Genomic DNA, 144,179 nt, shown 5'->3' with positions numbered 1-144,179 from the left:
GGGAGGAGAGGGGAGGAGGACAGAATGCCCGTGATGTCTAGGATGGAAAGCAGCTCTCAGTTTCAGAGTGATTCTAGGGGCTTAATCAGGAGTAATGAGAGGTGATTCTGGGTGTGGGTGGTGGGGGATACAAATGAAGCTTGCAGGAAATCAGGGGCTTGGCAGTCCAAAGGAGGGCAATGGCACTGTTCTGGGAGAGTGTAGGCGTACAAAAAGTAGGAGTATCGAAACAAGTCAGCAAGGAACCATTTCAGAGTTCCTGGAAGTAAGGCAGAAGTGCCAAGTAATGACATTGTCCAAGCAGTAACCTTGCTTGCGAGTGCCTTCAAGTGGCCTGGAGATAAAGGCCTTTGCTACAGTGATTTTGTGACACAGTTTCTGTAAATGGGGCTGTTGCAGTCATCAAGGTTATTGGCGGGAGCTGGAACGGAGGAGAAAAATAGGAGTTACACATTGAGTCCATTAGAAATTAGAAGCTTTTTATGGTAACTGAAGTAAAAGTTACCAAAACAGTAAAGACAGTATATGGCTAACTGTTGTTTTGTGATCTTAGAAAAGTTAAAATATTTCAGTGACTATTAACCATGACATTTTTTATTAACAAGATTCAATTTGTCATCTTTTATTTAGGGTTAACCTATCTTTGGATCTGTTTACCAAAGAAGACTGTGAAGAGTTGAAAGATGGAACTTAATAGTGAATCATAATTATATGTTAATTTTGGTGTGTTTTGTTGGAAGTGAGACTTTAATAGTTTAATAGAAAAACCACTTTCTTTGTAAATTAATAGTATTTATTTGCAGATTAATACAAGTTTAATTAAATATTGTTATCATATGCACACAAGTGTTATGCAAGTGTTTTTTAAGTGTGCATTAGTACTTATTCTGTATTCCTTTAAATTAATCTTATACACAAAAATTTAAATTGACACGGCAATACAATTGCCGGCTTTTATATTTGCCAACTTTTCCTTTTAATTAATGAGTCTGCAACCACCACTTTATTCATTCCTCATTTATATATAACTGCTTTAAATTAAACTTTGACTCATTTAAAAATTTTTTGGCTTCCTTTTTCTAAATTTCTCAATTATTTTATGATAAAACCTACAACTTACATAGTAACAATTATTTTGGGTGTTAAGACTAATGGTTATTTAAGTCATATTTTCATCCTACGGAAAGTAAAATATTTATGCAAATTCTAAATTCTAATGTGGAGTATTTTAGGATAATTTGGGGGCCAAGATCAAAGGAAACATTTGTCTCCTTTTCAGTCCCCTAATAGATACATTATTTTTTCAGTCGATAAATAAGAGATTTAGAATTCTGAAAATAATTTAGAAATGCTTCTTAGTGAAGTACCATTCTTCTCTACTCAGTAGTGAGTAGTAATCAGCTGTTACCTAGATCATTTTATTGGCTTTTTGTTGATGTAGTCTCTTTCCCTGAATTGTTTCAAAGGCGTATGTGGAACTGAAAACTTAGGGGAAAAGACAAAAAGAGTTTGTATGTGATAAAAGCAAACAAAACAAAACAAAACAAAACAAGACAGAAATCCCACATGGGGCACCTGGATGGCTCAGTCGGTTAAGGTCTGACTTTGGCTCAGGTCATGATCTCAGGGTTCATGCATTTGAGCTCCGCGTTGGGCTCTGTGCTGGAGAAGCCTGGAGCCTGCTTCTGATTCTCTCTCTCTCTTTCTCTCTCTCTCTAGCTCTCTCTCTGCCCCTTCCCCACTTGTTCTCTCTCTCTCTCAAAAATAAATAAATGTTAAAAAAAATCCCACATGCATCCTGAATTTCTTGCTACAAAAATTGAAGAATGTGCAGGGCAGACCTCTTTAGGTCTAAAGGCAGTACATTTGTCACCTAGAAATATTGACCAGGCTCATGTATTAGGTGACACAGAAGGTTGCCAACTTTGGGTGGGACCCAGTGCAGCAAAGGGCTTTCCAGTAGGTCCAGCCCTGGAAATGAGCAGTCCTGCTCCTTGAGTTATATGATTTGGAAGACCCTATGGTGTCGGAGATATCATTAGTGGGAAAAGATATGGAATGAAACTTAATGAAAAGCCAACCACAGGGGTCCCCTAATGGAATTATAAATCAAGGTCATACATTTGAGAGATAGCTTTAACATATTTGAGGCTTTGGTAGAAACAAATCACTTGGCCATGAGAGGGGGAAAAAGCAGCAGACTCAGAAATAGCACATCTGGGAAGGAAGACTTCCCAACAGAAGCTTCCTTAGTGGGACCAGACAGCACAAGCAGCAGGCTATGTGAGCAGAGTGTCCAATCCTCATGTCACCCACAGAAGTTACACTAGTTTCCTCCCTCTGCTTACATCTGTGGCCATATAACCAGTCCCATACAACCAGATGAAAGAGGAGGAAAAGTTTGAGCTTTGGTTTATAAATAAATTGTTTCAGTTGGAGGTGCAAGCCAGTACTATAACCATGTTCCAGGGTGGCCCTGAAAGATACTGGAAAGGGCAAAGGGTGGAGTTGTGAGATGTACAAATGGTTATCCACTTCGTGTGATAGGTGGGGTGGTTCAAGGTGAGAAGCTATAGGAATCTATCAATGACCTGGTCATCTGATCTGGGGTGTGGTAGGAAGGATTGGAATATTGGACACAAAAAGGTCTGATATAGAGGCATTGGATGGACTTATAGGAAGGGGCACAGAGTGAATATTTTAGTATCACCTGCCAGTGTTCATGAGAAAGTATTCACAGCTGAGGAGACACTGGACAACTAAGTAGACAGAATGATGACCAGTTGATGTTAGCCACCTGTCATCACTGGCAGTCCAGGAACTTGATCCATTTCTTTAATTTCAATAATTTTTTTTCCTTATGCCTGCTTTGGGCTTATTTTTTATTTTTTGCAAGTTCTTAAATTGGGGGCTTAGATTACTGATTTGAGACATTTCCTCTTTTCTAATGTATGCATTTAGTGTCATAGTTTTTCCTCTCAGCACTGCTTTAACTATGTTCCACGGATTTTTATATTTGCATTTTCATTTTTTAATTGTGTATTTGTCTATAAGTTCTATCAGTTTTTCTTTACCTATTTTGTATATTATTTGGTGCACACATATTCAGTATTCCTATGTATTCTTTGTGAATTGACCCTTTATCATTATATAATGTTCCTCTCTATGATAATTTTCTTTGCTCTTAAGTCTACTTAATAGACTTATTGATAATTATTGATAATAATACTTATTAATAATAATTGCTCTTAATATAATTGTTTCTGCTTTTTAATTAATACCTCTTTTTCCACCCTTTGACTTTCAATTTGCCTGTATCATTGGTTATTTTTGAAATGCTTTTATACACAACATATAATTGGGTCATGTTTTTTAATCCACTTAGCCAATCTCTTCCTTTTTAATTGATATATTTATATCATTTATATTTTTTCATTTTTTTTATTTTAGAGAAAGAGCAGGGAAGGGGCAAAGGGAGAGAGAGAGAAAAAAAATCTTAAGCAGATTCCTTACTCAGTGTGGATTCCATGACCCTAGGATCATGACTGGAGCTGAAATCATGAGTTAGATGCTCAACCTCCTGAGCCACGCAGGTGCCTCATACCCTTTATCTTTAATGTAGTTCTTGATATATGAGGGTTGAACTCTTCCATTTTATTTTATGTTTTCTGTTTCTTCTTTTTCTGTTTTCTTTTTCTTGCCTTCCTACTGCTATGTGATGTCCATTGACACTTTGTCAGCAATGGAAAGGGGGGAGTAGGGGAGTGTGGGAAGAAAGAGAAGGTTCATTACTTGCCAGTGGGGTTGAATATTCTGGCTCCCTACTTGGCCTTGTCTGACATAACCCATTGGGTTATGAGGGCCACTTCAATTCAGAGGAAAGGTCGAAGTCTGATGTCTCCATTCGGCCTGTGCTATCATGGGGGTTGTTTGGGATCCAGTTTTTTCTGTGGTGTTTGGCAGGAGAAGAGAAGTTATTAAAATTTCTGTCTTTCTATTCTATATATTTTTTTCAGATGGAACAGGCTTTTATCGGGATTTTTTTGTTTGTGTCCATTGGCATTTCCAGGTTGCTGGCTGCTGTAGCTGCACGTCTGGGATATGTGAGAGAAGACAAAACAAGATCCGAGGAACTCAACACTGTATTGTTCCTTGGGTACTGAGGTCCTTAGCTCATCTGTCTTCTTCTTTACACCTTTCAGAGTCTTCTTATGTTTGTTTTATGTATAATATCCAAGGTGTTTAGTTTTGAATTCTTTGTGGGAGAATTAGGGAAAAGTATATCTATTTTCCTGAAGGCATAAGTCTCAATTGATATTTTACAAAGACAATTCAGAAGAAAAGTAGTCTTTTCAATAAATAGTGCTGAAACAATTGGATATCCATGTAGAAAAATATAATCCTCTACCTAAACCTTATACTTTATAAAAAAAATAACCAAAATGGATCATACATGTAAATATAAAATGTAAAAACATAAAATGTTTAGAAGAAAGCATAGGAGAAAGTCTTAATGACATAGAATTAAGCAAAGGGTTGAATGTGGATTAGTCTGATTTCATCAAATAAAAAACACGTGACATTTGTAGCGTCTTTATTTGTAATAGCCAAAAATCTAAAACAACTCAGATATCTTTCAGTGGCTGAATAATTAAACAAACAAACTGTTGTCTCCATACCATGGAATACTACTCAGCAATGAAAAGAAGCAAATTACTGATAGGCACAACAACTTGAATGAGTCTCCAGAGAATTGTGCTGAGCAAAAAAGGCCAATGACAAAAGGTCACATACTGTATTGTTCCATTTATGCACCATTCTTGAAATGGGGAAATTACAGAAAACAAGAACAGATTAATAGTTTCCAGGGTTTAAGGAGGGGTGGGGCTTGGGAGAAGTTCATGAAGCTATAACAAAATGAATTACATTCATTGATTATAAAACTCTGAGCAAGTCTTGCATTCCTGAAATCACAACCTGCTTGGTTGTGATGTAACATATATTTTTAAAGGATTATTGGAATTGACTTGTTATTATTCTACTGAGGATTTTTGCTTTTATATTCATGAAGGATATTGGTTTATAGTTTTTTTTAATTATAATTTTTGTCTGGTTTTAATATCAAGGTTATGCTGTTCTCATGCAAAGTTACTAGTTGCATATACATTTAGACTTGTTATGACCTATGATAAAGGAGAAGGTGACAACTTTATCATTTGGTAATGCCTTCTTCTATTCTTGGTAATATTCCTTGTTCTGATGTCTACTTTGATATTAACATAGCTATGCTAGTCTTCTTGATTAGCACTTGCATGGTATATCCTTCTCCATGCTATTTTAACATGTCTGTGTTTTTATTTAAGGTCTATTTCTTGTAGAAAGCATATAGTTTTCAAAATCCAATTTGGTAAATGTTGTCTTTTATTGATATGGTTGGATTAAAGTCTGTCACCTAGAGAGCTATTTTCTATTGATTCTGTCTCTTTTGGTTCTCTTTTTCTGTTTTCTTTTTTATTGGGTATTTTTTATTCTCCATTTAAACTATTAGTTTAAGTATTACTTACCTATTGCTACATAGCAAATTATCCCAAAACTTGTGACTTAAAACCACACACATTTATTATCTCACAGTTTCTATGAGTCAGGAACATGGACACAGCTGAACTGAGTCCTTTGCTTCATGGTCTCTCTCAGTGCTTCAAAGTATCAGCAAAGTGTCTCTATTCTTATCTGAAGTCTCAATGGGAGAAAGATAGACTTTCAAGTTTACTCATTGGTTATTGGCAACCTTAAGTTTTTTGCTAGCTCTTGGCATATGGTCACCCTCGGTTTCTTGCTATTTGGGCCTCTTCTAAAATAGTGAGGGTCTGTAGCAATGTGGAAGTCATTGGTCTTTTGTAGACTAATCACACAAGTGATATTCCATTACTTCTGTCAAATTATATTTTGACAAATTAGTTTGAAGCATGTCATTAGGTTCCTCCTATCTTCAAGGAGAAATAATTACATGAAGTGATCATCAGAAGAAGAGATCATTAGGGGCCATCCTAGAAGTCTGCCTACCACAGCTTATAGTTTATTACTTCTTTAAAAAAATGTATTGATGTCTTTAGGGTTTTCAGTATACATCTTAAATTATTTGGTCTACCTTCAAGTAGTATTTTAGAGCAATTAAAAATAATTTAAAAGCAAATTATATATGTACCTTGATTTATGCCATTTCTAGTGATCTTTATTTATTTGTGAAAATTCGAGTTTCTGTCTGCTGTCATCCTGATTGGAGAACTTCCTTTAGCATTTATTATAGTGCGTGTCTGCTAGCAATGATTACTGTTATTTTTGTTTCTCTGAAAAAATCTTTATTTTGTCTTTATTTTTGAAGAACAGTTTCCCTGTGTAGAACTCTGGGTTACTTTTTTTTCTTTTTAAGGATGTTAAGAGTGACACTCTATTGTCTTTTAGCTTGCATAGTTTCAGATAATAAGTCTGCTGTAATATCTGTCTTTGTTCCTTTGTATGTAAAGTTTCTTTTGTCTCTGGCTGCCTTTAAGAGTTTCCCTGTTTTTAGTCTTCAGCAGTTTGAATATGATGTGTTTAAGTTGTTGCAGTTGGTTTGTTTTTGTTCCTGATATCTTCTGAACTTTTTGGATATATGCTTTGGTATCTTTTATTACTTTTGGAAAAGTTTGCCATTATCTCTTCAAATATTTCTTCCATTTTATTCTTTCTTTCTCTCCTTTTATTTCTTTCTCTCTCTCTATGTCTTTCTTCCTTTTTCTAGTATTCCAGTTACACATATGTTAGATGTTTGATTTCGTCTCACAGCTTATGAATGCTCTGTTCTGTTTTTTCCATTCTTCTGTATCTTTGTTTTTTAGTTTGGGGAATTTTTATTGATTTATTTTCAGGTTTGTTAATTCTTTCCATCACTATTTCAAATCTACTGATGAGCCTTCAGAGGATATTCTTCATCTCTTTACTAGCATTAAAAATTTTTATTCCAGCATTTTAAAAAATTTTTCTGATATTTTCTCTTGATTATTTCTTATCCTTTGAATTTTTCTGATAAAATTTCTCATCTGGTCATGTATGTTGTCAGTCTTTTCCCCTAAGGAAGGATCCGAACACAGCTTTGTGCCTTTTCTGTAGTGCAGCTATTTTCCTATACAAGTCCCACACCATGAAGAAGGCTTTCTCTGGCCTTTTGCTCTGTCCACAGTCTTTCTAGTGAGCACCTGGTGAAATATGTGGAGAAGACTTAAGTCTGGCACCTTAGCCCACTCTACCATCCTGACACCAGGAGAAGACTTAAGTACAGGTAAAAATTCTCATGTATGTTGTTCCTGTGGATTGTATACTCTCAGACTGCCTCAAATTCAGCTTTTAGCAATCCATTAAAATCTTAATTTAATTATTCTTACCAACTTGTATAGTGTCTAGATTCTCTTAAGTAAGAAAGTTGCTGGCATGCTTATTTTTCCTTACAGTTCAAGTAAGTTGCTTGAGCTGTAACCTCAGCACTCAGGTGGGTTAAAGAAAAATTGTGATTTCTGCAGATATTCAGCTTTGTTTTTGTTAGGATAGGAGTGATGCTTCTTGCAATTTTGTACATAATAAGCTAAAACCAGCAGTTTGGGCCATCAACTATTACTTGACTATATTTAATTTCATGTCATCATGAAATTTTGATCACCATGTCTCTATCCTGACAAATTTATGGATCTCAAGGATAGATCTTTCACCAATCATTCATCTTTGGTTCATGACGTTCTCATTGATCAGTGCATGGTATGCTTTTATTTAATATTTTATAATGCAGTAAGCAACTGTGAACCTACCCCCAAAACAACATCGTGAAAAAAAGCTATATCGAATCACATTGTTTAATACCTTCAACCCTTTAATACCTTTCCTGTTCAGGATATCCATCCTACTTATTCTATGCATATAATTTATTTACTTTCCTTTTTATGTACTTTTTTTTGGTAATTATGTGTCTCCCTAAAACTTGCATTATAAATCTAGGTGTTTAATTTTCTTTCTTTCTTTTTTAAATTTTTTTTCTGCTTTTTAATTTATTTTTGAGAGACAGAGAGAGACAGCATGAGCAGGGGAGGTTCAGAGAGAGAGGGAAACACAGAATCTGAAACAGGCTCCAGGCTCTGAGCTAGCTGTCAGCACAGAGCCCGATGTGGGGCTTGAACCCATGAACTGTGAGATCATGACTTGAACTGAAGCTGGACACTTAACTGAGCTACCCAGGTGCCCCTAGGTGTTTAATTTTCTAATGAGTACATTATGCTACATATAATCTTTTTGGAGTTTTAATATTACATTAATATTTTTAATATTATATTGCTAACATTCATACATATTGTTGACCATCATTGTGGTTTATTTTAGTCTTCACTTTTTACAAGTTAAGTAAAATGTAGAAAAATAGCCACATTTCTGGGAGTAAAACAAGTAGAGCCTAGATTTTCCCACATTTCCTTATGATAAATTCATTGACCACTTGCTTAATCTGTCTAATTTTATTCATGATATGTAATAATAGAGCTAAATGAGATTTCTGGTTTCTGTGCTTTTAGAAGTCTGATTGTGTATAGAAACACTTTATGTTCCTAAAAAGTTACAGCATGAAATCAAATTAATCTGCAGACTCCTGCCTGAAGGACCTGACTCATTGTTTCATGAGATATCCTCATTTGCTTTATTCTATACTTTCTAAGAATCTGAGTATAAGGAAAATTTTTCACATTTCTAGAAATGCTCCATTAGGATCTCAAATGGCGCCATTTAATTGCTCGTTTTCATGTTGGTCTTTCTGTGATGCTAATGCATCCTCTTCGGACCCTATTATTCCAACAGTCTGGTGAAGTTTAGATCAATTTTTCGAATAGTTGGAAATCACCTAGTTGACTTTGGGTCACTATTAGTCCCAATTTTTTGGTGTATGTGTTATGTAGGGTTTTTTTTTTTTTTCACTTTAAACAATCACTATGAAATGGAATCTTCTGGATATCAGGAGACAGAGAGCAACTGAAAACTGAAATTATCCCAACAAAACGCAGTGCTATGTAGTTGGCACACGTGTACTCCTCGCTTCTGCCTGAAGGTGGGGGTCTTCAGTTATATAACCATCCAGGGCAGAGCTTGTGGGGGAGCGGTGACATCCAGTCCAAAGTCTCCTGCCTTTATTGAGTCAGCTTCTTGGTGGGACATTCATTCATTCACTCAGTATTTATTTATGTAATAGCTATTGAGTACCCATGTTCCAGATTCTGTTCTGGGCCCTGGAGGAACAGAAGTGAACAAAACATAGAAAAATCCCTGTCTTCAGGGGAAGAGAGATAATAAAATAAAAAAAATAAATCAATGTTAAAAAAATACTATAAAGAGAAATAAAGGAGATGAAGGTGTGTGTCAAGGGATGCAGTGTTAGGTAGGGAGGTGAAGGGGAGGCTTTACATAGAAGATAACATTTACCTGGAGTAAGGAATACATGAAGCAAGGAATACAGGCAGATATATGAGGAAAGACCATAAGAACATCCTACACAGAGGCCAGTGTCCTAAGGCTGAAGAACAGGGGGCCAAAAAACAGGTCCAGTGGAGTGAGTGAGAGTGAGCAGGAGGAGGAGATGAGGTGAGAGGCTAACAGAGGCCGAATCACATTGTGCCACTTCGAGGACTTTCCTTTTCTCCAGAGCTGGAGGGAAAACTGTTGAATAGTTCTAAGCAGAGGATTGACATGAACCAACTAACATTTAACAAGAACAACCTTGGCAACTCTTTGGAGCATGGATTGAGAGGAAGGAAGGGCCCTTTTACCTTATATGAGTCAGTGAGGGATGAATTTTCTCAGTTCTTTAATATTAATGTAAAAAAATCAAGCAAGAAGTTCTCTACAAAAAGGAACTTTTCATGGGAAATTTTCAAACACTTTGAGTTTTCATTCCTTGGCACAAATATATAGCTCATATTCTGAGAAGGACTCTCACTTCCTTGTTGCACTTTGTTCAGGAAGAACAGGTATATAAAAAAAGTGCTGAACCTCACTAATTGTCAGGGAAATGTAAATAAAAACCACAAGGAGATATCACCTCACATCTGTTAGAACAGCTAAAATAAAAAAGATGAAAGATAATAAGTGGTGGTGAGCTTAGGAAGAAAAAGGAACTTTTGTGCACTATTGGTGGGAATGTTCATTGATACGGCCATTATGGAAAACAGTATGGAGGTTCCTCAAAAAATTAAAAGTAGAACTACTCTATGGTCTTGCAATCCCACCTCTTGGTATATATCCAAAGGAAATGAAATCGTTGTCTCAAAGAGATGCCTGTCCTGTCATGTTCACTGCAGCGGTATTCACTGTGGCCAAGATTCAGAAGCAGCCTCTGTTCATCAGTGGAAAAGAAAATGTGATAACACGATATTGTATGTAAGGTATATTATGTGTATATGTATGTATATATATATACAGTTGATCTTTGAACAGCATGGTTTTGAACTGCATAGGTCCCCTTACACACTGATGTTTTTAAATATGGTACAGTACTGTAAATGTATTTTCTCCTCTTCCTGACTTTCCTAACATTTTCTTTTCTCTAGCTTGCTTTATCATGAGAATGTAGTCTGTAATACAAATAATATACAAAATATTGTTGTCAGTAAGACTTCTGGTCAATAGTAGACTATTAGTACAGTAGTTAGTTTTTGGGGAGTCAAAAGTTATACGTAGATTTTTGACTGCTTGGGGGATCAGCGCCCCTAATCATTTTCCAAGTGTCAGCTGTATGTATGTATGCACACAAACATGGAATATGATTCAGTCTTCAAAAGAAAGAAATCTTGTCATTTATAGCAACATGATTAAACCTGGAGGACATTAGGCTAAGTGATTAAACTAGGCACAGAAAGACAAATACCGCATAATCTCATTTATATGTGAAATCTAAAGGAGTTCAATGCATAGAAGCAGAGAGTAGGGTGACAGTTGCCAGGCGGTGGGGGCAGAGGGAATAGAGAAGTGCTGGCTAAAAGGTACGAAATTGGCGAGATGATGCAGGTGGTAGTTATGCAAAATGAATATGTTCTGGAAATCTAATGTATAACGTGGTGACTATTGATAATAATACTGTACTGTGTATTTGAAATTTGCTAAGAGAGTAGATATTAAATGACCTTACCACACATACAAAAGAGTGGTAACTATATTAGGTGATAGATATGTTAGTTTGATTGTGGTGATCATATAACAATGCATACACACATTAACACATTGTACACCTCAAATATTTACAATACTTATTAGTTACATCTCACTGAAATTGGAAGAAAATTTAATAGTAGATATTTACAGTCTGTAAATCCTTTCTGGTGTGTCAGAGAGGAATAGAAGGAATTTTCCACAAAATTCCATAACATGTTCCATTAACATCCAGTAAACGTATACTCAACCATATGATTTTGCCCTGTTGGGTTTCTTATCTCTTATAAATTACTGTTTTTTAGAAAATTTTGTTTTCTAGAACTCAGGAGATTTTTTTCTCTAACAGAAAGTTACTAATTTCCCTCCATTGTTTTAGAAATAAATAAGTTATTTTATTTTTTTGTTTATTTTTGAGAGAAAGGGGAAGCAGGAGAAGGGCAGACAGAGAGAGGGGGACAGAAGTTCTGAATCAGTCTCTGCACTGACAACAGAGAGCCTGATGTGGGCTCAAGCTCACAAACTGTGAGATCATGACCTGAGCTGATGTTGACCACTTAACTGACTGAGCCACCTCTGAAGAGTTCTAAACAAGGAAATAAAATTATTAGACTTTCATTTTACAGAAATTGGACTGCAGTATAAAGAACAGGTTCGTGGAGAGGAAAATATAGTTGCCAGGAGACTTGTTAGATGGGGAGACAGAATGGATTCAGGAGTCCTGGAGAGAGAAGGGTGGACTGATGGGAGACATATTTTGGAGGGAGGATGATCAGGACACGGTGACTACTTGGATAATGGATGAATGATGGTGCAGTTCACCAAGAGGCAACACAGGAGGAGAAGGTTTGAAGGGAGAGATCAGGAGTTCAGTTTTGGATATGTTGTGATTCAACTACCTGTGAACCATTGAAATGGAAATGTCAAGGAAAAGAGTTGTGTATATGCGTCTGGAGTCCAGAAGGAATCTCTGCTTGAGACAGACATTCAGGGGTTAATGGTATATGAATGATATTTGAGGTCATAGGGTGTGACTGTCATATGAGGGAGCATGAGGACAGCCTAAGACAGAGCCTGTGGTGGATGCCATGCTGCCCAGTTAGCTCTCCCTTCAGGACTGAAAGTCTTTCACCCCTTTGGTGTTGGCTGACAGCCTTAGCTTCTAACCCTTTCCAAGAACTGCCCTTGGCTGAAGAGAGCCACATCCCCCAAGGTCTTGCCCTCTTGGACAAGGGTGCCGTCCGCATCTGAATCAGGACAACTGAGAAAGGCTGTCCTGGCTCCATAGGAACTTGTGAAATTGTCTGAGGGCTTTGTTGAGGTTGTATCATAGTTCAAGTTCTCCCTTGGTCCTGCTTCCTTCTCCCTTCCCTCTTCATTGTGAGAACATTAATTAATAAGTTTCATGCGTTCAGAGCTCTCAGAATTGGCTTTTGGGGGAACCTCTTCTACAACTGAAACTTTCCACTCACTTGTGACTCATTTTACAACATAGACTAGGAAAACTTTTGTTGGAAGGGACAGATGAATGGATCATTTAACAGGAAAAATCCCTTGGAATGCATTTTAGAGGCGTATACTTCAGGGCAAAATTTAAAACTTTTAAAAAAGCTTTATTCTTATCAACTTATCTCTAAGTGGATTCCCAGACTTAATTGGAAGGGTTCTTTATAAGTCATCTGCTTGAATTAAGCTGATGTCAATTTCTACCCCCAGGACTTGCCTCCTTTATTTAGAAATTCTTCTTCTACATCTATTTCTAGCCAATCCAAGAAGAAATGTGGATTGGCCTTTCTGTCATTTGCCTTTCTGCCTCCCTATTGTCCATTTTTCCTTTAAATCAAAAGTAGGCAATGCCCTCTTCCCTCTTTAAGACGAAAGAGAATCTCATGCTTTTCATAGCTTTCTGACTGCTGTTGTTTGAAATTTAAATATAGAGCTCCTAGCAATAGTATGAGCACAGCTTCCTTTTATGCTGGCCTTTGGGAGATTCTTAAAGCAGATCTCTGAAAAGCTTATATTCCTATCTCACCATTAAATTTTGAATAACACTCTTAAACGGACAACCTAACAAGATTTATAATGAGACATTTAAAGTGCTTTTATCATCTCTTTCATCAGCGATATATCTTATACATGGAAACAAAACAAAACATTAAATGCTAAGATGTAATGAAAACCTATCACAGAAATTCACAGATCCTTTGAAACGTATGTATATAACATAATTATTTTCAGATACAGTATCATTGAGCCCTTTGGGAAAAGACTCACACTGTATTCACTTTTCTCCCACTCTAAATCTTGACAAGAGTGTCTCAGGAAATGGAAATACAATGGGAAAATGTCTATCAGTGAAAAGAAAGACTTCGGTTTAGTATCTGATAAATACAGGAGAAATGAGAGGCAGGAAAAGAAGAAAAAATGTGTGCTAATCATCTCATTTTACATGGGAGGAGATCAAAGGATTTTGCTCTATTCTTGAGGCTGGGAGATAAATGTTGATTTGAATATGTTTTTGGCATATTAAAAAATAACTGAAGACATCATTTTAAGATTATGTGTGCCTTCCAAATTATTGAAGAAAAAAATGTATTTAGAAAACCATGAAGGAAATCACAAGGAACCAGAGAGATTATGACAAGTATAAGGCAATCCAAGAGTTAATTTTAAGGAGTTAAATTCCCATATATATTTTTCAAATTTTTTAACATTTATCTATTATTGAGAGACAGAGAGAGATAAGAATGTGAACTGGGGAGGGGCAGAGAGAGGATGAGACACAGGATCTGAAGCAGGCTCTAGGCTCTGTGCTGACAGCTCAGAGCCTGATGCGTGGCTCAAACTCACAAACCTGACCTGAGCGGAAGTCAGATGCCTAGCAAATGAGCCACCCAGGCGCCCCTAAATTCCCATGTTAAAAAGATTACTTATATTTGTAGCAACGTGGATGGACCTCAAAGGTGTCATGATAAGCAAAATAAGTCAGGCAGAGAAGGACAGATACCATATGTTTTCACTCATAGGTCTAACAGGAGAAACTTAACAGAGGACCATGGAGGTGGGGGGAAGAATTAGGAAGAGGGAGGGGGGCAAACCATGAGAGACAATACTGAAAACAAACTGAGGGCTGAAGCAGGAGGAGGAAAGGGGAAAGGGGGTGATGGACATGGAGGAGGGCACTTGTGGGGAAGAGCACTGGGTGTTATATGGAAACCAACTTGACAATAAACTACCAAAAAAAAAAGATTACTTATAATGACCTAGTCAAGAATGAAGTCAAATTATAAAAAGCTGGGAAGGGCAAATGCAAACCATAGAAAGAAAAGTTTACATTTGTATTTTAGATAGAGAGAAATTAAAATCACAAGACACTAAAAAGGAATAATGGGTCATTTTATATGGTAAAAGCAAAATTTACAAGAAGATGTGACATCATGAAGCCATATGTCAAATAACATAACTTTCCTGCAAGAAGAAATATCACAACAGTAATCAAAAATAGCAACACCTATCTTTAATTTCCTGACGGATCAAGCAAGTGAGAAATCAGTTGGGATATGTCTTATGTAACAGATTTGACTTAATAGTTATATATAAAAAAATTCTGTATTTATACATAAAGTTATTTATTTCCTTTAAAAAATTTTTTTTTGTTTATTTATTAAGACAGAAACAGAGCATGAGTGGGGAAGGGGCAGAAAGAGAGGGAGACACAGAATCTGAGGCAGGCTCCAGGCTCTGAGCTGTCAGCACAGAGCCCAATGTGGGGCTCGAACCCACAAATCGTGAGATCATGACCTGAGCCGAAGTCAGATGCTTAACTGACTGAGCCACCCAGACACCCCAATATTTTTATGCTCAGGAAATTTTAACAGAAATAGTTCGTATGTTAGGCCACAAACAAAATTTAATACATTCTGCAAATCAGAAAGTTTATAGAAAAACACTCTTGGGCTACAAAAATAAAACTAGAAATGGATCTCAAAATACACAAATTAGCAAAAATGCATTTTGATAGTAAGCATTTATGGAACACCTGGGTGGGTCAGTCAGTTGAGCATCTGACTCTTGATTTTGGCTCAGGTCATGATCTCAGGGTTGTGGGATAAAGCCCCAAATCTGGATCAGGCTCTGTGCTGAGCATGGAGCCTTCTTAAGATTCTCTCTCTCTCTCTCTCTCTCTCTCTCTCTCTCTCTTTCTCTCAAAAATAAAAAAAAGAAATGTAGGCATTTATAAGTAAAAATAAAACAAAGCTATTTACTGAATGACTCTTCGTTTAAAAAATATTTTTAATGTATTTTACTTTTGAGAGAGAGAGACAGAGCACGAGCAGGCGAGGGACAGAGAGAGAGAGGGAGACACAGAATTCAAAGTAGGCTCCAGGCTCTGAGCTGTCAGCACAGAGCCCGATGTGGGGCTCAAACTCACGAACCATAGATCCTGACCTGGGCCAAAGTTGAACACTTAACTGACTGAGCCACCCGGGCGCCCTGAACGATTCTTGAGTCAGAAAAATAAATCTTCAGTTATAAAATATTTGAAGAATGATAATGAAAGAACAGCAATAACCATAGGTAAAATAATAACATTAATTTCTCATTTTCAAACAGGAAGAAAGCAAACCAATAAACTAGATATTTGTTCCAGGAAGTTCAAAAGAGAAAAGTGAAATATACTTAAGGAAATCAGGAAGAAGAAAACATTTTAAAAGTATAAATTAGAAAACTAAAAATAAAATTGATTAACATAGGAGCTAGGTCTAAAATATTGTGTATCTAATAATTGAATAAGTTGAGTGAATATTTGTTTTGTACTTACAGGTGTTGTTCTAAGTACCTTACAGTTACTAGCTCCTTATAGTGACCCTACACAGTAAGTATTCATATCCTGTATTTATGATAAGGAAACTGAGGCACAGAGAGGTTAAGAAACTTACCCAAGATCAGAGGTCTAGCAAGTGGCAAGGCTGGGTTTGAGCCCAGACAGTCTGCCTCTAATGGCTGTATCCTAAATTTCCATAATATACACATAATTATTAAGGAAAATGGTTACAAACTTATATAACAGATTTGACTTAATGGCTATATATAAAATATATTTTAAATATTTTAAATATATTAAATATTCATTATATTAATGCATATGTTAAATATATATTAAAAAATGTATAAGTGGAAATATGCCTATGACATTATACTAAAACATGGGTGATTTTAAAATAATCTTTATAAGTAATTCATGGCGCACTCCACCTACAATTATCAGATAATGTTTAAAGAATAATTACTTCTTTGTTTCATCGAGGAATGCCAATACATTGTCTTAAGAGCAGATTATTAGTTACGGGTGAAGTTGATAATGTTTAAACTTTTCAGCAAGCTATTGTGGTATTTAGGTATTTGTTATTTTGAGTGATCAACACTCCTTTCCACTTTTTGGAAATACTTCCTTCTTTTTTTTCCAAGAAGTCCTTTTGTCCACTTCAACCATGTGGTTTGAATGGAAGTTGTGATCTTTTTCAAATTTTGTTTCCCTTGTCAGAAGTGGGCAATGGACTCGACTAGGGCCCATCAGAGCCGTTCTTTGGGAATTTTGAACTTAGGACCTGCGAGGGCAAGTCTCAAATTCTTGTTTGGCATGATGGAGAAACTTAGACATACTGCTAAACTGACAACAACTAAAATTTTGGCTAAAATTGAAGTAGCTATTTGAAACAATGAGATACAGCTTGAGATTGGCTGAAATCCAAAACACTGACAACATAAATGCTAGTAAGATGTGGAGCAACAAGGCCTCTCATTCGTTACTACTGGGGTTGCAAAATGATACAGATACTTTGGAAGAGTGTGGCAGTCTTTCATAAAACTAACCATACTCTTACCATATGATCTAGCATTTCTTTTCTTGGCATTTACCAAATGGGTTGAAAACTTATGTTTACATAAAAACCTACAATGTTTAAAGTAGCCTTATTCCCTGTAGCTTGCTGATCTTTGGTGCTGGAATGTAAGTTCTATGAGGGTAGGCGTTCTGTCTATTATGTTCATGGTACTATCCTTGGGAAATATCGTGTTTGGCCCATAGTATTTACTTATTTGTTGAATGAATAAATGACTCAGAAGGGGAAAAAATAAAGTAGCCTTATTCATAGTTGCTAAAACTTGGAAGCCATCAAGATATCTTTCACTGGGTGAAAGGATAAATGAATCATGGTATATCCAAACAATGGAGTACGATTCAGTGGTAAAATTAATGAGCCATTAAGCCATGAAAAGACATAAAGGACCTTCAAATGCATATTGCTAAGTGAAGGGAGCCAATCTGAAAAGGCGGTATACTTTGTGATTCCAACTATATGGCATTCTGATAAAAACAAATTTATAATCAGTCCCTGCGAAGGGTTTGGAGGGAAGGAGGGACAGATGAAAAGGTAGAGTACAAGGGATTTTTAGGGCAGTAAAACTCTTCTGTATGATACTGTAATGATGAATGTATTATATACATGTAATGGTAGATACATTATACATTTGCCAAAACTCAGAGAGTGTACAATACAAAGTAAATCCTAATGTAAACAATGGATTTTAGTTAATAATAATAAGGGATCAATATTGGCCCATCCAATTTAAGTCAATTTATCAATTGTGATGAATGTTCTACACTAATGTCAGATGTTAAGGCGAAACTGGATGTGTGTTTGCACAGGGTGGGTGGTGGCAGGAGAGAGGGTATATGGGAATTCTATACTTCTCCCTCAATTTTTCTGTAAACCTGAACCTCCTTTAAAAAATAAAGTTTGTCGGAGCACCTGGGTAGCTCAGGTGGTTGAGCGTCTGACTTTGGCTCAGTTCATGATCCCTCAGTTTGTGAGTTTAAGCTCCACATCAGGCTTACTGCTGTCAGCCTGTCAGTACAGAGCCCTCTTAGGATCCTCTGTCCCCCTCTCTCTGCCTCTCCCCTGCTTACACTCTCCCCCAAATAAATAAATATTTTTAAAAGTTTGTTAATTAAAAATAAAACAAACAAAACAGCTGTTTGAAGGAGAAGAACCAGTGAAGCAGGGACCTAAGAAGCTAAGGTTCTGAAGACAAATCAATAATGGATTGAGGCAAACCCTCAGTTCTCACTGCTTTTCCCATTCACACTGCCAATGTTTAATGATATGCCTAGAAGCTTAGCAGAAAGCAGTGGCCAAGAGCTTTCATCAGTCTCTTGGTGCTGGGGAGACAAGCTTTGGGCTTTATTGCTACCAAGATATACAGGACTGGAAGCGACAAGATCCTAGAGAAAAGGGAACTGCTGGGAGGTGAGCCCAACTTTCTCTACCATATTTTCCCTCAAGATGTTTTCTGATTTCTACTCTGTACTTGAAGCTGATAACCTAAATAGGAAATGGATATGAAGAGGCTAAGAGACTTAAATTGAACCCTTGAAGCTTCATGGTGCCACAGAGAAATAACAATTGGAGTTCAGGAGGAGGGGTCTTGATTAACACCCTGGGTTTTCATTTGAGACCCTCCAAGGGACTGTTTAAACCAAAAATAGATCAGATCTTACAAGAACTGAAACCTGGCCTCTAATTATTTCAATCCCTAATTGGATCAAAATTAATTTACCCCTATTTAACTACCTGTCAGAATAAAATTAAATGGTCTTTTAAGGAAAATAATAGAATCTAGAGCCTATATATATTTTTTCATACACAGTGTAAAAAAAAAACAATAGGCATGTCAGGGCCAACCAAGAGAGAATAAAAAGATAATGGACCCAGGTCCACATGTGATCTGGATACTAGAATTATCAAACATGGACTTTAAAATAATTGTGAATAGTATCATTAAGAAACTAGGTGACAGAATGCAAAATGTCACCAAAGACCTGAAATCCACAAAAAGAACTATAAAGACTGTCTATAAATAACAAAAATTAAAACCCAATAGACAATTTACCAGTAAATTGGACAAGTTAAACAAAAAAAGCCCATAAAAATTTGATGAGTCAATTAGAGAAGTGGAAGGTAGTTGAGCAGAAAATACCCAGATTAAAGAATGAAGAGCAAAAAGAAAAACACATGAACAATAGAGAAAACACATGAATTTCCTTAAGAGATATTGGGAAAAGGTCTGATATACATATAATTAGCACCCCAGAAAATAAGAAGAGAGAAAACAGGGCCAATACAAATCTGAAGAAGTAAGTTAAAGAAATTAATACAGAAAATCAACAAAGCCAAAAGCTGGTTCTTGAAAAGATCAATAAAATTAAAAAGCTTATGACAAGTCTAAATGAAAAGAAAAAGGACACAAATTACTAATATCAGAAATGAAAAAGGAGACATCATTACAGTTCCATATACCTTAAAAGGACAATAAAACAATAGTATGAACAGCTCTATGCCTGCAAATTTAATAATGTAGATAAAATGGACCAATTCCTTGAAAGACACACTCTACCAAAATTCACACAAGAAGAAATAGACAGTCTAAATGATCTATATCTCTTAAAGAAGTAGGATCAATAATCGCCTTCTTCTAAAATTTAAATTCAAGTTAGTTAACATCTGCTTTAGTATTGGTTTCAGGAGCAGAGTTTAGTGATTCATCACTTACATATAACACCCAGTGCTCATCCCAACAGTGCTTTCCTTAATGCCCATTACCCATGTAGCCCATCACTTTAAATATAAAGCACCAGCCCTGGATTGATTCAATGGTGATTTATACCAAACATTAAAGGAAGAAATCATACCAATTATCTACAATCTTTTCCAGAAGATAGGAATAGAGAGAATACTTGCTAACTTATTGTGTGAGTCCAACATTGTCCTAATACCAAAATCAGACAAAGAGTTTACAAAAGAAGAAAACTACAGATGCATATCTTTCATGAACATATATGTAAAAATCCTCAACAATATATTAGCAAATTGAATCCAATAATGTATAAAAATAATTATACACACAACCAATTATACACACAACCATTTTTCCCAGGTATGGATGGCTGGTTCAACATTTGGAAGTCACTTAATGTAATCCATCACATCAACATGCTAAAGAGGAAAAATTGCATGTTCATTACAATAGATGCAGTAAAAGCATTTGACAAGCTCCATCATTAATTTATGATAACTTTCAGTATACGATAAACTTTCAGTTAGAGGGGAAGGAACTTCTTAATAAAGAACATCATCTAGAAAACCTACAGGTAATATATTAATGTTAGGAAACTACCCACTAAGATCAAGAACAAGGCAAGGATGTTTTATTACTGTGTTTCAACATCATACTAGAAGTCCTATAAAATGCAATAAGGCATGAAAGGCAGTAAAAGGTATACAGATTGGGAAGGAAGAAATAAAACTATTTATTTATATATGACTTGATAGTCTGTAGAAAATCTGAAAGAATCAACAACAAAACTCCTGGAACTAATAAGCAGTTATATAGCAAAGTTGCAGGATACAAGGTTAATATATAAAACTTAATTGTTTTCTTATATACCATCAATTAACAAGTAGAATTCGAAATTAAAAAACACAATACCAGGTTGCCTGGGTGGTTCAGTTAGTTAAGCATCACAACTTGGTTTTGGCTCAGGTCATGATCTCGCGGTTCATGAGATTGAGTCCCTCCTCAGGGTCTGTGCTGACAGCAGGAGGCCTACTTGGAATTCTCTGTCTCTGCCCCTTACCTGCTTGAGCTCACCCTCTCTCTTTCACTCTCTCTCAAAATAAATAAATAAATATTTTAAGGAAACCCACAATATCATTTACAGTGGGTATACAATCACCAATATCATCACCAAAAACTGAAATGCTTAGGTATAAGCTAACAAAATATATGGAATGTATGAGAAAAATAAAAATATGATGAAAGAAATCAAAGGAGATAAAAATAAATGGAGATATATTCCATATTTATGGATAGGAAGACTCAATATTATACATGTGTCAGTTTTACCCAAGGTGCCAGATTTTCTATTGATCTATGGATTTAATAAATCTCAAAATCCTAGCAAGTTATTTTCTGGATATCAAGGAACTAACTCTTACATTTGTATGGAGAGGCAAAAGAACCAAAATAGCCAATACAATATTGAAAAAGAAGAATAAAGTTAGAAGACTGAAACACTATCTGACTTCAAGACTTACTACAAATCTACAATAATCTAGCCAGTGTTTTACTGGGGAAAGAATAGGCAAATAGACCAGTAGAACAAAATAGAGAGCCCAGAAGTAAGCCTACATAAATGTAGCCAACTGATCTTTGATAAAAAGGAAAGACAATAAAACAAGAAAAGTGAGTCTTTCAACAAATGGTGCTAGAAAAACTGGATGTCCATGTGCAAAATAATTAATCAAGATAAAGACCTTACACACTTCCCAAAGATTAACTCAAAATGGATCACAGACCTAAATGTAAAACACAAAACTATAAAATCTCTGGAAGTTAGCATAGGAGAAAATCTAGATGACATTGAGTTTGGTGGTGATGTTTTAGATACAACAACAAATGCATGGACCATGGAAGGAATAATTGATAAGCTAGACTTCAGCAAAATTAAAAAATTCTGCTCTGCAGAAGATGCTGTCAAGAGAATGAAAAGATAAGCCACAGACTGGGAGAAAATATTTGCAAAAGACATATTTGATAAGGAATTGTTACCCAAAATATACAGGAATTCTCAAAACTCAACAATAAGAAAACAGTAATAAGAAATAACAGCAATAACAATAAGAATAACAATAGAATAAGAATAACAATAGAATAAGAATAACAATAACAATAGAATAAGAATAGCAACAATAAGAAATAAGAAAAGAAAACTCAACAATAAGAAAACAATGATAAAAGAAAACTCAACAGTAAGAAAACTCTCATTCATTGCTCCTGGGAATGCACAATGATACACTTTGGAAGATAGTTCGACAGTTTCTTACCAAACTAAACATACCCATATTATATGATCCAGGAATTGCACTCCTTGGTTTTCACATAAAGGAGTTGAAAACTTATGTCCACACAAAATGTGTATAGCAGCCACATTCATAATTTCTAAAATGTGGAGGCAAGCATAATGTCCTTTAGTAGGTAAAACTGTGGAACACCTAGACAGTGGAACCTTATGCAGTGCTAAAAAAAAAAAAAGAAAGTTGATCTATCTAGCCATGAAAAGACATGGAGGACACGTAAATGCATTTTACTATGTGGAAGAACCCATCTAAAAAGTCAATTTATTGTATGATTCCAACAATATGACATTCCTGAAAGGAAAAATCATGGAGACAGTAAAAAGATCAGTGGTTGCCAAGCATTAGGAGAGAGGGAGGGATAACTAGGTGGAGCACAGAGAATTTTTAGGAGAGTGAAACTATTCTGTCTGACAGTCTGATGGTGGATACATGGTCATTACACATTTGTCCAAACCCATAGAATATATGACACCAAGATAGAGCTCTAATGTAAACTGTGAACTCTGGATGACAATGCTAAATTTGGATTTAAGACTACTATTTCATGATTTATTTCTTGTTTTTCTTTGTTTTTGTTGTTCCTGTTTTTTTCTTTCCTGAATTTTTTGGGGGATATTTGAATTGCTTTAGTGTGCCATTTAAATTTCCTTATTGTGGTTTTGATCTTATCTTTGGGAATTAAAATAGAATTGCTAACTTTTCACTGTCTTAGAATATAGAAACGTTACCACCACAGTGGTCCCTTTATCCTCCCCTCTTTATGTTGTATTTATCCTATATATTACATCTATACACATGGAACACCTCATAAAGATGTCATATTTTTGTTTTCAACTGTCAAACATATTTTCCAGAACTCAATAGGAGAATAATGGCCTACTATATTAAGCACCTCTCAACATTATTCTACCGTAAGTGGCTTTTCCACATCACTCCAGCCTCGTGTTTCTTTCTGCAGCCTCTTTCCTGGCTGCACATACCAGGAAGCCTGGATTTCCCGTTGCCATGAGACAGGGCCTTTTGGACCTTTTACTAAACTGTCAGCTCTTTCTGCTTGTGGGTTATGTCCCCATGCTTTAATAAAAATCACCTTTTTTGCATCACCACCACCACCAAAACCCCCAAAAGCAACAACAAAAAAGACCTATCAGGATCTCTAGCTTGGAGTTACTAAAGGTGTGATTTCTGCTTGTGAATCAATCATAAGCTGTGTCAAAGGGATTTTTTTCCTCCTTTGGAGGCAGCAATAATTGGATCAAATGCAAGTTCACAACTGACTCCATGTGGGTGTCTATTGCATTGTTTTTAGACAATGCTCTCACCTGAAAATCATCTCAATCTTTGGAAAGGAGAGAGAAACTAATATTTATTAGAATAACTTCCTCTCATATATATACATACTTCTAATAATAATACTCTGTGCAGCTGTGATATGTTATAAACTTTACTGCCTTAACACACACATCTCCCTGAACACACACACACAACACAAGCACACAGATGCCTACATGTGCACGCACATACATATATGTCTATTTCCTTAGTGAACAACACAGATAATATGAATGTTTTCTCCTGGCCTTTTAGCTAGTAGAGTGTATGCTCATCATGTAAGCACTAACTAAGGTGACCAAACAATTTATCATGGAACGGGGATATTTTTGTAAGTGAAAGGGGAGGCCAAGAGCACTGGGCCCCATGAAGTGCGTCGTAAACAGTACTGAAGCTGGAGATAAGTGGCCAACGATGATTTGAACCACAGCTAAGAGAAACCAGTGGCAGCAGTCTTAATCTCAGAGGATTTGAAGAGCGTAAGGGCAAACATTAGGGATGAAATAATTCAGTCCTTCAGAACCTTGTCCCTGAACTAAAAAGGGTTTCCTTGAGCACAATCTTGTCTTATTCACAGCCTTCCTCTAAGGGAGGAATTATTATTCACACATCCAAGAGAAAGAAATGGAGGCTTGGGGAGTGAATGCAAAGTGTCCAAGATCCTCACACTCAGAACTTCAAAGAGTTGACACTAGGACTTCCAAACATCAACCTGGAAAGTATGTATGTGGACTGCATACAAACATCAGTAACCATGGATCAGGGCTCAACTTCCAGTTTCTGGTACTACACCAGCTGTGCAACCTTAGCTGACCTGTGTGTTTATAGTGGCATTGTGTATAGTAGTGGCATTGTGAGTATAGTAGCTTCTGACATGCCGTGCTTACCATGTGTCTGCTCAGAGCTGCTTTTCTGTTGTTATATCACGTACACACCTCATGCTAACCCCGTCACATTTTGCAAATGAGGGAAATGGTTTGATAGAGACTGGAAAAGTGCCCACTGCATGGGAAATAATAAATATTAGTTCCCCTTCACCCCTTCCACAGGTCAGAGTGCAGTACAGGTCCTGAACCATTTGGGCTTTCACAATATTGCTCTGAAAGATTTTAAAAGGTGGCCCCTCCTCCTAATGAATATGTCTCCTTCCGTTTTGCTAAAGATTCAAGGATTGCTTGTTATATGGTTATTATTATTACTGTTATCATTGTGGCCAGAATCCCTCCCACTTCTTGAAAGCATTTTGTCCCATGCCCTGGTTGTGGCCATGCATGAGAAACAGCAGGTGGTGCCAGATGACAGATGGTGTGGGAGCCCGTTCCCCGGTGGGAGGGGGCGCGAGCGAGGGAGCAGGCAGGCAGCTGCCAGGAGCTCTTCCCCTCTCGCTCGCGCCTCGCTCTCAGAAACTCCCAATCCAGACACAGGCAAGGCGCTGTCCTTTCAGCACCACGAGCTCGGGCTGAGGAGGGAGGACTCCTGGCCGTCCTCCTCCTCTTCAAATTGGCTTGAATCTGCTCTGACCCCCCAAGAGTGCATCACAGTAAGTAGACATTTGTTTTTGCTATAACCACTGCTCAATATCCTCCGACCCTTTACCATCCCTTTCACCTCCACAACAACCCTATTTTGTCTAATAATGTTCCATCAGCAGGATTGACAAGAGAAATTCAGTTGTCTGGGCTTCTAGGATTGGGGTAGGAGCACCGTTTGACTTCCAAAGCAGCTTGAGAGAAATATATGCGATTTGTTTATTTAGTTGGCAATCTTGCAATATGGGGGTTGCTAACTTTCCATGGAAGCAAAAAAAAAAAAAAAAAAAGCCCATGGCCCTTCGCTATTGAGGAAATGGAGGCATTCCATGGCTGAATAGGAGGATCAGGTTCAAGCCAGTGCTTTTTCGTTTTAGGAAATTGTACCTTCTGTACAACCTACATATCATGTGAAAGGGTACAGTACACATAGAGACATTGAATGTATTTATTGTGTTTTAGAGAGATTGCTGAAGCAAAGCCAATATAATAAAATAGCAAGGTGATAAGGTGTGGTGGTAAGGTGAAATTTATTGTACTGCAGGGTGACCCAGAATAATAGGATTTGATTTTGCAGTACGAAGAAGCTTTTCACTGAGATTATATGACTGTATTAGCTCTAGTGTCTTGGAATTTTTTTTTAAAGCTTGCATACTGTTTGTGTAAGTCTGGGATTTTCCTTGCATTTCCTGAATTTTAAGGCTGTTGGAACCCCATGGGCGGGTGGCATATTTTGATGATTAAGGAAGTTTTACTGGATAATGAGAATCACGTCAGGAAATCTAGCAGAAGATAGATAGATGACTGATCTCTACACTGAAAGCCGAGTGGAGCTGTTGAGGAGAGCGCTATTTTCTCTGTCATCAGCCCTCTCTTTCCCTGCCTCACCTCCCCCTGTAACTAGAACCCCACTGCTTGCCTTAGGTCTGGGAAGAAAGGTGTAAGGATGGTGAAGCTGAACAGTAACCCCAGTGAGAAGGGAACCAAGCCGCCTTCGGTTGAGGATGGCTTCCAGACCGTCCCTCTCATCACTCCCTTGGAGGTTAACCACTTACAGCTGCCTGCTCCGGAAAAGGTAAAGCAGATGCTCTTCTCCCCATCAGTCCCTCATGCTTCCCCCATCTCAGGAAATAAAGCAGCAAAAAATTCCACCTCTCCAAACCTTTTCATTCCCTCAGCCAAATATGTCCCCTTTATTGTAAAATGTAGTTATTCCTTTCAGAGACATGATATTTCTTGTGTTATTTCAGGTTGATGGTAAGTGTTTACTCATTTTTTTTTGTTTACATATACTCTCATGGGCAAGAAAAATCAATCTTTCTTTTTTAAAGTTTTATCATAGCAAATGAGTGCTAATAAGCTTGTAGATGGTGAGAGAGAAATTTGTCTTGATCATTTGCGGGAGGTGTTTCAAAAATTCAGTAGTATAGATTTGAGGACAGAGAATTGGATGCAGTCCAACAGGCATTTAGTTTGCACCTGCTAAGGCCCTATCCCTGTGCTACAAGTTGGTTATGAAAAGACAAATGACAAAACTGCTATCTAGTAAAATACTTAACATAATGCATCAGGGTAAATGCTATATACCTGAGAATTTCACAGGTTGGGAGAGTACAGGGGTGGAAACAATTAAATTTTGTTGGGGAGGAGGGAGGCTGGAAGGACAGATTAGGTAAACTGCAGAGGAGAACATGTGAATTTGGATTGTAAAGGTGAGTAACAACCTTCCAGAGAGACTACAGGAGGAAAAGACATTTAAGACATAGGCACAGCATGGAGAGTTTTGAGAAATAGCATGACTAGAGTAGAGCATCTTTGGGGGAGGCGTGTCTGGCAATGAGTGACTGGCTGATGGCACATCTCCTGACATGGGAGTAGTCCATGAAGAATGGAGGTGGGGCATTTGTACAAAGGTGGGCACTGAGACAAAAGTTATTCCATGGACAGAGGTGGGAGACACATGATTGTTTAAGATCCAGTCGAGAGAACTTGGGGTTTTACAGTGTGAGCTTTTGCACACTGTAAGAGATAGATTTGGAGGTAAATGATGGAGGTCCCTGGCTGAAGAGCAAACAATGGATCATTCCATCTGTTTGATTTTCTCATTGGCATCTCCAGGAGGGCATTGTGTGTCTTAACCAATTGGCTCTAGCCAATGAACAGAAGAGGAACCAAAGCTAGATAAAGGGCCTGGCTGATTGGCTGGGGGTTGAGTCATCTGTTTTGAAAGTACAGAGGTTGTCAATACGAGAATGTACATGGCAATGGCAGAAATAAGGAATCCTTGAGCCATCAAGACAGACTGATAAGGCTTTTAAAAATAAAATGTGAACAGGCATTTAACACTAAAGCAATGTGAAAGAACGGTATTAATTAGGTATCTGCTACATGTATAGCAGAGGCTCGAAGTTTTTGACTGCATTTTAGAATCACCTGGGGGAGGCTTTGAAAATCCTGATATCTGGGCTACACCCCAGAACCATTATATCAGAAGCTCTGGGGGCGAGACCCAGGAATCAGTATTAATTAAATCTCCCCAGTGACTCCTGAAGTTGAGAACCATTGTGTTAGTTTCGCATCTCCCCATGGGAGTCAGGGATTATGCACACAAATTTATAGGTGAAAAGGTGAAGGATCAGAGAAATTTGGTTAGTAATCCAAGCTTTCAGAAAGAGTAAGTGGCAATGCTGGAATCTGAACCTAGATATAATGGAAATTGGAGAGGGAAAGGGAGATATTTTCTCAAGGTTTTGTGAGGCTTCAGGAAGAATCTTTACCCTTCTTCCCACAGCTACAGCCTGGGGCACCTGCATGTCCCTTAAAGGTATGCAAGGAAAAGGGATTGTGGTGGGGTTCCCCCTCCCCCAATCCCTCTAAACACCTGCAAGTTCCAGAGGTAGCATGGCCTTTGTCTCCCTTTACTCTCCCACCATTCCATTCTCTTGTCTTTGAGGGCTTTCTTCTCTGGTTTAGAGAGGGAAAGTACAATAACCATTGAGCTTCCAATCCTGACGTACCAAAAAGCTGTCCCAAAGCCTGAAGGACAAATACCCGGGGGACCTGAATGCATGGGAAGGGAAAGCAATGTATCCTGAAAGATGCAAATCCCTACAGGGACACTTCCTCGCAGGGGCTCATCACAGACTTTCTGATGTTCATGACAAAGTTTTCCTACTAGGCACCTCAATTTCCTCCTTTGTGAAGTGGGGAGGATCACTCCTACCTCACAATGGTCAGAATACAGTTATATATGGCTTCATATGTTAAGTACCTGACACAAAAGTAACTATAAAAGAAGATGAAGCATCATTTTCAAGTGTTTCCTAAATACTAGATTCTGTTCTAAGCCATATGTAAACACACACACACACACACACACACACACACACACACACACACATACACACTTTTCTTTCACCCTTTCAACAGTTAATAAGACCCAATAAAGGAATTGTTACTTTAGTCCAATTTTTGAAGATGACAAAACTCAAGCATAGAGTGATAATGTAACTTCCCAAAGCATGTAGTTAAGGAAGCATCCAGAGAATCCAGAACCCAAGCAGTGTTGTTCCAGAAACTTCCACTTCAGCAGAAACAAGGAGCCAGCTGGCCTGGGAGTCCACAGACTTGGGCTCTAGTCTGAGATCAATTGACAGTCCACAACGTGACTCACGTGATTTGTTTCTCCTCTGTCAGGCCTCTGTCTCCTCTTCTCTGAGCGGGAAATTGTATTAGCGGTTTTCCATGCTAGCATTTTGGTTTTATAGTATTTACATGAGTAAACACATTTCCCTCCAATGTGACAACAAACGTGTTAGAAGTGAACTGCACTCAGGAAACTCAGTGGGTCCTCCAATGCTTAGCAGGGAGCAGAAACTCTGAAGCCACCTCTCTAGGAGGGTTCCCAGCCCTGCCTCATGTCTTACTTTTTACCTTGACTGATGTCTTGAAGCAAGTTTCTTAAATGCCCTCAGCCTCTTCATTGTAAAGTGGGGATGATAGTATTGGGACTCAAGTCACAGGACTACAGGGAAGGTGAAGTGAGTCCTGATGCCGTCTTCAGCTCTTTGGTTAGGTTCCAGTCAGATGGTGAGTGTTTAAAAATGGTCATGTCAGAAAGAAGTATATTTAACCCCAACGTTAAATCATGTTTTGTTTTGTTTTTTGAAAATTTAAAATACAGAGTGTGCTTGGTGTGTGATACTGACAATCATCTTTAGTTTTGCTCATTAACTGTGCTTTAGTATGAAGACTGTGAGTTTCAGGGGGAAAACCTTTGGAGACTAAATGGAGAAATGAGCATATTTTAAGCCCTTGCTTTGGGTTGGAAATGGGCCTCACAAGGCATTCATATCTGTTATTTCAGTTAATCTTCCCAGTGGCTCTGTTGAGGGGTGGATAGTGCACCCATTTCATTGATGGGGAAACTGAGGCTCAGATCAATAAAGTGACTTGCCCAAGCCTCACAGACAGAGTGGGAGAGCTGAGGTTGGAATCTCAGGGTACCTGAAACCCCAAATTTTCCCTCTGCACTGTGCTGCCGTCAATAACAAGAAGCCTCTCACCCCTAAGAATGCTTCCTCAAACTCTCATCTGTGACCTTGCCCCTCCTTGGGCTCCCTGGACTAGCAGGTGGGCCTGGGCATGATCCTCCAGAGAGAACATCCCAGCCTCCAGTGCTCCCTCCCTGCACAGTGCTAGAGGGATTGGTGCCTGCCTCAGGAGAGGAGATGGCCAGCATCCCACCTCCACTCTGCACCTGAGGGAGCCTCCCTGGAGATGGGACTGGGTCCTTCTCCCATGGAAACCCTCTCCAGTCAGCTCCACGGTCTACAATCCTCAAATCTTGGCCTTGGCAAATCCTTATCTCTCCCATTGGCTTCCATTCCCATCACCCCTACTTTGTATCCTGAACACCAGCAGGTCAGACCTACCTAGAGCAGTGGAGGGTTATTTTCCCCTCAGTGGGACAATTGGCAATGTCTGGAGACAATTTTTGGCTGTGAAAAGTGTAGGGGGGCACAATTGGCATCTAGTGGGAAGAGGCCAAGACTGCTGCTAAGTGTCCTGCAGTACATGAGATGCACCCCCCAAATGTCAACAGTGCCAAGGTTGAGAAACACTGCCCTTGAATTTTCCACGCTCTCCAGGGTGGTTCATGCTTCCTCCTCCGTGCACAGGCCATTCCTTCTGCCCAGAATGCCCTTCTCATCCCTTTACCTAAAAAGGCAGGACTCATCTTTTTAAACCCAGCTCAGATGGTAGCTCTTCTGGGCACCTCACCTAGCCATCCATAATTATAGCTACTGTTGTACTTATTAATGTGGGATGTATTCTTTCACTCAGTCACTCAGTCACTCACTCATTCAGCACATCTTGTTGGGCGCCTTCAATGTGCCAGGCACTGTGCTAGGCTATGCATATGCAGCCATGAAAAGTCAGGCATGACCACTGCTTTCATGGAGTTTCCAGTCCAATGTGGGAGAGAGACATTAAGCAAGCCAGATGTACATATGTACAGAGATGCAGGCTTCAAGAAGGGCTCTTAAGCAAAGAATATGGGGCTGTGATATGAGAAAGGATAAGGTGCAAGGGACCTAATTGGGATGGAGGCTGGTCAGGGGAGGTCCCCCTTGGGTAGGTCTCTGCCTGAAACCTGGAGGGTGGGTAGTAAGGGGAGTAGGAGCAGAGGGTCATGCATGTGGATAGGCACTGAGGCAGTTTGAAGAATAGGCAGGAGGCCAGATTGGCTGGGCATTCTGAATGAGGGGGAGAGATTTGGGAGATGAGGTGAGGTGAGTACAAGTTCATGGAGGCCTCAGTGAATTTTTGAAGGGGTTTAAAGTAGGATAATAACAGGATCATATTTCTATTTAAGGAAGATTCCTCTGGCTGCTGTGGACCACTCTAAGGATGAGGAACCCATGCTCGGTCTCCTGGTCTCCTCTTCCTTATTCCTTGTAATGTATCCCCCTCACAAAACCAGAGTAGTTTTCTCAAGACAGAGGTGACTGGGTTTCCTGCACCATGCCTATCATGAGTAGTGGAAGAAGAGAAAAGAGTGGAAGGCAGGAGCTCAGCTAGAAGGCCACTGCCATGTTCATGAAAGAGGTGGTGGTGACACTTCCTAGGGCAGCGGCAGTGGGAATGGGGAGATGGTGGATTTAGGTTGACTTGGCCCTGAGGATATTTGCCCAGAAGGGCCTGAGGGCCCTGGCTCTGTCTTATCATGCATCCTGGCATGCAATGGGCAGAGGGAAATGCTGACTGAGTGAGGTTCCCTGTCCCTTGCATAGCCTAAAGCTGGGCTTAGTTTCTCTACTTGACAGATGTGGGAATAGACTTGAATCTAAGCAGTCAAGTGGCTTCTCCAGCCCATGAACACAAGGTTTCTAGAGGCTGGAATGTCCAACTGCAGATACCAAGTTCTGAGACATGCCTTTAGGACCCTGCTGCCTTTGGTGTATCTAAGGGACCAGAGTAACCTGAATGTCCCCATAGCCCATCTTTGAGGTTGCAAACATTATGGCCATTTTATAGTGCAGAAACAGACTCAGAGAGGTGAAATGCTGTGCTAGGATACCCAAAGGAATAATGCACCAAGATCTGCACACAGGTGTGCCGGGATACGCCAATGAATGGGCAGCAGGTCTGTAGAAAGCAAGCCACAAATGGACACAACCCCACCTTGGCAAAGCCCCAGATGAATCATGTACTTGGCAAGCTAGTGGCCAGGCTGTGGGCAAACGTTCCTTTCCTTTCTACTGATTACTAAGTCTTTATATGTCCTGGATGAGGCTGGCTCACCTGTCTGTGGGAGGAAAGGAATGCATACTTTTAGAGATCCGGTACTGATGTTTGGTACACTTCATGTTTTGCTTGGTAAACCAGAGGTTCTTTGTAGCCCTAGAGCTCTGGGTTTGGATCTCAGCTAAGCTATTTACTTACTATGTGGCGGTAGGCAAGTTGCTTAGCATCTCTGGGCTGTGTTTGTGTGTGTGTGTGTGTGTGTGTGTGTGTGTGTGTCCAACTGTAAAGTGAGCATAATACCTACCTAACAGGGTTATTGTGGGGGAAAAGCATGAAAACTGTCTAATGATACACAGATAGTGCTTTATTGGGATAGCTTTCCACCTTTCACTGAAAATCCTGAATATGTCCTGAAGTTCACATTTTTGGAGGCTGACTATAAAAAGTAAAAGATGCTGAGAAGGATGGGGTTTTCCAGGTGAAGGTACAGGGGGCCTGACAGGGTGGACCTCGACAAATGTGACCAAAGAAGATACCTCTCCTGTCACTGAGTCCTATGTGCTTTCCTGGCTTCTCTTGGGGCTTTACCAGCATGTTCTTTTTCTCTCTGAAAAACAGGATCAGAGAGCCATCAGTCTTTCCTTAGGGAGCAGCAGAAGTGCATGTCTCTGCAGATTTGAGGTTCACAGACCCCTCCTTATTCTGTTCTTCAGACACTCTCAAGAAACAGATTATAAATCACCCTGAACAGGGACAAAGGCTCTGGCCAGGCAACTCCATCAAATAGATATAAAATGACCACTAAGCATTTTTAAAATTACACTTTAAAAATAGAATTTTAGGGGCACCTGGGTGCTCAGCTCAGGTCATGATCTCACAGTGTGTGAGTTCGAGGCCCATGTCAGGCTCTGTGCTGACAGCTAGCTCAGAGCCTGGAGCCTGCTTCGGATTCTGTGTCTCCCTCTCTCTCTGCCCCTCCCCTTCTCACTCACTCTCTCCCTCTCTCAAAAATAAATAAACATTAAAAAACTTAAAAAGTATAATTTTAAATAAAATATAACTTTTTACCTATTAGATTGGCAAAAAAGAAAAAAAAATCCCCAAATGACAACACTGGGTAATGCCGAGTGCTGTCAGCACCGGGGCAGGGCAGAGCTTCTCGGTACAGTCTTGTTGGTTATGTAATTTGGTGCAGTGTTTTGCAGAGGGTGTTTTGACATTGTTTATAAAGTAGAAACTATATAGACCATTTGATTGCTTCTTCCTGGAAGGAAGTGACCTTAGGGGTGCATTTCTTCAAGTATGCCAAGGTTTATGTTATAAGGAAGACCTGTGACACTGGAATGTTCCAAGTGATTGGGCTCGTGGGGTGAATATGAGTGTATGGCTGTGGAATACTGAGTGGCTGTTATGAGAACGAAGCATTCTTGCTTGTGTGATGTGGAAGGACGGACAGACATCGCTCAGTTGGAACAGCTTTAAGGAGCATGGTAGGAAGTCATCCTGTTTGTGGAAACACACCTGTGGGTATGTTTTGTCCTTACATTCATTCACAAAACAAGTTTGAAGAGACTCCTAAGATACATTTGATGTTGAGGGAGGAGGAATAGGGGTTGGAAGGTGGCCTGTTTGAAGACTTTCATTCTGTATTTTTCATACTCTTTTTTTTTTTTTACCATGAACATGTATCAAATTTTCTACTAAAAACTCACTCCCATTTTGACAGATGGTGAGACGGCCTTGGAGCATGGAAGTGACTTGCTTACACTAACACAGGGAATGATCTGGTGTCCCTGCATGCAGAGGAAGGAATTATAGCCGTGTGCTTTGAATCTGAATCCTAACTATCACCTACTTTCTGTGTGACCCTGGGCAAGTTTCTTAACCACCCTGTACCTCTGTTTCCTCACTGTGAAAAATGAGGACAATAATCTTTTCCCGTGAGAACTGTTTTAAGGGTGAAAGGAGGAAGTATGAGTCAGAGTAAATGCTAATGCAAAGCTAGTGTTATTGTTGTTGTTGCTATTATTACCTTCTCGTTAGTTCAGCCCCAGAATCAGGATCACTGTTTGTGGAGAGCACAGGGCTGGCCCCAGACCACAGCACAGGGCTGGCTCCAGACCACAAGCAGTGCTGAGGGTGAAGGGGGCTGAGCCTCTGGACCTCAGAGGACAGGCCCAGAGGCAGATCCGCAGACCTCTGCTATAAAGATTCCAGCCTAGGCAGCTAGTTTATGCTCACAGCAGTCCCCGTAGAGGACTGTGTGGAGGGCCCTCAGCTAACCACATGCTACACACTGCCATGGAGTTGGACACGCATAAGCATATTATTGGACTAGCCGGTGCCTTTCAGGCCAAAGAGGCCCACCTTCCGTTCTGCCTCTGAGCAGGGAAAAGACACCTGATCCTGTGGAAAGAGTCCTAGACTGGGCATGAACAGGCATACTAGAGGCCTGCTTCTGACCCAATTTTTCTATGTCAGAAGGGGCAGAGAATCCTTTCCCATCTCTGGGCTCCCATCTCCCCATCTGTGAGTTGATGGGGTTGGACTCTGACAACTAACATTTTACTCAGTGTTCTCAGCCTTGCCAAGCTTTGAGGGCCCAGAGAAAGAGACTCCAACCCCAAAAGATGGAGTGTGGCTTAAGAGGTGAGCAGAGGAGCTGGGGAAATATTCCCAGCTAAGTACTCAGGCCCCATCTGATCAAGTTCACCTTGTCTCTTTAGAGATAGGATTCATTCATTCAACAGTATTTATGGAGCTCCTGATGCGTATCAGGTGCCACAAAATCAGAGTTTGAAGGTAATGATTCCTGAGTGGTGACATTCCCAGTGGGCAGTACTTGGATCTGAGCCAAAAGCTAACATTCAAGATCTGGCTCTGCTCTTTAGTGGCCCTGTGAGGTTGTGAGGTCTCTTCTACTTTCCAGGACTCAGGTGCCTTATCTGTAGAATGGGGACAATCACCACTTCAGATGGATTGAGAGGGTTTCTTGAGAAGTAAGATGTAATGGTAGAGGGTACCCATTTTAAGACAATGATAGGAAAGAGTACGGTAATCTTGAGTTTGAACCTCCAGCCTAACCACTTACCAGTCATTTGATCATAGGCAAGCGGCTAAAGTCTCAGAGGCTAAATTTTCTCATCTGATATATGGGAATACTAATGATTTTAAAGGAGATACATGAAGATTGGAGAGAATGTTGTAAGGGGAGTTATGAGAATTAACCAGCCACAGACCATGAGGGCTGCTAGCACAGTGCCTGGCACACAGTAGGTGCTCAGCACATTCAGTGTCCTGCTCTGAACTCCTCTCTTAGCCACAGGGATGAGCTGCAGGGTATAGCTTAGATCTATTTTCAGCCTGTGCAAGTCCAGCTCATAAAAATACAGTCTTGCTTCTTGTCAGCACTTCTGCACTTTTATTTATTGTTCTTGCCAATCCTGGGGCCTCTCCATGTGGGAACCTCTTCATTATTGATAATCCCGGGAAGCAGTATTTTAAATTTTTATGATCTGTACTTTGCACCATCTGAACCGCCATGTATTATCTGGCCTTGCCAGTGAAGGGGGAATAGATCCAGACGAGGGGTCCTTTCAGGATGAATAATTTATCCCATTTTCACAATGCCAATTATGTTAAATTATGTTCTTCATATCAGTCACTGACAGGACAATGGGGACTGATGTAGAAATATGAAAAGAAAACAAACTTACATCTGTGCCCAAATCCACAGTGGTATTTGAAAATCTGGAGGTTCATTTTTTTTTCAAATATTTGTAAGACCCCACTTTAAATAATAAAAAGAGTAGAAAGGATTTGTCCTCTTCTCTTTCGATGTCCCTCCCTCCCCATTTCAGTTATTAATAAGGAGCTCAGGGCTCCGTTTCTTTTCCCCCATTTTTTTTTTCAACTGCAGAGAATAGAGCCTTTCTTTGCAAATTTATTTTCTCTTCTCTCTTTCTTTGCTTATGTAAGCTGATTCCTCCAAGGTACAATTAATGATTGGGTAACATTTCTTATGCTTTCCCCTTCATAGTACTAAAAAAAAGTGACTGTTGCCATATCTTCTTTTATAGAAAGGAAGTGTTTCTGGCTCCCCTCCATGGGAACAGAACATCAAATTTCACACGCCCAATAGCTGGTTGATTCCAGTAACTCTATAGGGTTGTATTTCTCCTGTTCTCTACATTTTTTCAGTGAATTTCACTGTGGCCAGAGGCTCCCACTCTTTGGTTTATAATTCTTCCTTGGCTTTTCACTGCTTTCAACTTAATCTTAAAGATACTTGGTGGCATTCAGAGCTCTGTTTTCCCCTCACTTCACCTGTCCTATGCTCTGGCCACTCAAAACCACTCATTGTGACTTGACTCCTCCATGTACCAGCCTCCTGAGTGTTTTCTGAATGTATGCTGGTGTATTCTCTTTCCTTGATCTAGAAAACTCTTTGCCCTACATTTGGGGAGGCAAGAATGGAAACAAGAAGCTGGCCAGAGAAACCATTCATGGAGAGATGATGATGCTGGACTAGGGTGGTGGCAATGTCACTGGACGAATGGGTTGATTCAATAGAAATATTTGAGAAGCAGGAGCTGGTGCTGAAATGGATTTGGGGAGTGAAGGTACAGGAGGAGTCATGGGAGAATTCCTGTGTTTGATTTGATGCAAGCACTGGCATGGGTAATACTGCTGTTTTGGGGGGATGACTTGGGGAAGAAATGTCGAGGGGCAGGTGGATCCAGGAAAACAAAAGCTTTGCTGTGGATGTGGTACTTTTAGGCATGTTGGTCCAAGGGCAAATGTCCGGTAGAGTAATCTGAGTGCTAGATGAAGTCTGAATTAAGTCATATGGATAAGGATAGACTTGGAAATAATAGGAGTGTAAACTCTCAGAGGGGACTTGTGGGAAGGAAGCATGGCCATGACCTCACCCTGAGAAATTCTAACACTGAGAGGACAAGAAAAGGGGAGGATCTTGAAGAGGAAACTGAGGACAGCTGGTCAGTGGATGGGAAGAAAACCGAGTGATACTGCCATGATTCCAAGAGAGAAAGGCATTACAAGGGGGAAGGAACAAACAAAAGACTACTACTGTGAGGTCAAAGAAGAGGCCAGAGGACTGTCTACTTGTTCTGGGTAAATGGGCAAAGATCTGCTTTTGATGTAGAGATGGAGTTTTAATGAGCTAACACTTCTTTTAGGGGCAAAGGTGAAATATTATGTAGCAACCTGGGTTGCTTTTGGAGAAAATGTAGCTTAGTTAAAGAGAGGAGATGACCAAGTACCAGCTTGGGTCAGTACCATTGTGACCCTTGGCCTGTGTTTGAACTCAGTAGTTTGAGAATGGGGTTCTGAAACCAAAAGAACTGTTTACATTAGAAAGTCACTCGGAGCAGGGGCACCTGGGTGGCTCAGTCAGTTAAGCATCCAACGTCTGCTCAGGTCATGATCTTGTGGTTCCTGAGTTTGAGCCTGGCGTTGGGCATGTGCTGACAGCTCAGCCTGGGGCCTGCTTCAGATTCTGTGTCTCCCTCTCTCTCTGCCTCACCCCCACTTGCACTCTGTCCCTTTCTCTCAAAAATAAATGAACATTAAAAAAAATAAAAATAAATAGAAAGTCACTTAGGGCATAAGCACCCTGTCATAGGGATTCAGGGCAAAGAAGGACATGGTTTTGAAGGAGTTCTATGACCCCAACTCTGTCTAAACTCAGCACCTCCCATTACTGTAAATGGTAAATGAGATACTTTAAAAAGAAATATTATATATAATTATAAACATTACATATTATTTACGTGTGTATTATAAATACATATAAATTATATAAATAAATAATATATAAAATGTTCTATATCTAGCTCGAACTTGATATAAATGAAATCATATATATATGATTTCTTTTGTTCAATGTAATGTCTATAAGTTTCACCCGTGTGTGTGGCATTCCATTTTATTATGAATCAACCACTATTTATGCTTTTTCCTTTTAATGGACATTTGGATTCTTCTCAGTTTGGAGATATCATGAAAAAAGTGGCCATGAACATTTTTATTGTATCTTTAGTGGACCCATCATATTTTGAGGTGATTTTTTTTTTGCTAGTGCCAAAAGAAAAAAAGAAAAAAGAAAACTATTGATTTTGTGATGCTCATCTGGCCATCTTGCTAATGTCTAATAGCTTTTCAGTTCATTTTTCTTGGAACACATTTTTATCAGACAGAGCTTTTTACTTCAAGTAACAGAAAAGATAACCCAAATTGGATTAAGGCCCAAGGAGTATATATTTGTCTCCAGAACTGCAGAGTCCAAAGTAGACTTCAGATAAGGTATGGTCCAGCTGAGCAGATGTCATCAGGGCCCATCTCCATTTCTCTAGGTTCCTCTGGGCTCTGCCCTTCTTCACCTGCTGCCTTTGTCCTCATCTTGGGTTCTCCTCAACATGACAACAATCTACAGAAGATGCAGAACTCAAGTCCTCAACGCACCAACCAGAGGAAGAGCATGCTTTTTGATGAACACACCCATAAAGAGCAAGGAGGCTTCTTTCCCAAGTCCCTAGTCAATCCTGCCTCCTATGCTATTGGCCCACATTGGGTAACATGCCCATTTCTGAGCCAATCAAAGTTTATGATCAATAGGATGGTATGCCCTGATTGGCTTAACCTAATCAGGGACCATTCCTATCATTAAGGGAGGAATTGGCCTGACCACACCACATGGCTGCCACACACTGGGGCAGGGGTAGTTCCTGAAAGGGATATCTGGAAACTTTTGATCCAAATGGATGCCAGGGAAGCAACCACAGAATGTTTATTATGATAATTAGGGTGATATTGCCTATAATGACTATTGATTATCTTATTCCAACAGTAATATTTTTAAAGTTCTGACACCCATCTCAAGGTATCAGAAGACATCTTTCTCAAGATGTCAACTATGCGTAGGGTCTTTTAAATTAATGTGGAATGATGAAAATGGTTTTGGGCTTTCTGAGCTTTGGAAAAGATGCTTATAGAAATAAAGGGGCAGAGGAAAGGACGAAGAAGCAAATGCTTCTTAACATTTGATGTGTGATGTGTAGATGCCTGGGTTCTGATGGCTAAGGTTCTAGCAGTAAAGGGATCAACCCAAGAGATGGTTGATGGTTGAGATGGACTTGGCCATGTGGGAAGGTGTACCAGTTTTCTAGTGTCATATAACAAATTCTCAAAAATGAAATGGCTTAAAACAATATAAATTTATTATCCAACAGTTTTTGTATATCAGAAGTCCAGGTACAGGTCAGCTGGGCTCTCTACTTGAGGTCCCATTGGTCTGAAGTCAAGGTGTTTGCCATGCTGCCCTCTCATCTGGCATTCAGGGTCCTCTTCCAAGCCCACTGAGGTTGTTGGCAGAATTCAGTGCTTGTGCACAGTCCTACTTGTGCTTCTAGGACTGAAGTCTCTATCCTCTTGATGACCTCGTTGTCAACCAGAGTCACTTTCAGCATCTAGAATCTGCCTTCAGGTGCCAGCTGCATGAAATTTCTGTAACATGTCAGCTTACTTCTTCAAGGCCAGCAGGAAACTCTCTCTCCAGTCTGCTCTGATGGAGTTTTATAATAGCATAATATCATTGAGGGAGTGACTGTGCTGTCATAGGCCATCATCCTACCCATACTCTTGAGGGAGGAGATTATACTGCACATTTACACTGGGGCGGAAGTGGGGGTGGGGATCTGGGGGGGGGGGGCATGTGAGAATGCTACTTACCAGAAAAGGCAAAGGTAATTATTGCTCCAAGGCTTATAGTTCATGTGACACAATGACCGGGAAATTCACTATGCCTAGAAATAGATACTGAGATGCATTATCACACACACACACACACACACACACACACACACACACACACACCAAATATATACATACATACAATACGGAGAATAGAGAAAAGACATTAGAATTCCCTGAATAGTTCTAAACATATGGATTCAGAGCAGATGTCTACATTTTCTATACCACTTTATAATTGATCTAGTGATATCCAAAATATTTTGAATCGTTAACATTTGTAGAATAGCCTCTAAGTCCACAGAGCACCTGCAGGTACCCAGAACGCTGAGTTAGGTGATAAGAGAAGCATGAAGTGGTTGCTTTCTTACTTACCTTAGTTCCCAACTTTCCCGTGCCCATCGAAGTCCGCATGACAACAAACAGCAAACCGTGTATCCCATATGGCATTTCACACTTTTCTTTCTTTGGCCACATGGTTCACTTTGCAGAAAGTGTCTTTTCTTGACTTGCTCACCCAGTAAACTTCTATTCATTTATCACCCCCTTCCTTCTTCTTTCCAGACAAGATCAGGAGCATGCTTGAACAGCATTGCTCTTCAGAAGTCCTTGTGTTGCTCTTGATGGACTGGGTAGGGAGGACCTGCAGGCCGAGAGGTACAGGCCAGGCTCGTTCCCACATCCGCCTCGAACATCTGTGGAAGAAAATTTGTCAGTGCTCAGAGGCAGTGTTCAAATAAACATTTGGTATTGAATGAATGGTCTGAGTACTTATCTTCTATTAACTCATTTAAACCTTGTAACAACCCAATGAGGTATTTACAGTTATGGCCCCATTTTATAGACGAGAAAACAAAGACACAAAAGGCTTAGCAGAGCTACTCTTCAAACCCAGCACATACCCTTACACCTCCCTACAATACTGACAGTACCAGTATCTGCTCCACGGGATGGACTTAAGTGAGATACAGACATCAAGTGTTCAGTGCCTGCTATATAGTAAATTTGAAAAGAAGGAGACCTACTTTAATTACCTGCAGCAAAGAGGTATCTGCTTTCTTATTCTTTGGAATAGGAGGCAGAAAGAAAATAACAAGTGCCGGAGTCTGGCTCCAGCAGGTCCAGTGCCCCCTGAGAGGATGGATGGTATCAGCAAAAGAGAGAGTAAGAGAGCCTCGGCTTTCTTTCTGATCACCAGGCAGGCATCTCTGCCCTTCTGGCAGCATCTCTTTATTTATAGATAAAGTGTTAACATGACATCAAAAGAGTGGAATTTTTACTACAAATAATTCTTAGTGATAAGATATTTTAAAAAGTGTACAGAAACAGGTTTTACAGAGGCACTTTTGCAGAATTACTCCAATTACAGTGAGGTAGTTAATTTTTACAAATAGGATAACAAGATATCCTCAGTGAAAAGCAGATAACATACACATCTGTTTAAACCAGTAGTAAATCTTACAACTAAGAAGATAGCAGGATAGCAAACACATTTGTTTATATCAATAACACTAAGATTCAGGCATAGGCTAGGCTAGGAGTCATTCTGTCTGGCTCACAAAAGGAAGAATGTATTTGCACTGGTTTGTAAGTTGCTTGTGTCAACCTTGTTATTTGATGTTGAAGGTGTAAGCACCATAGGGCCCGTAGATGTGCTGGCCTTTGTATATGAGTTTAAGTTTTAACTGTTTTTACTCATCCTCATAACAGATATCAGTGTAAGGGAAGGTATTTGTGGCCCCAATTAGCAAAGGTATGTGCAGTAACTTATGCCCGGCTCTTGTTTGTTTCTTATCTCTAAGTTAGGCTCTTTTTCTCTGGGCCAGAGTTAACAGTAACTCTTGTGTTTTTTAACCCTCTTTATTATCTATGTCTTAGGTTTGGGAAGCTCATTAAAAGAGCCTTTCAACAAACATCTGCAGTGCTTTGTCTAAATTCTTCTCTATAGAGGTGGGAGTATGTTCTCCCCATGAGCTATCTATGTGGGAAATATCAGTCTGATTTGGAACATTTTGAGGCCTAATTAATAACAGCAGTCCATTCCCAATATGAGCCAATAGTAGAAGGAGATACCAGTTTCATTTCATGGTGTCTGCCATTTCCTTGCTGTTACTGTGTCATCCAGCAAGGCCTATGTGGCTCCCAGCAAAAAAGTAACAGAATAAGCCACTCTACTTCCCTCAAAATACCCACCCTTATTTGGCTGCCCCACTTTCCTGTCTGAAGGAGCCAGGGCTTTCTTCTGTTGTTTGGAGAGCGATGAGATTCATGAACAGAACTGACATCTGCAAATGGGTTCTAGATAATGGGGAGGAAGAGAGGTGCTGGATGGGTTGGGCCCCGAGCTTCCTTAACCAACATATTTAAGTGCCACATGGGAGATGATCAGTAAAGTAGTCCTTTCTCCATCTCTTCCTTTTTGAGCTACACTTAGTCAATGCATGCGTCACAGACTTAAAGAACATTCTTCTTTGGAGAATTTTTTTGCTCAGGTCAGTACAATTGACTACTGTCTCCAGGAAACCGTGGTGGGAGTTTTCAGTGAAGATTCAGTTAATCTGAGCTCACACTAGAAAAAAGTGACCATGGTTAGAAGACAGCTTCCTTTTAGCTGTGTGACCTTGGTCAAGTAATGTAGCGTCTCTGAGCTTCAGTTTCCTTGTTGGAAGAATGGAAATAGTAGCAGTATGTAGATAAAGACCTATGGAGTGCTTGATCTAGTTCTGGCACATAATGAACAATTCCAAAAATATTACCCATTGTCATCTCACTTAACCCTCAAAACAGCCTTGTTAAGTAGGGATTACAGTTATGATTATCGCCCATGTTTTACAGGGAAGGCCCTGAGTCTCAGACAGCTTCTCTGTTCCTCCTGATGCTAAGGCACTCAGCCGTGGTTATTGATTATCTGTCAGCTTCTTTTTCCTTCTGCATTGCCTACACAGTGGGATGGAGTTCCGTAAATGTCATGGCAGGTTGACAGCGTATCTTGATAAGATATGAACCACCTCTGCAAAATAGTCAGACTTCAGAAAAATAAGATGATATAAGAGACTCAAAGACTTTTATGTGTTTCTGTGTGCAAGTCCTTAAATCAAATTAGAATGAAGTATATGTATAATGGTTGAGCTCCAGGATGGTCATCATAACTTGCTTACATCACCCAAATGGTGGAAACAACCTAAATGTTCAACAACAGAGACCTGGCAGAATAATTGTAGAGTGCGCGTACAGTGAAATACTATGCTCCATCAAAAGGCAACATATAATAGTGTGTTTGTCTACATTAAAAAATGTTAGTATTTGTTGTATGATAGAAGTCGTTATGATTCATGAAGCATGAATCTGTCAACTGAAAAGGAAATATATGTTTGCATAAATAGCACCCATACACACCATAGAGGCATATGCACACATGGATGCATCTGGAAAGGTATGACCAAAATTGCCACCTGTGATTGTCTCTGTTGGAATGGGGAAGTATGGCTAATTTGAATTTTCTACTCTCTTGTGTGTTTTGGAGGGAAGTTCTTTATTTTCTGCCCTGTGCAAAGTATAAAAATTCTAGTTACTGAGAAAAAGAAAAGCAGAGAAGTGTTTCAAGTCTCCATGCGTGCTAACACTGGTTGAACATTTCAGGTGATTGTGAAGACAAGAACGGAATATCAGCCTGAACAGAAGAACAAAGGGAAGTTCCGGGTGCCGAAAATCGCTGAATTTACGGTTAGTTTCTTGATGGTGTAACACAAATTGTGAAGGTAAGGCTGGCTTCAGCCAGCTCAACACTCTTCATGCCCGGGGCAGCAGGTGCTACTCAGGAGTGGGAAATGACGTAGGCTTTTTCTAGAGGATTCCTTGAGGCCACACTGTCCCAGGGCACAGAGTCTAATCAAATAACAAAAGCTCTGCCTCTTGAGGACTCCTTGCACTCTGTTCTGCACTAGACTGCTCAGGTAATTTGATAATTGATAAATGTGTCTCCTTTCTTCTTTGTCCCCCATCCCTGTCGCTCTACCTTTCCATCACAATTTCCAGGAAAAATGATGGAAATGTATTTTTTAAAACCCTCAAATTTAAGTCAGTGGATGGTTGCAACAAAATACAAAAAAGACAAAAGGAAAGAAAAGCTGATTCTTTAGAGGAAAAAACCAAATGGATGACTCTCTGTTTCTTGGTCCTCCTCACCAAGAGGACTGACAAGTATATATCACTGTGATAAGTTGCAAGAAGGAGCCCCGAAGCATGCTCTGCAAGGAAGAAAGGAGAAACCTCAGGGAAGTAACCTGGAGAAGTCACTTAGGTAGCTGGGAAGAGCACAGCTTATGCAAAGGCCCTGAGGCTAGTCCCAACTCTGATTAGGAATAAGGGCAGTGAGGCTAGACTCTCGGAAGGGGTTAGGGAGCAGGCAGATAGGAGACAGGAGAAGTGGGCAGAAGACAGACAATTCTAGGCTTTGTAGATTATATGGGGGAATTTGGGTTTTATGCTGGAAGCATAAAGGAAGCCTCTGAAGGACTTCAAGAAAGTAAGAGACATGATTTAATTGAGTTTTAAATAAAGTACGCTGGCTTTTATGTGGCTGATGGACTGTAGTGGGCAAGAGGGAGTGTGAGAGACTCTTAGGCTATTGCAATAGTCCAAGTAGAAGGAGACGGTGGCTTGAACGAGGGTAGCAAGCAGATAGACGTGGGAAGACCTAAAAGATATTTAGGAAGCAAAATCCGCCATGATTTTACTGGAACCAGTGATTCTGATGATGGATATTGGAGCGGTCTAACAGGGTAGGAGCCCTCTCTCCCACCTTATCCCAGCCACGTGGCCGCTCTCAGTCCACAAACCTCATTTAGCAAATGGAGGTAATACTAGGGTTGCTGGGAAGGTGAAGTACAAAAGACATGCAGAGCCCTTGGATCTGTTCGGGTAAGTACACAGCAAAGGGGAGCTGTTTAGTGTTAGCTGTGGCCTGGGGCTCTGAGAGTGAAAACAGCTCTCCGTTGGTTTTCTGGGACTGGAGTGTGTATAGGGTAAACACGCCGATCTGCTTCGGCCACTCCCTATCTCCCTGCTAAATCTGTGTCAGCGCAGCTGGGTGTGTGAGCCCCGGAGGGAATGTGGTCCCTCTGTCTGCATCCCTCCGGGGTTTGAGATGTCCCTGGATGCTGACCGCCTCCCACACCTTTGGGGGAGGGGTCTCTTTGGGCTGTAGCTTCCCTGTCTGGCTCGCAGTGTGGGTCCAGTGAATATGGGCGTGGCCTGAACTGCAGACCTTAGAAGAATGAGCACGGAGCTTCAAGGGGAGGGCAGAGCCATACCCCTGCGTAATGTGTATACGCATGCGCTGGGCCAGCAAGTGAGCTGCTCTGTGCTCCTGGCACCGCAGACCATCAGAAATATGCCCAGATTCACGTATGGCAATGTTCACTGCAGTCTTACTTATAGAATCAAAATATCTGAAATAATGCTACATTGTCACCAACTTCCTAGTGATTCTGGGAAAAAGCCCCGTGTGCCTATGATGGGCTATTTGAGCAGTTTCTCAAGGTTTCCTTTTTCTCAGAGAGTTGTTAATTTACTCGGAATGACCTCTGAGATATTTTCATCTTCCTTTTACTTCCCTGTGCTTTCCAAATTTGATGCGAGTATGCATGATTTTGACAATAAGAAAAAAGTAGAATTATTATTATTATTATTATTATTATTATTATTATTATTACCAAATAGAGTGTTACAAACTTCTGATGGAATTATTCTTTATTTAGCAGTCATTTTAAAACAATGATGATAGGGGCGCCTGGGTGGCTCAGTGGGTTAAGTGTCCAACTTCAGCTCAGGTCATGATCTCACAGTGTGTGGGTTCCAGCTTCTGGGCTGACAGCTCAGAGCCTACAGCCTGCTTCAGATTCTGTGTCTCCCTCTCTCTCTCTGCCCCTCCTTCATTCACTTTCTGTCTCTGTCTCTTAAAATAAAATAAAGACATTAAATAAATAAATAAATAAAACTATGGTGATGAAGACACACAGTAATTTGGACAAATCTTTCAGAGAGAAAGTTAAGTGAAAAAAGCAGAGATTAAAATGGTATGTTTTCCAGGATTGGAATGATGAAAAAAAAAACAACACACAAGTAAACAGGGGGGGGGGAATGTGGAAAGAAATGTATCAACATATGTCATCTGGGGCCCTGTTATCAGTGGTGGTGTTGATTTTTTTTTCTCTTCTTTTGGTGAGGTTGCTGTTAAATAATATTTAATGTTCACAAACCCCTGAGAGACTGATGTAATCTTCCATGCCTCGAAGGGGAACTATGGCCCAGAGCAGTGACGTGACCGGCCCCACTAGCCAGCAGGTGGCAGGGCCAGGGCTCAGAGCGGGCCAGAGGGGCCTTTCTGACCCCCCACGGTGGTCACTCCCATTCAAACAAAAGTGAGTCAGCTAAGAGAAGAGAGGGGCTCAGTCAGGAATCTGCGGAAGCCTCCCGCCACCCCCATGCAGCTTGACTCGATTAGTCCTAGGAGTCCGGAAGGAAGGGGTATTGGGTTTGGGGGCAGCTGTCCTCTGTCAGCACTGTCAGATGTGGGCAGAGGACCCTGCCTCTCGGAACAAAACGGGAGCAATGGAGCAAACCCGTTAGTGTATGTAAAGCTGTGAGCATTGGAGAGCCTCTCTTTGCTTTCTCAAAGAGCGTTGCCCCTGGGCAGTGTGGGGATGGATCTCTTGGGGTGAAGGTGGCTCAAAGGCCTGGAAGGAGGTTTTGGGGGCAATTAGGTCGAGTCCAGCATCTGGGCTGTTGGCTACAGCAGGGCCCAGGGATCCTGGTGGGCTGCTCTGAAGATGGAATTTATAGGATTTTTGTCCTGGTAGGATAAAGGGGGACTGGGGAGACTCCCCGGTGTTTGGCTTGCCTGGCTGGGCAGGGAGGGGCATGGTGTCCACTGAAGCAGGAGCTGGGAGATCTTGGCTGGGGGAGTACATGGAGTGAGAGGTTCCTGGGAACCTAGGCCATGGATGGTGTGGTCGCCCTTGGATATAAATGGCTTGGAACTCAGGCTGGAGCTCTGGGCTGGAGGACCAGCACTGGAGGTCAGAGAATTTCCAGTTCATCTGAGAGGGTATGGTGCTGGTGAACGGCAGCTGGGCCGCCTGCCCAGGGGGTGGCTTCCCAGCAGAGGGAACAGTGTGGCTGCCGAGGATGCACCTGTCCCTTGTCCCAGTGCCCTCACAGAGGTGGAACGGCTTACTACTTTGCGTTTCAAAACTGCCTGGGACAGAGCAGCCGGAAGCAATGTGAGAGAATGAGAAGGCAGAAGAGGCCGGGGAGATGAACTGAGAAAGACTGGCTGAACGAGTCACCTGGCAGGTTTGTCTTTTCTAAAACCAAGAAGGCTCTGGCGAGGGGTTACAGACTTGAGGACCTGTTCATCAGGCTATTGGAGAAGACAGGAGCATGCAGGCAGGAGTTGCTCCTTCTTTCTTAGTCCTGGGACCTACGTGTTCTTCTAAAGCTGATTTTGCCATGAAAGGCGCTGTGCAGGGTGTTAGTGCTGTGCTGGGTGCTGGAGCCGTGCAGGGTGCTGGAGCCGTGCAGGGTGCTGGAGCCGTGCAGAGTGCTGGAGCTGCACTGGGTGCTGGTGCTGTGCAGGGTGCTGGAGCCGTGCCAGGTGCTGGAGCCTCTGGCCATGCTATCAGACCTGGTTGTCCCCCAGGCTGGTGCAAGAAGGAACTGAGATTTGCATGCAGAGGCCACTGTGTCTGGTTAATGAGGGGTGTTCTGGGTCTTTGGGGCTAGAATGACCTGGGCAACTGAGATCATGTCCCTGTCACCTCTTGGCTCCCTGACCTTGCGAAGGTCCCTTCACCTTTCTGAGCTCCTGATTCCTCAGCAATAAACCAGGACACACTGTTGACCTAACAAATCGTGTTAAGTCCTTGGTATCCGATAGATCTTAATGAATGATCCTTTTATCTCCTTCCTGTTCAGATCCCCTTTTTCCCTCCTGGGTTCTTAGCTTCCTGCCTAATTAGCCAGCTTTTGTCTGTTGGCTGAGACAAATCTGGGCCTCTCTTTCCAGCTTTCCCCCTCAATTCCCAGCAGGAATTGTTCAAGGAGAAGCCAGTTCAATGTCTGGATTCATGGGCAGTTTCTGGAGCCACGCTTTTGCCTACTGAGGAGCATAGGCAGAGTTTTTGGTAGGCTGCTCCTCAATATATGTAGATAATCCTAGTATCTATTAAAATATGCATTTAATCCAATTTTAGCCTAATAACAACCAATAGGTACTTTGATTGTTGTCCCCATTTTACAGATGAGGAAACTTATAGTCCGAGAAGTGAAGTGGCTCCAAAGGCCATTTAGCCTGGATGTGTTAGAATGAAATAAGAACCCAACTGTATCCTTCTCTCTCTGCCACACCTTGACGCTGCCCTGGGATTGCCCCTTCCAATTCTGTGGCTGGCTTGCCTTCTTTCCTTCCTTGTTTTTCCTCCCCTTTCTTTTTTGTCTTTATTAGTATTTGCCCTGGGCTGGGCCAAATGCCTGTTGCTGGGAGACACAAAGTGCATAAGACAAAATTCCTGTTCTGAAAGGAGCCCACAAATGTGGATTAGTCGAGAACATTCTGGCCACCTTCTCAGCTGTGCTGTTTCTGTCAGATCAGCAACTCAGGGCTACTTCCCCTGATCCTCTCAGCTGGGTTTGGTGCCTCTTCTTGGTTCTGCAGGTAACATGGGGCCTTGAATGCCACTGTAGTGTAACTGGCTGCTCTTGTGTCCACAGCCCAGCCCCCAGCCTCTGATCCCTGGAGGGCAAGGTCTCTTCTGGCCTACCCACGTGTCTCCAGTTCCTAGCACAGGGCCTGGCATAGAATGGGGGTCTGGTGTGTGGCAACTGGAACCCCAGTCTTTTGGAAATGCCTCAATATTCATTTCTGACCAGGTCCTGATTCTAGGTCCAGAAAATCTGACTCTGGTGGCCATGGCCTAAGCAAGCTTGGATGGGGAGCCATCCAAGTGCATGGGGAAAGACCCTGGGGAGGTCTGTAGATCAGACCCAGAGCACAATCCATGGGAGAAGACAGAATGGGAGGAATGCATTAGTGCAAAGGGACCAGAACTCAACATTCCTGCCAGGCAAATGGACACATTACCAAGAAGCAGGGGGAGCACTGGGAGTGGATGGGCTAGTAATCTCAGAGAATAAAGGTCTGTGGGTCATTCCTAAAAACAAGTAACAACACAGAAACAACACAAAATAAACAAAAATCCATCCACAGATCCACTCAACTCTTTGATTCACTCAATTCTCAAGGCTGCTTCCATTTGCCTGCCAGTTTTTACTTTCCTCCTCCTTCTTTTCCGTCTGGCCATGGGACGGGGCCTTGATCCTCTGTCTCAGGTCTCTGCCCCACTCGCACACTGACATAGGAAAGGACATGGTGCAATGCCAGAACCAGCCTTGCCAGGGTCAGTGATCACACCTTAAAGCTGGAAGAGTCCAGGCCCCTCTCCCTCCTGAGAGTCTCCAATAACTGTACTCTCTTTTCCGTTCACCCAGCCTCTCGCTCAGCCTCGTCCTGGGCCTCCCTGCCTCCTTTCTCAGTCTCCTGTCCATTCCTCTCACCTTCCCAGAGAAAGACTCTTCCAAGCAGCCCGTCCCATGAGGCCTTTGCCACCTCTAAAACCCTTCTGCAGTTCTGCCGCTCACCAGCCTCTCCCACAAGCTCCGACTGCCCAAAGCACTTCCTCCACCATCCTGTGTGCTGCCTGCCTCCCGGTCTGTTCGTGCTGTCCCTTCCAGCCAGAATGCCTTTCCTGCCTTCACCATCACGAACATTCCCTACTCATCTGTCAGCACCCATCCCGAATGACCCCCGGCTTGTGTGATTCTGCCCCTCTGCGTGCACGGTCTATCCTTCCTCTTGGGTTTCCTGCACCTGCTGTATGAGGCTCCAGTCTAGCCCCACTAACATGGTGTTGACGTCATCCAGTTACCTGTGGTGTCTTGCACTCACTTGGGACTGCGATGGTATCTTCATCTTTGTACCTCAAGAGCCTCGCCAGTGCCTGGCCACTTTAGCAACCAAAAGATGCCTTTAATAACGAATGAAGAGGTGAATGAGTAGACCAAAGAAAAAATCTCCCTGGCTGACCGAGAAACTCCGTGTTTATTAATAACACCAGAGCTCTGACTGCCTCGTTTTCAATATCTTTATTTAAAATCAGGGCCTCATCTTTGCTTCTAAGCTCCTTGACAATGACCCAGTCTCATAAATGTCTTCTTTTTGATGCTGCATTCTGAGGGAGGGGAGACCCCATTTATTCCTTTGCCGTTTGCTTCTGCCAATTTTTCATCCAAACCCTAGGGGTTGCTTTCCTCGGGAGGGATTCTAATCCTTGCTGACAGCAGCAAATGGAGATAAGATGCTTTACTTTATTATTGTTGTCTTGGTTTTTATTGCTCTCCTATTAAAAAAGTTTTTTTTTTATTCTAAGGAACATTTATAGGTGAGTTATTAAAACCATTGCCTGCTGGGTTAAGAGCAGCGTCATTACCCAGTCTGGAAAGAATCTGCAGGATGAGTACTTGGTGCAGAAAAGGCCACGATCGTGTTTGATGTTTATTCTTGCCTTTCTGGCTAGGGTTTTACTGAACATCAGAATAAAAATGCTGGCCTTTATGCTTTCATCTGGGCAATTTCTCCGAGCCTGATGGAATTGCACTAGTAGAGTAATTTCCAGAAATACATATTGTTATTAATTGATCATTGAAAAACAAATGTGGCTTTTTATTTTTTAAACAAAAGCATCCATGGTGCTGCCTCAGAAGGAACACGCTCAGGGTTTCAGGGAGGGCCCGGGTGACTCAGTGACCGTGCCATAGTCAAATAACGGACACTGGTTTTATTGCTGGCTCCTTGTGCTTGTTGATGCACACAAACACTGGTAAGTAAAAGCTGCAAGAAAGCAAGTGGCTGGTGAGTATAGCGGATGTACAAGAAGACTGCTAGAGTTTCATGAATATTCTTCTTCCCTGTGGGACTCCTTCAGGGTGGGCTGGAGCTGGCTCACACCCTCTCCTGAGAGCCAGTTATGAAGGCGCGTCTGCAAACCAGTTGTTAAACTGTTGGACGCTTGCAACCAACCATGGAAATGGGCGAACATGTGAATCATACCCCCTCCCCAAGGGTGTGACGAAAGGCCATACGGAAGGGGGAATGCATGAGTCAGGGATTTGTGGGGACTAAAGCAGGTCACTTCACCTTTCTGAACCTCTGTAAAATGGGATAGTGATGTCCACAGTCTAAGCCTGGTGTGAGGATGGATGAATATAAATGAACCCTGCACGATGGGAGCTCTCATACCTGTATAATAGTTTCATTCTGGGGAGCTGGTCATGTGACCAGAAAGGGTGCAGCCACCTGGGTCGGGCCTCCAGTGGGAAGCCGTGCCTCCTTCCATGTCACCTGACATTGTCCTGGCACACCTCACCCTCCTCACTCACCCTTTTGACCTTCATCTCCGTCTCACCCCCTTCCACCTGTCATGAGCAAAATCAGGATCATGAGATCTTGCTTGAGAAATCTTCAGTGGCTCTCTACTTCCTACAGGCAATAGCTGGCATGGCAGGCTTATCCAGAGGTGGTCCTGGCTGCTAGTTCCAGTCCCTCCATCGCTGACCTCCTGCACGCCCAGGGCTTCACCTTTCACATGGTTCTGCAAGGTGGCCATGCCTGCTCTTGCCTCCAGGTCTTTGGCTGGGAAGTTTTCCCTCTACTCTACCCCACGTGCTCTGCCTTGTGACTCAGTTCAAATGTCACCTCCTCCAGAAACCAGTCCTCGATCCCCCACGCCCATTTCTCATTTGGGAGGCCCACAGTCCCAACATGTCCCTCGGCCCCTGTGCTATCTCTGCTTCGGCTGAGGTCTCCCGCTCCCCGGCTCGGTGCCACCGAACGCACGGGCTTCATCATGCTTCCTCCAATCCCTCATTGGGGTAATGAGAGGACGGTGTTCATGGAAAGTAAAACAGTATTTACAAATTATTATTTGTAATTAATTAATAACAATAACATCCATTTTATTGAACTTCTATATGTGTCAGGTGGTTTGCTAGTCATTTTCCATTTCATCTTCACTGTAACTTATGAAGTAGGCATCAATTTTTCAGAATACAGAGAAGAAAACTGTGGATCAGAGATGTTAGTTGAGATACAAGATCACACAGCCCAAAAGGGGTAGAATCGGGGGTGGCTCAGTCGGTTAAGCGTCCGGCTTCAGCTCAGGTCATGATCTCACAGTTCGTGGGTTCAAGCCCCGTGTCAGGCTCTGTGCTGATAACTAGTTCAGAGCCTGGAGCCTGCTTCAGATTCTGTGTCTCCCTCTCTCTGACCCTCCCCTGCTTGTGCTGTCTCTCTCTGTGTCTCAAAAAAAAAGGGGGGGAGACGGTAGAATCAGGCTTTTCTGACCTAGTGTGATGTGTGTGTCTATGGATGTTTTTTCTTTCTTTCTTTCTTTCTTCCTTTCTTCCTTCCTTCCTTCCTTCCTTCCTTCCTTCCTTCCTTCCTTTCTTTATTTCCTTCTTACTTTCTTTCTTTCTGAGAGAGCAAGTAGGGGAAGGGTAGAGGGAGAGAGAGAGAGAGAGCAAGTGGAGGAGGGGTAGAGGGGAGAGAGAGAGAGAGAGGGAGGGAGGGAAAGAGAGAAGGAGAGAGAGAGAGAGAGAGAGAGAGAGAGAGAGAGAGAGAGAGAGAACATTATATTAAGCAGGCTCCACACCCAGCACAGAACCCAGTGTGGTGCTCAATCTCATGACACTGAGTTCATGACCTGAGCCAAAATCAAGAGTCAGATGCTTAAATGACTGAGCCACCCAGGCACCCCTCTATGGGTGTTCTTGAGTGTATGTGCGAGTGTATGTGTGTGGTTTTTTTGTCTATATCCATCTTCCAAATTGGGAAACCCTGCACATTTTGGGAATTGGCTCCATTAAACTAAACTGAAAAGTGTTGTTATGGTAGAATGCTAAATTTTGCTGCCTATCCTTGCCGTTTGCCAAGCATTAGTCTAATTTTGCTTGGCTCTTTTCTTCTTTCTTTTCTTTGAATCCACGGTTTGGCCCAGCCCTGAAATGCATTGATCCAAAAAGGAAAAAGAGAAGCAAAAGTTCCCAAGGGACAAATGCCATTTTCCTCACTGCTTGTCATGTGGCTTTGCCTCATGGTCCCATCACACGGTGGGAGGGGTCATCTCCTGACATTCTTGCTCTCCGGGCCTCCACCGCTGTAATGTGCAATTATATTAAATGTGATTTTTAAAAAACTTGTAATGTTTAAGTTCCTGGAACTGTCAGAGGCAGACAGGTCCTAACAAAGTGACTGTATGTGCAGCTTGCATGTCACCACCATGTTCTATAATTATAAGAAAATTAGTTGTCATAGCAACTGCCACAGAGGCCTCGCTTCCTCCTGGAGGTGCTGACAAGCTCCTCAGCCCCAAGATCCAAGAAACTGGGAGGGAATTTGGTTCTCTGAGAATGTCAACGCTTACTTGGGTGTTAATCGTAAGCTCATCCTACTTCCCCACAACTTGAACTCAGTCGCATTATGCAATCTGACGGGTGCTGGTTTGAATCTAGTTCTAGCACACTCATTGACTGCTTGACCTTGGGCAAGTTACCTCATCCTCGTGAGCCTCAGTTTCCTCTTTTGCAAAATGGGGATACCAATGCCCACTTCTGAGGATTGTTGTAATGATTATATTTTTTTATTTTTTGTTTTCTTAATGTTTATTTATTTTGAAGGAGAGAGACAGAGGGAGACATAGAATCTTAAGGAGGCTCCAGGTTCTGAGCCATCAGCACAGAGCCTGATGTGAGGCTCGAACTCACAAACCATGGGATCATGACCTGAGCCAAAGTAGGATGCTCAATCGACTAAGCCACCCAGGGGCCCCTGATTATGTTTGTGATGCACCTGTCAGAGGGCCTGGCACACAGTAGCCCCTGATATATATTAGATATCTTCCCCTTAACCTCTTCAATGTGAACAAGTGGAAAATGAAAAAAAATGCTGAATTAGAGAGAGTGGATGTTCTAAGAAGAACATAATTTTAATAGGGCCACCTGGGTGGCTCATTCAGTTGGCTCTTGATTTTGACTCAGGTTGTGATTTCACAGTTCATAAATTCAAGCCCCAGGTTGGGTTCTGTGCTGAGAGCACTGAGCCTGCTTGGGATTCTCTCTCTCTCTCTGCCCATCCTCTGTTTGCATTCTCTCTCTCTCTTTCCATAAATAAATAAATAAATACACTTAAAATTTTTAAAAATAATAATAATATTTGTGGCTGGAAAACCAAATCAGTAAATAGAAATTCGAGGATGAATCATGTGTATCAGGGAAAGAAAGAGAGAGTGCAGAGAGAAGAGAGAAAGTATAAATGAATATGCATGTAGATGAAACTGACTTGAATGAAAATTCTGCCAGTTTTTTTTAAACTACACTTCTTTGAAGCTAAGAAAAAGATCTCTAGTGTCCAAGAAAATCTCTAACCTGGGTGAGGAAGCCTGACTTCTAGTCTCAGTCTCTGGACCTCAGTTTTCCCATCTGTAAAATGAGGAAGTTGGTGGGATTGTCCCCAAGGGCTTCTCTGTCTCTGATGTTCCTACAGTGGTTCTCAGGCAGGGGTGATTTTGCATCCAGGAGACATTTGACAACATATGGAGACATTTGTGGTAGTCACAGCTGTGGCATGTGTGTGTGTTTGTATGTGCACATGTGTGTATACTACTGGCGTTCAGTAGGTAGAGGCTAGAGATGCTGATAAACAGCTTATAATACACTGGTTGACCACTATAAAAAGGAATTATCCTGCACCAAATGTCATGGGTGCCAAGGCTAAGAAGCATTGGTCTAGGATTTGCCACCATGTTTAGTGGTCTTAAAACAGGAATCACGCCACTCTTGCCCCACTGAGATTCACGGAGTCAGGTTCGTTGAGTATTCAGTTTCTTATCCTCGCCATGTCCTGGAGATTTGAAGCCCTGGAAAAATTAGTTAAGGTAAAGAAAAAAGACTCCTCAAGGTCCTAGGGGCTTAAGAAAAATGAGATGGCCTTGGGAGCTGGGAAAAATACTGCCTTTGAATTTTCTTTTCCCTTGGTACTGCATAACTCTAAAGAGACCAAATGTGATGTTTCATGGGCAGAGTGCAATTTTAGACCCATAAATAGCTTTATTATGATTTCTCTATAGAGGACTAAAATAAGTCTTGTATATATTTCAACTGCCCCCTCACTTCCAGCTTCAACCTTTGATTTTACATTCCATGTCACAGCCAGCGTGCGTCCCTTCTCAAAGTCATCGCGATCACTCTTACTCTTGCTTGAAATCATGTTGGCCTTCACGGTGAAATCTGAACTGCTTAGTTCATTATACATGGTCCTCAGAACCTGTCTTTTGCTCATCTCTCCAATCTCCCCTCCTCCCTGCCTTCAAACTTCGCCCACTCAGGATTATTCACAGAATCCTGGGCACCCTCTACCCTATCTCCTCCACTCCTCAGGGTAGCTGTTTCCTGCACCCTGAATACTTTTCTCTCCCCCAGGGTCTAGGGCACACCTATTTATCTCATTGGCCTGGTTCAAACATCACCCCCTGAAAAAAGCCCATCCTAGTAGCCTGGCCTCTCTTCCCTGCCGTCAAATGTGGAGCTGTTTCCTCTGGGGTTTTCCTCACTGGAGAGCGTTGGTCAACTTGACCTCCTTTGTGCAGTTATTTTCTTAACTGCGATTTTCCAACATGCTGTGAAAGCCTGGGCTCTTGAAGATGGACGCCACCCCTGGCTGAGTTCTACATCCCCGGTGGCCTTGAAAACAATAGGTGGTCAGTGACTTTTCTCTTTAAATAAGAGTAACACATCTACATGTGCAAAGTTCCAACACTATAAGAGGCATAAACTGAAAATTGTCTCCCTTTCTCTCCCTTCATAATCCTTCTCGCCTCAAATACCCATTGTCTATGTCTATGCTGCCCAGATTGGAAGCCTCTAGCGAGATGTGGCTGTACTCATTTAAATCAACCAAAATGAAATAAAATTCAAAGTTTAATTCCTTAGTCACACAAGCTGCATTTCAAGTGTTCAATTGCCACAGGAATCTAGTGGCTACCATATTGGATAGCTCAAATTTATAGGATATTTCCATCCTTGCAGAAGGCTCTATTGGATGGTCCAGGAATGGTTGTTATGATCTATAGAGACATTTTCTACATGTCGGCAGATATAGACTTATATATGCAGTTATACGTTTGATATCCTTTTGGTTACCGCAAAAGGGATCATTTTATATATATTCTTTTGCACCTTGCTTTTTTTCTCTTAATAATATGCCTCAGAGATCTTTCCACATCAGCACACTGAGATTTTTTTTTTGTTCTTGTTAATGACTATGGACTGAGGGTTTTCATAACCTTTCCCAATCAGTGCCCTACTGTTGTTCTAGCTTTTAGTCTTTTGTCGTTAGAAACCCTGCTGCAGTGAACTTCTTAGTGTGTGTGTCCACACACACACACACACACACACACACACACACACACAATCTTTCATATATTTTTCAAGTACTTTTGTAGAACATGAGAATTTTTATCTTACAAGCTTTGCCAGGGAGTCTGTGGATCTTCAATTTTAATAGGTTTGGCCAAGTTATCTACTAAAACTTTTCCACCAATCTGTTCCTCCCCCATCATGCCTATAAGTGTGCTCTTCCCCACATTGCTAATTTTAATGATCTTTAAAAGGTTTATTCATCTGATATATAGTAAATAGCACCTCACCTCTGTTTATGTTTCTATATCTTTCAATATCAGTGAGATGCAGCCTCCTTTCTATTTACTAACTGACTGTTTGACCTTTGCTTCCTTCCTGGAAAACATCCGATTTGGTTGGACCACTTGCTGTTCCTTCCTACTGATGTGTGTGGCCTCTTTCCAAAGCTGAGGACTTAGTCACTCTCACTTATTTGGTACTTTCTTAGTTGTCCTTTGCCTTTTGGTTTTGTTTATGGTGTAACTTCTTTTTAAAGCCTGAAGGATGTCCTACTTTTGCTTTAACTTAAATTATCACCAACTCCAGAAGGCATAAAGGAAAATATTGATACATTTGACTCTATAAAAATCAAGGCCTTCTCCCACCCTAAACTCATGTTTTCTTCTGGTACTTTTATGATTTTATTTTCTATGTTAAAATTTTGATCCATCTGGAATTTGCAATGAGTAAGGTAGGAATCCAACTTTCTTCTTTTGTGAATGGCAGTTTACTACTTGTTCCACATTCATTAGGTAATCCTTCCTCTCTCTGACTTGTCATGCCCCTGTTTTTAGATACTGCATTCCCATCTATATTTGAGTTTACTGCTGGGCTCTCTGTTCTTTCACTGATCTTATGATTATTTGGTATTGAAAATTGAGACAATTACATAATTTTATAACACATCATACAATCTGTGTAAACTGTTCTTCCCTCATTCCTTTGATTTTTCAGAGATACCTTACCCCTTCTACTGTGTTTGCTTTTCTGGATAAATACTAATATACTTTTTAGGTTCCAAAAAACTCATGCTACTTTTTAATATTAGGTATAAGAATTTACAGATTAATTTGAGGAGAAACTACATCTTTAAAGCATTGGGTCTATGTAGCTACAAATTTAACTTTGCATCTGCCAAAGTCTTTTTTAGAGGTTCTAGCCAAGCTTTAAAATCGTCTTTACAGTTTTGGTTAAAGTACTTCTTCCAAAGTAGTTTACCTATTTTTTGTTAATATTGTAAAAGGGGCCTTTTCTTTCATTATATTTTCTAACTGGTTATTGTTTACACTTAATTAAAATCCTTTTGAATTTTGTACATTTATTTGCCATCAGGTAGTTGTCACTAACTTCTCTTGGTTTTAGTAATTTTTTAAAAAATGTAACCCTTTGTCTTCTCTACATATGAAATTGTACCATCTGCCAATAGTGCTAATATTGCTTCCCTTTCTGATATTTAGTTTTCTTGTGCTCTTTCCCCTGTACCTGGTTTTTAGACTCTTAATGTCATTTTCTTGTCTAATGGCATTGGTCAATAGTTTCAGGTTTGCTATTTCAAACATTTTGTCATTTACATTTTAATGGACTTTTTTTTCTCCCCAAATGCCTTTTCTGCATGTATGGAAGGGATTATATAGTTTGTCTTCTTTGACCTGGCATTATGGTGAATTATACAAATAGACTTTTAAATACTAAGCATTCTCACATGTCCACTCTTTGCCATGGTATACTAGTGAATGCTGTGGGATAATATATTATTTGGAAATTTTGGTTTCATAATGTTGTGAGGTTATGTTGAGTGGTTTTGTGTGTGTGCCATCTTTGTCAGGTATGGTATTATTATTATTTTTAAAAATTTTTTATAGTTTATTTATTTTTGAGACAGAGGTAGAGAACGAGTGGGGGAAGGACAGAGAGAAAGAGAGAGAGAGACAGAATCTGAAACAGGCTTCAGACTCTGAGCTGTCAGCACAGAACCTGACATGGGGCTTGAACTCCCCAACCGTGAGACCATGACCTGAACCAAAATCAGACACTTTACTGACTGAGCCACCCCGGTGCCTCAGGTATGGTATTATTATTATGCTTCCTTTGTAAAGAGAATGAACATGCCTTTTTCTTTCTCAGTGCTATAGAAAATTTGAATGAAATTTGAATTAAAAAAAAAAAGGAATTAAGGGAGCTTGGGTGGCTTAGTTGGTCGAGCGTTCGACTTCGGCTAAGGTCATGATCTCATGGTCCATGGGTTCGAGCCCTGCATCGGGCTCTGTGCTGACAGCTAGCCCAGAGCTGGAGGCTGCTTCAGATTCTGTGTCTCCCTCTCTCTCTGACCCTCCACTGCTCATGCTGTCTCTCTCTGTCTCGCAAAAATAAATAAAAACATGAAAAAAAATTTTAAAGGAATTAAAACATAATGTCATCTGGCTTACTATTATTGGGAGGCTGTTGGTAGTTTTCAGTAAACGTGAAAAATTAATAAACAAGCATTAGAGCTACCTCTCTAAAGCTTTGAAAGCTTTTCTTTTGAAATGCACCCATTGTCATTTTCTTAATCATAACCCCCTACAGCGATTTTTTTCTAAGTGGCCCGGATCAGTCAATAAGTACTTCCCCGAATAGCCACCGTGACCCAGGCCTTGGGGTCGGTGGTACTGGTGACTCACAGAAGTACCAGACAAGGGCCCACAATCTAATGTTCCTGGGATGATGGCTATGGCTAAACCCTCCATCTGTGTGTGTTTATTTGATTTTAAAGCAACATCACTTATCATTGAATATTAATAGAGTTCAGAGCTCTGCATTTACAGTTTACCCTTTAGGCATCCACGAATTATTTTGGCTCTAGAGTACAACAGGTGACTCCATCACACAGCAAATTGTCTCTCCTTTCTTGGTGGAGTCTGCTGTCGTCTTGTGATGCTGGTCTGCAGAGTAGGGCCTCACTGAGCCTCAGTAGTGGAGCTCTGATTCACCTCTCTTTACTTCCCCAAGCGAGGGTTTTTTGTTTTCAAAATCTGTGAAATGGAGATACCCATCTTGTTTAGAAATACTTAGACAAGAAAATATTTGTAAAGCATCAAAACACAGTGGACATCCAGTAGCCCTAAGTTTAATTCCCCAAATACCTAGCTCTGTACTAGGCTCTGAAGAAGCCACTTATGGCATATGTGTTCAGGTCTGGATTATTTTTAGAGCCCTTGACTGGTCTCCTACCTCCCAATTTCACCCCCTCCAATTCAATTTCCATCCAAACTGACAGAGTAATATTTAAAGTTCAAACTGAACCTATTTAATATCCAGTGAACACTGGATATTAAACACGTTAGCTCTCCTGTTCTCCCAATAAACTCCAGCCTGACCCCATGCTCCTTCTCGAGCTTTCCTCTATTTACCTATCGAGATTCGTCTTTCACCATCATGTATTATCCGTGCCCGCACACCTTTACGCACGCTGTTCTCTCTGCCCACATCACCCTTCCGGCTCTCCTTCTGGTTCAGCATAGTTGCGTAGTGCTGTCTTCATCACACTTTCCTTCTAAAGGGCTCTCCTGAGCTGTCATCCCGGTGTCCCATGTGCCTGGCCCTGGGCCTGCTACGGACGAGGTGTTCTGCCAGTATCTGTTGTCAGGTGCATGATTAGGCTTTAGGTGACATGGTAACATATGAATGAGATTGTCTCCGTTTTCAGTTCTCAGAGGAGTCCTGGGGAAATAGTTCTTTAAAACACGAAAATGAGGCCAGGAAAATCAATTGCCTTTCTCGGCTGCAGGAGATGTCGGAAAAGCGTGACTTTCCCGAGCCTCCCAGGGCACCGCACCATAATGGGGAGTTGGAGGCACCTTTCATGTAACGTGGATTTCAAGCAGGGCGCAGGCTGGAACTCACCAAACCATTCAGCCACCCACTGCTCATGAAATTCAGAAGCAGGCGTGTTTGAAAAGCCCCAAGACGCCTTGCATGGCTCCTTTCTTCTTTTTAAGTAATAATGAGCTGGCTGGGCAGCCTTGCCAACGATTTTACAGTTAAACACCCACGTTCCAAAATACCTCCTTCAATACGTGGATGGGGGAGAAAGGCCAGAGAAAAGATAGGAGGGCGTATATACATGGAGCGTCTTCTGGGCTCCAGGCACTGGGCTTGCTGTCCTTATCATCTCCTGGACCTTCTCACTGTCCGGGTACGGCGACATTACTGTAAGCACTCCCTTTTTACGGAGGTAAACACTGAGGGTGAGAGAGGTGACTTGCCCAAGGCACCCATGTCAGATAGGAACCATCTGAGTGTCTTCCGAGCAGCTTGTTTTTCTCTTCTGGGCTCTAGGAGATCCATTTCCTTTCTTTGTTCAGGCTGCTTGCAAACGCTGAGTCGGTTTTGGCCCCCTTCTCCAAGTACGGGCACTGTTATAACACCTGCCTCCCAATTTATCCGTCTTTGTTCCTTCCATTTCCTTCCTTACTAGTTTCCTCATCGGTGCAATGCGGATAATCCTAACAATAGCTCTCACAAAGGATTGTTGTGAAAACACAGGGGAAAAGCCATGTCATGTACTCAAGGCAGTCCTTGTTACCCTGGGAGCACTCAGCCCATGTTAGTGATTACTAAGTCACGTAGCATGTAAGTTGCCTTCAATCATTTCTGGGAAAAGATGGGGGAAGGCATGCCATAAAAATAAGATGAATGAAACAAGTTGGGTGGCATTTACTTACTCAGAACAGATTTATTGAACCCCTACTACTGCCGAGCCCGGGCCAGCTACAGGAGCCTGCCAAGATGAATCCTCAAGGCTGGGGACTCTCAAGGAGAAAACAGCACAGGCGAATGTCAAGCTGGCTTTCTCAGCTGTGGAGCCTGTTGCTAAGAACATTCTACCCTCTGCATCTCCTGCCCTTCTTGATTTTTATGTCCGGGAAGCAGCCCCAACGGGAACCTCACTCCCAACCCTTTGGTTGCAAAGAGCAGCATATAGGAAATGGCACTGACCCTTTGCTCTGAATCACAATGTCCAACTCATCCTGGCGGGCCTGCTGAGAGGGGAAGGCCTGAGGTCACAGTTGAATAAGCACGTGAATGGCGGGCGGGGGGAGCAGACTGCAATTCCTGCAGGGAACTCAGCAGAGGGAAGGTAATTTCATTGGGACTCAAGCCCTTGCTTTCGCATTCTGCTGCAGAGAGGTGTCTCCGCCGCTTTGCAGGCTGGCTGTGTGCACAACCTGTGTGTCTCCTGGGTGATATGCTCGTGTTTGTAGAGTCAGAACAATTTATGAGGGACACGCGCTTCCATTATTGGGAGCCAGGGAGAGTGGGCGAAATGCAAGAACACCATGCAAAAGTTCATTACGGCTCTGACTCACCAGACCAATTTTGATGAAATTAAGAGGTACAGCTAAGTATTGACCATTTCCGTGACAGTAAGTGAAGCATTTGGCCCTGCGGCGCGACTGCTTATGGAATGTCATTTCAATAATAATGACAGTAATGATATCCAGCGTCTTTGGGAGTGTATGTCCAATGTCTTTGGGAGTCAGTCCTTCCGATGTGTCTGGTAGGTAGCTGGTATGCTCATTCCATTTTTGCAGACGGGAGACTGAGGTTCAGAGAGGTGGTGCTACTTGCTTGAGGTCAGAGAGCCAGAAGATGGTGGGGCAGAGACGGGATCCCAGGCCAGTCTGGTGCTAGAGCCCACCTGCTTCTGCCACCTCCCCCTGTTTCCCTTTAACCCCCTGCATCCCAGCCTCTGCAAAGCCAACCCTGAACCTCTGCACCACCTGTATGCGGATCCCTTAGAAGTCTTTTGTTTTCTTCACTGCGAATCAAAATCATAATCATGACAGCCGTAGATCAACTGCCTGACCTTGCTGCTCACAGCCCATTTGCCTGCATGTTGGGTCAAATCTGTAGCTCCAGTCACTCCTTGTGGAAACAGCAAGGCATCTTAATTTCCTGAGTTTCACATCGTGCAAAAGAGCCCTGTGCGGATTTGTGAGGGCCTCCTTGTCTGGGGACCACATTTACAAAATGCTGGTCAGAGACAAGTTTGTAGGAGAAGCTCCAGGACTCACCTGGCTCGGCAGCCCAGGTGGGAGGCAGGCCCAGGGGCTCTGAGCGCATGTTAGAAAGAAGGCCTTGACATGGCCTTGCTGTGTGACCCTATGTCCCCTTGCCTCACCTCGGTAAGACAGGGACAGTAATAGCTTCATCAGACAGTCGTTGTGTGGACTCAATAGAGCAATGCATGCAAAACTCAGTGCCTGGCTCATAGCAGATACTCAGTGAATGTCAGGTCCTTCTTCTCCACACCCCTCAGTCCCCGCGTCCTCTGTGGTCAAAGGTGCTAGGCCTCTTGGGAGATGTTTTGTGGACACATGCTCTAGAGCCCTTTAATACCCCCCCCCAACTGTCCTGTACAGTAGTTGGTCATATGTGCTCATGGGGCTGGCTTTCCGCTCAGCCCCCAATCGCTCACATGTGTCGCCTCGCCTTGGACCTCATCACTTCCCTCCTAGGATCCTTCCAGGGCCAAGTCCTGGTTTCCACCTTTATCACTACCTGACCCTGCACCAGCCACTTTTTGCAGCCTTATTTCCTGTAAAGTAGGGTTTAAAAGACCAATTTAATAAGGTCTTTGAAACATTTAAAGTGAATAATGAAAGAAAACATAGGTGTGCACCTGCGGCCCCTAATTCAAAAATTGGGACATGTCACTTAAAGTTCAGGAACTCCATCTTTTCTTGAAAAAGCAGAAAATCAGCTATAATAGGTTCCTTGTTCCTGTCCTTGACAACATGTACCTGGGACTGAGCAGCCACTGTCCCTTGTAGATGGGGCATTTTTCCTCCAGTTACCCCCAGCCTTATTGCCTTTCACCTGGCCCTCTTCCCTCATTTATGTTGCTTGCTACTTGCACATAGTGGGTGACCAGGAAATACTAACTCCTTGCATCTTTAAAACATTTTTTTTAACATTTATTTATTTTTGAGACAGAGAGAGACAGAGCATGAGCAGGGGAGGGTCAGAGAGAGGGAGACACAGATTCGGAAGCAGGCTCCAGGCTCTGAGCTGTCAGCACAGAGCCCGATGCGGGGCTTGAACCCATGAACCGCGATATCATGACCTGAGCCGAAGTCCGACGCTTAACTGACAGAGCCAGCCAGGCGCCCCAGACTCCTTGCGTCTCATTAGGTTGTTTGGATCAAGGGTGCAGTTGTTTATATTTCTGTTCTGCACTTGTCTCCCATTTATCAACTTAGGAAGACAAAACCTTGTGAAGTGAGACCTCAGCCTTACCATCCCATAAGAATCTTCCTCTCAAAGGTCTTAAAATCCTTTGGTCCAAGTCACACAATGGTCTGTACTTTTGAAATGAAGAATACTTCAGGAGGCCAGAGATTTATCTCCCACATAAGCTGGGCCCCAGACCTTCATTTCTTTTTTCAAATGATTATGCCAGTGGTAAATTAAACTGAGAAAAGAGTTGCTTTGGAATGTTCCAGGTTAACTTGTGCTTTTTCTCCTTAAAGGCTTCTACAAATATTAATGAATTCCTGGCTCTAGCTTGGTCCATACTTCTGCACCCCTCCTTCCATAGGGAGTTTCTCTTTCTGGGTTCTGAAAAAGACTCTTGAATTATTGCTCATATAAAGTTTGAGGCCACAGATGTTTCATTTTCCTTTTCCATTCAAAAGGCAATTTACTTAGTGGGATTCACTGGGGCCCTAGAGAATAGGCTTCTTTAATGGGTTTTGGGGGTTTCCACAGGGGGCTGGCAAAACAGTGTAATAACACAATCTTTTTGGTTTAGGGATGGAGAGGATCTTTGTATTCCAAACAGCCACTCTACTAGCAGCCTTTCTAGAGGAAGTAGAATGAGTGGAAGATACACACAGCCTTTGGCATCGCACCTGAGTTCAAATTCTGCTTCTCAGTTCATTTGAGTTTACATGGGCCAGTGACTTAATGTCTTTGGTCTTATCTTCCTTATTTATTTTTTAAAAAACAATTTTTAATGTTTTTGTATTTTTGAAAGAGAGAGAGATAGAGACAGAGACAGAGAGACAGAGCATGAGCAGGGGTGGGGCAGAGAGAGAGGGAGACACAGAATCCAAAGAAGGCTCTGGGCTCTGAGATGTCAGCACAGAGCCCAATGCTGGGCTTGAACTCATGAGCCATGAGATCATGACCTGAGCCGAAGTCAGATGCTTAACCGACTTATGTCTTATGTTCCTCATTTACAAATGATAACACCTACCTTATAGGGTGGGCTTTAAAAATTATAAAATAAAGTTAAAACAACTGTACTATGTTAATAATAATTCTTACTGTCCATCTTAAACCTTTGCAATGCACTCCTCTTGGATATGGAAGTAAGCCTATAAGCAAAGCCACCTGCTTCTCCAGGAATGGACCGCAACAGAGGAATTAAACAGAATATGGGCATGAAAAAAACAAATGCTCACTCTCAAGACTTACCGTGTCATTTTAGGGTCAGAATTTCTATTCAAGAGGTAATAGGACAAATTATTCTGCCATTTGCTGAACATGTACTGCTTCTGCGTTCCCATCTTATAGATGAAGAAACAGAGGCCAAGAGACATCACAGAACTTGTCCAAAGTCATGCAAAAGGCAGGGGGAGGAGCTGAAAGTAAAGAGAACATCAGTTCTGATTCTGCACTGGCTTCAGACCAGCTCTGGCCAGTAGTGACGGCTGTCTTCAGTCTTGTCTGGGTATTTCATAAAACCCAAACAATTTCTTTCCTTCGGACTAGGCCAAACAGACCCACAAAAACATCATGGGTCTTTGTTTTGGTCATTCTGGTCCTCTTTCCTTCATAAATCTGTCCATAAGTCCAAGGAATCCAAAAAATAGGAGGATGAATTCATTAGCTTTCAATGAATGCAGTTTGTTTGGCATGAAACAAACCAGCAAACTATCATTCAAAACGTGGAACTGTGGGACAGTCAGAGGAAATAAGATTTTAGATCCTGAGGTATGTCTATTCTATGAGGTGTGTTCTATTCTGTTCTATTCTATTCTATTCTATTCTATTCTATTCTATGTTCTAGTTCTCTGAGAATTAGGAGTGGGATGGACATCTCTGGGCACTGACTCCATGCTGGGCATTGTGCTCCATATTTTCACATAGTGATCTCATTATATCCTTACTCTAGTGCTTCAAGGTAGCTATGACGATCCCAATCTCCCAGTGAGAGAGCTGAGGCCAGGGAAATGTAAATGGGACCACCATTCCATTTTTCTCTCTTTATCAAGACAGAACATACTGATGGGAAAATGTCCCACCTGGGGCCACACTGAAACATACTCGGCTGACCTGAGAATATTTGGGCCTTGAGGGCAGGCTCAGCTTCTAGGTACTACCTGAAGTTGAAGATGGTGAACATCTTGAGTGGGTCATGTGGCTATGGAGTCAGCCCACCTACCCATGTCTGTAGAGTGACAAGAGCTAAGAAGAGTTTGGGGTGCTGGAATCTTTCCATGCTTTCCTTCTGAGGCTCCCTACCATGGACATCTGTATATAAGAAGGCAAAGTACTCCTGGTGAGTGCCCGATAATCTGAGAGACAGCGCTTCCATAAGCAGAGGGGTCATGAAGCTACTGACGGGAGGCGTAGAATGTCTCTGGCTTCTCCTCTTGGTTTGCCCACCCTCACCCCAAGGAGGGATCTCAGACTACAGTTTGAGGGAAGGGCAGTTGAAAGCACATGCACCATCACCAGAGGGAAGAAATGTGAGCTGGAAGATAGGAGAGACAGAATTTGCTCTCAAATCCTAACGTCAGACTTGCCCACTATTAGCCAGGTCAAGATGCCATGGGGAGAGAAAAGATGGCAGGAGGAGATCCTTACCCTGTCATGACCCGTGAAGCAAGAAAAGAAGAGATATTCATGGGGCCTGAACTCAGAGGGGCAGGGAGGGCAAGATTAAGGGCTGGAATCCGAGGCCTGTCTTTAAGTCACGGAGTCTATAGATACTGCCTGCTGGGCTCTGAAAAGTAAGATTCACGATGCCTTTTGTTTAGGGGAGCCAGAAAGGGGATAGTGAGGGAGCTGTATCAGAGGTCCCTGGGACCACCTCTAGATTCATGTAGATTCACAGGGCCCAGTGTATAGCTGTATTCAGCACCATGCTTTATTATAGTGAGAGGATACCAAACACAGTCAGTAAAGGAAAGAGATGCATAGGATAAAATCCAAAGTTCAAAGCCAGGCACAAGCTTCCAGAGTCGTCTCCTCGTGGAGTCTCACTGGACACACTCAATTACCCCAGAGATAGGTTGTGACATGTGTGAAATGGCATCTACCAGGAAACTCATTAGAGACTCAGCACTCAGGGTTTTTACTAGGAGCTGGTCACGTAGGCACATCCCACCCAGCATGTACCCAAGTTCTAGAGCCCCAGAAGAAAGGCAAGAGTTCAGCACAACCTGTATTATTTGTATAGTTTAGACACAGTGAGCCACTCTTCTTGGTTCTGGAAATGGTGGGGTCCTCCTGATGTGCAAGTTCCAGGGCACCAGCCAAGCACCAACCTTGCAAGGAGACCTTTCCAAGAGTGACAGTCTCTGTGAAAATTCCTCCAAGACTCCTCTAGGCGGGATGGGTATATGCCTATGTGGGGGGGGGGCGGGAAAGAAGTAGAAGATGGGGTACAGACTCCTTCCTCCTTGTGGACAAAGGTACAAATGGCAGAGAGGAGCCGAGAGGCTGTTCCCCCAGGCACAGCTGACTCCTGTCCGGGAACCCTCTGCCATGTGGCTATTGTGGCATTGGCAAGCTTGCTGTCTCACCCTCGAAAGGTTTAGAGGAAGACGTGGAGTAGTTTATTTGGCTCAGAAACCCTACTGGCATTCCTAGCAGTGCCACACATCAGAGCTTGGAAGATGATTTCTAATTTTCCAAACCAATTTTGCTGACCTGATTCTCTCTCTCTTTCTTTCTTTCTTTTTTTTTTTTTAATTAAGCCATCTGCCAAGAAAGGGGATTGAGGAATGAAAGTAGCTTGACAGAACGGGCTCTTTGGGCTGTGGGGCTGGTGTCTCCATGGAGATTCGGCTGCAGGCTGTGTGTAGACACACACGGGTGGGCTGGGATGCAGGGAAATAGCTGTGTGCCTCTGACAGTGGCTGTGATGTGCACGGAAGGCTTCCCGGGTGGAGGGGACCCGCCCTGCTCTGGGGCCTGGCTCTGGCCAAGGCCGAAACAAATGGGTGTGAGTCCTTCAAAGCTCACTCATATATTCTTTGTGGCAGGACCAGAGCAAGAACTGGGCAGGTCACTGAGGCATGGCCCCTGCCCTTGAGCAGCTTTGGTTCACCGTAGTGGGGCGAGCTGTTGGGAGAAGTCTTGAAGACACAGAGCAGTAAGTGACTGTAGCCGGGACCTGGCACGTGGAGCTTCAGAGGGGTATTCATCCTTAGGGGAAGGTCCAAGAAAGCTTCCTGGTGTGTGGAAGGGAGTAGAAAGTCATACCAGTAGCAGGAAGTCTAAAACTTTGAGGAACTAGGGAGGGAAACAGGGAGGGTGAGAGGGAGAGGAAGAGTGAAGGGGAGAGAGGGAGTGTGTGTGTTGTGTGTGTGTCTACGTGTAGGTCTCTGTGAATCTCTGTGTTGGTGTGTGTTTGTATGTGTGTGTGTGTGTGTGTGGCCCGCATGTTCTGGGGCCATAGCAGTTGGTGATGTGGGACAGGTAAACAGGGGCCAGATGATGAAGACAGTGCAGGGCTGGAGAAAGAAAGTGTGTTTTGGGTCTAAAGAGATCCAGCTTCTAGATCTTGCTCCACTACTGATGGGCTGGAAAATTCTGGAAACTTCCTCACTGGCTGTAGTCCTCAGGTTCATCATCTGAAAAGCAGGAATATCAAGCAGACCCGCTCTTTGGGATACCGGGAAGGACTGAGTGAGCTCCTCTGTGTAACGTGCCGCGGATTTGCCAATCAGCGACGTGAGCTCCTTGCTCTCTTCTCTCAGAAGCCAAAGTGTTGGTCTTTGCCTTGCTCAAACTACAGTTTCCAGGTCATTTGCATCCAAGTCCATTGGACTTGTGTGGGAAAGCTGGTTTCTGGGTGTCAGGGCAGGCGGGGGGAACCAGAGTCTCTGAGTGTAAGGTCCAGGAGCCTGCATTTTGCTCAGTCTTTTTAGATGGTGCTGATGCTCAGTAAATCGTAGACGCTCTGTGTCGGGAAACGCCTTCAGGCCCGCAGTGGGCTGGGCTGGGCTGGGCTCCTCAGCCCCACTATAAAATGTGCTGAGGAATAATTTAGGAGGATCACTTTGAGGGGCCAGCAGGGATGGGGGATTGGAAGGGGAAGGCAGGAAAAACCAGAGAAGAAATGACTCCCATCAGAGGTGTCTTTCTGCCCCTCGCACAGGAGTCACCAGTAGGACCCTCAGGCTCTTGGAAGCACAAAACAGACGCCATCGCCCTGCAGGGTGTGTCAGTCAGGGAGGACAGGTCCAGGTGATGGCAGCACAGAGGAACACCAGTTGGCCCTCACGCCAAGGAAACACCTGGACCGAAATCGGCTCTAATCCTGCACGATTATAACAGTAACAGTGATGGCCACAGGGAGTACGAGTCTATCACTTTCACATTTCCATGGGGCTCTTGCCTTTTGCATTATTCATCTCGGTTGTACCTCATGATGGTTTTGTGTGGATTAGTGTAATGAGACTTAGAGCCCTTCGGCAGGTGATGCAGGGGAGGTCAGCCTCGTGCAGGGAGGAGCCAGACTTGGCATGTGACGATACTTTCTATGTGATCTTAGAAAGCTGGATGGGCCACAAATGGGTAAAATAGGGAGAAGGGGAAGGAATCAAGATTTATACAGGGAGGCAGGTTGAGAAGAACAGATAGCAAGCATGTAAAAACAGACTTGGGATGGCGGCATGGGTGTTAGGGGTGTTTTCCTCTTGGATTTCCAACGTTGTTCTTATTATAATGGTGCAGTGCCCTTTGGATAAAAATAAACTCTAACGTAGTTATAGATTTATCAGCAGTATAACATATGGTAAAGCAGCTGTGTTCCTGCGTTAGTGAGTTTACCCCTTCACTCTGCCTTTGTATATGTAAAGTCATTGCTATCTGTAAAATGGGCACGTTGATAGTACCTTCCCCATAGAGTTTTGAAGACATGAAATGTATACGCTCCATGGGTGCTAACTACGGTCATTACCACAGGCTGGGCCTATCCCGAAGGTTCCACGTGTTACCACATGTTGTCTTATACCAGCGGGGGTGAGGGAACCATCGGCACCACCCCCATTGTAGAGAGAAGTAGGTCAGGGATTCCAAAGGGCAAGCAACTTAACTGTGGTCACAAAGCAAGTTAGTGACCGAGCTGGGTTCTGTCTGGACCATCTGGCTCTAAAGCTCTACTCCTATTAAGAGCTTGGTGCTAGGGAGAGGCCTAAGGAGACCAGGATGTCAGCAGGGCAGAATTTATGGACGCCACCATTGCCTCGCACTTTACACTCAAGCCCTTTGTCAGGATCTTTGGGACCGAGCCAGGAGCAAGGCACCGGGTGGCCTAATTCTGTCTCTGGAGGTTGCAGCTGTCACATACAAAAGATGAATGTGTGTCGGGCAGCTCTGTTTTTATCTCCCCACAAAGTTTAATTTCCCCGATGTGAGTGGTTCGATTGCTTTGAGGTTTCCAGGGTTTGCATTTTTCATAAAAAGGGCGGTTTATTGGGCATTGTGATGCCGTTGAGAGTGCAGTGCATGAATGTTAATGAAATTCATGTTTCCTGCCGTAATGAGGATCCTAGATCAGTGGCTCGCCTTGGCAGTCAGTGGAAGGGTTCTGTTTTTCTCCTCTGTCTTCCCAACTCCTGGGATGTCCATGTCTAGGTGACACATGCCCCTAGAAAGTTTATAGTATGTACTGTCTTGTTTTTCTTGCACTATTGCAAGCCAAGGCAGCAGCAGGACACAGCGATGTTTACCAAAAGCCGGCTTAAGGCAGTGGTTAGGATGGCGAACTGCAGAATCAGATATTCCTGAGTTCCAGTCAGACTTCTCTACTTAATAACCAGGTGGCCTCGGGCCAGCTACATTGTGCCTCTGTGCCTGCCTTTGTTGGCACAGCTGTCAAATGTGGGTAACAATTAGGCTTGTACGTTTATCAGGAAAGATTTTAAAAGAACACATAAAAAGTACTTGACACAGAACCCAGAACATTACTGAACAATCAGTAAGTGACTGCTTTTCTTGGTGAAGCGCTCACCCCCTCCTCCCCAGCACCAGCACGGCCCTGGGCAAAGGTATAGGCATCATCTCATTTAACCCTCGCAGCAGTCCTGTGGGCTGGTATTTTTGCCCCCATTTAAAAGATGAGGAAATGGGCTCAGAGAGGTGAAGTGGCTTGCCCCAGGTCGCACAGCTCATCAGAGGCAGACGTAGGATGAGAATCCCATTGAGTTGGGGTCTCCCCCCTACAAAGAACTTCATGGCACTGCCCGGAATGGTGGGTCTAGTCCTCCTGGCCATCTGAAGGAAGCCTCTCATCTTTGATGGGCACAACAGACAGACAAGGAAATCACTTCAGGGGCAACTAAGAATTCTCCCAGCACTTCTTCCAGCAGTGATTTTCTCCAGTCATCCTGCAAGGCTGCGGAGCAGTTAAGAAGGGCCCTGAAAATTCGCCGCTGGCAGTGCTTTGTGCCAAAAAACGAGAAATCGGGTGTAGGGAAGGGAATGTGGGATGTGCATTTGCATCCGATTTCCCCCCTCCCCCCACCCACCAGTGCCAGCTGGAGCTGGAGGCTGGCACCAAAGAGACAACAGACAAGATCAGGTCCCTGTCCCCACGACATACACACAAGAGAACAGACAATTGTGGTGTGGGGGCTGAGCGCTACACGGTGCAGGAACAAAAACTGTAGTGAGAGCACGAGTCGGCAAGGGAAGGCTTGCCTGGGAAGGCAGCGCGCTGTGAGTTGGGTTTTGAAACCTGATTAGGAGTTCAAGAGCAGCACGTGTAGAGACAAGTGACAGTCCTCCCGAGTGGTTGGGGCTTCTGGAGAACGTGCCGAGGAGCATGGCAGATGACATGGAGACATCAAGGAGCTCCCGTGTGCGCCTCGCCAGCCACTGTGGGAGGGGGCACTACCGTAGTTTCCTGGTGCTGGCGGAGCGCATCACCGCAGACCGGGTGGCTTGATGCAGTAGGAATTATTCTCGCAGTTCTGGAGACCAGAAGTCCAAAATCAAGGCAGGGTCATGCACCCTCTGAAGGGTTTTCCCTGCCTCTTCTAGATTCTGGTGCTGCAGGTGTCCCTCAGCTGACAGGGATATCATTCCAGTTTCTGCCTCCCTGCTCAAATGACCCCTCCTCTCCTTGTGTTTGCGTCTTCCTCCGTATGTCTCACAGAAGGGCCCTGATTCTTAGATTTGGAGCCCACCCGCATGATTCAGAATGACTTCATCTTAAGATCTTTAACTTAATTGTACCTACAGAGACTTCATTTCCAAATAAGGTCACATTTACAGGTTCCAGAGATTAGGACATGCACGTATCTCTTGGGCTCAACTCACTCCTAGGCTTCACATGCATTATCTGCTGTAATCCTCCAAACTCTGAGAGGCAGAGACTACTATTATTCCCCTTTTATGGAAGAGGGAACTGGCTCAAAGGGAAGGGAGGTAAACTTTATGAGAGCAGAGACCTCCCCTGTCCTCCTTGGCATTGTCTAGAATTATGCCCGATATTTAGAATGATTTCTGGCGCATTATAGGTGCTCAGCTAATATTTAGTGAGTAAATGCCTTCTGAGGAATAGAGCATGGGCTAAAGAGCCCAGGCCAATACTTCACTGAATCAGGCTCCAGACTGTATTATTTCATTAGCTGTGTGACTCAGAGAAAATTAGGTAACCTCTCTGTGCCTTAGTCTCCTCATCTAAAAAATGAAAATGTATCTACCTCGTAGAGCTGTTGGGAGGTTTACAAGAATAAATCCACGTCCAGTGCCAAGAACAGTGCCTGGCACATGATCAGTGCTTAGTAAATAGAAAGTGAAGTGTAATTCCACACTTCCTCTGGAGAGGGGAAGCAGACCAGTGGTGGTTAATTATGGTGCACTGAGAAAAGTGTCAGGGAGCTGTGAGCAAACAGGGGAGGGGCTAAGTGCTGCCTGAAGATTTTGGGGAAGACTTTGGGGGAAGAGGAGCTATCTGACCTGGGTGTAGGATAAGCAGCAGGACTGGCAAGTGCAAGAGCATAGAAGTGGAGAAGCAAGGGTGCATTCAGGCAGTGGAGGGAAGGGGCTGAGCCCCGCGGAGGGGTCGGGGGAGTGGTGGTGGAGGATGTTGTTGAAGACAAATCAGGAAAGGCCTTGTCTTTGGCCCGAAGCGGAAGATACCTGGCTGGTCCTGGAGTGGAGAGGTCAAGGTGCCCTGTAGGCGCCTCTGTGTTCTGTCTGAACCTATCTTCTATGAACTGTGGGGACTTGGGCAAGTCACTTACCCTATCAGACCCTCAGTTTATCCATCGGAAAAGTGGGGATAATAATTCTACTTGTTGTTTATGATTGTGCTGATATTTGTATCCAGTTAGTTCTCAATAACTCTTAGTACCTATGATTAGTAAGTATTGCTACTCCTACCACCGCTACTACTATTGTATGGATGTCTAGCTCATGGTGAGGGGTCCTTATGGCCCCGTCTCAGTGCTGCTTTGCCAGAGCTGCGAGCTGCATGCCCCATGTTGAGTTCCTTCTCTGTTCTCTCTCTGACTTATACTCGGAAGCTTGAGGAGAAATCTCAGGCAGGTCTGAGCAGATTCCAACCCAAATCCTGATCCTTTTTGAGGTTAAGGTGCTTTTGTTTGAGCATGTCTTGGGGGCTGTAGTGGATGGGGTTGAAAATAGGGGATGGAAAAGAACAGACGGCCAAGCTCGGGTAATTCAGTGCTCCATCCTAGATAAACACAACGTGGTTTGGACCAAGTTGTACATCTCTCTGCTTGTATATGTCTGGGGAAGTGTGTGTGTGTGTGTACTCTGCAGTCTTCATTCGATTCAGCATTCCAGCTCAGGAGATGTTTACTGGTGCCCCTCTGTAGGAGTCACAGTGCCAGGTCCAGGGGAGAGGCTGAGATATGCTGGCTGCCAGAGGCATTCCCCGGGACACAGAGGGTTAGGGGTATGAAGAGGTCATGGTGACAGAGTGGGCACCCTCAGAGTGGCCTAAGCAGACCCTGTACAGAGCCGGGCAGGGAAGGGGCAGCAGCGCTGGACCGGAAGGCTGAGGAGCCATTCTCCCTGATGAGGAAGGACACACGGAAGTTCCGGGCAGAGAAGCACAAGTGCAGGAGGCCTCCGTGGGCTGGGCATGGCTGGAGGGGCCCTGTGGAGCTGGGGAGTGGTGGCCGGAGATGGAGGCTGGCCCTGGGAGCTGACACAGAGCAGGGTGTTAGCTGAAAGCACTGGGATGTGTGGAAAGTACCTCTCCTGTCCTGGGCAGGACAAGGGTGGCCTTGGGCTCGAAGCCCTATGGTGCCTCATCTCCGCGTCCTCTCCCTGTGTCCTCTGTCTCAGCTACACTGATCCTTCCATTCCCCTGGGACCCTAGGCTCTCTCTGTGGGTCTGTGGGCTGGTGCCTCGCCCTGGACCAGACCAGAGGTTTCTTAGGTGGAGCTTCTTCTCCCAGCCTGGCCCACCCTGTCTCTGGTACGTGCCGTTCCAGGTCCTGCCCAGGGCTCGTTCCATAATTCTTTCTTGGTGATCTGCTTGCTCAGTGTCTGATCCCATCTCTGCCACCAGCTGTGGCGGCGATGAGAGTATGGCAGCATGTGGCTCCCTGCGGGCCCCTCATCTGTGTGTTTAGTGGGTGCTCGGATGAACACGCGAGGGACGGGCCTGGATGCAGGGCGCTGTGTGTGTTTCCGGTGGTGAGAATGGTATTTCCAAGGAAACCCAGCTCTAGCCTGGATTTTCTTTCTGGTTCCAGGTTGTTACATCGAGAGGGGAAGCCGAGGCCCTGGGGACCTCAGTCAGGCTTTCGCATTCTGAGGTGCTCGCGGGCAGGTGGGAGTTTCTCCCTGGAGTCCTTTCTGAGGATCCCTCTCTGCGCTGGGAGTTTACTGTCGGGACCAAAGCACTAAGGAATTTGCCAGAAAGGGAGAGGCCAGCTGAGGATGGCAGGCTCCCCAGAGTGCTTCTTAGAGATCCCTCCTTGGGGAGCATCTCATCCAGATAGTACAGTGGGAACCTGATCTACTCCCCGTTTCCCTTCCAACAATTAATGGTGCTCAGTTCACAAGAATCCACACCAGCGGGGCGCCTGGGTGGCTCAGTCGGTTAAGCGTCTGGCTTCGGCTCAGGCCATGATCTCACGGTTTGTGGGTTCTAGCCCCCTGTCAGGCTCTGTGCTGACAGCTAGCTCAGAGCCTGGAGCCTGCTTCAGATTCTGTGTCTCCCTCTCTTTCTAACTCTCCCCTGCTCATGCTGTCTCTCTCTCTCTCTCTCTCAAAAATAAATAAAACATTTTAAAAAATTAAAAAAAAAAAAAAGAATCCACACCAGCCCAAATGTCACCCTTCGTCCCCAGAGCCAGCTGGTCCCTTCTTCCCTTTCACCTCACTCTGCTTAGCTCCCAGGAACTTCTCAAAGCATCCACCCCCTCCCACTCTCAATGCCCCAGGCCCAACCTCAGCACTGGGAGCATGGCCTCGTGCATCAGCCTCCCTGACGGCCTCTCTGCCACTAGCACCTGCCAACCTGTCTCCATGTTGCTCCCAGAGACATCTTTCCAGAACACAATTCGTGGCCTGTCACTTCCCTCCTTAAAACCTTCAGGGGCTCCCTGTTACCCTGGAGATAAAGTCCAAACTTTTAGCCTGGCCCTTCCTTATCTGTTCTCTTGCCACATAACCGTTGCACCAGACCTCTGTCTTCCTCACTCGCATCCTCTGGGCCAGCCGTGGTGAACCATGTGATGTTTCCAGAACAGTCTCAGCTTCCTCCATGCTGCAGATATGATGTCTTTGCTCAGAACCTTCTTCCTTCCCCATCCTAGCATTTTTCCCAGAAGTCACTTGCAACGTTGCCTCCTCCAGGAGGTCTTCCCTGATCCGCTCCCTTCCTGCCCCCCACTTCCAGCCTGGTTAGGCCCAGAAGTCCCCTGTGCTGCTCTGCTCTCACTGATGGTGCTACTCATTGTGTGGCATGTGCCCACCCCCATCTGTCCACCTCTCCCTCACCCTGTGGGCTGTGAGGTTTGGAGGGAGGGCTTGTGCTTGACTCACAGCTCTGTGTTCCCTGACCTCCACAGGCTTTTAGGAAATGAGTGTAGAGCCTGATTGGGATTCTCTCTCTGCTCCTCTCTCTCCCTTTCTGCCCCCTGCCCCCCTTCCCTGCTCATGCTCTCTCTCTCTCTCTAAAAAAAAAAACACCCAAAAATCATACAACATGTGGCCATCTGGCATCTTTCCTTTAGCAGGTTTGCAAGGTCCATTGACATTTATAGTACCTCACAGTGCTTCCTTCCTTTTGGTGGACAAATAGTGTTCTGTTGTATGGACAGACCATGTGTTCATTCCTGCAGTATTTGATGGACATTTGGACTGTTTCTGCCTTTGGCTATTGGGAAATCTGGGCATTGAAAATTCTCTACATCAACGCTTCAAACATCTGCTGACCAGGTATTCATAGGTTCTTAACATCAGCTAGTGGTTGTGGCGGTCCCTTTCCTTGTACTAATCAAATACTCTCTTCAGGGTCCCTAAGGGGGTGTAGGCATATTTGGGAGCATCTCTTGCTCCAGGTTCCAGCCTCTGTTGACATCTCCATCTCTCTCCACATCTTACCCAGTGATTCTGGTCTGACCTCTGCACTCTCCCACCCCAGTCTTGGGCGAGAGGCTGGTGAGTGTGCAACAGGCTGCAACTGAAGATTCAATGTGCACACGGAGCGGGTGGACAGCTCACTGCGCCGACCAGAGTTTAGAAGTGAATTGGACATGTCACCATCTAAAAGGACAAGCTACTTTTTCCTCCATCATTTCACCACTCCTGACATTAAATGTGTGGGGTTTCCCCCACACCAAGTAATTCTCTGATTAAGACTCCGTGGACGCCGGCTAGATGTCCTATAATTTAGGTTGAAACTGATGTTCGCTGCTGGAGTTAGCGCAGACCCCCCCAGGTTAGGGGCTCCTTCCCACAAGACTGCCTTGGTTCAGATGCGGGTCCCAGGTCCCAGATTGCATCTCTACTCCTCATCGACTTGCTATTTATTCAATGGGGGCTCCTACAACCTTCTCTTCGGTTTTAATAATTTGCTAGAACGGCTCGCAGAACTCAGGAAAGTGCTTTACTTAGTACTATTGCTTTATTATGAAGGATACAAATGAACAGCCCCCAGAAGAGAGACACAGGGCAAGGTCTGGAAGGCTCTGGAGCACAGGGCATCGGTCTCTGTGTAGCGTGCAGGGTGAGCCACATTCCCTCATATGGATGCGTTCTTGTACAGCAACCTGGACACTCTCTGAATCTCTTCAAGATTTTTATAGAAGTTCTGTTATATATGACTGATAATCATAATTGATGAAATCACTTGCCATCAGTGACTGAACTCAATCTCTCCCCTCCCTATGGGTGAGGGGATGGGGTCACAAGTTCCAATCCACTCATCATTTGGCTGGCTCCCTGGTGACTGACCCCTATCCTTAGGACTTTCCATAAAGTCTCATCATTAACATAAGCTCAGGGACTTGTTATGAATAATAAAAACACTTGTCTCGTCTTTATGGATCTGGGCTATTTCAGGAACTGGGCACAAAACCCAAATATTAGAACAAAGGATGCTTCTAGTACTCCTATCATTTAGGAAATTACAAGGGTTTTAGGAGTTCCATGCCAGGAACTGGGAACAAGACCCAGATAGATATTTTTCTTATATCATCATAGCACACTGTCTTAAAACTTTATATACACGTGCACGGGGTATTTCTCATGGACAGTGTCCTCCCATTGGTTTAGAGGGTCACCTCTCATACTCATCTTCCTCTTTCCTTTTCAAAGGCCCCCATCCAGTATTTAAAGCTGCCAACAAACAACCCTATTCATTTGGAGCAACATAGACTTCCATCTCCTCTGTCCTTTCCAGTTTGGGAAGGAGGTGAGGTGGGAACCCCCTAGGTTGACTTGATTTTTCTCCTGAATCAAAGAAATCTTCTCTCCATAAGAGGAATTCTGCTATATTTCTGGGCCAACTGACTCAAAAGGCCACCAGCTTTTAAAAATAACATGCAAAAATTCTACTTGTAATACTAGGCGCCCAATGCCATGGGGATTACCCTACTACTTTGTACATAGAGAGTGGGACGGGGTCAGCACAAGCCTGAGGGAACTCATAATTAGGTGTTTACTCCTTTCTGATAAACCCTGATGGTGCCTACAGCCTGTTTAGTGTGGTGTTATTTTTTTTTAAATTTTTAATGTCTTTTTATTTATTGTTTGAGAGACAGAGAGAGAGAGAGAGACAGTACAAGCAGGGGAGGGTCAGAGAGATAGGGAGACAGAGAATCTGAAGCAGGCTCCAGGCTCTGAGCTAGCTGTCAGCACAGAGCCCGACATGGGACTTGAACCCACAAACTGTGAGATCATGACCTGAGCTGAAGCCTGACGCTTAACCAACTGAGCCACCCAGTCGCCCCCATTTTTTTAAAGCTTGCTTATAGGTAATGGTTAGGAGTTGGGTTTTCGCTGTGAGTAATTTGGAGACCGTTAGGTGAGCAGAGAAGGGGCATGCTCTGACTTCGATTTGAAAGGACCTCTCAGGGTGCTGTGTGTGACTACTTTGTGGGGGTCGAGGAGGCTGCTCGTGAGGAGCGGCCTTAGAACCAAACATGAGAGGTGACGATGGCTTGCCAGGGCTAAGATGGCTGCGGTAGTAAGCTATTGGGTTACGGATATATTTGAAGGCAAAAATGAAAGGTTCTGCTGTAGATTGGATGCAGAACATGAGAAAAGGAGTCAAGGATGACACCAAGTCCTTTGGCCCGTGTGACTGCAAGGGTGGAGTTGGAGAAAAATGCGGGAGGAGCAGATGTGGGAGGGCGAGGAGCAGGGGTTTGGTTTGGTAATGTGTCTGCGGTGCCCATAGCATGTCCAAGAGGAGGTGAAAGAGGCAGTTGTGTCTGAAATGGGAATTCAGGAGTTGGAGGGTGGGGAGGTGGGAGCACCGGAAGTGACAGGTGGCTTAGTGATCATCACCCCCACCCCCTCACCATTGCGCATGCACACAATTAACAAGAAAAGGAAATGAGAGGGAGAATCACACTTGGGCTGAGAAGGACCTTCAGAAAGTATCTAGCAGAGTGGGAAACTGGGGCCCAAAGTGTCCAGGTGCTTTCCAGGTCACACTGCAAGTCAGTGACGGAGTGAGGCAGAGCCTGTTCCCTGGGGCCCAGGCCCCTGCTCTTTTTGACTCCGCGCATGGCCTTCCAGCTCCGGAACCGGAAGGCTGCATGTGCTGCAGGGGCAGGAGGGCGGGGCTGACGCTGGATGACTCACAGTGTTGTTCTCCTTCAGGTCACTGTTCTCGTCAGCCTGGCCCTCGCTTTCCTCGCCTGCATCGTGTTCCTGGTGGTTTACAAAGCCTTCACCTATGACCACAGCTGCCCAGAGGGCTTTGTCTATAAGGTAAGGGGCTTCTGGTTGGTGGGTGGCCCCAGGGGACTGTCAGCTGCAGTGGGAGGGTCTATCATTATCATCCAAATTCAGGCAACCTCCCTACAGACTCTTTAAAAGGTCATATGTGTCAGGCCAGGAGTTCCACGGAGGACACGGTTCCCTTCCGGCAGGCAGTAGAGTTCTTCTTCCCAGATGGTGCTCTCCAGAGTCAGGAGTCCGGAGGTGCTCCAGGTTTGGGCTGCAGGTGGGCGGTCAGGGAGAGCCCCCCTCCTCTCTCAGAGCTTGAGATAGGTTGGCCCTTCTACAGAAAGCTCTGCCCTGGCACCAGCCTTTCTGGTGTGATGTCGGATTCCCAGGTCCTGGGTTGGCCCGTAGAGATGGAAGCACAGGGAGGGGGTGCTCTTGAGGTGTCCCTGAGTCCTACTGGTGGGTGGGCCCTTTGCCCCGAACCCTGCTGTGACTGTGCTCCTTCCCTTGAAGAACCAAACAAGCTGCATGGCATTGGGGCATCCCCTAGCCCATTGTCTTACCTGCAAAATGGGCTCTGGGAATACCTGCCTCCAGGATTTCTGTGAGGCCTTAAGGAGAGAATTTAGGTGAAACCAGTTAGCAAAGGACCTGTTAGATAATGGGCTCTCAACAAATATTAGTTGCACTGAAGACAGAATCTGCTTTACAATATATTATACAAATATTTATAAATTGCCATTTACCAAGTACCTATTATAGGTCACACCCTTTCTTTTTATTTTCACAAACATTAACTCAATTGAACTGTATACCCATTCTAAGAAATAGGTTTTATTGCCCTCGTTTTACATATGAGGAAACAGGGTAAGAACATTTAGGATAAGCAAGGTTTCCAAATGTCATATTACATTCTTAAATGAGGGGGTCCAACAGGGAACATTCTGCCTCGGAAACACATGAGCCAAGTTTGCATTCCTAGTAGTGAAAAGCTGAGGTTCTGAAAGGTCGGCATCAACTCTCAATAGGGAACAGTCGACTGAACTATGATATATCCACGCAAGGGAATTCTTTGCCACCGTGAGCGAGGAGGGTCTCCATATGTGGGCCTAGAATATCCTCCAGATTGTAATGAAGAGGAGAAGGTGCTGCCTCTGTGTGAGGAAAAGAGGAGGTGAAGGATATTTGCTTGTATTTTCAGAAGGGAATTCTAGAAGGATAATGAAAAAACTAAGAAAAGTGATCATTTGGGGGAAGGGATGGGAGAGGGTACAAAGGACAAGGAAGCGCAGAAAGACTTCCCCGGATATGTCTTGCTTCCGTTTATCCTTGGTGTCTGTAAATGTCTGACAGATTGAAGAAGTAAAGAAGAAAAAGTACGGGCGCCCAGGTGGCTCAGTCGGTTAAGCGTCCAACTTCAGCTCAGGTCATGATCTCAGGGTTCATGAGTTTGAGCCCCGCGTCGGGCTCTGTGCTGACAGCTCAGAGCCTGGAGCCTGCTTCGGATTCTGTGTCTTCCTCTCTCTCTGCCCCTCCCCCACTCATGTTCTGTTTCTCTGTATCAGTAATAAATAAACATTAAAAAAGGAAAAGTAATTTCTTTTTTTAAATTAAAAAAATTTTTTTTAATTTTGAGAGACAGAGAGAGACAGTGCAAGCAGGGGAGATCATGACCTGAGCCGAAGCCGGCCACTTAACCAACTGAGTCACCCAGGCGCCCCAGAAAAAGCAATTTCTAAAATTAAAAAGAAGCTTAACAAAGGATCTAGCTCCAGGTCAAATTTGGAACATAAACGTATCAAGAAAATAAATATTCCAAATGACTACAGAGCACAGAGCATTTCCTGCATGCCCTCACTGGAATATATTCTAAGGACACAGAAAGCTGCAGAAAAATCTTAAAGTTGCTTCAATAGTCTGTTAGTCATAATCTGACTGTTATTTTTTGACCATTCGGTATATATTGTAGATAACGCAAATATACAATTCTATCGATGTTGCTAGGAACCAGAGATTTTGATATAAGAGAAAGGAGTTAGAAGTATAAAATAAAAGACAAGAAATAGCCACAGGTAGGAGCAATTAGTGCGGAGAAGCGATTGGGGGATGGGTGGACCCACCTGACCAAGAGGCCCGGTGGGTCACCCGTGTCCCCTGCAAACGCCACAGTCAGTTAGCAGAGGACCTTGGATTGGTATCAGCATCAGCTTTCTGTCTCTCTTTTTTAAAATCAAGAAATAGTTGACATATAACATTATGTTAGCTTCAGAAATCAACATAATGATTCGATATCTACATATATTTTGAAATGATCACAGTAAGTCTGGTGAATATCTATCACTCTGCAGCTACAAAATTTTCTTTCTTGTGATAAGAATTTTTAAGATCAACTCTCTTAGCAACATTCACATATACAGTAACAATACTGTTACCTAGAGTCACCATTGTCCATGATCTCTCCAGGGCTTCTTTATTTAATCACTGCAAGTTAGTACCTTTTTCCCACCTTCTCCTGCCCCCTACCCCCACCTCTGGCAACCACCCGTCTAGACTGGGCTTTTTTTTTTTCTGGCTTTGAGTAGAAAGAAATCACCATGATGGTGACGATGTTGGAGAAAGCCTGCTGAGGGCCGGGCCCAGGCTCGGTGACATCACCTGCTCTCTGGCCAAGAACCCCGTGTGCCGATGGCCCCCAGATGGGGTGGCCCCAGCGTAGGTTGGGTTGGAAGTGGTCTGCTGAGCTCCCGCTGACTGTCTCTCTCTTCCTCAGCACAAGCGCTGTATCCCGGCCTCCCTGGATGCTTACTACTCATCCCAGGACCCCAACTCCAGAAGCCGCTTCTACACGGTCATCAGCCACTACAGCGTGGCCAAGCAGAGCACTGCTCGGGCCATCGGGCCGTGGCTGTCCGCAGCTGCTGTCATCCATGAGCCCAAGCCGCCCAAGACCCAGGGCCATTAGAGGCCCACCCCCAGCCAGAATGGGGGGTGCAGAGGGGGACACCCCCATTGGCTAAGCCAAGCTCCAGTTACAAGACACCACTGTACTCCTGGGATATGGGGGTGGGGGCGGGGCGGGGTGGGGGTGGGGGGACACTCACCGAAAATATCGTGCACTGGAGTTGTCTGAATCGATATTTCTTTTTGTCTTTTGGTATTGTTGATTCGTCCCCAAGTCAGGATTATGTACAAAGGCATGTTTCGTGTTGATCGTCCCCATGTAAGATATTTTCAAAGCCACTGCTTATTACTTATTAGGAAAATTTAAAAACATGAAAGGAAACAAAATGAACAAAAAAAGGAGTGAGCTGGCTGGATCTGGAAGACGTTGATGGGCAGTGAAGATCACAGACTCTGGGCTCCTAAGCTTAGAAGCTGTGGTTTCAGTGTGGGGTTTGGATGGTACCAAAAACCTAAGTGACACAGGCTGGGGCTAGGTGGTTGGCCTCTGAGCTGCAGGAGAGGAATACGGAAGTTAGGAGCGGCCAGGCTGGAGAGAAGGGCTGATTTCGGCACTGGTAAGCCCAGGATGCACACGGCCCCAAGAGAGGAACGCCCACCAAGTTAGCACAAATTGTTCATATGGGAATCTGAGCTAGGGTTCAGGCTGACCCAGGCAGCCTGGGGATATACCAATACAAGCAAACAATGAGCTGTAGGCAGACGTTCTCTGTCTTTTCCTAGTGTTTCTAGATCTCTAAGAAGGTACTGCCTGTGGTCAAGAGACAGAAGGGGTAGAAAGGGAGAGAGGGGAGTAGAGGCCATGGGAAGAAGGATGGCACAAGACAGGCATGTATCACATTCGGCCAAGCTAGAAGCACAGGCACCACATTTTAAAATTCTTGTCTGTTTGTTGTTTCCCAAAGTGCTAATAACAATTGGAAAAGCTATCAGGGTCGTAACCAGGAGCCTCAGGGGACATCCAGGGAGACTTCAAGATGGGCGTCGCAATGATGCCAAATCATTCCTACAAGAAGCTGAAGAATGTGACCGTCTTTTGCCTACCTGTTGCATAGACAGCCGTTGGACAAACACACAAAGTCCCTAATCTAGTTCTAGAAATGCCTGATGAGGGCAGGCATTGGCCGGGCCTCCTGCTGCCTGGGACCCCATCAGCCTGTGCTGCTCCCACCCAGCTCTCCTGCAAAGGGTTCTGGGAGGCCCACGCTGTGGGAGGTGGCCCCAGGCCTGCAGGGCGGACCTGGCTGGGAGAGTTGGTTATCTGAGATGTAGTAGTTTAATGGACATTCTCTCCTGGCTTGCTAGGTTGCCGAAATCAGTTGGGTAGTAAGACTAGTGTAGCTCAAGCTCTCCTGCCAAACGCTATCATCTGCCGTTCCTCCTCCCACCACATTACCTCCAGTCACCTGTAAATCCACTTGTCATCAAGGCGGAGTAACATTGTCCCTAGCAAAAACCGCTGAGCGCTTTATAATTTTGTGGTGTATTTTTGTCAGTAGGTAGCAGAGGCTGAAGTATTTTTTGGTGTAACTCTTGAACTTTTCTGACAGGAAACAAATAAAGATAGATGTGTCTGAAAATCTTGACCTCCCTTTGCCACTTTCTTTATCTTCTGGCTCAGGGAGCCTGGTGGGGGAGGGAAGATGCTGGGGGCAGGGGGGCTATGGGGGCAGAGTGTCCTGGTAGGCTGGGGCTGGAAATGGGCTTTGTGGGAAAACCCCATCCTCAGGCAGGTGGGCCCTGAAATGATGCTGTGGTCAGAAGCAAGGGCTAAGAGATACACCTGACTCCTTGTCTTGTGGTGAAACGTCCTTCATCCTTTTAGTATCTGCTGAGCAGCCGTGGAGGGCCAGGCTACGCTGGGCACGGGGCAGTCAATGATGAATGATGCAGAGTCACTGCCCTGACATCCAGAGACGGAGGTGGACATGGACACAGAGATGGCAAAAGACGTGTTTGAAGATGCTGTCGACATAATACCATTGGCTGTTCGCCAACAGCTTGAGGAGAAAGGTGATCAGTGATCACTGGGCTGAGGTCCTTTGTATAATTAGCTTCAAGGGTTACTAAAACCAGGACAGGGAGGAGTTATTGACCCCTGTTTTACAGATACAGTGACAGAGGCTTGCTCAGAGGGATGAAGAGGTACCCTAGGGCCAGAGCAGATGAGCTGGGATGCGAACCCAGGTGTGTGTGATTCCTTGCCCCCCAGCCTGCTTTTGTGAGATCTTGAGCAACCCTGTCAAGGTTATATATAGTTCATTCCCACCCACCCACAAAGTCAAGTCACAGTTGTCATAAAAGCAAACTAGCTCATTCTCAGCTGGAGCTCAGTATCAATGGTTAATCTTCAGAATAGCAAACACGTGGGGGCCTGCGTGGTTCAGTTGGTAGAGCATTCAAATCTTGATGTCAGGGCTGTAAGGTGGAGTCCCACACTGGATGTAGAGATTACTTTAAAAAAATAAGATCTTAAGAAAAAAAATAAAAGAATGGCAAGCACATGAATGTCCCTTGCCATGTGCCAGGTACTAAGCATGTCACATAACCTTCCACCGGCTCTATGAGGTAAGCGCTGCCACCATTACTGTCACTGTTGTCGTGTTGACATCCTCACTGCCACTTTGGGATGGAGGAATGGAGGCACGGAGCAGTGCAGGAGCCTGTACAAGGTCATGGTTAGGAAGTGGTCGAGCCATGATTCTGACCCACAGGTACCAGTGTCTTAACCATGCCCCTCGGCAGTAACTGCTCATCCTTGTATGTTGCTTGGCAGTTAATGATTTGCATTCACAGCTCTTCTCAAACTTAGATGGCCAGATAGGTGAGGGAGAGACTGGGATCAACTGGGCAGAGTTGGAGGCTGAGGCTCCAAGCTCATTGCTAACACAGGATTGTGGCCATTCACGCATGCCTGGTGGGGAGGAGAAGGAAGATAGCAGAGCCCCTGCCCCTTGGGGCTGCATAGGCTGCTGAGCCCTGGCATTGGACGACCCTACCCACACCCACAGAGCCCTGGAATTCAGGCTCTGTTGAGGACACGGTGAAGCCAGGGCAGGGATCTGGGCTGGCAACCCACTCATTGAGGCAGGCTGACCATATGGCCAGTGCGTAAACACCCACCATTTTTTTCAATTACACAAAGTCAACTAAAGACTTAATGAACACATGTTCGAACATTCTGTCACAAGTGGATTTGCCACTCCATTGCCTCAAAAAAGCAGCCAGTGCCGTCTTTTCTCTGGAATGAATAGGCTGTGAGCGTGTGACCGGGAAGAAGGGAGAGGATGAGAGACAGGAGACTGAGACAGACACTTCTGGTTTTAAGGGCAATCCTGAGGCTGTGTGCTATTCTTGGCGTCGGCCTAGCTGTCCCGGCAGGAAAAAAGGAGGATACCTACCTCCTCCCACAATACCTAAGGAGGGGGAGATTATTCTAGAAAAGTTTAACCAGAGGGTGTTTGGTCAGGAAAAGCTGCTCCAGGTTTTGGAGGACGGAGATTTGAAGGGCACTGCTAGCTGACGGAGAGTCAGGGGAAGACAGGACATCATGATAAAATCACACCTTGGTTCATAGAATACGCTCCGGTGTGTGGCTTTTGCACACTTTTTAGCCTTCTCACCGACATGGGGAACCACCCCCTTAAGAGGCTCACGGTTGACAGGGAGATAAGACAGAAGGGAAGGTGTATAGAAAAGGTGGAGGGGAAAGCGTGACAGTGTGGGGTCAGCCAGGGGTCCTTGGGGGAACTGGCTTTAGAAATAGACCTTGAAGGACGAGCCACATCTTGATGGTGAGAATTTAGGAGTGTGGACAGAAGTGCAGACAGCACTCCCTGGTAATGGGAACAGCACCACAGAGGAGAGACGGCTCTGAGCTGCTCCTCACAGGTGCTGCTGGGAGGTCTCCTCCTTGCCAGCACTGGATGCAAAGATTAAACACACACGGGAAGCAGTGGCCACTGTTCTGGGGCTCCAGGCCCAGTCTGGGGGGAGGGGGAGGGAGAGGTGTGAAGAGACCAGCGCTGCACCTTGGCGAGAGGCAGAGATAGCGCCAGGATAATCCCTCCTGTCAGTCAGGTTGGGAGATATTTAGGGAAACATACATTTTTCTGCAAAATCGACAGACAACCTGTCAGAACTGCTGTTGATCAATTTATCCTGCTCCCCTCACCCCTACATTGTGGTCTAGTCTGACTGGGGCATTGATTAGAAAAAGGAGGAGGAGGAAGAGAGAAAGAGGAAGAAGAAGAACAAGCAGAAGAAAGAAATCCCTGACAATTTTTCCAAGAAACACACATCACTATCTCTTTAGAAAAAAAATAGAGCTCCTGAACAGTTGCGGGGTGGGGGGGGGGGACTGGTTTCTATGGAAACATCAATGTCGTTCCCCATAGATCAGACTCAAATCTGGCACAACGGGGTGCTTATCTGATTCTGCCCTTTTGTCAGAAATGATGTGTTTCTGAGAACCCAGACCCAGAGTTCATTAGTCAAAGTCGCCCTCAAAGATGGCCACCCCCTCTCCAGACCCTCTCTGCCTCTCTCTCTTCTCCCTTTGTCTTTCTCTGTCTCCGCTTCTCAGTCTCCTTCTAAGGGAAGGAAGTCCGGAGGCTGTGGACTGAATTGCTATAATTTATATTTCAATTCAAGGTCCCTGGGGAGTGGTGTGTTGGGTGTGGGTGGGCATGTGGCAGAGGGCAAATGGAGTCGCTGGGAGGGGCGCAGTCTCTCCGTGCTGCCCTTCCTGAATCTGTGGTCTTTCTCCCTCTCAGCTTCATCCTCCTCTCTTTAAAATGGAGACAATCAGGGCACCTGAGCGGCTCAGTTGGTTAAGCATCCGACTTCGGCTCAGGTCATGATCTCACAGTTCATGGGTTTGAGCCCCGTGTTGGGCTTTGTGCTGACAGCTCAGAGCCTGGAGCCTGCTACTGATTCTGTGTCTCCCTCTCTCTCTCTGATCTTCCCCTGCTCACTATCCATGTCTCTCTCTCTCTCTCTCAAAACTAAATGAATGTTAAGAATTAAAAATAAATAAATAAAATGGAGACAATCATGGTACCTACTTTATTTTGCCAAAACCCAATGAAACATGAAAAGATTTACCTAATAAAAATAAAAATAAAGTCCAGTGAAAAGATTTACTTATGAAGGGCATTCAACAAATTATAACTACTTCATCTGGAATAACTTCCTCACTCAGCCTCAGTGGGAAGGATTGCACAGAGGAAATCTGCTGTTTCCAGAGCACCACATTGGGGGTGGATGATAGTGATCTTATTCCTGGCGATGTTATCCTTGATCTTCAAGTTTAGGGTATTTATTTGCCAGGTTTTCTCCATTGTGATGTTACTATTTTTACCTTTACTTATTAAAAATTTGAGAATATGCAAATACCCTTTATCACCTTAAACTTGCACAAACTATTTTTAGTCTTTATTAGTAGATCCTGCCTGCAGCAATTACTACTGGAGGGTTCTAATAGTCATTTTCTATTTCCCTCATTTCTTCTACATTTATAAATTGGAATTCTTGTAAGGAAGGGCTGTCTCTTATCCTCATTGATTTGCTTATTCAATCATTTTTATATTATTATGGACTCAGATATTTATGTATACTTTGGGTTATAGTCAAATACTATCATTATTTATTTTATTGCTCAAATTGTTTCAGCTTTTGTCATTGGGAGTGCTTTCAGGTTAGCTCTTGTGTTCTTTTAATACCTTTCTTTGTTTTTTTCTTTGCACTTCCTTATTTTCTGGCATCACGATGTTCCAAGCCCATCTTGTGTTTTCCCTTTCGCAGATCTGGAATCAACCATGTTTCCAAGGAACCTTGGTTCCCTTTTGGAGGAATGGTATTTAGAAACCAAGACCTGGGTGTTGTGTGTGCTTATTGCTAGAGGGGTGTCATTGTTTCCAGACCCTCTCAGTGGGCAGAGTTCAGAAAGTATAAATGTATAGTAAATCATGTGTACACCTCTCTCTGTCTCTTGTTGTCTATCTATCAACTACCATTTGTCCATATAGAAAAATCAAACACACATGAATTTATATTGATAACTCAGTTTCTAATGTAGAACCGAAGGGTTCATTCTAGCATCCCCTTTGCTTGCTTGCTATCTCTGATGGTGGAAAATATGACTTCATTATCTACCATGTATTTACTTATTTATTTCTCCTAGTATACAGATAAATTCATTTTAGATACATGCGTTTTTCAACATCTAGAATTTCTAACATCACTAGAGAGTTTTTGAATCATTAACTTTGTGTTTTAGAGTATATCACTTTCCGGGGCACCTGGGTGGCTCAGTCAGTTGAGTGTCCAACTTCAGCTCAGGTCATGATTTACAGCTTGTGAGTTTGAGCCTGAGTTGGGCTCTGTGCTGACAGCCCAGAGCCTGGAGCCTGCTTCTGATTCTGTGTCTCCCTCTCTCTCTGCCCCTCCCCTGTTCCCTCTCTCTCTCTCAAAAATAAATAAACACTAAAAAATTTAAAAAAAAAACATATCACTTTCCTTTGTGTTTTACTATAAAGATTCACAGATAGAGCCATTTGTTTCTGAACATTAACACTTTTGGAGGCCAATGCGTTCTGTTCAATTTAAGCTCAATTTCCCAGGGCCTCACCGCTGAGAGTAATGATGAGATCTTATTAACAACAATTGCTTAACTGTTATCAGAACATGCCTCTATCCGCTATGGAGGATTCCAACTCCTCATAAGGATCTTCCTCCCTGGCCCAGGAGGAGTCTCGCATGTGCTTGAGAACAGATGTGAAGCTGCTGGGTTCTACTGGTCTGCTGAGCTCCATGGATGCCCCAGATGTTCTTAGACACTGATGGTCAATGCCACAGATACCTTCGCGTCCACGTGGTCTTGTTTCCTTAGGCTCTGGTGAAGTAAGGGAAGACAGTGTTCTCTTTCCTTTGAATTTCGCTCTATTACTAGGGGTTCCATGCAGGACTGCCTGTGCCTCTAGAGCCCTATAGCATTTTAACCAAAACAGCTTTCTTTATTCTTTTATTGTACCCTCAGCATTCCTACCTTCTCTGTGCCCCACATGAGAACACTGTGTGAATCCAGGGGAATTACTCTGAAAGACAAATGGGAGTAACATGCTTGGGTGGGAGGTAGATGACCACCACCTTAACTGCTCCTGTCTGTACCTATGGCAGACTGTGACTCACTTGCATCTCTCTTTCTTGCTGGCCCTATTGCAGCCAAGGAATCTTTCCTTATACCAGTTTTCTATACTTCCTCTACTGCTCAATTGATGTTGTTGGGGACAGAGATTTCTGGCTCTCTAAAACGTCCCCTGACCCCATTCCAGAGCATGGAGTTATCCCCAAGAGGACCTTGACTGATGAGGAATCGTTTCCCAGGCTCCCTTGTTTCCAAGCCCTACAAACTAGTTTTCACCACTCCAGTATGAGTGAAAGTGATGTGTGCCACTTCTAGGTTGGTACGCTGAAGCAGGGGATGGGGCTTCTCCACTTTCTTCCCTCCCACCCCCTCCACTCTGCAACATCTTGAAGCCAAGGGCTCTCAGGCCTTGGGGTAATGGAAGGAGCCTGGATTCCTGAATCTCCATGTGGAAGAGAGACATCTGCCTGCACTGGGTTATTACATGAATTTAAAACAACTTTTATGGTGTTAAATGGAATTTTAGGCTTTCTTATGAAAATAATTGTCCATACCAATATGCAAATGAAATCCATTGTCCATCTGGACACCATATCTTGTGTAGGGTTGATCGTAACAGTAGTTAGGCCTTACACAGGGCTGGGCTCATGACCAGCTCCATGAGCTTTCAGGTGAGCAGTCTCCAGAGAACTCCTCAGCCTCCAAGCTCTCTCACCCATCAGGCACATTCTAGTTCATGCTTCAGGACGCCGTTAAGGGACTGCTTGTTCTGTGAATTCTTCCCATCTCTCCCAAAGTGGCTTGAATCCTCCCCTATAACACAGAAGTGCACAATCTATTTTTATGATCAAATGACTTATCTGCAAACTCCTGGGAATATGATTAAATCAATGGATGAAGAAAGTCTCTGTGTCAGTAGCTCCTAAATGTCCGTCTCCAATCCAGATCTTCTCCCTGAGAATCACACTCATGTACACCTCTTCCTGTTGACCATCTCTAACTGAATACGTCTCCTGCACCTCAAACTCAACATGATCCTTAAAACCTTCGTCATATTTTACACAAAAACACTTCATTTTTTATGTCCCATAAACTGAATGATAAATTCATCAATTACTTAGTTTTCTAGACTGGAAACTGAGGTGTCTTATTAAATATTCCCCTAAATAAACCAACATTTGGTCAGCTGCTAAGTTCTGCCCATTCCACTTTCAAAGTATGACTCAAGTATACCCCTTTCTGTTAGAACTTGAGTTCATGTCCTCCTCACCTCTTATCTGATGGCCTCACTGTCTCCCTCCACTTCCCTCAAGGGTTTGCATTGACTGTGTCATACACTTGTCTCCAGTCTCTTATTGGCTCTTCCTGGCCCTCAGGATTAAATCCAGCCTCCTTACCTTGACATCAAAAGCTAATTGCAGTCCTCACTTTGACTCCTCCTCCCCTCTCATGTCTTCTGTGGATGATCCTCTCCTCCTACCCACACTCATTCCCACCAAACTGGCCCTTCACTACCCACAGCCCCAAATGCCCTTTCAGCTGTGATAATGTTTTGGTTTCATTTTTTCCCCTTTCTCCATCCCCCTCACCATGCCTGATTGAAACAGGCAATTGTCTTTGTGCTCATTGTGTGGGAAAGGGGTATAGCAGGGAGTAAAACAGAATGTGCCTTCCTGACCTTCTTGCTTTTGTTTCTAAAATCTGTACCACATAGGGGAGATAATTCCTGCATACAGATGAAGTGTCTTGAAGAAACATGGAGAAAGATTTGCCTTGTTCCAGAAAAAAAGGATGTACTGAGCTAAAGGGAGCAGGAGATGGAAGGGACAGTTCTGCGGGTCATGGAGAGGAAGATGCCCTGCATGCTGCTCACCCCCACCAAGGGGTGACCCCCCAGCAAGGGGCACCATGGCCCCAGAGAGGAATGGCTACTTTGGCATGTCCAGGAGGATGGATGGGCCTCCAAAGACTGTAGACAGCCATCTGTAGCTCAGAAGCTGACGGAAAGAGGCTATGGAGACACGCACACTTTTGTCTAAGAGAGGTCTAAGGTTCCAGAACCAAATTCCTCAAAGGGCTGAAGTTATATCTCTTGTTAGTCTAGCGGACTGGGGGCTCTGATAGGAATTTAACTGAGATTTGGGGACAAAAAAGAGAGAGAGAGGTCTTGCCCACTTGAATTTGCAGAGTGAAGTTCACACTCTGTTTTTGAAAAACTTTTAAAATGTTTATTGGTTTATTTTGAAAGCCAACAAGCAGGGAAGGGGCAGAGAGATTGGGGGAAAGAGAGAGAGAGAGAGAGGGAGAGGGAGAGAGAGAGAGAGAGAGAGAGAGAGAGAGAGAGAATCCCAAGCAAACCCCACACTGCCAGCACAGAGGCCAATGTGGGGCTCGAACCCACGAACCACAAGATCATGACTTGAGCCAAAACCAAGAGTCAAATGCTTAACCACCTGAGCCACCCAGGTGCCCCAAGGTTCACACTCTTTCTGCCCTTTTCACCATTTCCATTTCTTTATTGTTTATGTGCTCACTTTGCAGCAGGCTTTCTCTGAGTTAGCCCCTCCCTCTGGGTCCTCACAGCATCTCGTCTATCCCTCTAGGGTATGACTTATTGTATAATTGTTGATTCACTCAGTAGAATATGTGATAGGTGTTATTGTTATTTCAGTTTACAGATGAAGAAATAGAGGCTCAGAGACGTGAAGTGTGGGGTTTGAAACTGCCCTGCGGCCCCAGCTCCTGGATTTGGACCTTTGAACCCTTGTGTGCTGTCATTTGTGCCCTCCCTCGCCATCCGCCATCCTCCATTTTTCTCATAGCCCTCTGCCAGATGGTCCTCATCTCCTGCAAGGCAGAGAGCACCCCCTGACTGTCTGTGGGGCTGAGCTTTTCCTCTTGCAGCTTTTTAAATTTTTTATACTTATTTATTTTTTAAATAGACTTCATGCCAAGCCCAGAACCCAATATGGGGTTTGACCTCACGACTGTGAGATCAAGACCTTAGGTGAGATCAAGAGTCATGTGCTTAACGGACTGAGCCACGCAGGCATCCCTCCCCCTCTGCAGCTTGAAACAAACACCTTTGATTAGGAGGATGTATCTCTCCATGTTGGCAATTTATTCCCTTCTATGCAAATTGTCCAACTAATTAATAAAGAAAAAACAACACAATTCAGACCAGTGAGCTCTCCAAAGAGAAAATAAAGGAGCTGTGAGCAAATTAGTGGCATCTAAATAGTCCCGGGCTTGAGTCTGAATCCCAGGTCCACTGACTCTTTCTGCCCTTGGGACCTCGGACAGGTCACATCACCAGTCTGAGCCTCACTTTCCTCATCTGTGAAGTGAGGGTGCTAATCCCTACTTCCCGGGGCTGCTGGGAAGGTCATTTATGAAAGTGTCCAAACGTTTGGGAAACTCCAAGATGCTATGGCCCGAGACAGACAGGAAGGAATCATTCTTTACATTGAATTGCAGAAAACCATGGCAGGGTCCTGGCACTCCCTTAAAGACTCTAGAGTATACGGTCACACGCCAGAAACTCAGGGAGCTGTGACCTACTCAGGTCGCATAGACTCTGTTGAGGTGGAAGTGTGTCCACCAGAAAGGTATGGTGAAATCTCAGCCCCTGGCACCTCAGACTGCGTTATTAGGAAATAGGGTCCATACAGAGGTAATCAAGTTAAAGTGAGGTCATTGAAGTGAGCCCTAATCCAGTGTGACTGGTGTCCTTCTGAAAAGAGGGAAATTTAGACACAGAAATGAGGGCGCAGGGCAAACTCCTGGCAAAGGCAGAAGAACGGAATCATGTGTCTGGAAACCAGAGGTGCGAGCAAAGCAGAAGCCCAGGAGAGGCATGGAACACCTTCAGGAGACAATGACCTCATCTGCTCCTTGACCTTAAACTTCTAGCTCAGAGCTGTGAGACCCATTTCTGTGCTTTTCAGCCCCTCGGTCTGCGGATGGTGTCAACAGCAGCCCTAGCCAACTCCTTTAGCCCCGGAGGCTGTGCTGTTTTTCTAAGCTGCAGCCAACATTGTGTGGTTGTTCTAATTAATGAATACAGGTTTGAGTAAATCTACCTGATTCAGTGTCAGCCCCATGGGCCACGTGCCAGGTCTCTGCCAGGAACTGGGAAGCCAGAGACTACTCAAGTGCACACCCCACCTTCAAGGTGATAGTGATGGACACCAAACACCTATGGCTCCAACATGATTCCCTTCATTCTTATAAATTTCCCACAGCCACTGGGGCAGTGCCCATGCCTGGACCAGCTGCTGAGGACTCACTGATGGGAGACCCCGGGTCTCCACCACGGGCTCTGGTGCCAGGGGCTTCACAGCGTGGTGATGGAGAGAACCAGCCTCAGGTCCTAACAGCCTTCCCGTGCTGACAGGCACAGCCACAGCCTCCAGCCCCAAGCTGGCCGGAAGAAAGAAAATAGGAACCAAACTTCATTTGGGCTAGATGAGCTGGAAACAAACTCTAGTGCACATATTTGCCGTTAGTTCTCCAACGCCTTTTCAATCAGGAGCTAGATAAAATAGCATCAGCAATTTGGGCTTGGAATCAGCAAAGGTACTTGGCATCTAATTGGGTTTGGAAAGAAGCACAGAGGAAAAGCTTTTAAAGTCGTTATTGTGTTTTCTGCCCCGTGAGAGGTAGTGCTTTTAATGAGTTGTTCTTTGACCCCTTTGCTCAGGAGTCCAGGGTGAAGCCTGGTGGGGCTCGGCTCAGGCCAGCCCTAGGCCGGGCCCGTTCTCCGAAATTCCCCAGCGCCGCCGGCTGGCTGCTTTTGCTGGGGGAGAGCAGGCCCTCCTAGGGAAGATGGCCAGGGCATTGGGACTCAGCATTTGCCATTGGCTTGGGCTTTGGCTTGTAGCACCTTCCAGTAGCTCTGGGAAGAAAACCTCTTTCAACTGAGGTCTGGAAATGATGTTTGGCCGAGGGGTGGGCCCTGTGAGGCTGCTCTCCGTGATAGGTCTGTCTTTCATCCCACCTTATTAGCTTTCCTGTGGCTGATTGAATCTTTTGCAAATGCATTTCTTTTTCCCAAAGCAAAGGGACAGTTTTGTTACTTTTTCTCCCCCTATGACCATGAAGTAGGGAGAAGTCAATTCACCAGATTTCCTTCTAATAAGTACGCTGTATTTCTTTGGAAGAAACACTTGAGAAGGCAAGTTGGATGGATGCAAGGTGATGTCCCAAGAGACAGGACTTCAAAATATTTTACTCCAAGTCCCCCCGAAACAGTAATAATTTAAAAAGCTTTGTTTTCCCTTGTACATTTTTAGGTTGATATGTAAATCACAAGTTTAAATAGTTGTAAAAGATGCAGCTTGCTATTTATTGTATGCTAAGTGTATGCTTTAAATATATTTCCTTTGGAACCTCGAAGCTGCACATTTAAGCTTTTGCACTTTTGAAAACCCGTCTGCCGCCTTGTCGAAATGGCAAGGCCATGTATCAGAAACGACCAGCCAAATGAAACTATCAGGAAACATCTGACTTCACTACTTCTTTAAAACGCTTGACCTTGACACTGTCTCCCTTCTGAACTCCAGTTCTAAGTGGGACAAACAGACACACAGATAAGGCAGATAGGGAGATATATAGATGGAAATAGATCAGTAGACAGTTGAATAAAGGCAGAGGGATCCCGTAAGGAATTTGCTCCAGTGTTGTTCACTGAAGGTCTTTGCTTTGCTAAGGGACTGTCCCCTGGGGCTCTTCCTTCTCAAATCTCTTCCTTTATTTGAGTCTGGCAACCGTGGCTCCCTGTGGCAAAGCATTACAGTACAAATCACAGGATGGAGGGGAAGCAAGCCCTTCCTCTATTAGGTGCAGGACAGGGTTCATAAGAGGGGAAGTGAGATAGGAGAATGAAGACCCTAGAAGCTGGCGGGAGCCCATTTTACAAGCATGGGCGTTGGCACAAGCTGATGGCTTGGCAACCGATTCCCTAAAGCACATCCAAACCTTTGTGTACTCCCAGAGCTCTGCTCCCCGAGCTGGGAGATTCCCAGATAGTATAAGGAGAAAAAGGGATTGGTTACAATTTGCTAACAGGTTCAGGGACACATTGAGAGGGCTGGAGACCCCAACTTCTGGCTTAGCTCTCTGGACAGCACTCAAAACCATGTTGCAGGGGGTCCCTGATTAGGAGGCCAAATGCCAGGGATTCCATTCACTGCAATGGCTGTAGGGCAGGGAAGGAACGAAGAAACAGCACTGAAATCTCCTTGCTCAGCCCATAGTATTCCCCGCTGGTATGAAATAGGTCAGACATTTTCAGAGTTAGGAAAATGATGGTTAAACTATTCCACATTTGTCAGTCTTTTTTTCTTCCAAGAAATTACTGTCTAAATAAGAATGGAGCCCTCTCTCTCTGAGCTCCATCTTGTGTCCTAGTCATAGTTTCGGGTTATTAGGAACATACATGGAGATCAAGACTAGGCTGTGTTATAAATTTTTTTTAAAGAGAGATTTTTTGTGATTTTTGAAAGGTACTCATCCAGCCTCTGTCACTCTGCCCCAGAAAATTGCAAAGTCCTCCCAGTCAATTATCTACTTGGTGTGGGCTCATTTTCTTTTCCCAGTCCATCTTCCTCAGAGGCCACGAGAGTGGTCTCCCTTTTTCAGAATCTTAAGACACTGTTGGTGGGTATATAGAATGATATAACTACTTTGTTTATGGATTTTTTTTTTTTTACTGAAACTAAACATAGCCCTACTGTGTGGTCAGCAAAGTCACTCTTAAATATGAAGGCGCGTGTCTACATAAAGACTCCTATAAGATTCTCCATCACAGCATTTTTCACTATGGCCGAAACACAGGAAAGAGCCCAGATGTGCATCAGTGGGAGACTGGATGAAGGGATCGTATGTCTCCACATGATGGAAGACTACTAGGAAACCAAAGGATCGAACACTGGCCTGTCCAATAACAGGGATGAATCTCAGAAGGATTATAGTGAGTGAAAGTAGCTTGCCTCCAAGAGTACAGACTCTATGGGGCACCTGGGTGGTTCAGTCACTTGAGCGTCCCACTCCAGATTTTGGCTCATGTCATGATCTCACCGTTTGCAAGTTCGAGCACTGTCAGCTCAGAGGCTGCTTGGGATTCTCTCTCTTTGCCCCTCCCCGACTTACATGTGCACTCTCTCTCTATCAAAAAAAAAAAAGAGTACAGACTATAAGATTCATTTACATAAATTTTTCAACAGCCCAAACTAATCTGGAATGATAGAAATTAAGGCAGTGGCTGCCTCCGAGGGTGGATGGGTAGGAAGGCTGACTGGGAAGGAGCACAACGAAAGGTTCTCGGGGTGACGTAAATGTTCTGTCTTGACAGTTGTTTGCATTTCACAAGGGTATCATTTGTCAAAACCCATCGACATGTACTTTTAAGACTGGTGCCTTTCACCATATGAAATTTTACCTTACCATAAAAGAGAACTGTAAATAGATATTGAACACTGGTTAATGATATGCATGCTGAAATGTTTAGGAGGAAATGTACTTTGAAATGCATAAAAAATAAGCTGGAATAATGACTGGATGGAGGGGATGAAGAGTAGAGAGATATGTGATTAAGGAAATGCAGCAAAGTGCTAGTTGCGTCTAAGTGGCGGGCGTGTGACTGCTGATGGCACGGCTCCTTTAAGGCAGGCCTGTTGTTTTATATACCCAGGGCTCAGCACCATGCCTGTGATGAGCTGCTCATTGGGCATTTTGCTCATTGAGCCACCCCCACAATCTTATGAGGCATGCATCACCCGAGATGAGAAAACAAAGATTCATGGGTCAAGCCATAGAGTTGGTTAGAGGTAAGCTTGGGTTGTAGCCCAGGGCTCCACCTCTGGCACCCACATTCTAATCATCTCACCAAGCCCACTCTTTTAGAGTTCAGTAGCTGTTTTAAGTTCTGCAGAAGAAAGCCGGAAAAATCAAAAAGCATTTCCCCTTCTCTAGCTATGGGCCATGAGGCTGGCTGATGTTGGGATGGTACACTTTGTTCCCTCGCACAGTGTCTGCTCTTTCTCTCCTGAACATTTTGATTCTGAGACAATGACTCTACGGAGGGGACACTGTATCCCCCGCAGGTTCATGGGCTTAAGTCCTAATGCTTAGAATCTCAGGATGTGACCCAATTTGGAAATAGGGTCTTTACAAACGACCAAGTTACACTGAGGTCATTAAGGTGGGCTCTACTCCAGTAGGACAGGTTTCCCAATAAAAGGGGGGAAATGTGGACACGGAGATAGACACGCCCATAGGGAGAATGCCATGTCATCATGAAACAGATATCAGAAAGATTCACCTACAGGTCTAAGAGTGGCTGAAGGTTACCAGCAAACCACCCAGAAGCCAGGAGAGAGGCATGGAATATGTTCTTCTTCAGAGTCCACAGATAGAACTGATCCTGCCCTGACCTCAGACTTCTGGCCTCCAGAACTGATCCTGCCCTGACCTCAGACTTCTGGCCTCCAGAACCAGACAGTACATTCCTGTTGTCTAAGCCACCCATTCTGTGGTATTTTGTTACAGCAGCCTTGGCAAACTCATACCTCATTCAAGGAATTCTTACTCCCAGGCCGTTTTATTCTATGACTGGTTTTAAGAAACATCTCACACACACGCTCCAGTGTGTAAGATTCTATGTTTAGCTGAGTTCTTAGAGATGATATGGCTTAGAAATATGCTCCCAGGGGGGTGCCTGGGTGGCTCAGTCGGGTAAGTGTCCAACTTCAGCTCAGGTCCTGATCTCACAGTTCTCATGCGGGTTTGAGCTCCGCATCCAGCTCTGTGCTGACACCTCAGAGCCTGGAGCCTGCTTCAGATTCCTAGTGTCCGTCTCTCTCTGCCCCTCCGCCACACATGCTCCTCCCCTGCTCATGCTCTATTGCTCTCTCTCTCTAAAAAAAAATAATAATAAACATAAAAAATAAAAGAAAACACAGAACTCAGGATATAGGGCAAAGAGATGAACATTTCCTTCATGGAAGGGGAATCCAAATGGTTGAGTGATATGTGAAGAAAGGCCCCATTGCACCAGCACTGGGGGAAACGGAAGTGAGAACAACATTGGGATGAGCCGTTTGTGTGGAGCAGTGTGGCAAACGTTGGTAAGTGAATCATTCCAAGTGCTGGTGAGGCCGTGGGGCGCCCAGAACGCCTGTGCTTGGAAGTGAGAGCACACACTGGCAGAGTCCTGGAACGTGATCTGCAGCCTGTAGCAAAGTCAAGGACGCATGTGCCATATGTCCCATCTAGTCCATTGTTAGGTGTATAGCACAGCTCAGTTCTTTCCCAGGTCTGCAGGGGGACGGGTACTAGGAGGGTCATTGCGAGAATCTGTGTGGAAGGGGAGGAGAGGATCTAAGGCAACCTGGGTGCCCGTGAGGGGCGAGCACAAGTAGACAGTGTGGGGGTGCACTTGGGGAACCCTACACAGGAGCCAGGCACCCCAGAACAGGCGTATATACAGCGGCACAGAAAGTCCTCCCGCGGCGAAACCGAGGGAGAGAGGGGAAACCCAATGGCGCTAAAAGCATAATACTACTAATTTAAGTTAAAACACATTCCCTACAAAGCAACATGACTTGGATGATAAGAATCGATGCACAGTTAAGGCCACATGAGACACTTTAGACTGGGTGCTGAGAGGAGTAATGTTAACAAAGAAGCGGGAGGAAAGAGAAATGTAAAATAAAGAAAAAGGAAGCAATCAGCAAGATATCTGACCACTGACCTGGGTGGCGTGTAAATCTGGCGGTGGATGGGACTCAGCTGGGACTGAGGACCGGGTCAGGGCGCCATGAGGATAGTCCGGGTGAAGGAAAAGAAGACTTGAACTAAGTAGGCAGTGAGGCTGGCGTGATGGCAACTGATTTAAGAGAGAGACGGGAGGAGGCAGAAATGATGGGGCATGTGACAAATTGGATGTGGAGGGTGAGAGAGAGGGAAGAGTCTAGAATAGTTCTTTGTTTCTGGATGCCTAAGTGAACTGCCCTGGCCGTACGAGAACAGGGAAACCAGAAGGAGAACCAGGCTTGGAGTGAAAATCATGAATTCTTTTTTGGTTTTCAATACATGATGGTCCATGACGAAGTGTCTCAATGTTTTATTGTGGCTAAACATTTGGGCAGCACATTTGAACAGATTCCCTGCCTAATAAGACTACACATGTTGCTATGCTAAATTCGCCTCTTAAAAAAATGTTTAGGATGGCTCAGTAAAACAAATTTCTGGACTCAAGAAAAAAGCAAATAATATTTATACTCCGGTGAAGACTGGAAATTGGACAGGCCCAGACTGAATAAAAGATTTTCATTTGAAGTTTATTTTATTTTATTTATTTATTTACATTTATTTATTATTGAGAGACAGAGAGAGACAGAGCATGAATGGGGGAGAGACAGAGAGAGGGAGACACAGAATCCAGGCTCTGAGCAAGCTGTCAGCACAGAGCCCGACATGGCGCCTGATCCCACAAACCAAGAGGTCATGACCTGAGCTGACATCGGATGCTCAACCAACTGAGCCCCCCAGGCGCCCCCACTGATCAGTTATTTATTGAGCGCTTCCTGTGTGCCCGCCGTCACACAGAGGGCTTTGCAGACTTCATCTCATGTGACATCCTCCCAGCCAGCATGCAGATACTGTTATCACCAATTACAGGTGCGGGCACTGGGGTTCGGGGCCTTAGAAGCTCCTCCAGAGTGGTGGAGGTGGGGTTGCAATCAGGTCTGCTTGACACTGTCACATCCAATGAATGGACCCCCGAGATAAACAGTGAACTGACCACAACCCTCTGACGATGGAACAGCGGGGGGAGGCCGCTGCATATTTGCGCAACCAGGGTGATTCCCAGTCATCTGCTCATTCATCCGACATCAGGGAGGATCTATGCGCTCTAAGAACACGGCTGGGGTGGTGATGGGGGGTGGGGAGGGCTCAGGAGATCCTGACCATGAGGTTCCCTAAGCAGAGGGAGGCAGGGGATGTCTCTGAAGGTCTCTGTGCACACACACGCACACACACACACACACACCCCGCCCCACGCACTGGCAAACCCCCTCCAGCTTTGCCGGGACATCTCTTCTGCCTGGAATGCTCTTTTCCTCCCTTCCGGCCCAACTGAGCCTCTTTTCATTTCAGTTACTTAATTCACTCACAAGCTTATGAAGGCATTTGTTCAATAAGTAACTATTGAGCACTCTGCTGTGTCAGACGGTCACCCAGGTTTGGGCATGCAGTGATGATCAAGCTGGACAGGGTTCCTGCCCCTTGGTGAGCCTACATTCAAGGAGGGGAAAGGGGACCCTACTAGTGGGGGGAGGTGTTGGAGGGTGCCTGGAACTGGAGGAGGACCAGCCAGCCATGTGAAGAGCCAAGGGCAGGGTGTCTCAGATGGGGTAAACCACAGGTTTGGAGGTCCCCAAAAGGAAGAGACTGAGAAGGTTCTGGTAGCTGCAGAAGGCAGAATTCATTGACACCTCCCCCCTCACCTCAAGAGAATTAACCAGCTTTCCATCTGTGTTCCCACAATGTTGTGCTTGCTTCTGTTCGAGTTTACGCCATATGGTAATTATTGATTCATGTCTTTGTCCCCCTGCCCCCTGCCCCATGGACCTTGGAGTGCCTCTAGGTCAGGGACCATCTGTAACACACAGCTGTGAATAGTCCAAGCCCTACAAACCACACAGGGTCATTGGGAAGATTAAGGAGATAATCCCTACGAAGCCTGTAGCACAGTATCTGGAACTATAAATGCCCAATAAATGTTAATTGTTATTATTGATAGTAACCAAGTGCTTGCTAGCCCTGGTGCAACACAAAAAGGATCAAATGCTGTTTAAGACCCAGGAATGAAGGAAGCCTGGCCAGCAATAAAGCCATTGATGGGTCACCTCCAGAGAGCGGGGATTTCTGCTTCAAGGAAAGTGCGTCAACTGTGAGTCCTGGTCCATAAACTTAGTGCAAAAAAATATAACTGCACTTTCTCTCATTTATGTTAGTTCTATTTGGAGACCCCTTTCTAAGGTGGTGGACACAATCAACATTCCCTCACATTTTCCTAGGGTGGTACCGAGGATCTGGAGAACTCAAATACTGCACAAGGATAAAGGATTCTGGTCTTTGATAACCTTCATCATGACTCAGGATTTCACTCGATGGACCCTTGGTTAGCTATCAACATGGAGGATTTATTTATTCAATAAATATCCATCAATCACACGTGAAATGTCAGGTGCTGTCCTAAGTACTGAAGATACAGATATGAAAGAAACAGACAAAGTCACCCTCTCAGATCAGGTACTCGGGAAGTGTTGGGGCTGGCGTGATTCAAAGAAGTAAACCCCATGTCAGCTGGAAATATTCTCGGTCACGTGCAAAGGCCTCGAGGTAGGCTGTGAGGTCAGTGTTTTGGAGGAACAGCCAGAAGGAGATGATGGGGTATGGGATCCAAGAGGGGACAGGTAAGACCTTGCAGGTCACACAGGGAATCTGCGTTTGGCACCAGGTGAATCGAAATCTTGCTGTAGGATTCTGAGCAGAAAAGGACCACCATGATCTAACCTGTGTTTTTTAAAAATGTTTTATTTATTTTTGAGAGAGAGAGAGAGCGAGCAGGAGAGGGTCAGAGAGAGAGGTAGACACAGAATCTGAAGCAGGCTGCAGGCTCTGAGCTGTCAGCACAGAGCCTGATGTGGGGCTCGAACCCACAAACCACGAGATCATGACCTGAGCCAAAGTCAGACGCTTAACTGACTGAGCTACCCAGGCGCCCCTAACCTGTGTTTTTAAGGATCTCCCTGACTGCCATGTGGAGAAAGGACTGTGGCGGGGTAAGGACCAGAAGTCAGTTAGGAGGCTATTGAAGCAGGTCAGGTGAGAGATGGTGATGGTTGGGTCCAGGATATGAGGAAGGTGATAAAAGTAACAGCAATAGTAGGTGAGATGATCCCTTTTGTACTTATGTTTGGAAGGATCAATCCAAGGTTTGCTGATGGGGTGTGTGTGTGTGTGTGTGTGTGTGTGTGTGTGTATACGTATGTGTAGGCTAAAAGTTTGGAAGCTCAAAAAACAGCAGGAAGCCCCTTTTCTCTGCTTTAGGCACCATGTTCTGTTCCTGAGGCCGTCAGTGGACCAGGGCTAAGGCAGGGGAGGGGAGGATGGAGAGCAGGGAAAGTGCTACAGAGTTTCCCAAGATTATGCAGCTCAAAAGCAAGAGGAGTCTGGTTTGGATCTGAACACACATCCTGAAGTGACTGTGCTCATCCTTGGTTGTTAGACACAATACACTTCAATGTCTTGCCCCGAGGCTGCTGTGTTTTTCTTTTTTGAAACAAAATAGACTGTTAATGCTGCTCCCTCAGAGGAAAAGATCGAAAAGAGCAGGAATCAAATGGTGAGGCAGCTGCAGACAGAAGTGGTCCCGGCCCTCTGGCCTCTGGGTCTTCCTGCGGGAGTTTGAGGATTGAGAGCGTATTTAGGGTGAAGACAGGCAGGCTGGTTCATTTCCCCCCGTATCTTTCCTTTTGGTAGTATTCGAATCCCTGAAGGAAGAATGATACTCCGTAAAGTGAAAAAGATGTAGTAGTAATAATATATAATCGATGAAAACAATGATAAATAAGTAAAATGGATGATATGAGAAAAGCATGCGGTGATTTCAGAACACTCTTTTCAAGGAAAGAAAACTTAACAGATGAACCTCAGTATCTTCCCTCATTTGGAGCCTTTTAATTCTGCACTTGACCTTGACTTTCATGCCCCAGCCGCCTTCCCTCCGCGCTTGGGGCACAGGCAGGGGCATGGGATGTTTAGCTGTCTTTCCTTTCTCTATCCCAAATCTCAGTCCATAAACTCTGCACCAAGCTTCCTGCAGGGCCCCCCAGTTGATTCCCTGGAGTCTATTTTAGGAATCAGACAAGTACATGTTGGCTGTGCCCTTCTTGGCCTTCCTGCTCCGACAATCTCAATTCCCTGCAAGCAATGTGGAGGGGTCTCACTGTCTAAGGGAAGGTTGGAAGGGGCCAGCATATGTGTTAACCCCCCAAATGATCACTCAGACACATCACTCTGCTCCTTGTGCCCTTCCTGTCTGCACACAGACGGCCGGTGGCCCCTTCCTTTCCCCTTCTTTCCAAAGGAGATTTCTGGGGCTCTCCTTTAGTCAACAGCTTTCTTTAGTCAACTAGGCAGTTGGCTTGGCTGAGGAAGAGTAGGTGCTGTGGGGGAGTTTGAAAACACACTAACCTAGCTCTGCCACATGCTAGTCACTCTTTCCCTGGGCCTCCATGTTCTCATCAATAAAATGGGGATAATACTCTCCCCTTGAAAAGTCAGCTGTGAGGGTATAATGAGCCAAGGCATGTAAAACTTGGTAACTAGAAGGTTCCATTTGAAAGTGAGTTGTTAGTCCAGAGAGGTGGTTGATTAGTTTTATGTGTTTATTTGTTTGCTTCTCTTGAGTCAACCAATTAGTTTAGAGGCTGACCAGTGACCTCATGGGATGGTGACCACTGTACCTCACCTTATCCCTTCCCTGGGTCTGACTAGTGGTCCAGATTTGTTCAATCTTCTGGGGAGTTCCTGAAAGTATATTTTCCATGAAAAGAAGAAGGCATGTGAGGGTAAACTCTTTGGTTCCTGCCACCACTGCTCTCTGCCTTCTGTCTATGAACATGGTCCAGTGAGGCCATGATGTCTGGTGCTATGGCAGTCATCTTGCAACCATGAGGAGGACAAGAGAATTGAAGACATAGTGATTCTTCATAGCTCACTAACATTGTGGAGCTGATATACCAACCCTGAGCCACGTACCTCCTGACTTGTTCTAATGAGAGAGAAATAAATGGCCTTTGTGTGGGAGTAACAGCCAATGGGGTTTTCTGTCACTTCAGCTAAAGCCACCCAGTTGCCCATTTGTTGAGAGTGATCTTGGATGTCATTATCTTCAACTTCTCATTAGGCTCCAGTTCTTGTCCATCTTCATAGCCAGCCCATCCTTCTGTGAAGAGTCCAAGAAGAAGGCAAAGAGAAGACTGATGGTTTTTCTCTTTTCTGCCTCTGTATGACCCTCACAAGAGCCTTGTCAGGTGAAAAACATCACGTGTACATGGCAGACTCCCCTCACACTTTCCTTCTTCCTGTACCTCAAATAACCATCTTGCTAATTTCTGCCTCAAGATTTTTGTCCCTGTCACCCTCCCTTCCAGTCACATGGCCCTGCCTGGATGCAAATAGAGTCTCCTTATGTGCCCTGAGGGGGCGGGGAGAGAAGGGTCTGGTGAGCATCCAGCCTGTCTTCTTCACGGTGTCCTTACGCCAGCCCACCTTCACGGCGTCGACCCTCTGTGTTCTGCTAGGTGGGGACTGCTGTTTTCTGGGTGTCATTTTGGATGCAAGCATGGGACTCACTGTGAGGGCATGATCAGTCAACAAACTTAGAAGGAGCAAACATTAGATAATAGACACTAAATTTGGAATGAAAATATAAGTCTAGAAGTTGATGTCACAGTGAACCGAATCACACTCATCCATCTAGCAACATGCACTTCACAAACATTTGTCAAGTACCCATGCTGTAGTCAGTGACGAAGAAATGGCCACGGGCCATCCACATGGTGTCGCGAACCCAAACAATGGATACGGTAATCTCAGTCTTCACTTGTCTTCACAAGTGTGACGCTTGTCTCTCGGCTTTCCCATCTGTAAGATGAAGATGATGATATGTCATGATTCAGCCATCTTGCACACCAGGCCCCTCGAGTGGTGGCCCTCTCTTGGGTGTCCACTTACTGGGCTTTCCCTTTCCTTTAAGAGTGTAGACTATCTGCTCTGGAATTCTCATTTGGAATCCAAAGGTTCTGTAGAGCATGCAGGTCTGAGCTTAGTTCTCGACAAACTCACTTTGCACGCACAGAATGGGAAATGGTGCCTAAACCTAGGAAGGAAGAAGGATTTAAAATCTTTGGTGTTGACATAATCAGTATGGAAGAAAATGGATGTCTTGTTCTCTCACTATTGACATTTAGACAAAATTGGATTTGTCAATGAGAAAGAGGAACTCCATGGAGGTGAGCTCAAGGGCCGTGTCGTGGCCCTTCTGAGCTGCACTCCCGAAATGAAATACCACTGAATGGGTGGCTTACAAAACAACAGTAACTTACTGCTGATAGTTCTGAAGGCTAGAAGGCCAAGAACAAGGTGCTGGTATGGTCACTTTCTGGCAAAGGTCCCATGATTTTTTATTGTATCCTAATGCAGTGGAAGGGACAGGGATCTTTCTAGAGCTTTTATAAAGCACTCATCTCATTCATGAGGGCTCCACCCACCTGACTTAGGCAAAAGGCCCCACTTTCTAAGACTATCATTTTTGGTAGTCAGGAATTCAACATATGAATTTGGGGGAACACATTCAGATTCAGACCACAGCAGGCAGCATGATCTTGTCCCTTGCTCCTTTCTGCTCTTCCTCTCCTGTTAGTACCTGTTCCCCTTGAGTATTCTGGGAGGTAGGTAAAATAAGGTAAGGAATTTGGTTTTTGACCTCAGAGGGAACCAGAATTGATTCCCGGCTTTGCCCTACATGTGAAAACGTCTACAGATTCTTCACGGAAGTGGCCTTTCTATTCTCTGACCCCTCCACACCCCTGCCCTGAAGCTCTCAGAGCTCCCCACCACTTTGACAATGGAGTGCACAAATCCTGACCTGATTTCAGATAAGCCCTCCAGCCTTGTCTGCCTCTCCCAGTAGAACCTCGGGAACCCTGTGCTCCAGAACGTACCTTACCACCAATGCAACCTGACCTTCAACACTCCGGGCCTCTGTACATACAGCTTCCTCATCCTCCTGGCTAACTCCTACTCATCCCTCAAGGCCCATTTTAAGGCTCTCCAGAGGGGAGTCTTCCTCGACACCACCTAAGCAGCATTCCTACCTCCTCTTGTTTTGTCCTTACCATTTTCTGTTCATTCGTTGTCACTGCACTGATGGTACTGAACTGGGACAGTGCTCAGACTTGTCTGTTGTTCCCCACCATACAGAAGCTTTTTGGGGGAAGAAGCTGCACTTCATCATTTATTTATAAGTTCATTACACAGACATGTGTTCAGCCTCTAATGGCCCAGGCTCCTGGGCTGGCTCCAAGAACTGGGTGGGAACAAGACAGACAAGGTGCCCATTCTAACAGGAAAGTACACATTGTAAACAAATGGGTGAGTAAGAAATGTCCAATGGTCGTAAGCACTAGAGAAAGAAATATATTGGCAGGAGACAGACTAGAGAGAGGAGTGGGACATGTTGAACGATCTGATAAAGTCTCTTGATATCTTTCATTGAAGACACTGGAATGCTTGTTGACAGAAACAAGGAGGAGGAGGAGGGAGTCTGGGGGCACATCCCTCTTTCTTTCTGGTGCTCGTGGCCTCTTGACTAGTGGCAAGGTCATCAGTGGGGAGTTATGGACTCCAAGTGATCTCTTGGTCAATGCTTTTCCAGAATGAAAAGTCTCAGGTGGGATGGGAGTCATAATGAAGCTGACCAAAGCTTCTCTTTTTCACTACAACCACTGCGATTAACCCACGGGGGAAAGACCTAATGCACAGGTACTAGAGGGGAGCCAACATGGGCTCAATTTCAGAGAAAGCTCTGAACAGTTAGTGTGACCTTCTCATCATAATGGCAAAGATGACAAAAATAATCCTCACCATCCACATGCAGCTTGCCATTTCTAAATTACATCCACAGCCAATATCATATTTGAATCTCTCTGCAGACCTGTGAGACCATGAGTTCCGTTTATGGAAAAGGAAGCTGAAACTCAAAGGAGGGAAGCAGCTTTTCCAGGGTCATACGTTGAACTGGATGTCCAATTCAGGGCTCTCATTCCCAACTCTGGGTTCCAGGAAGGGCTGTCTTGGGCAGTGGTAAGCTTCCCATCAGTAGCAGTAAGCAAAGAGAGGCTGGGCTCCTCAGCAAGGAGACAGAAGAGGTGGGACCTGTGGCTTCTTGTGCTCCAACTCAGACGCCGACATCTTCATCCTAAGACCGCACAAAGAACGTATTACCAGGTGCTTAAAGCACACGCCCCCTTCCTTGCTTCCTGGAGATCAACCAAAAAAGTGAGCCTGCCCCTTGCCATGCCCTAACTGAGGTGTTACTCAAACACTCTGTCGGGTTAGGAAGAATGTCTGTGAAAAGCAGCTGACCTTTTGGCCGCTGAACCCAAAGCCTTTGGATTTCCTAGTTTGATGTACCTCACACAGATAATGGAACGTTAGTCTAGCACGGTCTGTCATCCTTGCACCGACAAGACCCAGGACAAAGAAGAGAGGGGTTTCTTGGTAACCATTTGAGAGGCCACTATCTGGGTCCCAGCCACAGACAGCCACTTCGTGGGACCTCTGGAGGGGTGGTAGAGCAGGAACTGGCCAAACAGGTGTGTCCGAAGAGGGCGTTTGGGGCAGCGCTTTGAGTTGGAAGAACAGAGTGATGGAAGCAGTCTCCTCTTCTGATGCCCAGTGCCATGGGCCATTGTGACATCTCAGTAGGGAGGGTACCAGTCGCCCCCCCCCCCGAGATAACTGAGTGGCACTTTTGCGCCATTGCTTGCTCCCTGGGGACCTTGGCCATAGCACTCTGCCCCCTGGGTTTCAGTTCCTTATCTGTCACTGGACCCAGCATTCCTACGTGTGAGGATCTGTGTACATTAGGCCCTGGGCAGAAGGCCGTGGTCCTGATGGAGGCTACTGTTATTATTGCTGTTGTCATTTATGATTATTGTGATTCTGGGGGCCATATCGCTTTGAAGGAAAAAGCTGGGAATCACTAGGCTGAAATTCCTCCCTAACAAAGCAATGGCATTGACTTTCAGTGACCCCGGCATCTAGATTCTTACAGCAGGGATAATCAGCCGGGGATACAGGGCAAGCCTTCGAAGTTTTGGTCTCACCTCAAGTTTTTGGAAATGAAAAAGAAACTCTTTATAATAAATAATAATAAGAAATAAGAATAATAATAACAGTTGATATTTATTGAATGTTTAACACATGCCAGGCACTGTGCTAAACACTTCTTGATCATTAACTCATTTCATCTTTTCAACAACACCCATGCACCTGTTTGTAGTAAACCATCTTCTAGCTGCAGAAATGGAAGCAGAGCGAGGTTAAAAGATTTGCTCTAGGATACTGGGTTAGCTATCCTTGCTGTCTGGCAAATGGCCTTCCTTGTCCCAACTTGATAGCTCACGGCAATACTGTCTCAGTGTCTGTGAGGCAGGAACCCTAGACTGGATTCGCAGGGCAGTTCTAGGTTGGGTCTCTTTCAAGGCCATGATCAAGGTGAGGTACTGATAGAGTGGATGACCTACTTCCAGTATGACTCACTCACATGGCTGTTGGTAGGTGGCCTCAGGGCCTCCTCACAGGACCTGTGCTAGGACACTTGAGTGTTCTTATAACATGACAGCGGTCTCTCTCCAGAATGAGTGACCCAAGGAAGAGGACAAGGCAAGGCTGGAGCACCGCTTACAATCTGGTCTCAGAAGTCACACCTTGTCATTTTCTCTTTATTTTTATTCTCCTATTTCTTAGAGCAAATCACTACGTCCAGCCCATGTGCTGGAAGAGGGACATTTGGTTCCAGCTTGAGAGGGACTGTCAGGGAATTTGTGCCCGTGCCTTAAAACCACAGTGGTCACAGTGCTTGCCAAGTTGCTTCACTGAGACTCAAGCCTAAGTCATCACGGTCCACAGCTGGGGTCCTTCTTCCTTTTCAGGTCACGTCACCCCCTCAGGACTAATGTGACATGGGTGGTCGGTCCCACTGGGGTAAGGAGGTATTGAGTGATCTGAACGTGACTGGAGGGTCCAGAATCAGGGAGGAACCGCCTCTGACCTGAAGCCCAGGACACATTTTTATTGGAAGGCTGCTGGGCTGCAGTCACTAAGGTGCCCAGCTGTGCTGGGCCATCTATCACCAGCGAGCAAGGGAGAAGCTCTGTCACCCACTGTCAGGAAGGAAGGGTGTGTGTGCGCGTGTGTCTTTGAGGGTGAGGGGGTATTGCGTGTCTGTGTGTGTGTGTGCGCGTGTGTCTCTGTGGGTGAGGGGGTACTCTGTGTGTGTGTGTGTGTGTGCGCACGCACACATGTGATGGACACCAGGCATGGGGCCTAGACTGTGTGAGGCCTTGGGGGCCCTGGCTGAGAGTTTGGGCTTCAGGTTGTGGTAGGTGGAGCCATATCGGGAATCAAAGCCAGGAGCGCTGTACTGAGGTCCCTTTGGAAGGAACTGCGTGGGGGAGAGTGGGCTGGGCTGGGTGAGGAGGCCATGGCCAGGACTAAGCTGACATTGGGAGGATGGCAAGGGATTTTGTGACTCTTGGCTTTGAGGTCAAGGGGGATGGGAAGGGCACGGGGTGGAAGTTACTTTACCAGCCATGGCCTGATGGGGTCGGTGCCATCACCGGGAAGAAGGCCCAGGAGGAGGAGGAGGAAGACCTGGATAAGAGAGAATGAGGTGGCCGCTCTGATCATCCTGAGTGAGGGGCCCACACCTCACCTCTGGCTGAGCCAGGAGTGCTTGGCCGTTTGGTTCTAGAGGCCTGCCGAGAGGTGAAGCTTTCGAGCACAATCTGGGAGCTCCCTGCGACATAGTCCAAGGGCGTGATCTTGAAGATACAAGCTTGAACTTTGGATGTCAGTCCCCTCGGGGCCTCTGTGTCCTCAGTCGTAAGTGGGGAACAGACATTGCTCTCAAGGCTGTGATTGTGCAGCATGTTGCAGAATGGTCTGGCAGATGGCTGGCACACAGTCAACTCCACGTCCCCTTCTTGCTCCAGAGGGCCCGGGGATCGTGAGGGGGTAGGTCTCCCAGGAGGGAAGGAGGGAACTGGAAGTGGGAGCCAGGCCCTGCCTAGAGCCAGGTTCTGGGTGCATCCGATCCCTGCCCAAAACAAGGCCCTGTTCCCACTGGGTCCCAGGACTGGCTGTGAGTCATTGCTGCCGCCTTTGTTTTGGACAGTGCCTTATGTGGCCTTGCTCTGCAATGATGCAGATGCTGATGCTGTTGCTAGGCAACTGAGCTACAGCACAAATCCTCTGAGGCCACTATGCCACTCACCCCTCAGCCCAGAGCTGCTGACGGTGGCTAATTTGGAACCAGCTGTAAAAATGGGAGGGGTTCCTCTGCAAGTCCAAGGGTATGTTAGGGCAGGGGATGTTTATGTGCATGATCGGCAGCAATGGGAAGTTTCCCTTTCTTGACTCCTTGTTCTATGCTGGCCTCTGTCCCTGAATTAGCTCATCTAACTTTTATAATAGCCCCAGGATGCAGGTTCTAACCCATCCCACTTTACAGATGAGAAGCCCAACACTTCGAGAAGGAGAGTGGCTTATGTAAGTCCACCCAGATGCTAAGCGGTGGGGCTAGGATGTGAACCGGGTCCATCTGATTCCAGGGCTTAAGGGAGGATATGAGATTCAGCTTTGATGTCTCGCCCAATTTGATTTCAGCATTTCCTGCTTCATCCATCGTCCCTGCAGTTCATTCTCTGCAAAGCAACCAGAAATCACACCACATGCTCCCCCTATGCTGCCCAGCACCCTCAGCACACCCCTGACATGAAATAGTATCGCTGTGTGTCGTCTGATGTGGCCCAGCCCACTCTTGCCTCCTGCTCCCTCTTTTTTGTGTGTGCCTTTTCTCTAAACTTCATGCTCTATTGCCTCGAAGCAGGTGACACCCTCCATGCCGACCTTGGGAGTTCTTTCTCCTTCAGATGCTAGCTTGAATCCTCTCCCCTCCCCAGTGGCCTTCCCCACGGCCAAGTGCAGGGCCCTTTTGCTCCTAGGTCACCCTGCTTACCCTTCTTTGCCATTCACATGACACTTCTCTGGCAGAACCTGGGATTTCCTATCTTTCTCCCCACTTGATCTACTCGAACACTCAACTCAATTAAGTATGTCCCGAAAGTCTGAAAAGTAGGATGTTTGATCTGTGAAATGACTTTCCTGCGGTCTTTGGCCTCACATTCATCTGGGGGAAAAGCAGAGCATTGATGTCTATCTGCCTCTGTTTGGGGCCAGACTCCATCCTTGCTGGGTATATCCCTAGGTAAACACTCACGCCTCATGAGTAGCCCATTTTGCAAATAAGGAACCAGAGTCTCAGAGACAGGAAGCAACTTGCCCCAAAAAACACAACCTTCAATTAACAGCGCCAGGATCCAGACTCAAGTCGATCTGGGCTCATAGCTCTGCTGTGAGGTTCCAGGTCTCTGCAGAGCATTTTAAATGAAACGATGCAGAAGGAAGAGCCCTGACATTTTCACATATCGACGGTGCTCTCAGATACGTCTTCCGTTCGGAGACAACACCTGCCGGAGAATGAAAAGGCCAGTTGAGGGGGGGGGGGAGCAGAGGGGTGTGGAGAATAGCAGGGGGAGGGATTGTGGGAAAAACACAGTGAAGGCAGCCTTGCCCTGCATCCGGCCCACCCCCCTCAGGACACCGGGAGCACCCTGCTCCTCCCCCCAACCCCGGCCATGCTCAGCGGGACCCCAACCCATATGCACTCCACAGGGATACCTCGATGGGCCCAGTGCCACTGCCCTCGCTTCTGCACCCTCAGCGGCTCCAGACCCTCGGACCCCACACCCTAGCAGTGACTCAGAGTCTCCCCAACAGAGAAGGGGCCTTGGCGAGCCCTGGGCTGCAGCAGGTCCTCTCAGTAAGTGGAGCAGGAACTGCCTGGAACCTGGCGAAGCATTCACATATGACAGCTAAAGTCATATGTGGAGGGAGAGGGGGAGGGGGAGGCCACAGGGACCACCTGTGCCTCTTCAGGACAGTATCAGAGGCGACTTCCTCTATCTGTGATCTCCCTGAGCTCCTTTAATTTCACAAACAGAGACCTATGACTCCTATTTCTAAAAAACCCAGAGCCTCATTTTTCCTTTATTCACGCATCCAACAAGTTTATGGAGCCTGAGTTGAACACCGGCCATGTCCACTCAGGGGCCTTACAGGCCTGGCAGACTCTCCCCCAAACCCGTCCCACTCCCAGTCTTCATGCCTCCATACGTAGCTCTCCTTCCCCCGGAGTGTAATGAGAGGCATCTCCATCCCTCCCTTCCACATCCAGTCCATTTGTGTCTACTGCAGCCTCCATTTCTGATACATGTGCTGCCTGGATTCATTCTCTCTGATTCCAAATCCGCTCCCTGGTCCCTTTGGCCCCTGCGTCTGGCCATGACTGCATCAGCCTCTCTTTGGTCTCTGCTTGCTCCTTTTCCCTTTCTTAATGTTTTATTTATTTTTGAGAGAGAGAGAGACAGCATGAGCAGGGGAGAGTCAGAGAGAGAGGGAGACACAGAACCTGAAGCAGGCTCCAGGCTCTGAGCTAGCTGTCAGCACAGAGCCAGATGCAGGGCTTGAACCCATGAACTGTGAGATCATGACCTGAGCCAAAGCCAGACGCTTAACTGACTGAGCCACCCAGGTGACCCACTCCTCTCCCCTTTCAAAGTCACCAGTCGAATCATGTCCAGCCCTGGATGGAAATCATCCATGGCATCCACAAGCACTTAGGAGGGCTGTGCGGCCATGATACTTTGCCTTTGAACTACTTCTCGGCACACCCACACCTGTCCCAGGACCCTTGCTTTTGGGTCCTTGCTGGAACACCCCACTCAGTCTTTGCACAGCTGACACTCATGCCTCAGTGTATGTCATGGTAGCCATGAGGACTTTCCTCCTCCAGTAATGATTACATCACCCTATTTTACTTATTGGAAACTTATTTATTGTCTTAATTATCCCCCCTCCCTACTATAATACAAGCTCTATGAGAGTAGGAGTTGGTCCTGTTTACAGCCCCTCGAACAATGTCAGGCACTATGTTGGGAGGGCTGATGTATTCTATAACCTCAGGGAGCATGATTCACTTCAAAGTCTATAGAAAGGATGCTCTGGAGTAGTGCAGTGCACAACTTAGGCAACTGTATTTGGCAGCCCTGGGGATATGCTAGTGAACAAGAAAGAAACAGCTCCTGATCTCAAAGACCCTACCATTTAAGGGGCCGAGTTCAACTATCAGAGCCTTTTGTAAGAGTAAGTTCCAGACACTAACAGACACTTCACTTTGATAATCCATATTTTCCCTAACAAGAGACACTGTTTTACAGATTAAGAAACTGAGGCTCAGAAAGTAAAATGATATGCTTTAAGGTTGCCTGTCTAATAAAAGACAGAGCCAGGACATGAACAGACTTCAATCTGGTGGCAAAGTCCAGGTCCTTGGAGACTCACGAGATAGAGCGTTCTTGTCCTCATGGAGCTCACCGTCTCCTTAGGGTGGGGGCCCAATCTTTATTGAGGAGTTTGCATCGCATGTGCCTGTCATGATGATAAGTAGCAGTTTACGTGCATTTTCTTCTCATGTTTGAAACCCCACAACAATTGGGGACAGAGACCCAAAGAGGAAAGGGACTTGCCCAAGGTCATGCATAGTGCGAGGTAGATGAGGAAAGGGAGCCCCAGATTGTCTGATCTCCTACTTCTCTCTCCTTTGTGGTGCTGACTGGGAGGGACCGTAACTAAACGTGGCAGCTGCCGAAACTAAGGAATGAGCTCAGGAGCGACCAGGAAAATGTCTGCCTCTGCTCAGAGTGGGACAAGAGTCACAGAAAATGGCCTCAAAACAAGCAGAACCTCCAGGCAAGCTGGGCCTGGAGGAGTTGGCTCCGGGATACTGGCCATCATGAGAAGTGGCCCAGGCCCCCTGACTGCGAGGCTGGCCGTTTATTTCGCCCAGGACCCCGGGTGCTTTAACTACTCATCTCCCCACCCACCTGGGCCCTCATTAGACATTGGCTGGGATCAAAAGGAGGGTGAGCTTTTCTACTGAGGGCTGTTTCCATTTCTTCCCAGGGGTTTCCACCATCCACATACGGGTCCTCAAAATGTAATAGCTGGGACTTAAGAGGAAAGGGAAGGCTGGGTGACTCTGCCTCCAAAGGTTTCAAGTACCTGTGGAGATCTGTCTGCTGTGGGATTGTTGGCCTGGATGCTAGGCTCCTGCTTTCACGGGACCTCTAATCGTCCCCTCCCTCCATAATAGCCCAGCTGCCTTCTTCCATCTCGTCTGGGCAAATGACGGCACCTTGCACCTCGGCAGCCGGGAGCATCCACGCCTCCTTCCTCCAGCATCCACGTCCCCGCCGAATCCACATTCTGTGCACTGCGCAGGGCCCCCAACCTGCAGGTCTTTCCCTCCAAAGTTCCTTGGAGGAGGTGACACAGCTGATGTCTAGCCAGCTGTGACTCCAGGGGGAGCTGCTGGGGGGAGACTGACGAGCTCTTTCTGGGGTGGGACAGAGGAGTGACATTTGAGCCTCACCTGGGAAACTGCAGGAGGAGGTGGTCACCGACTACAAAGGAGGTGCTGCCTGAAGGGCCCCAGAAAGTTCTAGAACCAAGTATCCATTACCCCAACCCTACTGTCCCTGCCCCAGGGAGGCAGAGAAGGGACAGACAAGTTTCTAAGTGTGAAAAGAGTGGATCTTTCACCCCAGTTTCCTTGTCAGTGCAGTTGGGGGGCTATATCTGCCCCACCAGACCTGTGGGAGGGTTGAGGGGGTTGTGGCCGACTGTGCCCCGCAGGAGGTGAGGAGACTTGAGATGGTCGTGGGCAGAGCCTGGGGTCGGGGGTGTGTGCCTGGAGGGTGGGCCTGGGAGCCCAACAGCCAAGTTTGAATCCCCTCCCCCACTGCCCAGTGAGTGGCCTTGAATGAGCCACCTGCTGCTTCCCACCATTTCCGTTTTAAGGCCGCACAGAGAATGCTCAGATGTGTTTGTCACCCTGGAGAGGACAGATGTGTTTGTACCCAGTCACAGACTCAGACTGTCGCTGGCACCGAGGGCATGGGACACACAAGGCATGTCCACGGTTCTCCACCCTTCCCTCCTCTTGCTCCGGTTGCCTCCCACCGCCCCAAGTTCACAGCCTGTCCTCAGACCAAAGCTGCAGGCATGAGGGTTTCACAGTGTGCTGGTCCTTTCTGCGCTTTGGCTCCCCCCCCAAACTGGCTGCCTTACCCCCCTTCAGAGTCCTCGGGGCAGCTCTATCTTCAGTGGAGAGTACCTTTGGTCTTGCATCCATAGTCTTGTACTTATTATTTCTTTTTAAAAATATTTTTTAAATTTTTATTTATTTTTGAGAGAGAGACACACAGAGTGCTAGCGGGGAAGGAGCAGAAGAGAGGGAGTTGTAGAATCCGAAGCAGGCTTCAGGCTCTGAGCTGTCAGCACAGACCTCAATGCAGGGCTTGAACTCATGAATCGCAAGTTCATGACCTGAACCAAAGTCGGTCATGTAAATGACTGAGCCACCCAGGTGCCCCTGTGAGGACTGATGTCTGCTAGCAGATAACTCACCATATTCTAAACAGAATTGTGAACTGCATCTTAAAGGACAAAGAAAAGTTCTTTATGTACAAATAGAGGGAAAGGCCATCGAAGGGGGAAGGAGCTGCACGTACAAAGGAATGGAGGTAGAAAATGGGATGAGCTCAGATCTCCCTTACAAGGGCTTTCCTCAGATAAACATACAAGAGACAAAGCTTGTAGGCAGATACAGCTAGTTTTTGGCATCCCTACAGCCTGCTTTTCCCCTAGAGAGGAGAATTGAGATAATGAATGCATTAAATTCTTCTTCCCGAATATAGAGCCAATCCTACTGCACACAGGCTCTTGCACACAGTCCGTTAGCTGGGAGCCCTGCAGGGTAATGATACATTTTGGGTCCATCACTTGAGACAAGGTCCAGAAACTTATTTCTGGCATCCAGATATTGTCAAAAGGAATATATCATTTTCTATCTCTTTAAAATTCCTCGCAGACTTCTGTGACCTATACATGAATTTATCCAGAAACAGACGGGCAGCAAGCTCAAAGTCAATGATTCAAAACACGTCCCTCTTTGGACCACCTCCCTCTTCCACACCTCTCCACCCACCCCAGAGTACGCACGTCTCAGGAAAGTGGTCTCGGCCATAAGCAGTGCTGTGGGCTGGAAATGAGACCAGAGGCTATCACATTTCATTCCCAGGAAGCTCACAAATGTGCCATTGCAGAGTGAAAAGCAGAAAGAAAAAACAATTTCACCTGACTCAGGCATTTCTGACCTTAGTTAAAATACTTCTGAAAACTAAGTTTTTTAATGGGTGAAATAATGGATGACTTTCTGCTCATTTTTTTTAAAGTAAAGGAAGAAGTAAACCTAGCAGGCTGTTTTCTCTTCTACGTGCATCGGCCTGTAGTATCTGGGGAGAGTGAAGTCAGAATGGATTCATGGAAGACGAACGTGATGTTTTATTTATGGAAGTGTTGGCTGACTTTGCTTTTACCAGTTAGGAGTTACTAGGAAATGAGTGGTGTGTGTGTGTGTGTGTGTGTGTGTGTGTGTGTGTGTGTGTGTGTGTGTGTTTGTCTCCTTTCCCTCCTTAACCTCTTCCTGTGACAGCAGGTGCTAAGATTACAGAGACCTCCATAGATTACATGCCCAGCTCCTCGCTCCTCTCTCTCAACAGGGTCCCAGGATGTGGCCTTCATTCCTGAGGGCAGGTACATGCACCTGCCTGTCCTCTGATTTGGGCTTCATTGGAGGCTGCTCCCCTCTCAGCACCCCTGTGGGCAGTGGAGGGATGGCTACAGAAGTGTCAGGATCACTTGCCACTCCTGGCTGTGTCCATTTCACCCAGCGTGTCCCTGGGTCTGTGCAGTAGACGCAGAATCACTTAGTGGTAAAACTCTGGGCTGTGGAAGGTCAGGTTCATCTCTAACCCTTCTTGGCTGCTCAAGCACCCAAGCATGCTTCTACCTCAGGACATTGGCACATGCCATTTAGGAGTCTCGTTCTCTCATTTCATCTCTCCAGTGTCAGGTCTTCAAAAGGCCCTCTCTGACTACTTTCTCCCTCCTGACCAGTTTTATTTCACCTTCCAAGCACTTGTCAACCTCTGACCTGTTTTATTTTTATTTGTTCATTGTATATCTCTCCTCACAAGAATATTAGCTCTACAAGGGCAAGGACTTGGGTTTGCTCTCTGCTATATTGTTCTTTGAACAGTGCCTGGTACATGGTAGGTAGCATTCAAAAAACACCTCAGCAGTGGAAACCATCTCTCCACCCACTGTGCCCTCCTGTCTGGGGACATTCAACAACTGCTCTAAAATGTTAAGTATCACATCTCCAGCTGGGCTTCCCATGACCTCCACAAATCAAGATTCCTCTCTCCTTGGAGCCTCCCAAGAGTACCAACTTTGGAGTCAGATGTGTTTGTCTTCAATTCTTGGCCCCCTGCCTGGTCGCTGCCCTGTGGTCCAGGCGAAGCATCCTGTCCATCAGAGCCTCATTTTGTGCAAGTGACCGTACACAAACACCTTCTTCTCAGGGCTGCTGTTGGGAAACATTCCCGGCACACAGTAGGTGCTGCATGTATCATGGACCACTCCTCATTGTTACGATTGCCTCCTTTCTGCTCTTTCTTCTTCCAAGGTACTACCACCATCGGTCTTCACGTCCACACCTGGGGCCCCGTGAGGGCACCTGTCTCTTCTTCGTCGTGTCCCAGGGTCCAGAGCAGGAGTAAACACACTCCAGCCTGCTTCCTGTTTCTAAAGTTTCACTGGAACAGAGCCACGCCCATTTGTTCCCATGTTGTCTGTGCCACACCAGCAGCATTGAGACCAGGGGACCCACAAAGCCTTAAATATTCACCGTCATGCCATTTACAGAAAAATTTGCCGACTTCTGTCCTGGAACAAAGCTAAGACCTAATAGGTAGGGGCTCGTAAATACTTTTCAAGAATGCATGAGTGAATGAATGAATGAATGAATGCAATATAACTGCACCCTGTAGATTGGGCACCATGGACTGCATAACTGGTTAGTTCAACTGGAATTTTCCTCTTGTTAAGTTTTTGGATTGGGTTTTTGTTTTTTGGTTTTTTTTTTTTTTTTGGCAAGTAAGTTCTCTCCCTTGAGTTAACTGGTATTTAAAGCTGACACCTTGATTATTAACTTCATCAGAATGTGGCTGGCTGTGTGGGTGGTGACTCCCTGGAGAGAAGAAACTGAGAGGAGGAATAAACAAGGACAATAGAGGAGGAGGCGCAGAGGCAGCCCCTCCCCCATTCTTCTCTCCGGCACAGGCCTGGGGCAGGCCCTGTTTACATCAAGCTTGGACTATTGTAGTAGCCCAGCCCGTGGCCTGGCCTGGGGGGAAGCTCTCAGCAGACTTCTATTGACTGACTGACTGACCAACTGACTGAATGAATGAATGAATGAATGGGATGGCTCACTGAGGAGCATTGGAAAGAGCACAGGAGTGGAACCCAGAGACTGAGTTTATAATCCAACCTTCTCTGGCTGAGTGACCTCAGACAGGCCGGTTTCTCTCTCTGCTCCAGTGGGAACACGATCTTTCTCCTGCTTCCCTCCTAGAAGTGCAGAGTGCATGGCTTAGTGGGGACCGGAAGGAAGAGAACTCATTTATGGAACAGTTACCAAGTGCTGGGTACCGAGGAGGACATTTCAGATACTTTCTTCAATAGTCACAACAAGCCAGTGAGGTAGAGATCACCAGCCCATTTTACGGATGGAAAACTGAGGCCCGGGAGCCTAGGCTGATGGTCTTTTCTTAACTTTCCAATCTGGGCTTCTCCCAGGCCAGGGGAGTGACTTTCAGGCCCAAGGGGGTGACCTTCTCATCTGGACAGTGAGTGAGAACACATGGAGAAGAGTTGCCAATGTACTAAGAGCATGCACAACTCAGTACCTTGATCTGATGAAATCATACAAATACAAAGGTGGGAAATTGAAATAATGCTACCATTTAGTGACCGTCTATTTTGTGCCAGGCACTGTGGGACCTGCTTTGACATGTTTTTTTTTGTTGTTAACCCCATAGGATGGTGTGAGGGAAGCCTTTTCATCCCCATGCTACAGATGAGGAAACTGAGACTCAAATGTTGAGTGACTAGTCCAAGGTCACAAAGCTAGTCTAGACCGGACTGGACTGGAACTGTCATCTAGGTGACCCAGACCTCTAAGCACCTGCCTCTCATTCTGCTATATATTTGTTGCTGAGAACGAGTTTGCTTTGTCGTCTTCCAGAAAGAAATCCCCACTTCGTGCTTCGAGAGTATTGATTACGATAATTAACACACTGTGCAAGTTAAGTTTCCGGGACAGTCAAGTCCAACACCACAAACACAGCCTAAGCAGCCCGACTTTTTGAAAGAGCTAATAATTAAGTTCTTATAATTACACACCCTATTTTCACAGAGATACAAAGGAAAAAAATAAGTTTCTTAGGATGAAGGAAAGTTCTTTACCAATTGTCAGAACTGGGGAAGATGCAAAATGTGCAAACAAGGGCTGGAGTACGTGGAGCCTGTGGCTAATGATTTTACATCTAGAAGGTTTGTGTTGTTTGGTTTTTTTTTTTTTTACTTTTACTTTTAGCGACTATAACTGAAACACCAAAAGGCTTAGGCAAGGCTTAGTTTTAGATTGGATTTCACTGAGTCCAGTTGGTGCTAAAGGCAGGCACCTGGTTACACTGGGCTGTGGGCCTGGGAGCGGGTCTCCCTGGCGGGTGCCCCGCCCTTCCTCAGGTGACAGAGCTTCAGGTGGGGCGCACCCCTCCCCACTCGAGGTTCTTCGGGTGTCCAGAGTGGAACCTGGGACATAGCAGGTGATCTGGGCAAGCAAGTTGACCTCAGGTCCCGAATCCGAGCAGTGGGCACAATGACCATGCCTGCCCAGAACCACCCAGGAGGGCTAAGAATAACACTCATCAATGCCTGGCATGCAGCAAACGCTCAGACACGGTAGTTATCATGGTGATTATTACTGTTTATCACGGTTTATGAAATTCAGTCCTATTCTTGAAACGGCTCGACGCATCAGGTTCCTACAAATCCCTCAGAAAATTTCACCCATCGGTGCTCCTTGCCTGGGGGCTGGGCACGTGCCTCAGTTTCCTCATTCTGTCCTCTGATCTTAATGCCTGGCCTTCTTCTTAGTGTCCATTCTCCTTCAGGCTCTCATTCGTTGGGCTAAGGGGCCAGTGGCTTTTCCAGTGTCTCCTCTCTGGTTGACAGTCCCATGCAGGACACTCACCAATTCGGGAAACAAAGTCCATTCAAGCCAGCCACAGTTGGGGTGCTGGGGGATGTGTAGGGCACGGGAGGTGCTTGACAAGGTATCCTTATAAGCAAATATCTTCTATTGAGCTCTCTCTGAGCGGTGGCCAGGGCGTCTGTGAAATGCTCTCCTTGGGGCTTAGCCCTCAAGCCTAGACTCCTTGTGGGCCCCCCTTTCCTCCTGGTCCATCCTCTAGGCTACACCCAGCTTTCCCCTATGCTGCTGCTTTAGTCACACTTTTAGAGTGACCAGCTACCCTGGCTTATCTGGGAATTAGGGGTCTCTGGGGCTCACAGGACCTCATTTCCCTCCACCCTCTTCCTGCTGTGAGGTTGACCCCTTCGCAGCCCTTTTCTACTGCATATGAGAGGCTCCTGCTTCTCTCTCCCTCCCTGCCTTTCTTCCCTGCTCCTTCCCAGTGCCCCAGGAAGCCCCATCCTTAAAGAGAGACAGGACAGGGCCTTCTCCTGCCATTGGTATTGGCTCACATCTGCTGTCCCTCACCGTGGTCTAGTCCCATGCAGCCTGCACCGCCTCATTCTTGTTCCACTCTGTGCAGGAGGGACAACCTCATTACTGTCCTACACACATGGAAGACCTAGAGATCTAGGCCATCGGCCGCCCAGCCAGGGTCACACAGCAGATGATTTGGGAACCTGTCCTGCCTCCCGGCATATGTCCACCTGCTTACCCATGCCTCCTGCCTCCCGCCTGGGAAGGAATCTAGGATCACAGTAAAAGCCGCAGTGAATCAAGACATGAGGACCAGTGTCCATAGTGACTCAACGTTTTCCATTCCCCTCCAGCTCAGGCAGCTCCAGCGGATGTCAGCTGCATCGCACTTAATTATTCCCTGATTCTTTGGTTGTAAAATGCAAGAAGCATTCATGGCGTGTCTGCTACATGCGTGGTACAACACTAAATGTCTCACCTACCTCATTTAACTCAGGCATTTGTAAATTCCCCAAGACAACCCCAGAAGGTGGATATTAAAAAGCCAATGTTACAGATCTAGAACTAGGCTCTGTGGGGCTAACTAACGGTCCACATGGCACAGCTGGTGGCCACCAGGTCTGGGCTCTGTCCCCAGGGCTTCGGCCTAAAAGCTGCCTCAACTGGGGCATTCATCTCCAACAGATATTCCCTTTTAAATCCTCAAACAAATGATAGACTCTCCTAAGCAACAGATAATTGCTTACACGTCTTTATCATCTCCAAGCTGCTTTGACTCAGGGCTAAGTACAAAATCCATGCTCAAAATGAGCCTTGACATTGACACTTCCACACAATTACCACAAACTGTCTGTGAGGCTTGTTTTCCTGGTGGAGGGATTAGCTGGGGGTTATAGAAGTCCAGAGGGCAAGGGCAGTGGTTGGGTACCTGGTCTTTGCTGGACATACTGGCATCCTAACCATCCCAGAACTGCAGGTGCCGTGCGTAGTTATGGCCATTTTAAAGATGAGGAGACCGAGGCTCAGGAAAGTTAGCTCCTGTTCTCTGGATCTCACAGATCACACAGGGCCTGCTTTTCTTCTCTTCTCACACATGCTTTGTTTTCCATGCTTCAAGCTGTCTTGAGCAGAGTTGTCACCTCAGTGCAAAGGGGGCCAATTAATCAGATGCTTGTCAGTCTCCCCCCTGGGGGACTGTATGTAGCCAGATCCTATAACAAAGTTCTCCTAAATTCCTGCCAGGACACGGAGCGACAGTGGCTCAGGTTGGGGGAAGCACTTCTCATTAGCACCTTTGGGAAGGCCGAAGCAACCGTGGCTTTTCCTCAAGATATCAAAATCCATATTTTTTGTGAGACCAAAGCCCAGGGAAGAAACCCATGGAGCATCAGAACTCTGCAGAAAATTAGAAATTCTCCTTGAGCTTGGTTGTGGAACGGAGATATAGAAAATCTTTAGTCCGACGAATCTTCAGCCAAGGGTGTGCAGGGGGAATTTATGAGATCAAGCTGGTGGAAAAATGCAAATTCCGTGACTGCTGTCCCAGAAGCCACGGACGGTGCTGGCAGAAGAGCCCTGACTTGTCCTTGACATGGCGATTGGCAGATTACATTATTCAGGAAATGGAAACGAAGACCCAGAGGAGAAACACGGCCTAAGACCCACAGGCTAGGTAGTTAAAGAATTGTTGAAAACTTCTGGGGAGGAGAAATGAGACTGGCCTCGCAGGAGGGAGGAGGGAGTCTGCCCCCAACCCTGGGAGGTCACAAATCAGGAGGAAGTGTCCACAATAGCCATCTTAACAGGAATAGCCTTCCAGTGACTATTGAGTGTCGACAGGGCCAGGCGGGCTTCTAGGTGCTGGGATAGGACCAGGCAGGGAACGAAGGGTGGCCCTTGACCTCCATTCCAGCCGCAAACTGGGAGTTTGATGTATAAAATAATGATGCCATTAGAACCAAGAAGTGGGTTGGAGGGGGCCAGTGGCGCAATGGATAACGCGTCTGACCAGGGTTTAGAAGATTCTAGAACCAAGGAGTGGGACGCACACAGTAAATGGGTGCTCAGAGCACGCTGGGTGGATTTTTGCTTCTTCTCGGAGAAGATGGTGCCTGAGGCTCAGTGGCCTCAATATGCACTTTACACACACTTTAGACTGGGGCGGGGCTCTCAACTCCCCAGCTGGGCTGGATGAATCAGGACCAGCTTAGGGGTGGGAAATATGGCTAAGGAATATCAGAAGAATAGAGCCCAGGGGTGAAGGCTGTCCCAGAGAGTGGGGGGTCGTCCAAGTGAAGGCCAAGTTCAAGGGGGCCAGAGACTTAGAACTGTCTTCAGAGGGAATGGACTGTGCATGGGGACAGCAGAGAGGCTGAGGGGAGCACTTGTTTAACTCCCCATAGCTCCAGATCTGTTTGGCTGGCATCCAAGGTCTTTTCTATGGTGTACGATGGAATTGTTCTTTTTTTTTTTAATTTTCCTGAACAATTAGTATTGAATGCATAAAATCAAGAAATGCACAAATGCATTTTCAGCATGAAAGATTCAAATAATCTAGAATACAGAACAAAATGGGAAACTTTTTCACCGGCTTTCCCCATTCTAATTTCCTACCCGGAAGTATCCATTGTGAACAGGCTCACATCCATCTTCTAGATGCTTCTCTGCGTTTATGCTCCAACACGTCCTGCATCTTCAATCAGAAATGAAATTACAGTAGGCATATTGTACCATGACTTACTTTGTTTCACTTTACAATATCTAATGGAAATCCTCCATGTTTATAAGTATCTTTTTCATTATTTTTTAATGATTACATTCCATCAATTTTTAATATCATCCTCCCTTTTATCTGCTGAGGAAGACATCTTGTTTATCAAATAGTCTACGTGTTATCATGAAATAAATTGTGAAGTGTCTGTTGGTTGGTTTTCCTATTCCCTATCTTATTGTATTAATTGTCTACTTCAGAGGTGCTAAGCATATTGTGTTAACTACTATAGCTTTACAGAATGTTTTAATATGTGGTATAGCAAGTTTCATATCATCATTCTTTTTGAAAAGTTTACTTGTAATTCTTATAGCATTTTCTAGGCCAAGTTCAGGATCTGCTTACTAAGTTTCATTAAACAGCATGCTAAAATTATGATTGAGATTTCATTACATCTGAAGATTATGTGGAGAGAATAGACATCTTACAATTTGTCTGCCATCTAGGCCTATGGTATGAATCTCCATTATACAGGACTTTTTATTGTTGGTAACATTCATTTAAGTAGGGTTAATAATTTTCTCATGTAGGTTTTGTATAGTCTCATCAGGTTTATTCTTAGATGTTGTATGTGTATTTCTTTATTTTTGTTTTTGTTATGAATGGAAACTTTAGTTACATTTTAGTGATGGTTATTATATAATAAAGGAAATTCATAATTTTAAGTGTTTTCTAACATCTACCTACTCCGCCTTCATTGATGTGTCTTGTTAGGTCTGTTAGTTTGTTAGCTAATTTTCTAGGGAGATAATATTGTCTAGAAATAATGACAATTTTCTTTGTTTAGAGTGCTGACATTTGTTAAATATCAACTATTAAGTATTGCTTTATTTCAGCAGAAACAGGTATTTAATTTTATTGTGCTTTTATAACACCTATTAAAATAGTGATATACAATTTTCTTCTCTTATCTATTTGTCTGGTAAAATATATTAATAGATTTTTCTAGCATTGAATAGATATTGAATAGTAAAAATACCCTTGGATTTATGATACTTATATGCTAGGTTTGATTTGTTAATATTTTATTCAACATGTCTCTATGTATATTTCTTAGTGAGTATGGCCTACTATTTCTTTTTTTAATATTGTCAGGATCTGGTCAGAGACTAAAGAAAAATAATTTCTATCTTAGTCTATGTTCTAGGACAGTTTATATATCATAGACAATGCTTGTTTTTTTGAAAATTTGGTAAAACTCATCATAAACCTTTGAGTTTATTTTCTTTTTAAGGGACAGATCTTAGGTTACTTTAAAAATTTCTTCTGTTTATTGATCTATTTAGGTTTTTTGACCTCTTCTTGAATCACTTTAACAATATTTATTTTCCTAAAAAGCCATTCATTTCATGGAGATACTTACGTTCTTTGCCATGAATTTTCCTCATATTCTTTTCTTAATGTTTATTTTTGAGAGAGAGAGACAGAGAGAGAGACAGAGAGACAGAGCACGAGTGAAACAGGGGCTCAAAGGGAGACATAGAATCCGAAGCAGGCTCCAGGCCTGAGCTGTCATCACAGAGCCTAATGCGGGGCTCGAACACATGAATTATGAGATCATGAACTGAGCTGAAGTCAGATGCTCAACAGACTGAGCCATCCAACCTCCCCTTCCTGGCATTCTTAAATGCATTTTTATGATCACTCTCATCTATAGTTTTTTGACTTCTTTCATTTCCAAGATATTTTGTAATATCTTCTCACTGATTTTCTCAATAAGGGTTGCCAGAAATTTGTCTACTATATTGGTCTTTTCAAAAGACGATGCTGCATTGTGTTGATCAAATCTACTGATTTTGTTGTGCTTGTACTCCATTTTATTAATTTCTGCTGTCATCTTTCTTAATTGCTTTCTTCAGTTTCGAGAGTGGGTTATTTTGTTCTTTTCTGTCTTTTTCAGGTGCAAGCTAAGTCCTTTTCTTGTCAACCTTTGCGGTTCTTAATAAATGTATGTAAGGCCATAGATTTTTCTTTAAGTGGGTGGACTGGCCAGAGATGTCAATGATCTTAAACAAGATAAGACTAATTTTTGAGCCTGCCTGGAGAACCATGCCATGGGCCTGGCCATTGGTCTAACGTTAGATCAGACTTGTTCATATCACACAAATTGTGTTCCAACAACTTTAAAGAGATTTTCGTATTGGAAAGTAGCTCATTCCAGTACCGCCTCTTGCTGGTTCAGCTTATAGATTTTTTTTTAAGTTTATTTATTTTGAGAGAGACAGAGATAGCACAGGTGAGGGAGGGGCAGAGAGAGAGCAAGAGACAGAGAATCCCAAGCAGGCTCTGCATCATCAGCACGGAGCTGACGTGGGGCTTGAATGCATGAACTGTGAGATCATGAGCTGAGCCTAAATCAAGAGTTGGACACTTAACCGACTGAGCCACCCAGTCGCCCCTTGCTGGCTTCGTTTAAAACAAGTTTTAATCCCATTTGCATGCGCGCCTCTTTCCACTGCCCATCTGAGTGTTTGTGTGTGTGCACATGCTGGTCACATCCATTTAAACATTCCTGAGCAGGTACTGAGTGTTGGGGTCACACCCGTGCACCCGATGTAGTCCCTGTCCTCCACGTGTTCACAGACTGGGAGGCAGCGGGGAGGTATCTGAGGAGGTAATCCCCGGAAACAAAGGAAGTGCTAGATGCCTAAATGTTTCGAGGGCTCAGAGGGGTCGGACTTAAGTCTGCACGGAGGCAGAGGAGACCAGAAATTAGGGAAGAGCTTCCGGGAGAATAGACACTAGCCCAAACTGCATGTTCAAACAGGAGTCTATGTGTCTCGGAGGGAAGGGTACTGTTCCCGGCAGAGGGGTTAAGGGTAAAATGGAACAGGGGCTGTTTGGTGAGCCAGATGGAGTCAGTGTGGCTGGCGCAGTGGGCTCATTTCTGAGGGGTGCTGCTGGAGGGTCAATAGCGAACCCACCAGCGAGGCACCCACAGCCTGATGCTAGCGAGACTGGACTTCATTTTGTGCTTTCCAGGCAGAGGTGGGATGGTATGGTCAGAGCGGGTTTGCATAGATCCTGAGGCCTTGGGGCAGGGGGTTTGGGATGAAGGGATGGCAGTTAGGAAGACCAAAGCACGGTCATCCAGCTGGAAGGTGGCACGAAAGTGGACTCCAGAGACATTCGGAATCTGGCTACTTCCGGGTTTGCATCCGCACCCGTGGGCGCAGAGAGCAAAGAGGACATCCTCCACCCATTCCCTTCCTGCACAGGCACCTGGTCCTGAAACAGGTGCTGATGACGTAATCACCCTTTCCCAGGAGGGCGTGGCGAGGTGGCGAGTGCGGAGCAGGACCCCCCACCCCAAGACGGGCTTGCATCGCCCCCGCTTACTGGTTCTGTGCCCAGAGCTGGCTGTTTGCCTGTCTTGAGCTCAGTTTCCCCGTCTGTAAAGAGGCGGTTCGGAGGGTTTAATATAGAGCCCCTATTGTTATTGTATTGTTATTGTTCAAACATCAGTACATATTTTCCAACTCTTGGACCTGGCCCTGAGGTACATTTTATTAGTTTCATTGCGTTTTCCCCTTAGAAGAGAAAAGCCTTCGTAGATTTGATGTCATGAAATGGTTGGTATGTTTTATTTGCGAGAGAAGAAAAAGCCCTGCTTCACAAAGGGCCTCTGCTCTGAGGCAGGCGCCTCTCAGATGCTTGTGGAAGCCTGACATGTCTCCCTTTGTTTGCTGCTCCCCCTCGCAGCCTAATCTCATTCCTGAGGGTGGCAAAGGAGAGCTTCGGGTTGCCATGGGAACCGGTGCCAGCGAGAACCCGAGAATTCCAGCCCTTGAAGGCTGCAGATTTATCCCCTGTGTTCTGGAAGCAGGGCTGGCTGCAAAGATTGGGGGTGGGGGCGGGGGAGATGCTGGTTTAGGTCTTCCCAGGGGCCCCCCCGGGAGGGGAAGGAGGTTCCAGGAGGCCCAAGCTGTAGTGTCAGAGGACCCAGGGCCCTCTTCGGAGCCATCTCTGTTCCCCTTCTTTTGAATCACACCCAAACCCAAATATAAGCAGGAGATGGGGGAGGAGGCGGGAGGAGGGAAGGAAGGAGGGAATTCTCTGCACAGCCTCTGGCAGTCTGCGCCCACGCCCGGCATCCTGAGCAGACCCGGCTTGTTCTGGGCTCCCAGCTCCCTGCGGGGATTTTGCCAGGGGCTTGTCTGAGATGCCAACATCCCCACGACTGCCCATTATCTCGTCACCACCAAGCGTCTTCACAGTTGACAAAGCCCTTTCAGATGTGTGATTCACCAGCACTTCAGAACAGCCCAGCACAGGGAGGGTTGAGGCGTGTGCCCATTGCACCGATACAGATGGGAAGGCTTCGAGAAGCCTTGCTTAGGCAAGCAGAGGCGAGCCCTTAGTTTCGACATCTGTCGCTCAAGGATCCATTGGTCTCGGGGGAGGGTGGGGGGGAGAAAGGCTGGGAAGGTAGCAAATAACACAGCCGCCGCCAGAGTGAGAGAGGTTTAGATAAAGGCAAATTGCCTCAGGTATTTTACCAAAAGGTCCAAGGGAAAATGAAGTAAAGCCCAGAATATTCCACCACCTGAAATGAGCGATTCTGCTTTGCTTATTAGACGCCAGCCACGTGCAGAAAGTCTCCCCATTTCACCTTGAAAAGCCTCTCAAAACCACCTCTCAGGGATGGAATTTCTATACCCATTTCACAGGTGTGGGAACTGAGGCCCAGAGAGAAACCACTTGGCTCAAGTGGCCTGGGAGCAGGGAGCAGTCAGGATTTGACTAAGACGTCTGTCTGACGCTACACCCTGGGTTAGGCCACCACCTGGGGAGTGAAGAGGGGAGACCCGAGGCTGACATTCTGTGACCAGAGGGGGACCCCTGTATGCACACACTCTGTCTCTTGTGCACTCTCACACTCTCTCATGCATGCACACTCACACACACACTTTCACACTCACACATTCATATATATGCCCTCCTACACGCTCACATACAACTCTCGAAGCCCTCTTGCACATATGTACTCACACTTATGCACACCTCACTCACACACCCACACATGCACACCCACTCCCACACCCAGCACCGTTTGTGTGTGCTGGGTGTGCTGACAGTGGCATTGAGGCCTCCTGGGCCACTCTGGAGGTGCGTTTGTGCCCCTGCCCCCCGGGCATCCTTACTTCTCCCAGCCCCTCTGAAGACCTTCTTCTCCAAATAAGCCAGCCAAGTATCAGCCCCCACTCTGGTCTGGGACTCCCTCTTCAGTGCTCAGCGAAGCCCTTAGTAAGAGTGAGGGCCATTTCCTGTACTTGGGTTCCTGCCAGTCCCAAACACCCATCTGCTCACGGGATCTCATCTGCCTCCCCACCTGCTGGAGCCGCTGCCCGGTGCAGAGCGCCCCTGGCCTGGGCTGCTGCCCGGTGCAGAGCGCCCCTGGCCTGGGCTGCTGCCCCTCTGCCATGAGGCTGGCTGCCCTGCCCTCCCCTCTCCTGCTCCATCCGCTCATCGGCCCCCTCCCTGGCTCCAAGCCCACCTAAGGGAGTTCCAGGCACTGGCAGCAGAGATGTTCAAGTTCTAGGTCAGAACCCACAATTACTATGAAACCCATTTAGCATAAGAGATCAGCATTTCACTTTTAATTTTTTTTAATGTTTATTCATTTTTGAGAGAGAGAGAGACACAGAGCACAAGCAGGGGAGGGGCAGAGAGAGGGAGACACAGAATCTGAAGCAGGTTCCAGGCTCCAAGCTATCAGCACAGAGCCTGATGCAGGGCTCGAACCCGCAAACCGTGAGATCATGACCGGAGCCAAAAAGTCAGACACTCAACTGACTGAGCCACGCAGGTGTCCCGAAATCAGCATTTAAAAATACATAGTATGGGATAAAATCGAAAATACAAGATATTTTTTAAATCATAAAGGCCAGGATTAATTGGGATTGTTATTTCTGTTACATTGAGACATGGATGTGGGTGTCCTGGATTGTCCCTTGATATGTTTCTTTCTCTGGGATGTGGTCAGAGAGGTTTGAAAGTCCGTGGATTCGGTGGAAACGCATCCAAGCTTTCCTGGTCCAGCTCCGGCACACTTGTCCAGCTGCACTCTTTGGAATGACCAGTCCCTCCAGGTGGCCCGTGCACTGTTTGCGCAGCCGCAGAACGTTCTGGGTCCCAGCTGCTCCCAACCTTCACGTGAGCTGTGCCTCAACCTGCAGTGCTTCTTGGTCCACCCCAGTCTCCACCACCACCACGATGCCGTGTTCTCCTATAAAACCTGCTCAGGGATCATCCCTTCTCTCGAGTTTTTCTGTCCTTCTTGTCTAGCCCCTCAAGACATCTGGAGCGCATGAGTGGCTCAGTCGCTTAAGCATCCGACTCTTGGTTTTGGCTCAGGTGATGATCTCAAGGTGGTGGGTTCGAGTTCCGCATTGGGCTCTTCGCTAATGGTGTGGAGCCTGCTTGGGACTTCCTGTCTCCCTCTCTCTCTCTCTGTCCTTTTCTCACTTGTCTGCTCTTTCTCTCTCTCTCAGAAATAAATAAATACATAATGAAAGAAAAAAGGCATCATTCCCCCAGACCTGTTCACACCTTGGTCATTTTACGTCGCTGTGAGCTGCACTTGTCTGCGTGTCCCTGCCCTTCTCTTCCACCAGACTTCATTCTATCCAGAAGGACAGAAGGAGGGCTAGCTAGGCACCAGGCAGTTGGCCGTGCACTGGGCTAACAGCGGTCAACAAGCAGACCCTCTTTGCCTTCATGAAACTTAGGATCATCATGATGGCCGAGGCAGAAAGCAGGCAAGTAGCAAACCGACAGCGTCATGGAAATCATGCTCACTGCGCTGATGGGAGATGAGGGGGGCTGCTTTCCACTGGCTTGTCAGACAAAGCCTCCCAAGTCAGGGCCTTAACAAGTCAAAGTCCATTTCTCTGTGAGACCCAGTCACTACTGGGGGTGGGGACTGTGATCCGCGTTGTCTGTCATACAGAGACCCAGGTCGCCAGAGCCCATGACACCTTCCCACATGTGGCTTCCCAGCTGTCTGTGTGTCCACCTGCAGGAGAAGGACGGAGGGTGCAGGGGCACGTGTGGGAGGTGTTGATGCCCACAGTGCTGACCAGGGCACGTGGGGTTTTCCATGTTTCATGGGCTACAGCTCAGTCACATGGTTCATTTGCTAGGACAGCCATACAGAGCCCCACAGACAGAAATGTCTATCTCGGGGTGCATGGGGGGCTCAGTTGATTAAGCTTCCAACTTCAGCTCAGGTCATGATCTCACAGTTTGTGAGTTCAAGCCCCACATCAGGCTCTGTGCCGACAGCTCAGAGCCTGGAACCTGCTTCTGTGTCTCCCTCTCTCTCTGCCCCTCCCCTGCTCATGCTCTGTCTCTGTCTCTCTCAAGAATAAGTAAAACATTAAAAAAAGAAGAAGAAGAAGGAAACATAGCGTCTCATAAAGCCTGGAAGTCCAAGAGCAAGGGGTTGGCATGCTGGTTCTTCCTCAGGGCTGTGATGGAGACTCTGTTACGTACTCCTGTCCATGTTCCACGATTTGTGGGCCGCATCCCCTATTTCTTGGCTTCCGGTGGTTTCCCTCGTGGAAGCACCACCCAGTCCCTGACTTCATCTTCATGTGGCATTCTTGCCGAGTGTGATGTGTCTCAATTTCCCCTTTCCAGCTTAACGATAACCCACAACCCTCGGACCAACTTCAATTTCCCCTTTCCATAAGGACCTCTGTCATATTGGATTAGGGATCCACCCACGTCAGTCTGACTTCATCATAACTACTTACATCTGTAATGAACCTATTTCCTTAAAAAATTTTTTTTGAGAGAGAGAGAAAGAGAGAGACAGAACATAAGTGGGGGAGGGTCAGAGAGAGAGGGAGACACAGTATCTGAAGCAGGCTCGAGGCTCTGAGCCGTCAGCACAGACCCCGATGCGAGTCTCCAATGATCATGACCTGAGAGGAAGTTGACCGAGCCGCCCCAGCGCCCCTGTAAAGACCCCATTCCAAATATGACCACACTCTGAGATACTGGACATTAAGCCTTCATCATATGAATTTTTAAGTCCAACACTTAGCACAAAGTAATACCTAGTTGCAAAGGAGGCTGGGAAACAGGGTTCAGCTGCATGCCAGAAAACCCAGGAAATTGGCTTGGTAAAGAGTCAGCTGCCTCCATCATACCCTGGAAGGTTTCAAGGAGAGGAGCCACCAGATCTGACCTCCCCCCTCCACTCCCCCCACCATCCCGGGCACTCCTCAAGGGCAGCAGTCCTTCAGACCCGCCCCTGAAATTCCCTGCACCAACCAGAGATCAGGGTTAGATAGGTGTTCCCGAGGGTCCACTGAACTCAACTGGATTCAGTGTTTACTTGTGGGTAGGAAGGGAGCAGGTGGTACAAAGTTGGAGGAGGGGGCACTTAGAAGCCGAGTGGTTCAAATGATCCGGCAACCAGAGCCGCATGTGTGTATGCTCATGTGTGATAACTGCTTTCTGATTCTGGCTGGAAACCCAAGGCAATTCTGCCAACTCCCATGGAAGCCAAAAGGAAACAGCTATAGGATGAAAGGAATTTGTTTTGCGAATTTACTTTTGGTAGCTCCCTTGCTAAGGCATCCCCAGATGAGGATGAGGGATTGGGTTTAGGGTAGATAAGCCTTTCCCTTCAATTTCTTAGATCTGACAGACCCAGCTTCTCGCCAGCTATCCATCCTGCGAGCAGGAAGGCATGAGGAAAGAAAGACCTTTCACGGCTGACGGACGACCACCTGCAGTAGAGAATGGATCTGTCTAATGCTCTTCTGAGGCTATGAAAGATCCAGGCGGCTCTTAGTGAAAGGTCTCAGGGCTGACTCCTACCTGGGAAGGAAGGACTTTCTTGAGTCACAGGGGCAACTCTGATGACTTTGAGGACCCTCCAATACCCAGTCGAATGCCTACATTCTCACACTGTGGGATGATGACTGCCTTTTTCTGGGGGCTTCTGTGTTCCAGAAACAAGACTTTGTGCACCCTGACTGGCTGAAACTCTAAAACAGCATTGACCTTGTTTTCCCATTTCATAGATGGGAAACCTGAACTTCAGAGAGGTACAGTGACTGGCTCGAGGTCACACATCAGGGATTCAAACACAGATCTGCTGACATCAGAGCCACAATGCTGCCTCCCAGGACCATTCCGGTCGCCTTTGACTTAGGCTTTGGTCCTGGGAGTCTGTCAAATGTGGTGGCTGAGAACACCCCATTTATTCAGACATCTTAGGTGTGAATCCTGATCCTTGTGCTTCCGGTGGGCCAGTCACTTTATCTCTGTAAGGCTCAGTTTCCTTATTTATCAAATGGGCCTAATCATAGCAGTTACTTCATAGGGCTGTTATAAGCCTGAATTTTACCTGACCCCAGTACCCAGCAGCACATAGTCAACTGAAAATACCAGTTTCCAGTTTTCCAGAGGAAAACTTCTGGCCATGCTAGAAGTACTTTTGTACATAGTGATAAGTTGGTATCAAAGGGCACCTGTGCCCTTTCGGGAGGCCTGGGCTCAGTAGTTTACCAGAGGCCCCGCTGTGCCCTATTGTCTCACACCCAGGATGCTTCACTATTCGCTTCTCATTTGGTCCTTATGGAAATTGGAATTTGTGGCCCCTGCTTTAGGGCTTAAATCGCAACAATAGAAAATGTATCTGGAAATTGGCATACTAAATGGGAATAGTTGGCAAAATACAGCAGCTCCTTGGAAGGTCAAAGCCACATATCGACTGATAACTGGTTGGAAACAAACCTTGTGCAAACAATTGGTGACTTTTTTTTTTTTACAAGATATGCATCAATCCCCGTGGGCTGGACCATCCAGGACCTCAGACTTCCAGAAACAGTACTCCACGGGCTGTCAGAAAAATGTGAACACCGGGCAAAGGTGGGTGGGTGGCCCAGGGTGTCAGAGGAAATCGTCTCAGTCGTTTGTTCAATTCTGTTTATAGTCTGAGTGATTTTGTGCAGAGCCTTGCAAGGAAGATTTAAAAGAACTGAGCAAAAATGTTCTTGCACCATAAAATGCCTTTCCTGTCCTGGCAGCAAGAGGAATGAGGCCATAAAAACACTGTTCTGACCAGACCAAGTCTGCAAGTAAATGTCAGACCCTGAATAAACATCCCTTCCTTCCTCAGGGGCAATAGTGAAAGAGGAACCCTCTGCTAAGAGCTGTGAACCGCTATGTGCTCGTCAATTTGTAGAGCGAGCCTGGGGGTGGGGGGCAAAGGAGGTGATGGCTCTGATTCTCATTTTGCAGAGGAGGAAACTGAGACTCACAGAGGAGAAGTGACCTGTCCAGAATCATACATCTGGAACGCCACACAGCAGGACCCAAATTGAAACGTGCTCATTAGTGGGAGGGCTGGAGCCTTTCTCGGCTACCTGACCCTAAGGACAGGGGACCCCCTGGCTCCCCTTTCTGTACTGCCTTCTTCAGTCTGCCAGTGACGTGGGATTGGGCAGAGGTCATAGAGAACACATTCATGTCTTTGGCTTCCCAGGACTGTCTCCATGGCCTTGACCTTCCTGTCTGGGTCCAGCTGTTCACCAATTGCCCATCCCAGGACCAGCCTGACAGTCTGACTCCCAGACTCTTAGCCCTGCTGGGGGAAATCACCATCTTCGCTGCCTGATTGTACCTGACTTCCTGATGTCTGAAAAGCCTCATTGTGTTTCCTGTAAATAAGTCTAAACTTGAGGTCTCTCTGATTCCTCTTTCCATCCCATCAGTTGTCAGGTTGTATGGATATTATTTTCTTTACAGCCTTTTCTGCATGTGCCTCCCTACCCTCATCCTCTTCCTTCTGCCTGGTCCAGACCCCCTGCTTTCTCACCAGGGCCCTGTACAATTATCCCCACCCTATCTCACCCCACCCGGTGGCTTCAGAAGGATCTTACTGAATTGTCAAACTGTTCAAAGATCCCTGAAGTCAGAAGTTACAATCTAATGCTTTAAGGTAACCTTCCAGGCCTTACCATTGTAAGGGTGCAGATTTGATTCAGGTTTCCCCTCTGACCTTGAAGGCCAGCTAACACCATTAACATTTCTGGGGGCGGGCCTAAAGATGGAGGTTAAGACTAGTCATGCCCTACGTGAGGGTCCTGGGCCCACTCTGTGATTGGTCAATACTCTAAATGCTGTGATTGGGTCCCGCCAAAAGTAACAAGTACTCTGGGCAATGTGAATGGTTAAACCTGCTGTCAATAATATTGTATAATAATAATTGGATCACTGTACCTATGTCATAATTTCCTGTAACTCCCCCTTCTCAAACTCATAAAAGTCCTACCCCACCTTTGTTCGGGGCTCTCTGGCTCTCTCTGTTCCACCAGCTTGAAGTGAGCAGAGGCCCGGGTTCGAACCTGCAATAAATGACCCTTGCTTTTTGGCTTTGACTCTGGACTCTGGTGGTTCATTTCTGGGGGACTCCCGAATTCTGGGCATTACACTATGAGGTTACTGCCCCTCTCTCAGATCTCTTCTCCCACCTGGTTCCTGGGCGAGCTCTAGCCTTCAGTCCGTTTGGACTGCATGCTGTTTTCTAAAACATCTGTAGGTGGTCCTGCTTCTGAGCTTGCCTTATGTTGCTCCCTCTGCTCGGATCTTCCTTCCTGCTCAATCTTGGCCTAACAGTGTTATGCCCAGATTTTAATATCGCCCCCAAAAACCAGAGACCGCCAGGGAGGCTGAAACATGCATGCAAAAGCAAAGGGCTTTACTACGAATTTAGGCCCAGCCAGCCTAAACTCGGGCTCACAGACTTACTGGATCCACGTGTAGTGAGCCCTGAACAAAGGCGGGGTAGGACTTTTATGAGTTTGGGAAGGGGGAGTTACAGGAGATTGTGACATAGGTACAGTGACCCAATCATAATGGTACAACAGTATTGGCAGCAGCTCTAACCACACACACTGTTCAGAGCGTTTGTTACTTTTGGCGGGACCCAATTACAACATTTAGGGTATCTTTGAAATTAACCAATTACAGAGCGAGCTCAGGATCTTGTTTGGTGACTATAGGGTTAACTTTAACACTAGGTAACAGGGTCTTATCTAAAGTTCCCATCTGCAGGACTCACCCTTAGGAATGCGAGGAGAGGTAGTTGGCCTTTCCTGATTGGATACCGCAGTGGTCTGCTTTTGCCCCGGTAATGTATAACCGCCAAATGGCCAAATGGTTCTGGAGCGACTGAACTTAGGCCTTCTAGTTTAGAGGGGAAACAAAGCCTGTCATGGCGTCTGCTAAGTTCAGACTCGTGTTCTTACAACAGAACCATGTTCATTCTTTATGACCCAACTCTAAAGTCCCATCTTTTTTTTTTAATATAGTTTATGGTCAAGTTGGTTTCCATATAATACCCAATGCTTATCCCATCAAGTGCCCTCCTCCATGCCCATCACTCATTTTCCCTTCTCCCCCACCTCCTATCAACCCTCAGTTTGTTCTCAGTATTTAAGAGTCTCTCATGGTTTGTCTCCCTCCCTCTCCTTAACTATTTTTGCCCCTTCCCATCCCTCATCATCCTTGAAGTCCATCTTTTACAGGATCTTGCTGGGAGCCGCACCGGCCTTGCTAGATGACACGGTCACAGTAAGGAAATGGTAGACGTAGCACGGCTCCTGCCACAGGGGCGGAAGCTAGCATCTCCTTCTGTTAACTCATTGCTCATGTAAAATTAAGCCTGTTGCTACTGATTAGACCAAATCAGACCGCTATTCCCCAGAAACCTCATGGGAGGAAGCATATTCCCACCTCTATGAAGTAGTTAAACAAGGCACTGCAGATGTTTGCCGAAAGGCTCTTCTATTGAGCTTCACAAACTTAAGACATGGAAATAAAGGGGGTTAAAGAACACAAAGATAATGTTTACCCTGGCCGGAGATAGAAAGCCTAACTTAGGAAATAGAAACAAACAAGAGCCAGGCACAAGCTACTGCGCATACATATGCTAATTTGGTGCCCATTGTGAGGATAGGTAAGAGTAGTTACAACAAACTCATAAGCAAAGGCCGGCTGGTCTAGGGGCACCTATGGCTCTTACACCTTCAACATCAAAGAACAAGGTTGACAAAAGGTTTACTTACTAACCATCTCGAATGTATTCTTCCTCTTGTGAACCAAATAGAATGCCTCCTAGCCCTGTCTATGACTGAATTTTAGCATCATTGTTATAAAATGTGTTTGCCATCTGCTTCTCACTGAAAACATCTTGCTATCTTCTTAGTTGTAAGATTTTCTACCGGTTCAAACAAATGTGTATATTATCTGCTTTTCACTGAGAATATCCTGTTATCCTATGATGTGTAAGTTACCTTATTGTAATTAGAATAGTTTTGAAGAAATACCTTTGTAAAACCTGTTTCTGCACCCTTTTCAAAGCATCTTTATCACTGAGAATTATTTGTAAAAGTTCCACCTTTTGATGTGATAAGTCTTTAAATAAAGGCCCAAGACCTGGCTAAGGAGGAGTTAGATGGAGATATAAGAAGATACAGGATACAGGAGATGGAATATGAATGTCGGGCTGGGCCAATTAAGAAACTGCGCTGCGTGAGTGTCTCTTCTCTGCTTCTCGTCCGCCGCTACCCCTTCAGGGAGCCCTGGACCCGCCGGAGCGGGCCTCCGGCAGGATCTTCCTCCCTCAGCCATGCAAGCCTGCATTGGAAAGAAGAAGGTGCAGGATTCATAGCTCTGCTTTGCAGCCTGGCTCTGGAAATCACTTTTCTGAGCTGCAGTTCCTCCATCGGTAATGTCGGGGTGATAACTTCCAGCTCCTAGGGTTTGGGAAGGATGAGATGGCAGTTTTTTACTCCCTGTTCAATAACTAAGTCAGGGTGAGGAGAAGGTGCATTAACCAGAAGTTTCTTGGTGGTAAGTGATAGCAACTCGATGCCAACTGATGTAGCATAGAAGAAATGGATTGATTTATGCAATGAAAAGCACAGGGGTAGGGCTAGCTTCAGGCATAGGTGGATCTAGGCACTCAAATGATATCACCAAGTTGTTTTCTTTGTCCTACTTGTCCTTTCTCTTCTTGTCTCCCTATTGTTTTTCTTCTGTTTTAGCTTTTTTGGTTTGCTACTTACACCCTTTCCATGTGGGGACCCTGCACAGCTCCTGCTCACATCCTGTTGGCTTAGCAACCCTAAGAGAGCCTGATTTTCAAAACTCGAGCCAAAAGCCCCAGAACTGACTTTCACGTCACTGGCTGGATCACTTGCCTGGCTTTGACCCCATCACTGTCAAGGTCCACTCTTTTTTTTTTTTAACTTAAAAAAATTTTTTAATGTTTTTTATTTATTTTTGAGAGACAGAGAGAGACAGCATGAGCAGGGGAGGGTCAGAGAGAGAGGGAGATACAGAATCTGAAGCAGGCTCCAGGCTGAGCTAGCTGTCAGCACAGAGCCCAATGCAGGGTTTGAACCCACGAACTGAGATCATGACCTGAGCCAAAGCCAGACACTTAACCAACTGAGCCACCCAGCTCCCCAAGGTCTACTCTTAGAGCAGAGAGGTGTGGTCAGTCTCACAAGAAGCACATGGACTGAGGAGGGGCCAGGGCTGGTTTCCAAAATGAAATCAGGGCCCTAGAACTAGAGAAGAGGGTGGATGCTGGGTAGGCAGAGACAGACATTCACACAGTAGATGGAAGTGGAATTAGTGCAGTTAGTTATGCGTGGAGACGATTGTACAAGAACATTTGTGCTTTCTCCCACTGAGTCTGTGAGGGAAGAGCCCATCTTCTAAGCCTGTGCCCTACATGACTCCCTGAACCATGCCTGTGGGACCAAAGGTCACCTCTCCTCCCCAGTCTCTTGTGACAGCCTCACTGCCTCCCATTGCCCCTCACACCCTACCTACCAATTGTCCCTACTTCCTGGTGTCTGTCCCTGAGAAACACAGTCCTGGATCCAAGTTCTTTGGGCACTCACTCACCGTGTGACCTCGAGGGAACTACTGGACTTTTTTGAAGCACTACTTTCCTTATCTGCATGTTGAGAGCTCCAGTAAGAGAATGGCCAGTTACCCAACACAGGGGAAGGAGATTATAGCAATGGTGGTGGACATGAACTCCATGCGCACTTGGGGTGAGGCACCTGTCATGTGCTCTCCATGCATGATCTCACTAAATCCTCGCACCAATTCCAGGAGGAAAGGACATTATTACAACCCGCCCTGTTTTATAGATGGGAAAGCTGAACCCACAGAGACTAAGCAGGTTGACCCACACCGAGTAACCAGTAGATGCTAACGCTAGTACTTGAACCCCACCTGTCTGTCTCTAGAGTCTACATTCTTTATCACCATGGCCATTTATTCAATCAACATGTGTCAAGCCACTACTATGTATCAGGTGCTGTTTTTTTTGTTTGTTTTTGTTTTTTTTTATTATTTATTTTTTTGTTTTATAGTTTATCGTCAGGTTGGTTTTCATATATCACCCAGTGCTCATCCTCATAAGTGCCCTCCTCTATGCCCATCACCCCCTTCCCCTCTACCCCCCTCCCCCATCAGCCCTCAGTTTGTTCTCAGTATTCAAGCGTCTCTCATGGTTTGCCTCCCTCTCCCTAACTATTTTTTCCCCTTCCCCTCCCCCATGGTCCTCTGTTAAGTTTCTCTTGTTCTACTTATAAGTAAAAACATATGGTATCATATCAGGTGCTGTTTTAAGCTCTAGGGAATATGACAGTGAACAAAACCAACACAGATCTTTGCCCACACGGAATCTGTGTCCTGGGGGTTGGGGAGGTAGCATGAATGAGTGAGTTTGAGAATGTTTATGTTCGTGTTATGAGAACGTCCTTGGAGGGGTCATGTGGCAAGGATGTGAGAACGGCCCCGAGGAGCTGAGAGCAGCCCCCAGCCAATGACCACCAAAGAAATGGGGACCTTGATCCCACCGTCCCAAGCAAATGAATTCCTTTAACAGCCACAGGCCTCTGATCAGACCCCAGCTGACACTCTGAGACCCTGAGCACATCTCCAGCCTCTGCCCTAGGTAAGGGCAGGTAATCCGGGGTGTAGCAGCACGCAGCTATAAGGCAGTCACGGTTGTTAGGGGAAGAGTCCGCACACGGAGTGCTCCGTAAAGGGGCTCGAACACCGTGAGTGACCAATAAAGAACAGTGTTGTCATGAAATACACACGATATGTGTGTGTCTACATATTGCCAATTAAGTGCCAAGAAGAAAGAGCAGGAAAGGAGCACGTGCGCGCGTGTGTGTCACTGAGTGAAGGGGGTGTTCTTTTTTTTTTTTTTATGTGGGGTGTTCATTTTAGAATAGGGTGCTCATTTTACTTAGAAGGGAACATTTGAGTCGTGATCTGAAAGAGAAGGAGAGAAGAGGAAGTGAGCAGGAGGAGAAAGGGGTGGAGGAGGAGAAGGAAGAGGAGGAATGAGGAGGAGGAATGGGAAGTGGGGGACAGGGTCAGGGAGGAGGACGTGTATGGATTTTTGGGAGGGAATGGTCTGGGGCGGCGGGACCAGTAAGCTGAGCAAACAGCAGGGTAACCAGGTTTGTCAGAATGCCCTGGAATCCTGCCTGGGCCCTCCTGCACCACCTCCAAGCCCCCAGGGCTACATCCAGTCCCAGGCTCAGTGGCCCCTCGGGGGCCCAGCCAGCATGCGGTCCCTGGCAGGTTCCAAGTGGGTGCGGCACAGTGAGCTGGTGAAGGGGGTGGTGGGCCTGTGTGGCGGGAGCAAGGGTGGACAAGGGCAGGTAGGTGGGGGATTAGGGTAGCCATGTATTATAACCTTCGGCTTTGCCATCACGACAACATGCTAGCAACTCCCAGGCGTCTGTTTGCAGACATTATGCTCAAAGAGGCTGGGGTAATCCTGACACCCTCAGAGGGTCCAGGGGGAGCTCTCCCAACTGGTCGTCTCCTCCACTCACAGAAGCCAAGGCTAGACCAGGCCTTTGACCCAAGGGCAGATCAGAAGGCTGAACCCTCATTTTCTCCACCCACCATCCATCATTAAGACGCTAAGGAATGCAGAGTTTGCCTTGAGGGGAATCTGGCCTTAGTCCTTCCCATTCCTGCCAACTCCCTACTTCGTTCTCTGTCCAGAGTCTTCCTTGGGAAAGAGGGGGGCACTTGGGTGGGGGGCAACCTCTCTTTAGAACATTCAGGTGACACCCTGCAAGGAAAACCCAATGTGCTACCAGAGACATCACTGTAACCCCTGGAAACCCCACACCCCACGACTTGCACAGCCCAACTACAGGCTGACTGTGCTTGGTTTCTGAGGTGAACACGAGGAAAAGCAGACTTTCTGAGCCCAAAAGAAATCTGAGACGCTGATAGAATCACAGTTTTCGCTGGCCTTGCCTTGGTCTCTTCTGATATTATGCTCAGCACGGCTTAATTTTCCAGTCAGCTGCTGAAGTGCCATGGGGCTGGGTGTGACTAATCCACCCCCAGAGGAAATGACAGGATTCCAGGAAGGAAGAGGCCAAGGTCACCTGTTCCAGGAGGGTTTCTGAACAGTTTGCTCATTCAGAAAGCCAGCATCCCCTTTTTAACATTCTTAGATAAGAATATAAAATTCAAACTCTGGTGTGGCATTCAACACCCTTTGTGAAGGGGCTCCAGATCCCCTCTCTGCCCTTCCCTACGCTGCGCTCTCATTCTGTGGTCCTGCCACACTGGGCCTGCCTAATCCTATGACCATGTTGTGTATTCTATAGCCATCACCTAGAGCTCACCAACAATTCCTGCCCTTCCTTCAAGTTCTATCTCAAATGTCCCTCTTCATGAGACTTCCACTGTCCTCCAGATGCTGAGCCTTCATGCTGTGTGTTCCTACTGCATTGGGATAGTAACGACTCACACATCTTGTATTCACCAGGACTCTTTCAGTTGTGAGTATCAGAAGCCTACCTCTGGCTGGCCTTAACAAGAGTATTGTACCTTCAGGCATGGCTTGATCCAGGTGCTAATGGGAAATGAATAAGAAATTGCTTCATCGCATTGGGCCCAGTAACTTGAAGCTTATATTTTATCAGATGAGCAATACCTTTGGGAAAAGAAAACTCCTTTTTCTCCTCAAAATTCCAGAAAGTTCCCAGGACTGGTGCTTGCTGGCCTGGCTTGGGTCAGGTGCCTTGGCTGACTCAGTCACTGTGCCTTAAACTGGCCAGGCAAAGGACACATAGGTACCCTGGGGAGATTTCCCAACGGGAAATCAAGGGCAGTGAGCAAAGGAAGGAGAGTTGGGTGTTACAACAGAATACAACACCAGTAACAACCACAACGAGGTATCTATCAGAGTTCATTTCCCCGTACATCCGGGAACACCCCAGGCAGGGCCTGAGTTTAAGCCCTCAGCACAGGATTTGGTTCCACTGAATGTGGAATGGCCCAGGGAACATATGAAGAAACTTTTTGCAGAACAAAAGACAGATATCAGTGTTCTTGGGGGGGGGGGGCACAGAGTAGCGTATTTACATAGTTTTCCCTAGGAGCCTAGGTCCACCATGACTAAGCTGTGTGACTTCCTTGAAGTCTCTGTGCCTCAGTTTCCTCATCTGTTAGAATGACGAAATACCCGCTAGCACATGGAGGCACCACGGAAAGAAAAATAAAAATCTTTATAAATTCTAGAGGGATAGTCTCATTTTTTCCCTCGAGGACATCTGGGTGCTACAGGCAGCCGGACTGCTTTCCCGACGGGAGAACCCAACGGCCCGCTGTAAAAAGGCTCGAATGTGAACGCATCTCTGTTTTGGTCTATACAATATGGCTGCAGGCATTGTCAGAATCCTTATTGTTATACTCACTCATCAGTTCCTTTAGGATTTTATTCATTCAAATATTGACCTTCTTCCTTGCTCCAGAAGGCGTGGAAGGCAGTGGGAATGTTGCTGTTCCCAGGAAGCACACGGCCCTGGGGGGAGGCCAGCAAGTCAGTACTGGAAGAAAGTGCTCCCAGTTGATGCTACTTGGGGAAAAGAAAGGAGAAGCTGAGAGTGGCCAGGTGTGTGAGGTGGCAGGGGTCTGGGGGATCACAGAGGAGGCCTCTGAGGAGGGACGAGAAGAAGGGGGATTTGGGAGCAGGGCTCTCACACGGAGGATGCAGAGGTATGGAGCCCCAAGGAGGGTGGTGTGTTGGAGGTGTTGAGGGAACAGAGAGGAAGTGGGAGTGTGGAGAGGAGGGGATGACTGGGTGGGGAGGGAGGGAGGTAGAGGGATCAGATGCCTCCAGCCAAGTGGCCAGGGCCGGCTCTGGGTCCCCTGGGGCCCCGCAGAAGAGATTTTGGCTTCTGTTGTAGAGGCATGGCCACCACCGGACGCCTTTAACCTGGAGAGTGACCCTGAGATGATGTGTTGACATTTCATGAATTTTCTTTTCACAGCCCTGTCACTTTGCGTCATCTGTCCCTCACAAGCTTCCCGAGGTCACTTCAAGGTTATTGCCTCTGTTTTGCTGATGGAAACCAGAGCAAAGAAGAGGTGCCTTGGACCTGTGGGTGGTGCAGAGGCCGCACTTTCCCTGGTCTCCGCCATTGGCACAGGGTCTCCCAGTTTGTGAAATGTTTTCACATGTCACTCTGTCTTATCTGCATGCTACCTGGAGGGTGGAGGCAGGGGGAAGAGGGGAGGGGGGAGAGGAGAGCTCCCTGAAGCCCCCAGGCACACCACACTGCAGGCCCCGCCTAGCCTTTGTCCCTTGTGCCCATGATCCACTCCATCCACTGGCAGAGCCTGAAAGTACCAGCTGCCAGAGGGGCTCTGACCTGACCTGAGTCTGCCATCATCAGACTGCGGAGGGGAGAAAAATGTTCTCCTTGACACCCTAGAGTCCCTGAAAAGTAAGCCGGCAAGGAGCGATCAGTGAGAGAAAAGCAGACTAACCACGTTGAATTTGCACATGGACACGGAGCCTTCATAAGGAGCCTTGAGCATATGACCATGACCAGAGCCTTTTAGACAAAGATACAGCTGAAAATCGGCAAGACACAGGGGCTTGGGCTAGAGGGAGTGGAAGGTGAGAAGGAGCTGGGGAAGATTAGAGTTGAGGTTTCTCAGCCCCGTGTCCCCTGTTGCTGGAAGTAAGCATGTGTCTTCCTTCCTGTTGGCACAGAGAAGCCGCCTGGCACATGGGAGATTTAGGACACGTTTCAGGGAAGAAGGGCAGGGGGTTGGGGATGTCAGAGTGACCTCCTTGCTTCTGCCAGTTTCTCAAACACCTTTGCCTTAGGATATTCAGTATTCAAAGGTGTCATCTTTTGTGGTAGCGTGTCCTGAACCCCATCATATACAACGGGGTGTTCTCACTTCCATTTCCCCAGGGACCTTGGGTTATCCAGTGGAGCCTGTGTAATTCCTGGGAGGATCCAGGGGGATGTGATAACAGAAACAGATTGGAGCGATGTGGCCACAAGCTGAGGAATGAGGGCGGCTTCTAGAAGCCTGAAGGTGTGAGAACAGGGAAGTCTGGGTGGCTCAGTCGGTTGAGGGTCCAGCTTCAGCTCAGGACATGATCTTACAGTTCATGGGTTCAAGTCCTGCATCAGGCTCTGTGGTGACATCTCAGAGCCTGGTGCCTGCTTCAGATTCTGTGTCTCCCTCTCTCTCTGACCCTCCTCTCTCTCTGACCCTCCCCTGCTCACGTTGTCTCTCTCTCTCGCTCTCTCTCTTTCAAAAATGAATAAAACATTAAAAAAAAAAAGACGTGAGAACTGATTCTCACTTTGAGGTTAGCCCTGAAACACTGACTTTGGACTTCCGACCTCCAAAACGCTAAGAGAATAAATGTGAATTTGAAGTAGCCAGGTTTATAGCAATTTGTGACGGCAGCCACAAGGAATGAGTGCACCCACCATGCCCTTCGTTTTAGAAGTGGGTT

General features: G+C 45.4%; 1 protein-coding gene and 1 long non-coding RNA gene across 2 annotated transcripts in view; both read left to right on the top strand.

Annotated features, from left to right (window-relative positions):
- Positions 1-1,064, top strand: part of LOC115293869 — a 5,935-nt gene extending 4,871 nt beyond the window's left edge. The window contains exon 3 of the long non-coding RNA XR_003909639.1: positions 631-1,064. This is a non-coding gene — a long non-coding RNA (uncharacterized LOC115293869). The remainder of the gene's footprint in view (positions 1-630) is intronic.
- Positions 1,065-24,898: 23,834 nt separating this feature from the next.
- NSG2 (neuronal vesicle trafficking associated 2) lies at positions 24,899-81,827 on the top strand. The gene is made up of 5 exons (XM_029942833.1): positions 24,899-25,062; positions 25,976-26,126; positions 43,214-43,297; positions 78,689-78,799; positions 81,528-81,827. Exons 2-5 carry the CDS (start codon positions 25,998-26,000, stop codon positions 81,717-81,719), a joined length of 516 nt encoding a protein of 171 aa, XP_029798693.1. The 5' UTR covers positions 24,899-25,062; positions 25,976-25,997; the 3' UTR covers positions 81,720-81,827.
- Positions 81,828-144,179: the final 62,352 nt, after the last annotated feature.

Source organism: Suricata suricatta, chromosome 6 (genome assembly GCF_006229205.1).
Source record: "Suricata suricatta isolate VVHF042 chromosome 6, meerkat_22Aug2017_6uvM2_HiC, whole genome shotgun sequence".
Lineage (NCBI taxonomy): Eukaryota > Metazoa > Chordata > Mammalia > Carnivora > Herpestidae > Suricata > Suricata suricatta.
The sequence above is the reverse complement of the archived record's forward strand: the minus strand, read 5'-3'. Positions and strand labels throughout refer to the sequence as shown.

Excerpts from the sequence above, each read along its gene's own strand:
- NSG2 (XM_029942833.1), top strand. The coding sequence starts at position 25,998 with ATGGTGAAGCTGAACAGTAACCCCAGTGAGAAGGGAACCAAGCCGCCT. Across the intron at positions 26,127-43,213 it reads AGCTGCCTGCTCCGGAAAAG|GTGATTGTGAAGACAAGAAC; the intron begins GTAAAGCAGATG and ends TGAACATTTCAG. Across the intron at positions 43,298-78,688 it reads CGAAAATCGCTGAATTTACG|GTCACTGTTCTCGTCAGCCT; the intron begins GTTAGTTTCTTG and ends GTTCTCCTTCAG.